General features: G+C 36.1%; 2 protein-coding genes across 7 annotated transcripts; one reads left to right on the plus strand and one right to left on the minus strand.

The window, feature by feature from the left end:
• Positions 1-7,520: 7,520 nt before the first annotated feature.
• Ndufaf5 (NADH:ubiquinone oxidoreductase complex assembly factor 5) lies at positions 7,521-48,859 on the minus strand. Of its 3 annotated transcripts, XR_002393484.2 has the most exons (12): positions 48,566-48,859; positions 46,353-46,393; positions 43,094-43,157; positions 39,357-39,404; positions 37,967-38,070; positions 35,033-35,072; positions 32,097-32,294; positions 16,880-16,940; positions 10,379-10,477; positions 8,179-8,262; positions 7,768-7,850; positions 7,521-7,628 (listed from the first exon to the last, which is right to left on the minus strand). XR_002393484.2 is itself a non-coding variant. In XM_004840835.3 (11 exons), exons 1-11 carry the CDS (start codon positions 48,857-48,859, stop codon positions 7,539-7,541), a joined length of 1,053 nt encoding a protein of 350 aa, XP_004840892.1. In that variant the 3' UTR covers positions 7,521-7,538. The 3 variants fall into 3 exon arrangements, 2 of the variants coding, with proteins under 2 accessions (XP_004840892.1, XP_021110744.1); XM_004840835.3 differs by lacking the exon at positions 10,379-10,477 and having other exon boundaries at positions 48,620-48,859; XM_021255085.2 differs by lacking the exon at positions 10,379-10,477.
• On the plus strand, positions 48,753-118,891 carry Esf1 (ESF1 nucleolar pre-rRNA processing protein). Of its 4 annotated transcripts, none has more exons than XM_021255084.2 (14): positions 48,753-48,921; positions 50,214-50,876; positions 55,055-55,380; positions 56,151-56,264; positions 58,727-58,827; positions 59,760-59,912; positions 66,025-66,139; positions 67,857-68,004; positions 76,834-76,995; positions 95,020-95,141; positions 100,837-100,924; positions 114,374-114,450; positions 116,012-116,158; positions 118,062-118,891. In XM_021255084.2, exons 2-14 carry the CDS (start codon positions 50,255-50,257, stop codon positions 118,353-118,355), a joined length of 2,469 nt encoding a protein of 822 aa, XP_021110743.1. In that variant the 5' UTR covers positions 48,753-48,921; positions 50,214-50,254; the 3' UTR covers positions 118,356-118,891. The 4 variants fall into 4 exon arrangements, with proteins under 4 accessions (XP_021110743.1, XP_004840890.1, XP_012926188.1 ...); XM_004840833.4 differs by lacking the exon at positions 48,753-48,921 and adding an exon at positions 48,932-49,040; XM_013070734.3 differs by lacking the exon at positions 48,753-48,921 and adding an exon at positions 48,939-49,040 and having other exon boundaries at positions 50,214-50,735.
• Positions 118,892-144,179: the final 25,288 nt, after the last annotated feature.

Raw genomic sequence — 144,179 nt, forward strand, 5'->3', positions numbered from 1 at the left:
AGGAACTGAGCAGATGTTTGTTCTCCCAGGATGTTTCTTGTCCTGGAGAATCACAGCATCACTGGATCACTGAAGTCTCAGTGTGACCGGAGGCCAAACTGGAGTTATTCTGTAGCTGGGCTGTAGGCAAGAGAACTAGGCTAACCAAATGATTTATCCCTAGAATTATGTAGCATTGCTCCCAACAGTTCTACTCTTTTATTTTTTAGGAGTAGGTTCTGCCCTCCCAGTACCAACAACTGTACCTTTGCCTTAATTGGCCATGTCCATTTTCCTTGGCATCCAGATTTCCTAAGATTTAGCCTGGAATCCCAACACAGTAGCTGACCCTTGGAATCTGCAGCTTAGTGTGCCTCATACTGCCTATCCCGGCAATCCTCTTCTATTTTTTGTGTTCACAGGAATCACTGTGACCCCATCTAGGTTTCTCTGTGGCTACTGGAACCCTGGTTGTAGAAGTGTCAGTGCTCAAGGAGCTGAACACTTAGCGGAAGAGGTACAACTTATGGCCAGGAAACAATGCGTAAGTGCTAAAAAGAGATGGAAAAAAGCTCAACATGGTTTGGGGTAAGCAAAATGAACTTGAGCTAGACTTGAAGGTCAGACCTTAAAGTGGAGAAGATTCATCTAGAAGACTTTGCAGGGCAGGCAGTTATGCAAGGACAAAGATTCAGGGACAGGAATGAGCATGTGTTGGAGTTATTGAATGAAATAATTTCATATGGCTGGCTGGGCATAAAGAGCTTTCCATCACTATAACAAAACAGTAATAATACCTACAGAATTAACTTGTAAGGAGGAAAGGTTTCTTTGGTTCATGGTTTCTAGATTTCAGTCCACTGTTGCATGGCCTTGTTACCTCTGGGACAATGGCACCAACACATGGCAGGGAATGAGTGGCAAAGGAAGCTGCTCACCACCTCAGCATGGCCAGGAAGCAAAGAGAAACAGGAAGGGGCCAGGGTTGAACATCCCCTTCAAGAGTAGACCCCCTATGATCCAACTTCCTACCACTAGGTCCCACCTTCTAAAGGTTCTACAACCTCTCAAAAGCTAGGACCAAGCCCTAAACCTGCAGGTCTTTGGGGAACATTCTATAGCAGATGGGAAAATTTGCAGAGAAAGACTAGAAGCTCCTAAGTTTTGTCCTCTAAAAGAAGGCAAAAGGCAAGACACAAGGCAATCTTCTTCCTTCTTTTTTCCATGCTGGGGATCAAACCTGGTAGGCAAGCACTCTACTCAGCTATAGTCCCAGCTCTAAAATTTGTTAATTAACCTGGCTCTAATAATACACAGTTGAAGCAAAATACTGGCTCATTTATGTGACCTTAGAAAAATCACCACCTCTCAGAGCCTGTTTCCTCATCTGAAAAATGTTGACAATAGTGTTAATATCTAATGACAGGGAGCTGTGAGGATAAAAGAAAATTGAAAATGGGTATCAACAACTTAGCACACTGCTTGGCAAGAGCATGTCACATGGAGCTTTAAACTAAGGCTTTACCAACCCATGCCACCTTTGTATAGGTTAAATGAAGCTGGATTTGTTGATAACCATGTGTTCAGCTGGCTACTCAAGAAATCAGACAACTTGACTAGACAACCCTGCTGTGGTTGTCCCTCCAGTGGGCTGCCATCTGAAGCCCAAGTGTTCCTTGTTCTGATGTGACTTGTAGCTGACTTTCTTATCTGGATAAATACCTGGGCATTTTTTGCGAAATTTGGGAAATTGCTTAAATGCTAAATGCTTGGTGACTGAGAAAATATCTTCCATGGAAAATGTACACCAGAGATGGACAATGTTCTAGAGACCAAGTGCCCAACCTGCAACCCCAAACCCACTTATTTAAGTGTCAATACCACAATTAAACCTGAATACCGAGGTTTTACTTTAGAAAAAAAGTTATCAATGCTGAGCTGCTGAGGTGACTTGGCTCGCATGGTGACAGAGAAGGCTCTGCATGCCTGCTGTGGCACACATGCCATAGGTTTGCCACTGATGTAGACCATCTGTACCCAAGGTGTAAGGGTCAGGAGCCCTACTCTGTGGCTCAGAGAACTAAAATGAAAATTCATTCTGCCCACGTTTAAGATTACTCAAGGTAAATCCCAATATGCTTTCTTCTGAAATCTTCTCTTTGGATTAAGCCAATTAATTTTGAAGGGAACAGAAGTCGACAAATCAAAAGAAAGTCTGAGAAATTGTAAAGATAGGAGGGCAATCACATCCCCTTTTCCTTGGAACACAAGTCCTGGGGAAAGCCTGGACATTTTCCCATCTCAGTGCCACAGGCTCCTCAAGGCCATGATTCTCAAGCAAGGAGAGAGAAGTGGAAATGCTTTATTTGAAGAAGTTGCTTAAGAACTTGAACACTGCCCAACGTGGTGGCACACCCTATAATCCACTCTGGGGAGGATGAAGCAGGAGGATCTGATTTCAAGCCCAGTCTGGGCTAGTGAATTCAGGCTAGCCTGAACTGCATAGCAAGACCTGACTCAAAACAACAACAAAAAGAACTTGAAGGCAGGCCTGTATCCTCCTTTGAGAATGAGTACCAAACCTTTAATTTTATAGATAAAAATCCTGAAGGCAGAGATGGAGTTTTTCTGAATCTTAAGAATGAGCAGGGCCAGGACTGAACACAGACTACCTGATGCTAGGCTCTGCCTTTTCTTCCATTTTCAGTCTCTTGTGACAAGTCTTCATGTGGAATCTTCCTCACCCTATCTCCCATTCACAATCAGATGCCTTCTGAACACACACATGATTCCACAGGAGCAGTTTGGAGATAGGATGGTTTACACTAGCCACTTTGAAAGGTCAGGCAGTTAACCTCTGGTTTTAGCAATGACTAGCAGCAAGACAGGATCAAGTCTGCCTTTTAAAAAACTTATCCTATTTCCACAGCATGGTGCTCACTTGAGAACCTGATAACAAGTGTGTTGTATCAACAGGCCATCCTGATAATGAGCTGCCAGCAACTCAACAGCTAAGAAAAAATGGAACTGACTGAGGAATCCATGTACAGCTGTGCAGCTCATTGAATTCTTAAGGTCGGAGTCCTCCCAAATTCCTTGGTTTCCTTTTGGAAATAGCCACATTCACACTTTTAAGAAATTGATCCTAGTAGTCCTAGGAAATGAAATTTGAGGCCTACTAAACATACATTGTGAAAGTAAATTCTATTTTGATACCACGGAATCAAACCTTCAGGCAAAAATATCGCAGACATGGTATTCTCTGGCAATGAATTAAAGCGGTTTATGTTCATTTTACCTAATTTTAAGTAAGTGGAGTTTTATACCTAAAGTAACAACTCAGCATACCTTGGGCATTCCCAGAAAGAATGTATTAGTTATCATTCTGTGTAACAAATTATTCTAAAACACAGTGATTTAAATAACAAACATTTATTTTCTCATTTTCTGTGGGTCAGCCTTCAGTTGGTGTTGACTTCAACAACAAACATTTATCTTCTCATTTTCTATAGGTCAGACTTCAGTTGGTTTTGACTTAAACAACAAATATTTATTTTCTCATTTTCTATGGGTCTGGCTCAGGGTCTCTTATGAAGTGGTGGTCAAATGTCAGCTGGGACTTCAGTCATCTAAACTTGCCATGCAACTGGAGGATCTGCTTCCAAGATGGCTTCCTGACATGACTTTTGACTTGAGGTCTCTCCTTTACTTCTCCACAGAGCTACTTAGTGGCCTTACAACAGGAAGCTTTCCCTAGACTGAATGACCCAAGACAGAGCAAGGAGGAAGCAATGTCTTTTATTACTGAGTTTTGGAAGTGACACACCTTTACTTCCACATTTTATCTGTTGGAAAGGAGTCACTACTGTCCCCATACTCAAAAGGAGTGAAATAAAGACCCTAAACCTAATGAGCAAAATAAAAGATAACCGGAAATAGATGTTTTACAAACGGGAAGAGGACCGAGAGATGAAAGGAAGGAGAAAGAGGGGAAGGTGAAAAAAAGAATTAAGATGTGTTATGTACATGTACCAACTCCCCATGAAGAATGTAATCACTGTGTACTGCAAACAGGTACCAGTAACAATAGAGAGTAAAGATTTTGGATAGATTTCAAAACTACCACAGACAACAAAATATTATTTCCTTATCTCTTAATAACAACTTACCAGGGCTCACTGCACCACTATTTTGAAATTAATGCTTTTTAAACCAGCAAGATTTATCTGCCAAGTATCCAAGCAGAAAGTTAAAATATAGGAATTTCTGGAAGGGTATGTTCACTTATGATAAGTTTTCTGAAACTAAACTTCACATTAACTACAACAAGATCCTCTCTTGCTCTCTCAAAAGATGTTCAAAACATTTCATCTTAGGCAAGAGAAGCTAATGGAAATTATGAATGAATAATAATAATCTCATATCGAATATCTTTCTTCCAAGTATCTACTAATATTCATTGCTTTCCTAGCCAGAAGCCAATTCATAATAAAACACTTCTATTCCATTTCTCCTTAAGGGATATATAATCAATATGAAAACTGTAATATGGGTCTTCAATACTATCCACAATGTGGTTGATTCCACCTAGTGGATGAAAATGGTACTAAAGGATTTGAAAAACAAGACTTCACAGGTGCTTCATGACTTACACTTATGTAACTTCCTAAAATCACACCACATACATGATATATTTGGGTCTCTTCAATCTCCTACCTCTATAAAGTAAACAATCTTTGTTTTAAAAATATAACTTTTACATAATGCTACCTCTGGAATTCTCTAGTCTAGGCCAACAACCTAGAATACAGCCAAGAATCAGGAAATAATCCAGAAAGTCTCCCCATAGCCAACAGATGTCACAGTGTCCACACATTGAAGCTCTACTTGACTGACAACTAATAGAGAACATTTGGGTGACTGCCACATGAAACTCAGTGAAGACTTGTTCAAGGAACCAATAAAGTTTATGAATTTTACTCCAGAGGACAGTCCTCCCAGAGCCTACTTCTGCTTTCCTACTGTATACTTGAGTTCTAGAGGCCTTACAATCAGAATACTAATCTTGCACCAGATCAGAAGGGGAAAGAACTGACTTAATGAAGTTCACTTGTTAGGCTGTTAAGACTGACAAATGACAGCAAGTAAGAAACGTGTAGAAAAGAAACTCAAAACCACCTCATTTTGGGGGCCAGTCAATTTGGGAACAAGTAACAAAATCCAACTTCAGTTTATGATAGTAACTAGGTTTGTCAAGAAATAATAATTGTTTTATTTTTTTTTTCCAGTGGTGAGGACTGAATCCAGGGCCTCATACAAATCAGGCAAGTACTCTACAACTAAGCTATATACCCCTAGCAGTAAAAAATTTTGATAAAACTTTCTTAAAAAGTTTTGTTTCAGCTGGTCATGGTGACACACAACTGTAATCCCAGCAATCGGGAGGGTGAGGCAGGAGGACTGCAGAGTTTTCAAAGCCAGCCTGAACTACACAGGAAGACCCTATCTTAAAAAAACAACAAAAAAGTTTTGTTTCCAAATGATGAGCTCTTCATTTGGAAAACATGACTATTCAAAGAAATGAATTTCCTGAGGGTTCCAAATAATCAGAGCTTAATAGGATATTTTAAGTAGATATTAACTTCAAAATTACTTTTACTACTGACACATTAAACAGAAATAACATCTCTGTTAAGAAAATTCAAATTTGCAGAAAAGTACAAATCTTCCTACTTTCTAGCCATGCCTGGGACCCCTGACAAGCAATGGAATAGAATGACTAACACACACACACACACACACACACACACACACACACACTCACTCACACACACCTCTTGCTCTAATCAGTATTAATGCATATATGTTCATGTCCTTTTGGAAACACAGAGAAAAAAGAAATTAAGATGTATTATGTACATGTACCAACTCTATACTAGAAAGGTAAACATGTACTACAAACATGTACTACTAAAGAAAATGATCTGAAAAAAAGGAAAAAAACACCTTCCAAATTCTACTTCATAAGTACTATCTTTCACTTTGCATTAAAAACAAAGGGTATATGGAAGGGTATGTCCACTTATGATAAGTTTACCATAATGTTACCAGTGATTTCTCCTCTAAAACCTGGGATTTTAACTTTGTCTTTCAAAAGGCATGATTTTTGTATAATTTAATTCCATTCAAAATGTAAGCAAATAACTATTATATTCCAAGTACCATGCTCTATACAGAGTAAGACATAGCTCCTACTCACAAAGAGACTGGTGCTTATAGGGTAGAGGGAGGGTAGTCAATTAGGAGAGAGAAAGACTGAGAGGACAGAAGGAAGAAAATACTATAAAAAACTGCCTGATGCCAAAGAAGCTGAGGCCAAGCCCAGGTTAAACACAAAGGCAGGAAAAAGCTTGCCATTGACTTGAGAAAACAGCCTTAGAACTCACTCTTGTTTGCTTCCAGCTTCCTTATTGTCTCTGTTATATCACCATCTTCTTCCCACCAATTCTAAGCTGTCTGAACTGAACTTGTTTCCAAATACTTCTGAACCTTAGAGGACAATAGCCCAGTGAACTTGGATTAGCATGACAGTGCTATGGCTTTGAAATCACAAAGAAAAGCCCAACAATAAATAGCACGTTAGTCATGGTACAGTGCCTTTTACACACGACTTTGCCTCTGTAAATCTTTAAAATGTTTTCTTCTTTCATAGGGTAAGGTGGGGTGTTTAAAACCATGGTGGTCCCATCCAGATCATGAAAGTAAAAAAGGAGTATGATTAGAATTCAGATGTTTTTCTAAAAGGAAAAATCAGACATGCTCTACTAAAGTCCAAAACCATACAGTAGCTCCGGGAAGGTCTCTCTTCAAGACAAAAGATAACAGTGTGACAAGAAACTCTGGCTTAAGTTCCTTATAGCTGTCATTATAAAAAGTCTGTTTTCTTTCTAAATCAACCAGATCTCTTAGAACCTACCAATTTGTTGTTCTCTCATCTCCATGGCTGTGTCCTCCCACAGAAATAACAAAAGACCAGAAGGAGAGAACAGTACAAAATGTCATGATTAAGCAATGTTTTCCCATAAAGTCAGGCCTGTGTATATGGGAACATATTTGTACGTTTTCAGGAAAATATTCTTTGCATTTAGGCAGAATCTGCAAAAAAGGCACCTAAATCATTACACAGCAGCATCTTTGTGAAAATAAAAATGTGAACCTGAAATGGTTATTAAATATGGATGCAATATTAGCTGATTATAATTACTTGAAAAGTCTACTAGTAAATAGCTTATAAATCGCTTCTTGCTCTAAAATGTAATTTTGAATGTGAAAATTATTCATCTTTCATTTTTTTCTGTGACAGAAAAAACTGGTGAACTTGGCCCCAAACTAGTGATCCTCCTGCTTCAGCCTCCCAGCTAGCTGGGATTATGTACAGGTGTGTGTGTCTGTGTGAGTGTGTGTGTGTGTGCGTGTGCGTGCACATGCCACCACATCTGGCTGAAAGCTACCCATTTGTGTCATGAAAATTGTGGACTATGTTACATTGAATAAAATATTTATTGTGATTTTTTCCCCTGCAACATAAGATTTAATTTCCCTAGCTCTCCAAATGACACAGTTGCAGAACCTCTTTCAGCCGGTCTTGCCTGAAAATAATAAAGATTAAAGATATTAGAAATATATTAACCCCTTAAACCTGTCATATATTTTTTAAAAAACACTCTCAGTTAATAATAAAACATAAACATGAACCCACTAAGAAAACTGATGCCTTGATAATGTTACCTGAGAATCATGGTATTTCCATCCTATCATGTGATAGATCTGGTATGTGGCAGGTACTGAACCATCCAAATTTCTGTACATTTCTATAAAGACAAATAATGGTTAAAGTCTGAAAAAAAATTGCTCAATAAAAATCACCTCCTTCAAAGAGAAATGGGTAGTAGGATAATTTTAGGATTCTGAGAATGCCTCACATGAAAAATTCTTAATACAGAGGGGCTGACAGTAAGGGGAAAAAGGCTCTTTGGAAAAAGATTCAGACCTACAGGATCTGTGTTTTGAGAGGAAGGACATGAAGTCTGACTGTATCTTCACAGGAAACCAAAAAACATTGGTAATGTTACGGGAATCGACATGGCGTGGCTCAAGCTTCCTAGCAAGGCACAGGTGAGGTGTGGTCAGCCCACTCACCTCTGTAAACTGCTGCAGCCGCCAGCATCGTGTCTCGGTGCAGCAGGGCTTTTCTATTCCAGGAACAGTTACTCTCTCCCATACCTAAAAATATATTACAGGCAGTTTAAGAAAATACAGTAAACACTGAGCAGCTCAAAATCACAGATTTAACACATCTCTTCCAACAGTGTTATCTATCTTCCATCTCTGACAGTCATGTAAAACAACCTAAATCTCATTTCACTTTCAGATTACAGCCAGGCTTCTCAGTACTTCTGAAGCAAAACTGCTTGAAACCTCTTGAATACTAAGACAGACGAAGGAGTGAAAGCTCAGGAGGGAAGCCCTGCAATGATTTCCTTGCCAGCAGCAGTCTAAAGTAAGCCAGTTGGGCAAAAGCAAAAAGACTGACCCTCCACATGAGTCATTAAGTACTGACAAGCACCTAAGCATGACACATCTTATGTCCCTTTTAGCTCTGTTCTTCGAAAGAGGACAGAACAATGGCACAATGCCTCATTCCTTTAAAGACAAAAAATATGACTGTGAAACTCGAAAGAGAAGGCTATGGAACTCGACAGTATCAAAACTACTGTTTTCAGATTTTACAACTCCAAGATTAAGTAAAAATTATGTGCATTTTTAAAGGTGTTTCCAGTATTTTACAATTTATTTTTAGACTTCTTTAAAATTGATGATTAAAAGCTAGGACAAGGGCTGGAGATTTAGCTCAGTGGTGCCATGCCTGCCTGGCAAGCACAAGGTCCTAAGTTTGATTCCCAGTACCAGAAAAAAAAAAAGCTAGGACATTATTCTATTGTTTATTAAAAATTAATGCTGTATACTTATATATCTGATTTTTCTTTTTGCATATAGTTAAAATTACTTTGAAAGGCCATATTTTAAACCAGTCTATAAAACAAAGAACTTCAACAATAAAAGTCCTTTATATTCTTTTATTAAACTTTACCACATGATTAAGTGTCAGTTTCTTACTTTTGTTTTTCTGCTTTCACAGATCAAAAAACAAACCTCCCAGTATCAGTATTCAAATTTTAAAATAATCTACCAAATTTCAATAGTTTTATTAAAAACAATAAAAAATTAGCTGTAACAACTAAACCTTTTCTTCTCTCCAATCTCAAAAGGTTCATATTATTCTTAAAATAATGAATCTCTGATTCTAAACTCAATGTCCTGCATCCTATGAGTTTAATAGTCCCAATTCATGAAGTACAAACTAGCAGATGAATCATCATGAAACAGAAGCTTATTCTAATTGTCATGAAACAATCACTCTGGACCAGTGGTGGTGAACCTTTTAGAGCTTTCAGTAATACAAATAGCCCACTGTGGTACGCGAGCCATAGGTTCACCACCATAGGTTCAAGACAGCCAAACTAGACGAACTCTACAAGCTTCTGGTGCTATTTTAGACCCACTGCCTAATCTAATTTAAAAATATTCTCTTGCATAGTGACTTGGGACTCATGCTGGAAGAGTCTACGACTGAAGGACTCGGTGGTTTTGTTTCTGCTCAACTTTCCATTGTCCTGGGCTTATAGGTCATATCTTATATTATCTTATATTAGACATGGACAACACCAGTGGAAATCCGATTTAATGTTAATGAAAATAAATACTTGATGTACTAGACATTCTAAAATGCCTTCTGACCAATTGACATTAGATATACTAATTAAGATTAGTAGGCAAATCCTGTCTCTGTAGGTCTGACACAGGTCAGCCACAGAGAAGTTCAAGAGCTCTGCTAGACAGCACTGGCAGTAACTGCTGCTGCTGAGGCCCACTCTTTCTTCCCAAGAGCAGCCCACTGCCATCTGAACCTCCTCTCACAGCAGCACCATACAGTGGTGAAAAGAATTGGAATTTCTGGATCACAATCTTATGTTACCTGGCCTGAGCCTCGATTAAGATCAATTTTATCATCCTTAAAATAGAATAATATTTCACAGTAAAGGTGAAGTTTTTCTGAAAAACACTTAAGAAAAACATTCGTGACTTTGAATTCATTCTGGATTTTAGGAGAAGAGAAAAATTTGGCCAGCAGGCAACTGTATAAGACTCTCACAGTGTTTTTAAGGTTAAGTTCAACTGCCTATTAAAAAAAGAAAACAACATCAAAATCTTATTATGGTTCACTAGGGACAATACTGAGTATTGCCTAAAAAAAAAAAAACAACACAACTGAGCTTACCTTAAAATCACTGTGAAAGCCTTGAAAATTTCTCATGTATTCATCAGCTGACAAGCAACTTGTTTTGTAAAATTAGGTCAACATTCTGGACTTTTTTTTCTGTGAATTAATAACAATGGCAGCTTAAATGATATACCACAACCACTAAGGAAGAAGAGTGACACAAACGTAAATACCAACTGGAAGAAACATCATCTTCCAGTAGCAAAGCAGCACACCTGGAACTTCTCAAGTTGCTCCAGTCCCCCAAAACCATACTTCCCACCCTATCTGTCTCTGACTTTTTCCATGGTACAGTGGTTGAGGTATCATAATACAAATAAGGCTGCCTGTCCTACTTACTAACCATACCATCTTGGGTAAGTTTCTTTTCTCTGTGCCTCGGTTTTCTCATACATAACAAGACATTACCCATGCCATTGCTGGTCTAACCTTCTTTATAAACTATGCCTTACAAATAATGCTAGAGAGTGAGCTTTCTAATATAACCAATGTGACTATTTCTCCCTCATGAAAAATTATTTCAAGACACTACAAGGCTCACCTCTGATCCTCTATCATTTCTTATCTCTCCCCATGTTACATATTGAGATACTGTTCAGTTCTTGCATCAAGACAGTGAAGGATATGCATATACTATACTCTAATGCCTCCATGATTTTATATAGGCTGTGTCTTCTGTGCAGAATACAAAGCTCAGCTCCCCCAAACCTGCCCCCATCCTCTTCAATCTTCTGGCAAACTCATTTTAGCCTAGGTGCTACTTCTTCTATGAAAGTTTCCCTGACACTCTGAACAGATTTGGAAGCTTTCTTATGTTTCTCTCACTTTACAGTTGAAGGCTTATCTGTCTATATCTGTGGGTCTCCTTCTAGAATATCAGCACCTTGAGATTAAGAACTATGTATTTCCACCACTGGCTCAGTGGTTGACACATGATAGATGCTCAGTAAATGGTAAGTGAATGAATATAAAAATTAACCACTTAATGTTTCTATCTAGCTTGTTAAATAGCACTTTTACAAGTTATCTGTAGGTAATTCCTCTTAATCCTCCTACAGATGAGACACGAAAGTGCATGATTTCTGTAAAAGGCCTCATAGTAAAAATAAGAGAACTGGCAAAGTTTCTTAAAGGTATATATTAGGAATAGTTCTTCCAAATAACTAGTTCTTCCAAAGAACTATTTAAAACCCTCAAGGGAAAAGGGGGATAGTTACCAAGTGGGAAGGGGCCCAAGGAAACCTCCTGGGGAGCTAGAGGAGTTCTATAACTTGTCTGGGTTCCTTTAAGACTAAGGCACATTACTAAACATATATTCTTTTTTATTTTTTTGGTACCAGGGATCGAACTTGGGTCCTTGCACTTGTGCAGCAGGTGGCGAAACCACTGAGCTAAATCCCTTGCCCACTAAACATATATTCTAACTTCAATTGTTAAAAAATCCACATAGGGCCAGGGATTTAACTCAGTGGCACCGTGCCTGCCTCAAAAGCACAAGGTCCTGAGTTCAATCTCCAGTACCAAAAAAAGAAAAAGAAAAAGAAAAAAAACTCCACATATTATAAAGTATACAGCATAGGTCTCTGGATTCAAAGTATAACTCCAGATTTACTGTTACCACAGACAGAATACTTCTTGATGCTTAAATTTGCTCACCTGTAAAATTAAGATATTAGAAAAACTCAGAACTGCACTGAGCATAAGGTACTGTATTTTTAAATCAGTGGGCAGTAACCTTTTCCAAATGATAGATCTAATTTCCAGTCTCTCTTTTTGTTCTTGAGATGAATCATGAGCACAGCATTTATTATAGAGCAGAACAAAAATAAATGCAGTATTTGAAGAACATTTCTTTTTTAAGTTGGAGCCTAAATGAGAAATAATCAGCTCACTACCATCTCTGCCGCCTTTAGAGAAAGAGGGTCTGTGATTATAACTGGATGAGCTTAGTGTTTGGGCAAAGCTCAGGAAGGGGGTTGTGTGATTTTTTTTTTATTGCTCTTTTGTTTTCTTGGGTGTGCAACAGGCTATCAGTACTATATTTTATTAGGAAAAATGACTACAGTGACAAGTTTTCAGCTATGCCTATTTCCACTTGAAAAGCTGACAGAAGCTCCATATACAGAGGAGACTGGACAATAGGTGAAATGGACCTTGTGATGAAAAGGCATGGGTAAGCTACACCTAATTCTGTCATAGTCACGTGTTCTCTTTGGGCCTGAAATTGTTTTCACTTGTAACATAGGGGAGAAGTAAAATATAGAAATCAACAGGAACACTGAAAGAAGCAAAAGTAACAATCCTTATATATAAAAAAACTATAAATCTGTAAATAAAGTTCAGGTAGTTATTTTAATAAAACCTTTTTTTTTTTTAAAGACAGGGTCTTGCTATGTAGTTCAGGATGGCCTTGAACTCACTATGTAGCCCAGGCTGCCTCCAACTTTCAGCAATCCTCCTGCCTCCCGGTATTACAGGCATGTACCACCACACCCAGCCCTAAAACTCTTGTTTTAAATCATCAAACAATTTTTTCAGAATACAGATGAAGACTTCTCTTGGTATATATAATTTTGGTTTCACAAAGCATAGTTTTAACTCCCTCAGCTTCTCCCACCGACCAAAACTATCATTAGTGAAAAAGAAAAAATAAGTAAATAAAGGGACCTCACACTCGCACCAAGAAGGCTGGCTGAAGGTCTCCTCTGAGGAAATTACTTCTTCAGCAGCCCTCTCAAGTGCAGGTGTTTATTTTTGCCTCTTTTGGAGTGGGGAGAAGGATCTCTGTCCCCACTGTGTCTCAAAGCCTCTTCCAGGCCACCCTTTCCCCAGCTCTATTAGTACCCTGGCCCTGCTGAGGTCTGTATCTTTCACAGTCAGCCCTCAGGCAAGGCACCCCCTGCTTCACCTAGGGAGCTGCCACTGACTCCTCTGCACTTCCTATCCTGGCTCCACCCTGAGTGACCTCAACATTAATAACCTTTAAGTTCCTCAAGTTCTAAGATGTTTAAATTTACTCATCTCTAATGAATCTCATCACTCCACCTCTGTCTCTGCACCAGGGACATGTCCCTGACCCAAGTATTGTGTACTGCTTTACGACCAAAACATCAAACACCCATCTTCAGGCCACCCCCTCCTGATCTTCCAGCACTGTACTAAACCATGACCTTTCTCTGATGTTCCCGGGGTTGCCCAGAACAGCTCCCTTCTCTCAATTATCAGCGCACTCCCCTCCTACCTTAGATTCTTTAGCTATTATTTTAATTATGCGCTTGGAGTCATGTTTTGCTTTTGTCCTTCTGTCACTCTCAACTAGCAAAACTCAAACTCAAACTAATTCAAATATCTGCTTGTTCATAATCCTGAGTTGCCAACTGTTGTTGATGTGCCTGACTAACTTCAAATGTACACTTCCAACTCTGTACCTGGTCAATTCACCTTCTCATTCTCTAAAATGACTATTTCAAACTGCTTCCACACAATTCTTAAACCTCTTTTTCATTCTCAACATACAGCATTCCTATTTGACAAAGAAAATAGATCCACGAGGTGGGACCTTTCTGCTATCAAACATAAACACCTATATTCATTAGGACTACCTCTCCACCTGTCCCTCTATAAATCTCCCCCTTTCCTTATCAAAGGTTATCATCACCCACTGACCATTGTGTCTCATCCCTTCACCTACTCAGGAACTTGACATCATCATCTCTTTTCTTCTTTGGAAGCACCGGGATTCTTTCACTCAGTAGTTAAATATCTAAGTCTTAGGAAAACCCAAATTAAAAAAAAAACCTCATCTCTTATTCCTCTCCTCTTGACACTTGTAACCTTTTCATCTCTCACCTTTTCTTCACACCAAAACTTCCTGAGAATAGTAGATATTTGCTATCTCAAGTTCCTTACCTTTCACTTACACCTCAATCCACTCCCCCCTTCACTCAAACACAGTATTCACCAAAGTCATCAATAACCTTCTTGTTCCTCACTCTAGTAGATTTTTGATTCAGTCTGTATTTTGCTTTTGATGCTGCTGAATGCTACCTTCATTTAGAAACCCTCTTTCACTTGGTTCAGGCAATTCTTCACTTATCTGGTGCTTCTACTGAATACTCTGCTGGATATTTCTTCAGTCTCTGCAGGCTCATTCTCCTTCTAGCCAGCTGCTGCAAGGTAGGCTTCAACAGGATCAGTACCAACTTCCTTTTTCTTTCCATTCCACATTCTTGCCCAAGGCAACTGCTTTGAATATTGCCTATTTTCAAATGACACAACTTTTTTTTTTTTTTTTGGTTTTTTGAGACAAGGTCTCACTACACAGTTTAGGCTGGCCTTGAACTCTCTAGGTAGCCCAGAATGGCCTTAAACTTGTGGCAATCCTCCTGCCTGACCTTCCTGAGTGCTGGGATTACAAGTGTGCAGCACCACGCCTGGCTGACAAAAATTTTGAACAAGCCCAAGGCCTCCTCTACTACCTATTCATATACCCAAATGCCTATTTGACATCTCCTCTTCCCTATTTCAAAAGCGCTTCACACCAGATATATTTAAATGTGAACACAAGAGCTATCCTTGCACACCAATATTTGGTCATTTTCTGTTTCCTTTCTAGGATGGGGATCATTTATCTAATTAGAAGCTAGAAATTCAGCAGTCATGTTTGAAATACTTCTTTATCTATATGTATCTAATCCATTAGCAAGAACTCAAATTTCCTTCCTTCCTAAATATCTTGGGAATGTAGTTACTTCTCTACATTTCCAGTGCTATTACTTTAGTCCAAACCCCCTCCATTTCGTAGCAAGCTTTACTGCAGTAACCCTCCCCCTCTCCCCCCTTATATGTGTGTGCGCGCACAAACATACATTTATCTGCCAATTCATTCTAAAACATAAATCTGACATTGTGACCTCTTCTCCCTATTAAAATGTTGAAAGGGCATTTTTTTTTTTTTTTTTTGCGGTACTGGGGATCGAACTCAGGACCTTGCACTTGCGAGGCAGGCGGGGTGCCATTGAAAAGGGCATATTAATTTGAGGTCAATCTTAACAAGACCTAGATTGTCCAGATGCATGATGTGACCCCCATTTAACCAATTTCATCATTTAACACCCTCCTTCTTACTCCCTGTACTCTTAACCAAAATGCACTTCTTCAGTTCCTGCCATGTTCTTTCTTGCAACAGGGTCTTTGTAATACGCGGTTCTCCTAGCCTGGGACTCACTTGTCTACCGTTTCTATCTACTTAAGTCATCATTTCTTTACAGCACAGCTTCATTGCCTCTTTCTGAAGACTTCTTTGAGTCTCTCAGTCCAGGATTTATCTCCCTGACAAAACTTAAGTCTTAAATTAACCCAACTACCTGTTTTCTTGTAGCTGAACCTGAGAAGGCACTTGTTGCTGGAAGGAGTCCCTGGTGTGTTCTACCATCCTGAAACACACTTTTCAAAACTCCTACCATTCTTCTGGAAGCAGCCATAGCACCATGTGCCATCTACTTCACAATCCTGATTACATTTCTAATTTAACACTGTGTGACAGCTTCCTGGTGCTAGCTTTGGTCACTTTATATTGTTAAGTTTCATAAGACTACTTTCTCCTCACCAATGGTTCCCTAGAGTTCACCCCCATTTTTTTTTCCCCATTAAGTTTACTGGTACATTTTAGGTATACAATATGGTTACATTTATCATTAGGAGCTTGTACCTTTACATGATGTATCTTGGGTTTTATTTTTTCCCCATTCCCATCCCCTCCCTTCAACCCCTCCACCCCTCTCTATTTACAAAGAATTTATGCTTCCATTTTTTCCTTTTCTCATAGTTTTTCCTTTTTGTTCTTTCCTTTCTCCTACCCCTCCCACTTTCCCTAACCCTTTAGACCTTTTCTTCCTATTTCACATTATCAATTATACATTTTGATCCTTATTTACACTTTTAGTTTCTCATACCAGAGAAACTATTTGGCATTTACACATGTCCTATTTATTTCACTTAAGAGTACGGCCTCAATGTGCACCATTTAGCTATAAATGTCTCTAGTTTCTCATTCTTTATGCCTGAGTAGTACTTCATTTTATTAAAAAAAACCACATCTTTTTTATCCAATCTCCAGTTGATGGGCAGTTGGCCTGTTTTCAAGCTTTAGCTATTATAAACTGTGCCACTATAAGCATGGGTGTGCATATATCACTGTGGCATGATTCTTTGAATTCTTTTGGGTAGATACCCAGTAGAGGAATAGCTGGGTCAAATGGAACCTCTAATCCTAGTTTTTTGAGGTATCTCCGTATTGATTTCAGTGGTTACACAGGTCTGCACTCCCACCAACAATGTAGAAGGGTGCCTTTCTCCCTACAACCCCTCCAGCATTTGTCACTGGTTGATTTCTTGATAGCAGCCATTCTTTCTGGGGAGCTCACCCTCATTCTTGTAAAGGGTGAACTCATGAAATGTGTCACAAATGAAGTCTAAAAATTCTTTAAAATGTCTTACCTTGTAAATCTTCCATCAATTCAAACATTCCAGGATAGTTAACCTGAATTTCATCAGTGTCCTATTTGAAAAGAAAAAGGAATATTCAATTTGACATTCATAATAAAATCCAGATCTGAGAAGGGACTGTTGTGATTTCTCAGACAATCACTAATTATAAGAAAGAAATTTTGTCATATTCTTCACAGATACCATATGGTTTATGCTGGCTTTAAGAAGATCTCAGTTTGCTAAATAAATATTCTCCACTGTAAGAGAAATGTTCCTAACTCCATCAGTTGGTTCTAGTTCTATCCTTGGGAATATCAAAGAATCAACCTATTCTTTACAAACCATCACTTTTCCTCTCTAAATCTTTAAAAATTCTTCCAAGTCACTGTAATTTTGTTTTGATTTTTTCTGTGTGTGTGGGTGGAGAGAAGCTATTCTTATAGACAAAATTTATACACCCTGTATAACTACAATGTTTTAACTAGTTTTCCTGGATACAGTCAATATCAATTTTCCTTAAAATGCGGTAGCAAAATCAAGTCAAAGGCAGCATCTCCCAGATACTTCCACTTTGCAGCCAACAGCTTAACGAACAGGCATGTTGCTAACACACAAAGAGTTTATTTCCCTAATGAAATATTACACAATGCCTCACCCCTCTTTCTGCAGCTTAATGCTAGTTTAGTATCGGTAAAAGCGGCAGAAACCATTAATGTGCTCCCAAATATCCAGGTGTTGCTCAACAATGTCATTAAGGCTAATGAAATAAAGAATATCTCCCCAATGAAAAACCATAGCTGTTATAAAAAGAATGAGGTAAATAAATGTCTGAAGGAGATCTTCAAAGTATGTATGAAAAAGAAAGCAAAAAAGTACATACATTAAAAAAGCAAAAATGTATGTACATCATTGCCTATGTGTGTTCAGATGACTAATTGTATTCTGGGTTATGGTGAAAACTGTCTTCAGAAGTACAGGATACAGGAAACGTATTTTTAGGAGGGAAGGACAAGGTGTAATTAGTCGGAGGATTTTTCACTTTAGACCTTCCTCTCTCATTCCCTCTCCCTCTCCCTCTTCCTCTCTCTTTCACACACACACTTTATTCCTTCTTTTTCCCCTTAATATATGCATGGGTCAGGCTGTGTGTGTGCTGTTTAACAGAGACCATCTTTGGATAGTGGGTCACTACCCTTCTACACTTCTACATTTACATTAATAAAGTATTTAAAAAAGAGATCTAGACTGGTGGGTGGGACAGAGTGGAGAGAAGAAAGGAGCGATCCCAAGATCAAAAACAAATATTTTGAGCAAGAATCTGAAGAACTAAAGCCCACAGGGAGGGCTAACAGAAACTTCAATGAAGAAAGAGGTAGCAAGTAATGCTTTCTCCCTAATCCTGACTCACTGCGTGGGAAGGGCAGCCCAAACCTGCAGACCCATGGTGACTACTGGTGACCCCAGAGGCCTTCAGAAAAATGCACCAATGGAACAAAGCAATAGATGCAGAGAACTGCAGTGACTTGTGAGTTACTTGGGTTCAGATGTCCCCTAGGAGAGGGTGATTGGCCAATAGCCATCTTGGAGAGAGGCCAACTAAGCTTGGAACTCAGAGCAACTATGGGCTGGCTCCATCAGAGTGAGGCAAAACTGAATTCAAGTTGGCAGGAGGTCAAGGAGCCCAGTTCAACCCAGCAAGGAGCCAAGTTCAAGTCAGCAGGAGGCACACAGAGTGTTGAAGGTTAAACAAATTGGGTTACAGCCTCACAACCAGAAAAACAGCCTGAACTTCAGTAGAATTAAAGGAGCAGGCTTGCTGGGATTATTCACTACCCCATTGTAAATCTATAGCTGGCATGCTGGGATTAATCAACTTGGATCTGGGCTCTCTGCCAATTTTGCCTACCAGTAACAGCACAGATGCACTTTGCAGGGGACATTTTTTTTTTTCTTCTTTTATTTTCCTTTTTGTTTTGTTTTTTCTTGATTTTTTCTTGTTTTTATATGAAAATGAACATTGTTGCTAGTTTTTGTACTGTTCTGCTTTTGTTTATATTTCTTGCTTCATTCTTTCCCTCCTGTCTTCTTTACCAGCTTTCCAAAGTTTGCAAAATCTTCCTTTGTCCTCCAGTCTTGCTTCTAATCTCTTCCTCTTCTTCTATTTCTCTATTTTTCCCCAAACCCCTTTTAAATTTTCTGATCTGAGGGTGAAATCACCATATTGAGGGCATATTTACTGTATACAATTTTCTGGTTTATTTTGCTATATAACCACGAATATAGTTCAAACAGTTAAAGGTAGCAAATTAATAGTTACCATAGTTTGTCATTTTCTAGGCTGTTAGCTGCTGCTGATTTGTTACTGCTGATTGTAGTACTTTAAACAGGGTGACATAATTGTTCTAATCAGTTCTTCCTGGTGTGCCAAGACTGAGACTGCATAAGGGTCATAAATAATACTATAGGCCAGTCCCAAAGAACCAGGGCCAAATAGGCAGCAACTTCTTATCTCCAATAAATTGAAGGGGTAGGATCTTCCAACAGACTCAAAACCCAAAAAACCAACTACACTTGGAAGACATCTCTTAAGAAGTAGTCATTTCCTAAGGGTTCTAAATACTAGCAATAACGCTACTCGCTATAAGCATTTGCAAGCATCAACTGAAGAATTAAACTGAAAAAAAAAAAAAAGAAAAATGAGAAGACACTTAAACAAGATGCAACCCCAGACTTCTACCTCACCAAAGGCAAACCCCAGGGGCAATGAAATGGAACAATTCAAAAGCCACCCACCTGGACTCTCTGAAGTGGTACCAGCAGAAGTAACAAAGCAGATGAATGAGGCTCTAGAAAAATCAAATCAGAAATAATTTCTCAGATAACTACAGAGATGGTAACCATAACAAAAAGACTTGGTTAGTGAGTCTAGAAAAGATACAGATTAAAAAATAGAAGAGCTTAGGAAAACGATGGAAACCTTTAAATCCAACACTGAAAAGAAATGGAATCCATGAAAGATTCACAGATATCCAGGAGATTAAAAATTCCATTGAAAACAGGGAGGTGTGGAGGAGTTGAAGAGAGGGCAGGGGAATGAGGAAAAAATAAGAACCAAGACAGATTATGTAAAGGTATAAATTTCCAAAGATGAATGTCAATATACTCTATACTTAAAATGTACCAATAAAATTAATAATAAAAAAATTCCATTGAAAGTATACTCAGCAGAATAAGCCAATATGAGGACAGAATACCAGATATAGAATACAAGATTGCTGTTAGTGATCATGAAAAGAAAGATTTCTTAAAAATAGCAAGAGACCAAGAAAAATCAATCCAACAGCTGCTAGATGATACAAAGAAGAACAACATAAGATTGATTGGATTCAATAAAAAACTAGAAGATAGGATAAAGGACATAAAAACCCTATTCACAGAAGTAATGGCAGAAAACTTCCCAAGCATGCAAAATGAATCTGACATGCAGATAAGTGAAGCATATAGAACTCCAATTAGCCATGATCAAAAAAAAAAAATCTACACCAATGCATATAATAATCAAGGTTCTGGAAATTCAACACAAGAACAGAATATTAAAAGCTGTTAGAGAAAAGAAACAAATCACTTACAATGGAAAGCCCATCAGAATCACAGTAGACTTCTCAATATAAACCCTGAAGTCAAGGAAGGCTTGGAGTGAACTATTTCAACCCCTAGAAGAAAACAACCTCCACCCCAGATTGATGTACCTTGCAAAACTATCTTTCAAAATTGATGGAGAAATAAGATACTACAATGACAAAGAGCACCTGAAGAAATTCATGACCATCAAGCCAGCACTCCAAAATGTTCTGAAAGACATTCTAGAAAGAGATTACAAGGACTGTAACTCCATGAACCCTAACACAATGAATCCACCAGGCAAGGTAAGCAATTAAACTGAAAGGGAAAAAAGAGGGAACCACCAACAGGAAAATAACATGATAAGAATAAGTAGATAAATAACAGTAATAATCATCAATGTAAATGGTTTCAATTCACCAATCAAAACAAACAGACATGATTCTTCATGGATCAAGAAGCAAGACTGAACAATAGGCTACGTACAAAAAACACATTTAATTCAAAAATAAATTAACAGACTGAAAGTCAAAGGATGGAAAACAATACTCCATGTGACAGGAACCAGGAAAAAAGCAGGGATAGTTTTTTTATTTGCAGACAAAGTGGATTTCAAGCCAAGACTGATTAAAAGAGACAAACAAGGTCACTACATCCTTGTAAATGGAACAATCCAAGAGGAAGAGATAACAATCATAAATATATATGCACCAAATGCTAGTGCACTTAACTATATAAAACAAATATTAACAGACATGAAAAATCAAATAAGCACTAATAAAATTCTAATAGGGGAGCTCAATACCCCATGTCATAAACAGACAAATCAACTGAATAAATCAACAAAGAAATACCAGAACTAAACCATTATTGAACAAATGGATTATACATCATGACAAAGCAGGCTTCATCATAGGGATGCAGGGATGGTTCAACATACACAAATCAATAAATGTAATACACCATATTAACAGAACCCAGGACAAAAGCATATGATCATCTCAATAGATGGAGAAAAAGAGCTTGACAAAGACCAACCCCCAATCTTGATAAAAACCTTATAGAAAACTGGAATAGATAAAAACCTTATAGAAAACTGAATAGAATATCTTTATCTCCATCTAATAAAAGGCATCTATGACACACCAACAGCCAACATCATATTAAATAGACAAAAATTGAAAATGTTCACTCTAAAATCAGGAACAAAACAAACATGTCCATTATCACCACTCTTATTCAATACAGTTCTGGAAACACTAGCCAGAGCAATTAGAGAAGAGAAAGAGATAAAAGGAATAAGGATAGGAAGGGAATAAGTTAAAGCATCATTATTTACAGATGACATGATACTCTACATAGAAGACCCCAAAGACTCCACCAAAAGACTTCTAGATTTAATAACCAAATCCAGTACCATAGCTGGATACAAATTCAACACTCAAAAATCGATAGCATTCCTGTACACAAATGAAAAACTCACTGAGAAAGAAATTAGGGAAACAATACCTTTCACAATAGCATCATCGAAAAAAATGAAATACCTAGGAATCAATCTACCCAAGAAGTAGAGGAACTTTACATTGAAAACTACAGAATTCTGAAAAAGGAGATCGAAGAGAGTATCAGATAATAGAAAGATATCACCTGTTCTTGGGTACGATGAACCAATATAGTGAAAATGGTCACACTCTCAAAATTGTTATACAGATTTAAAGCAATCCTGATCAAAATACCAACAGCATATCTCACAGAATTAGAGAAAACAATCCTAAAATTTATTTGGAGCCAGAAGAGACCTAGAATAACAAAAGTAATTCCAGGCAACAAAGGCAAGGCAGGGGGGCATTACAATCCCTTATTTAAAATTATACCACAAAGCTACTGTGATAAAAACAGCATGGTCCTGGCAAAAAAAAAACAAAAAAAAACAGACCCAAGAATCAATGAAACAGATTAGAAGATGCAGAAAAAACTCCAAATACACTCAGCCACCTTATCCTTGACAAAGGAGCCAAACACATTCACTGGAAGAAAGAAAGTCTCTTTAATAAATGGTGCTAGAAAAACTGGCTTTCCACATGCCAAAGATTAAAACTTGACCCATATCTTTCACTATGTACTAAACGTAAATGGATCAAAAATCTAAATATTAAAACAGGAACACTAAGTCTACTGCAAGATAAAATAGGTAGAATTCTTGAAGACACTGGTATGGGCAAAGACTTTATGAACAAAACCCTGACTGCACAGCAAATACTCAAAAATCAACAACTAGGATCTCATCTTATTAAAAAGCTTTGGCATAGCAAAAGAAACTACCAACAGCATGAATAGAAAACTCCACAGAATGGGTAAAATTTTTTCCAGCTGTTCCTCAGACAAAGGACTAACATCTAGAATATATAAAGAACTCAAAAAAATCAGACCCCTCAAATTTAAAGCCCCAATCCAAAAATGGGCATCTGAAATGAATAGATACTTCTCAGATGAAGAAGTACACATGGTGAATAAATATATGAAAAAAATGTTCAACATCACTGGTCCTTTGAGAGATACTAATTAAAATAATGCTGAGATTCCATCTCACTCCAGAAAGAATGGCTATTAACAAGAAATCAACCAATAACAAATGCTGGCAGGGCTGTAGGGGAAAAAGGAACCCTTCTCCACTGTTAGTAGGAGTGTACACTGTGGAAATCAGTGTGGAGATTCCTCAAAAAATTAAAACTAGTGGTTTCATTCAATCCAGCTATTCCCATTCATGGTATCTTCCCAGAAGAATTAAAAACATCATACCACAGCAATATATGCATACCCATGTTTATAGTAGTACACTTTGTAATAGCTAAATCTTGGAAACAGCTCAAATGCCCATCAACCAATGAATGGATAGACTTTTTTTTATACAATGGAGTACTACTCTGCTATAAAGAAGGATAAGCTTGAGGCATTTCTAGCTAAATGGATGCACCTTGAAACTATACAAGAGTAAAATAAATCAGACACACATGTTTAAATATCGCATTATTTCTCTAGTGTGAGAAACTGAAGGTGTAAATAAGGACCAAAATAAACAAAAGATGTTGTGAAATGGGAAGAAGATATTCAATTGAGAAGGGGAACAAGGGAGGGGGGAGGGGAAAGGAAAGAAGAGACAAGGAAAAAATGGCATTAAAGCTTTTGTAAACAAAGAGGGGTAGAAGAGGTGAAGGGAAGGGAGGGGAATGGGAAAAAAAGAAGATGTATCATGTACAGGTACAAATTCCCAAATTGAATGTTATCATTATGTGTATCTAAAATGTATCAATTTAAAACAAATTTCCTTACAAGCTGATATTTAGCCATTAAGTAATATCCTTTGTAAACAATCTTCAATAAAATTATCTCCTCAATCAAAAGAATATCAAAATAGTTTTGTAAAAAAAAAATAGCTTTGTCAAAGGCCTTATTCACATTAAGATGAGATATATTCTGCAGCCTTCTCTAAAAGTACCTTTATTCTAAAAGTAAATGAACTTTATTTAGAATGCTAGCTAGCTCTGAAAATAATTTACTAAGAGGATTGATCATGTAAATGTAAAAACTACATGACATTTTTACTTGATTTCATTTTTAAAATAAAAATTAATTGCAGTATAAAAATAATGTCTAAGGTATGCAACATAAACGTATATTATGTTTTTTGGTTATTTTTTTTGGATGAGAATTTTTAGAAAATTAATTAGGACACAAGCTTAATACAGCACTTCAGATAAAATATGTATATTTCAAAGGATAAATTTAATGAGTCAAAGAACAAATTCTTATAGCTTTATTATTACCATAGAAATCCTAATTGTACGAGTCATGAAAAAGACTATGTTAACATTTTTGCATTGTATTAATGTCTGGGTCATTCAGATCATTTTTGGAGAACATGGGAGGTATTCTGAATTAAGATTTCTCAGTTAACACAAATACAGGTTTTTAAATGCTATAATGTAAGGTTAAACATTTTGATTAGAAATCTAACATAGTTACTTTATAACCATGGGAAACTATGTGTGGTCAATACAATTTACTTTTGTTTTGGTAACTAAAGATAAAAGTCCCAACTTTTTCCTAATGGACAATTGTGGAGTCCCTCAGTATTGGTTCCCATACACCCTTCCATGTCAACCCACCCCTCTGCAGCCTCCTAGACTTTTTAGAGGCATTCTACTCCCAGAGATTCTCTATTCAATTTTATTACAAGTTTGTAAGAGCAATATGGGAGGTAATCTTTTTAAAATTTTTGAGACAGGGTCTAACAGTGCAGTTTTAAGCTGGCCTCGAACTCATAGCAATCTTCCTATCTCAGCCTCCTGAGGGTTAGGATTACAGGAGGGAGCCAATATGCCCAGTGGGAGGTAACTTTTAAGAGAGTAGACAGTAATCTTTTCCATGGAAATGAAATAAATATTAGATTAAAACTTTAAATCAGTGGTTTCTTGTCTGCTTCCAGTCATATTAGATCTCTCAAGATCTGATGACTGGATGCAAACTACAGGCACACATTCCTCTAGAGATGAACAACAAAACACCCATTTTGCAAACAGCATCGCAGTGTTATTGAGCTCTCTTCCAAAGCCTATAAATTTAATATAGGGTAAGGGGGGCGCAGGAGAGAGAGGTACCAAACCGCCAGAAGCCCCGCCCCATCCAGCCCTTGCCAAGCACGCCAGTGGAGACCAGCCAGAAAGTGAGGACCCCTTACACCACTGGCCATGCCCACAACAGCAATCTACTTACCATGCGGGCGCCTGCAGGAACTACACCCCTCCTCTGGCCTCTTGGCTGTACTACTATCTGGTTCCACGCTACAAAGACACATGGGGCACCAGACCACCATAATGGGTAAGTTGGAGGGATCATCACCTCCCATCAGAAACTGGACTATCTTCAGGGGAAGGGCAGCTGGAACCTGCAGTACAACCTTACAGAATTCAACCCTACAGAAGAACAGGGAGCTCAACTTGGGACTTGCAGCCAGAAATCTGCCTGACTTTCATGGGTCTGTGAATGGCTTGCTGAGACTTCCTGACTTCTATCTGCACACTGCTGCCCACGCTGTCTATTGTGACAACAGAGACATACCCTGAAGGAGGCCTTTCATTTTCATTTTTATTTCCCAAATTATTATTATTGGGGGTTTCTTTGCTCTTATTTTTATTTTTTTTCTACTCTTTTCACATTTTTATTTTTCTCTTTTTTTTTCTTTCTGTTCTCCTTCTTTTCTCTCTCTCGCACACGCACTCTCTTGCTGTCCCACAATGTTCTTTATCTCCCTTTTTTGTTCCTGTTCTGGCCCTAATTCGGATTTCTTCTTTATTTTATTGTCTTCTTCCTTCTCTCGCCTGTGTCCTCTGACCTCATAATAAAACTGTTCACAGAAGTAACAGTGGAAAACTTCCCAGACAGAGGTAGAGAATTTGACATACAGACAAGTGAGGCATACAGAACTCCAACTAGCCACGATCAAAAAAAATCTACACCTAGACATATAATAGTCAAGATCCCAGAAACCCAACAGAAGAAGAAAATCCTACAAGCAATTAGAGAAAAGAAACAAATCACCTACAAAGCAAAGCCCATCAGAAGCACAGCAGACTTCTCAACACAAATCCTCAAGTTAAGAAGAGCTTGGAGTGAAGTATTTGAAGCCCTAAAAGAAAATAACTTTCAACCTTAACTGTTGTATCCTGCAAAATTATCTTTCAAAATTGATAGGGAAATTATACACTTCCACAACAAAGAACACCTAAGAAATTTCACGAACACCAAACCAGCACTCCAAACAATTCTAAACAATATCCTAGAAAAAGACAATATGAGGCCCAACAGAGTGAAGCCACCAGGAAAGGCAAGAAACTAAAGGGATAGGGGGAAAAATAAGAAATAAAAGAGCCAACAAAAGTAAAACATCATGACAAGGATGAGTCAATATCTATCAATTGTAACCATCAATGCTAATGGCCTCAATTCACCAATCAAAAGAAACTGACTGGCAGAATGGATTAAGAAGGAAAATCCAACAATATGCTGTATACAAGAAACACACCTAACTCAAAAAGAAATTCATAGACTGAAAGTAAAAGAATGGAAGACAGTTCTCCATGCCACAGGAACCCAGAAAAAAGCAGGGGTAGCAATCTTATTTGCAGTCAAAGTAGATTTCAAATCAAAACTAATTAAGAGAGACAAAGATGGTCACTACATCCTTGTGAAGGGAACAATCCAAGAGGAAGAGATGACAATCCTAAATACATACACACCAAATACGAATGCCTCCAACTACACAAAACCAATAGTGGACATGTAAAACCAAATAAGAACTAATACAATTGTAGTGGGGGACCTCAATACCCCACTATCACAAATAGACAGATCATCTACAAAAAAATTAACAATGAAATTCTAGAACTGAACCAAGCTATTGAATAAATGCACTTAATAGATGTTTACAGTGTTCCACCCCACAAAATCAGAATACACATTCTTTTTGGCTGCACATGAGTCATTCTGTAAAACAGACCACATGCTAGCTCATAGGATATGTCTAAGTAAATGTAAAAGAACTGAAGTTACCCTCTGTATATTATCAGACCACACTGCAATAAAATTAGAGATCAATAACATAAGAAACTGCAAAACCTCCACAAACACATAGAAACTGAATAACACTCTCCTGAACAAACAATGGGTCACAGAGGAAATTAAAGGAGAAATTAGACAGTTTTTACAAGTAAATGATAATGCCAGTAAAACATACAGGAATCTATGGGACACAATGAAAGCAGTTCTACATGGGAAATTCATAACAGTCAATGTCCATATTAGGAACATAGAGAACTCAAATAAATAACCTAATGCAGAACCTCAAGCTCCTAGAAAAAGAAGAGCATAACAAACCCAAAGCTCGTACAAGAGAGGAAATTATAAAGATCAGAGCAGAAATCAATGCCATGGAAACTAAGAGAACGATACAAAAAAATCAATGAATCAAAGAGTTGGTTTTTTGAAAGAATAAATAAACTTGATAAACCTTTAGCCATCCTTATCAAAAAAAGAAAAGAAAAGGCTCAAATCCATGCAATTAAGAATGAAAAAGATGAAGTCACCCAGAACATCATTAATACCTATATCGAGAACTTGTACTCTAATAAAATGGAAAACATGGAAGAAATGGACAGATTCCTAGATACATATGAATTGCCAAAGTTAAATGAAGAAGATACAGAAATTCTAAATACTCCAATTGCAATGAGTGAAATTGAAAATGTAATAAAAAATTTACCAACAAAGAAAAGCTCAGGTCCTGATGGCTTCACTACTGAATTCTACAAGACATTTAAAGAAGAACTATAGCCATTACTCTTTAAATTCATCAAGGAAATTGAAAGGAAAGTAATACTTCCAAATTCATTCCTGGAAGCAAGTGTGACTTTGATTCCAAAACCAGGGAAAGACCCAACCAAAAAAGAGAACTAAAGGCCAATCCCCCCAATGAACACAGATGCAAAAATCCTCAACAAGATATTGGCAAACAGGATACAGAGGGTCATCAAGAAGATCATACACCCTGACCAAGTCAGATTTATCCCAGGGATGCAAGGATGGTTCAACATTTGTAAATCAATAAATGTAATACACTATATTAACAGAGCCAAGGACAAAAACCATAGATCATCTCAATAGATGCAGAAAAAGCATTCAACAAAAACCAACACCCATTCATGATAAAAACCCTACATTAAATTGGAATAGAAGGTCTTTATCTCAGCCTGATTAAGGCTATCTATGAAAAACCAACAGCCAACATCATACTAAATGGTCAAAAACTGAAAACTTTCACACTAAAACCAGGAACAAGACAAGGATGCCCACTATCACCACTTCTTTTCAATATAGTTCTAGAAACATTAGCCACAGCAATTAGAAAAGAGAAAGAAATAAAAGCAATAAAGATAGGAAAGGAAGAAGTTAAACTGTCATTATTTGCTGATGATATGATACTTTACATAGAAGACCCAAAAAACTCCACCAAAAGACTTCTAGACATAATTGACAGATTCAGTAGACTAGCTGGATTCAAGGTCAAGACTCTAAAAACAATAACCTTCATATATATACATATATATGTATATATATGTATATATACACACACACACAAATAAGAGACTCACTGAGAGAAAAATTAGGAAAACAATTCCTTTTACAATAGCATCCAAAAAAATGAAATATCTAGGAATCAATCTAACAAAGTAGCAAAAGACCTCTACACTGAAAACTACAGCACTCTGAAAAAAGAGATTGAAGAGGATATAAGAAAATGGAAAGACATCCCTTGCTCCTGGGTAGGAAGAACCAATATAGTGAAAATGGTCATGCTTCCAGAACTACTATATAGATTCAATGCAATGCTGATTGAAATTTCAACAATATACTTCACAGAACTAGAGAAAACAATCCAAAAATTCATTTGGAACCAGAAGACACCTAGAATAGCAAAAGCAATTCCAGGCAACAGAGATATGGCTGGGGATATTACAATCCCCAACTTGAAACTATTACTACAAAGCTACTGTGATAAAAACAGCATGGTACTGGCAAAAGAACAGACCTGAGGATGAGAATAGATTAGAAGATGCAGAAACAACTCCAGACATACTTGCCCACCTCATCTTTGACAAAGGTGCCAACCACCATCATTAGGGGAAGATAGCTTATTTAATAAATGGTGTTGGAAAAACTGGATTTCAACCTCCCAAAGATTAAAACTAGACCCATACCTATCAACATGCACTAAACTAAGATCGAAGTGGATTAAAGATCTAAATATTAAAACAGAAATAGTAAACTTGCTGGAAGATAAGTTAGGTAGAACTCTTGAAGATACTGGCATAGGAAAAGACTTTATGAACAAAACCTCAGTAGCACAGGAACTAGCACATAGAATCAACAACTGGGATCTCATCTTATTAAAAAACTTTTGCACTGCAACAGAAACCACCAACAGAGCTAGGAGACAACCTACAATGTGGGAAAAAATTTTAGCAGCTGTACCTCAGACAAAGGACTACTATCTAGAATATATAAAGAACTGAAAAAAATCAGACCTCCCCAAATTCAAAGACCCAATTCAAAAATGCGCATCTGAAATGAACAGACATTTCTCAAACAAAGAAGTAAAAGCAACAAATAAACATATGAAAAAATGTTCAACATCACTGGTCATTCGAGAGATGCAGATGAAAACAACACTGAGATTCCACCTCACCCCAGAAAGAATGGCTGCTATCAAGAAATCAACCAATAACAAATGCTGGCGGGGGAGTGGGGAGAAAGGAGCCCTTCTCCATTGTTGGTGGGAGTGCAGGCTGGTGCAACCACTGTGGAAATCAGTATGGAGATAACTCAAAGAACTAGGACTAGAGGTCCCATTTGACCCAGCTCTTCCCCTGCTGGGTATCTTCCCAAAAGAATTAAAAGAATCATACCACAGTGATATATGTGCACCCATGTTTATAGCGACAAAGTTTGTAATAGCTAAAGCTTGGAAACAGCCCAAGTGCCATCAACTGGAAACTGGATAAAGAAAAAAAAAAAAGAATATAGGGTAGGAATTTCTGCCTATTTTGCTCATTATTATACCCAAAGTACTTAGGACAGTGACTACCACATCGGAAGTGCTCATCTCTCAATTTGTTGCCAGACTGAATAAATAAATGACATGGAATAGAAGTATATTGGCAAACAACTGGAACAAATGTAAATGTTATTTAGAGGGAAATAGTTTAAAAAAAAAAGGTATAATCATATGTTTATCTTTCGTGGTCATTTTGACTTTGGGGAATAACCAGCAATTGCTATGTGCCAGATCCAGTGAATAAGGTGGATGAGGCCACACCATAATGTTTCTACAAGCCTGCCTTTTTTGTTGCATGGCACATGCCAATAGCATTCACCGTAATTTTTTAACACACTTCATAAAGACACTCATGAAAAAAGACTTCTAGAACTACTTCAGAAAGTGCTAAAAGCTATGAGATAAGTGTGTTCAAAGTAAGGGGGAGGATTTTAAGGGGGATTAATGGCAATGTGTCTTATTGTAATAAAATTTTATTTAAACACACCATATTGTCTGATCGGCCTTATAGATAGTAAAGTAGTTATTTGTTCAAAAGTTTAGAACAGTATACACCAAACCAGTCATAATAGCTACTTCTAGTACAGCAGTTCTTGAAGTATGGTTGTTAAGTCTTGGGATCCCCAGGACCCTTTTGGAGGTCCATGAAGTCAAAATTATTTCCATGATATTAAGATGTTATTTCTCTTTTTTACCTCTTACTTCATAGAGAATAGTTTTTCAGAAGCTACATGACATAGTATATATACGACAATAGATCTGAATGCAGAAACAGATACAAGAATCTACTCCTCTTTCATTAAGGTATACATTGAAGAAATTTGTAAAAATGTGATATGATGATGTTCTCTCAATTTTTACTTTTGGAAAATATAGTTCCTTTTCTTAAAAAATAGATTACCTTAATAAATAAATGGTAAATACTGTTAGTTTTAAATGAATTAATGAATACTAAAACAAATTGAGTTAAATTTCTAATATTTAAGTCCAATAATAAACAAAAGTCCTTTAAGGTCCTCAATAATTTTTAAGTGACTAGAGGGATTCTAAGACTAAAATTTTGAGAAATGCTGCCTCCAAAAGAGAGCTAAGATTTTAGGGATTAAGGAGGAACAATAGGCTTTCACTTTATCTGAATAGTTTAACATTTATAACCAAAATATATTTGTGTATTAGTCACATAATTAAAAACATACTAAAAAGAAATTCTTTAATTTACAATGGCCTATATAGAAAATGTTAGTTTTCTTTACAAAGCAGAATACTCATATAAAGTATTTTGTGACTTTCAGCCATTCAATATCTCAGAAAAGTGTTTTTCCTGTCTCAAGCCATTTAGAAGTTTATAAAAGGTCAACCCTAGACACAGGTTAGAAACTTGTAGGATTGTCTTCAATTTCTAGCCTGGTCTTCCAGCCAATTGTTTCTTTCCTTTCCTGGGGGCCTCTTTTAACATTAGGGGTTCTGCTGGTTTACAGTCCTTGCTATCTATCAAGAAAAGAAAGGTATGACAATCTATTTTTCAGTTGGTTAATTTTTTGAAACATACACTAAATCATCTGAAATAGCTATTTTAATTTTAAGCCTAGCATCTCTAATTATACAACAAGCAGCTTTCTTTATCAAAAAAACTCCAACTTCTTTTAATTAGGTTTAGAGATGTTTCTAGGACTAAGGGGTGTGGAAAATCATAGTTAAGTCTAGTCAGTCACCACTGAAGAGACTAACAAGCCCTTTAGAATGACTCTGCTATTACAGAGAGGTAGAAAAGGGCAATTATTATCTCTCTAAATGACTCCCTCTGGGAAGCCTACTCCTGGAAGGTGTTAGAGGAGGACAGGGAAAGAGAAAGGCAGGACCATGCATTCTCTTTAAAATGAAAAGATGTTTCTGAACTGTGCAATTAATGGATTACTTGATTGTCTTGATAGTTACCACAGTCAGTGTATTAAAGCCAGCTCTCCCAAGTAGATGTCCTAGGTCACTGACAGCAGTAAAAGGAGAAATGTGTGGAGAAAATCCTCCTTCTCTTTCCGTTTCTGCTAACTGTAATGAACACCGAAGTTCATACAGTGTGTCGCCTCCAAACATTGCACCAACAAATACTCCATCTGGTTTTAAAACATAATGAATCTGTAATAAATAAAACAAAACTATTCAAAATTTTATATTTAAAAATGTGAAAAGAACAGTGTTTAAATCAATATTTTATGACTATTTTGCCAAATCAATAATGAGATAACTTAATAAATAAATCACATCTAACATGACCAGAAATCTAAGTCACTGCTGTATGATACAGTTATAGATACATATTTTGTAATAATATTAACATCTATAAGACTATGGTCCATGTATTCAAATTTTAGAATAGGTACAACTTTTATATTCAGAAAAATGCTGAATGAAAAAAATTTAAGTGGGATAGACTGCAGAATCACCATCTTCCCTGTGTCTGCATCTACTCAAATGTCAGTATGTTAAAAACTCCCATCAAGAAATGGAGTTATGTCCCCTCTTTTTGAATATGGCCTGGTCTCTTGACCTAATTTGGACAAAAGAATGTGGTAGAACTGATACCATGTCAGCTTCAAGTCTAGTTCTCAAGTGGCCTTGGATGCTTCCACCTGCTCTCCTGGAGCACTGCCCAGCCACCAGGTTGTGAACATGTCTGAGCTCACCAGGTGGAGGATGAGAGATGTGTGGAGCAGAGATCAAACAGCTGTCCCAGGTGAGGCCAACCTAACCAACCAGCTCCCTATCTGGCAGCTGATTATAGACCCTTGAGTAAGCCAAGCCAAATCCAGAAGAATTTCCTAACTAAATCCAGCCTAAATTGCTAGCTTACAAGATAGTGAGCCAAATAAACAGTGTGTCAAGCTACTAAATTGGGTTAGCCTATTACGCAGAAACTAATTTATAGAAAAATTATCATATTCACAACATTAATCCATTAACACTTAACAGATTAGTTTTCTTTAAAGAGAAGGTTTTTTTAGCTTTAAAACATAAACACCAAATTACTGGCCAGACTGAATTACACAATCACAAATGTTTGCTCAGTGATTCTCTTCCAGGCATGTTCATCTTTTGACTTGCTTGAGGCACATGAATGAAGAGGAATTATCTTGGGCCATATATGAAAAATACAGTTAATGTATATAAGTAATCAAACTTCCTTCTTAAAATATTTGTTGTTATAACATTAATAAAAAAAGGAAGAAAAGTGGCCTGCAGGCTACAGATTAGTGCTAAGATATGTAATTAGTTTAGACTATTTTCAACAACAAGGACAAGAGTAGAATTCTGAAGTTAACCAGAACTCAAATAACGGTAAAGCAATTAGAAAGCACTACATAAGCAAAACAAAACAAAATTTTTGGTTTCTTCCATTATGCTTCTTTAATGTTACTTCCTCTACTACCACACTCTACCTAAGATTTAATCCTCAGGTCTCTTTGGTCTCTCTCCATCTCACAGGGCTTACAAACTATAATTTCACAAGGATGGCTTTCCAATCTCTATCTTCAGCCTGGACATCTTCATAGAATTCTACACTCACCTTCAACTGCTATTTTCATGGACATTTGTTTCTTGGCACCTCATTATCCTATATCCACACAAACAAAACACTTACTATCAAACCAACTTCTTTTTGCAATTGCTCTACTTTGGTTAATTCTCATTTTCTATTACCTATCTAATCGTTACTATTTTCTCCCTACTTTTACTGATCATTCCCTCAGGCATCCTGATTTAAAACATTAAGGTGAGTTTTGATTCTCCCTTTGATCTTTACAGTTAAGAAGCCAGCATATTGTTCATTAATCCTTTGCAGAATCCTAGAAACCTCTCCAATCCTTTTAACTCCTACCATTGCCACCTAGATTGAGTTTTTTTAAACCTGGACTACTGAAACAATTTCCCTTAAACTTAACCAACTTCTCCACCATCAGTTTTCTGAGAAACAAAATGAAGATTATCTTGCAGGGTTATTTAATCCACCCATAAAATAGAACACAGCTCTATTTTACAATACCAGGAAATGGTATTTTCCTAGCTATCCTGACAACAAGCCTTTCAGTCACATCACTTCTCTCTTCAAGTTCTCCAGCAGCTCTGAATTGCATAATGAATAAACTCCAAAGACCTGAACCTAGCACCCAAGTCCTCCTGTATGCGGTCCTAATACACCTCATCTCCCAGCATGCTAGTAACTCTCCTAACAGGTTTTCTTTTGATCTCACCTTTGGCTGAGGCTCTTGTACCTCCCCACCCATGCTGTGATTGGGCATTCCTGGAATGCTGTGCATCCTGCATCCAAATCTCATCTACCCTCTAAAGCTCTGCTCAAGTACTGTAAATCCTTCCTCTGAAAGCTTTCCTAAGCAACTCTAAGTCACAGTGATCTCTTTCCTTCCCTTGAACACGAGCTTTTTACTTACCCCTTTCTGATTCATTGATGAGTATCAATGAACAAGTACAGAATGGTACCCTCTAAGTATAAGGCACAGGAAAGATACAAATATAAATAGATTCTTATCCACAAAAAGTTTATAGGCAGTTAAGTAAAAGAAGGAATCCCACACAGAAAATGTCTTTATAACACCCATATTATTGTGAGTAGTTACTAAGCTTTTCATAAATATTCAAAACTTATCTCCACAACAGATGTTAAAATTCTCAGTCACCTAATATACAAATTTGTATACCAAAGCCACCAAGTGTAGCTAGCCCACAGAAGATATGTACTTGATTTGATTCCATTCTCCAACTGTCAGACCTATGAGTAAAGTCTGTGAAAACAGAAACATCTATACATTGCTATTAATGAATAAAATATAGAATAGAATGAATATAATTTTTCTCACCTGTTCTAGTGCTCTAGGAAGGTCATTAACCCAGTGCAAACTAAAATACAGAAACACAGTATTTGTTTTAGCTCAATTAATATAATTATCACATATAATAAGCCACAAAAGGTATTAATCTAAAACTCTGAAATTACATGTCAAAATTCACCAACTTCACAATTCTGAAATAAACATTCCTTCTGTCACACTACAAAATTGCCCCATGTCAGTACAACATTCTGCTTAACTAAAACACCCAATGTAATTATTCTTCTTCACTTAAAGTCACCCATACTTGGCATTTCATCCAAACAGTGGTACTCTGAGAACTTATCTGAAAGAAAGTGCTAAAATAAGTACTTGATGACTCGTTCAAAGAAGTTCAATTACACAATTAAGCCAGAGGGCCGGGAATTTAGCTCAGTGGTTTTGCCGCCTGCTGCGCAAGCGCAAGGACCTGAGTTCAATCACCGGTACCAAAAAAAAACAACAAACAATTAAGCCAGAAAAACATAGTATTCTAAAGTACTATTTTCCTACGAAAAAAAAAGATCATCAGCAGACATAAAATTATCCAAAGGTAAATGGTATCATTCATCAAAAGCTTAACTTAGTGAATTTTGTTTTTAAGATTTATGTGTGTAGTAGTTTTGGGTTAACAGCAAAATGGAGAGGTAGATACAGAGACTTTTCCATATACCTCCATCCTTACATATGCACAGCCTCCATTACCAACATTCCTCACCAGAATGGCATATTTGTTATAACTGATGAACCTATACTCATACATCACACACCATTATCACCCAATATCCATAGTTTATATTAGGGTTCATTCTTGGTGTTATACATTCTATAGGTGCAGACAAATGTATGACATGTATCACTATCAAGAGCGTGATACAGAACACATTCAGTGCTCTAAAAATCTGGCCTCTGCCTATTTATTTCTCCCTCCCCAATAATCTCTGGCAACCACTGATCATTTTTAATGTCTCCACAGTTCTGCCTTTTCCAGAATGTTATTTACATTTGGAATCATACAGTGTGTAGCCTTTTTAGATTAGCTTCTTTCACTTAGTAATTTGTATTTCAGTTTCCTGAATGTCTTGTCTTTTCAAGGCCTGGCAGCTTCTTAATGCACAAATATTCACTGTCTGGGTATATAACACTTTAGCCATTCACCTACTGAAGGACATCTTACTTGCTTCCAAGTTTTGGTTAATTACTAATAGAACAACTATAGGCATTGTATGCAAGTTTTGTGTAGATATCAGTTTTCATTTCTTTTTTTTCAGTTTTCATTTCTTTGAGTAAATATTTTAGAGCATGATTTTTGAGTCATATGGTAAAAGTATTTTTACATTTGTAGGAAATCACCAAGTTGTCTTCCAAAGTGCCTATACCATTTTGCATTTCAACCAGCAATGAATGAGCGTTCCTGTTGTTCCACATCCTTGCCAGCATTTGTTGTTGTCAGTGCTCTCGATTTTGGCCATTCTGATAGGTGTATAGTATATCCAACATTTTTAAAGATGAGAAAAATAAAAGCCAGAGTTCTCTATACTTATTAAGAAACTTCTTGAATTTCCACTGACTCTATTTACTTTTCCCCTGATTATGGTCATGCATGAAGGCAAGAACCATATTCTCAGTCTCTCTCAGCCATTCTTTCCTGATAAGAGTTGGTATCCTCTTCTGCTGATTTCAAGGACAGAATTAAATATTCATTTTAAACCATACTGCATTAAGCTCATATCTATCCATCATAATGCTTTCCAAAAATTATTAGGATTAGAAACTAAGGAGATCCTCCATCACACGTATAAGGAAACTGAAAGCAACAGAATTAGTTATTTGCAAATAGTAAGCAGATAACCTGAAGTTGAAACCTATATTCTAACACTCTGCCCTGGGCTCTTTCCTTTAGACCAAGACTCTGGCTATGTTTCATTTCATAATGAAACAAGAGTACTTTTAAAAATTTGTTCAGCATTTATACAAAAACAAGGAAAAAATCACAAGCTTACTAAAGAAAACAGCAAGGGTGACTAACTCTCCCAGTCTGCCTGGAAGAGTTGTGGGAAACATAAGACTTTCAGTGCTAAACTGACAAAGTCCAGGACAGACTCTGATGCTGTTCACCTGAAACACAGCTATCAAAAAGGATGAACTGGATGTGAGGAGCACAACAAATCTTTAAAAGAAAATCATCTAATAGAGAGGAAAAATAAGATGCCACAGAGAATATTTTATTTTTTCCATTAGATTCAGTTCTTTGAGGACAGAATCCTTGTCTGAAATCATGTTTGTATTCCCTCAAAGCATGTAGCTCAGCGCTTCACATATTATAATCTACTCAATAAATATTTACAGTACATGTTCATGTAATAAATGTAAAGGGACATGGTAGAAAACACAAAGGGAAAGAAGTAACTTGAGGACTATATTTCTATGTAGAAGAATTAAAAGTTGAAAGAAATACTAGGTTTCCCCTATTTACCAAATGACTTTATGCTAAGACTGCTCTAACACTTGAATACTAGAGCCAGGATACTCTCAAGTCCTGCCTCTATCAATATCAATTCCAAAATACTGAGTTATATTGGGAAGAAAATCCCTTCTATTGCAGATAAGCTTTAGAATGTTGGGGATAAAAAGTAATATTATCTCCACAAGAAAGCCCTGGACCTGTAATTCTTTCCCAGAGAAACCCAGTTATAAAATAACTGTTCCATGACTTTTTAAAAAAAGTTATTAAGAATTTATTCTGGTATCTATTTTCTTTACCTCAAAAAACTTTATAGCAGGCTGGGGATTTAGGTCAGTGGTTTCGCCACCTGTTGCGCAAGTGCAAGACCCAAGTTCGATCCCCGGTACCAAAAAAAAGAAACTTTATAGCATAAATTATGTATTTATAACATTTTTTAAAAATACAATTAGATTACCAACCTTAAACTGCTAACCACCAGATCAAATGTATTTTCTTGAAAGGGAAGGAATTCTTCATCAGCTAAAACACTGACAGTAGGAATTTCTGTTTCTAGGGAATTTTTCTAATGATAAAAAATAAAAGATAAAAAGCATATTTATACGGTCTCCATTATTAACACAAGCACTGTTAAATTTAAATCAATATTATTTTTATTTGGCAGTTTCTATTCAAACAATAACAAAAGGTGGTACAAAGAGGTACTTAAAAGAACTTTCTTAAATGACACTTAAGCTCAACCAGAAAAACTGGTAAGCTGTGATATCCACCTTACAACAAAACAAATCTCAGAAAGCTGAATGTTTCAGTGGAATAACTAAAGCCATAAAGTACTAGATAAAAATATGGAAGAACACTTATACTCTCAGATTAAGAAAAAAATAAAGCCTAAGTAAACATCACTCAAATACTAGAAACTATAAATTAAAAGACTGATTTATCTGATGACAAGCTAAATGCTCTGAAAAGTAATTTAAAAATGTAAACACACAAACTGGGCAATATATTTACAATACACATAAAGGATATCCCTAAAAAACAAGCTCTTAAAAGCAATATAGCATAAGAATGGGTGAAAACTAAAGTCAATGGACAAGGTACATACATGTCACAAAACTATTTACAAAACTAACAAGAAATACTGATACCCAAGTATCAGTAGCCATAAGACACTGATAGCTATTTGGCTGAACTAGTAAACAAATTAAAAAAGAAAAAGGACTGGTCCAGTGATGTCAAAGAGAAGGAAAGTAAAGTACTTTCACACAGTACCCTCATTCAATCTTTCTCAGGGCAGCCAAGAGATGTATACTGAAATCTTGACACCAGTGAACCCACAAATTTCACTATCAAGAATGTTATCCCAGGTAGAAAAATAAATCAAGCACACACAGTTGCTTCACATAAGGATATTCATTGCAGTGTTGAGTACTCAAGAGTATAAATAAAATGTCTTTCAATAGAAATTTAGCTAAATAAACATTTGGAGTATCATGTAACCACTTAAAAAGATATACACACAATATTCACTGAATATTCACAATATTCAGAAAGGAATGACATTCTGTAAAAAATAGGATGTTAGCGTAATATTATTGATATAAAATTAGGAGAGGGGATAGTTATGTCTGCAAAGGTAAAATCAAACTTCAATAGTGGTTGTCTCTGGGTGGCAGGACTGGGGTAGTTTTTCCTTTCTCCTTTATATTTCCTGAACTGTATAATTTTTCTTCGTGTGTGTTATATGTATAATCAGGGGGAAATAAAGAAAGTATTTTCATTGTAAAGGAAATAGAGAACTGAAAACCAAACCAGGAGATCAGAAACCAACAGTGTTAAAAAGCCACCTACCAAAGCATTTTCTGCAATGTCTGTTTGGAAAAACTTTCCAACCGTTTCCTGCAAAGGAATTATTAAAGCTGATCAGATGCCACAAAAAACAAGCAAATATATAAATGTAATAGTTAATAAAGTAAAACAAACAATTGTGGAAATTTCTAAAGGAGAAAGGGCTAAGTACAGATTGGTTTTCAGCTCTATAAGGGTCTTTTTCTATATTACACTAGTATGGTACATAATACATAATAAATTACACAGATTTAAACATATGCGACGAATTGTATTTAATTAATTAACTTCATTTCATAAAACAGAATACAAATGTGAACACTAACACCCTTTACTGTACTGGATGAGGGGTTCTACGTTAACTTTTCCATGACTTAATAAGCTGAGAGCTAGTTTTTACACCCTTGTGCCACAAAAGCCCTCCTTGTATGGGTTTACTGCTTTCAATTGTTCATTAAAAAAAAAAAATATTCATTCAAAGAGTTTACAAAGAGTAAAGACTTAACACACAGACTGAGGGATGGGGTTTATGGGTTTTATTTCCCTTGTTTTATCTATCCTCTCTCCCTTTCAAGAAGAATGGGTAGAAGAAAGGGTATTGTTTATTTCTGTCCCACTTTACCACGTTCCACTTGGCTCTTTCCCGGATCTTGCTCCCTCTATCTTCACCTCTGACAGTCTTCAAACACTTTTGGTCTCTCTCACCTTGCAACATGCATAAAACTCCTAATCCTGAAAATATCTCATCTCGAAGCACCTTCTAGTTGTTTGCTTTATAATCCAAGAATTTACAGACTGAGGTCCTTGTCCAAACTCTTGGTAATCTTCTATCTACTGCTTTACCAAAGCTGTCACTAGAGGTCACTAACTGTCTAAGTGGGAACACAGTACAATAGTCTGCTCTCACTGCTTTCAGTGCTGTTTCACTTGACTTCCTTGAGGTACAGAGCTGTTTTTGTTTTGTTTTGTTTGTGGTACTGGAGATTGACTCCAAGACCTTGTGCAAACTACATATACCAGGTACACTCTACCAATTAGCTGCAATTCCTGGACCTTTTTAAATTTTAATTTGAGACATGGTCTCAATAAGTGGCCCAGGCTAACCTCAAACTTGTGATCCTTCTGCCTCAGCCTCCTGAGTAGCTGGGATTACAGGCAGACACAGTGCACCAGCTTGAAGCATAGAACTGTTTAATGTCACCTAGAAACTTCTTCAGTACTTTCTATTCTTCCTCTTCTCTATTAGAAAAGCCAATCCTATTCAATTCATTCCTATCTAGTCTTCCCTGCCCACAACTTAGCAAGGGTTTCCCACACCACAGAGTCCTACCACTATCCAGTCACTGCTGACTACCTAAGGTTAACAGCATATAAATGTTTAAGGACAAACTCTACAAACAAACAAACAAAACAAAACAAACAAACAGGTACTGTTTGCCAACTTCCATGGTACACTACTCAACAATGGTGGATGCCAGGCTACCAATATGATGTTGCTAGGTGTAGAGCTAGAGATAGGCACTGTTGGCTTTCACAAGCCAACTACAGCACACCATCCTGAGGGATAAAGAATTAGGCTGATCAGATTATCTGTCTCCCACTTGAAAATCTAAATGAAAAGATTCAAAGAGAGGGGCAGAGGTCTCTGAGAATATGTAGGCTTCAGAGTTGAAATACTGGTGTGCTGACGTACATATAATAACTGACTCTTCGCAGGGGACTGCTTTGTACCATTTCCCATTTCCATGGTACAAGTACTTCCACCATGGCTGATTTCACTCTATCAACACAATGTCACTGAACATGGAATTGGGGAAGAGATTAACATTCAGTTCTCATGAGCTGATCTGAGCTAGTTTTAGCATGCCACTAAGTGTAGTGTATTTATATTAGAGCCACACATACCAATGAAAACTAGCAAGAGTCAACAGGAAGAAAAAAGAATGAAGGGAGCTACATAACATCCATGTAACTTATCTAAAACAGAAATCATCCCGTGTTCCTTGCCCTACTATATCCCAATTTTTCCCAGTCACTGAAGTCATAACTTTAAAGTTATCTTGCATTTAGTCACATATTAATTAATAAATCTTCATTTTGTGTTCTAGGAATTTAACAATGAACAAAAATGACCAAGTCCAGTAAGAGAAGGTAGATATCAAACAAAAATATATTGAGGACTAAACAAATAAAGCAACTAGGCAGGAAAAAATGGGGGCACAATTTTAGAAACCAGACAAAGACGAGATTTCTGATAAGAGGTCATTTCAGCAAAGATCTGACAGAGGGAGGTAAGCCAAAAAGATATTTTGGGAATAAGTACTGGAAGGGATGGCCTGTGTGAAAGACAATAAGGAGGTTAGGGTTGCTATAAAGTGGAGAGTGACAGGAAAAAGGTAAGGTCAGGGCCATGAAAAAGAACCAGATCACTGAGGGATCTTACAGACTAAGACTAGTTTATAACTAAATTAGATGAGAAATCAATAGTTTTGAACAGATGAATAAGAATGATTTGACTTATGATTTAAAAGAATTACAGTGCTATGAGAATACTGTCAGGGGCAAAGATAGTAGAAGAGAGACCAAGAAGGAAACTACTGCAGCAATCTAGACATAAGGCAATAGTAGCTAGGACCAATTTGGTAGTGGTGAAGGTAGAGTCACAGATGTATTCTGAAATCCAAATAAGATTTACTGATCCAATCAGTCATGGAGTTTTGTGAGTTCTACTAGGTCTCTCTCATAAATTACGTCTTTTGTATCTGCTGCCTTCAAAAGAGCGGTAGAGCTTTATCTCCCATGCCTGCACCAACTTTAACACAACCTCCTAATTGGTCAGATTCTCAATTCTTTTTAAATCCTTCCTGCATGCCATTTCCAGAGTAATTTTCCTTAAACATCACTATATCACATCCCATATATCACACAGCATTCTTACCTTTCCTTCTGCCATGCTTCCAATGAAATGAACCATCAGTTCAGATTCTCTAAAATTTTAAGGTCAGAGTTTGAACCTTTAAGAAGCCTAGACCATATGAACCCCTACTGATTTTTTTCTTCCTCTAATTCCTACTGCACTTTAATGACTGTCCATATCTATGGCATTTACTATTATCAATAAAAATGTTGTGGAAGCCTTACAACCCCCTCACCCACCCTAATCTGACCCAAGTGTGTGTTTTTATCTAAGTAGATTTTATACAGAAATCCCACCTTAATCACTGTGTCCAGCACAGTGTCCTATATACACAGAATCTAAAAGACTAAATGAATATCTTTATGATCTGAATTAGAAAGTGCAAAATAAAGTGCTGTTCACAATAATAAAGATTACTTATATTTAGACATAAAGACTTTTAAGCAACTAATAAAATTAATGTTTTTCCAGTTTAACTTAATCACATTTTCTATATAAATGACAATTTTACTTTTAATTTTAATTTTTGTAAACTAGGACCTCACACGTACTAGAGTTCTAAAATAAAAAGTTCTACCACTAAACTGCAACCCAGCTTCTAATTTTTATTGTGAATTATCAAATGAACAAAGTGAGAACAAAGAAAAGTATATATGCATTTTAAAAAAATACTATCAGTAGGGACCCTCAATAAAATGAATTAGCAATTCTGATAATCAAAATCAAAATCTAAATAGGATTCAACAGAAGTGATTAGGAAAGTTTTCCTTACAATCAATCACCTTTATTTCTCAAAATAAATTAAGTCACTGAATAAATATACCTTATTCAAATATTGTGCTAGGTAACCTCTTCCACAGCCAACATCCAAAGCAAGGGGGAAATCTCTAAAAAGCAGACACAGAAGTTATGCTCTGTTTGTAAAACAATTCAACAAATAATTTTTTTAAGTAAAAACATATTAGTGAAAGCAACTTTCAAACACCAACACAAATATCATTTGCCTTTCCTGACTCACCTACAAGCTCTATCTGTAAGTCTGATCTGGTCATTCATTCACAGAACCACATAAAGAACCCTTTCTACAAGGTGGCTTCATGATATAGATTCAAAGAATAGATTTAATGAAAATATTTTAATCCAACAATATATTCAGGCAAAGAATGAAGGAAGACTAAATGTAAATTAACATGAAATGAACTGGCATACTTATTAGGAATTTAGTAATTATCTCTTTGTCAAATTTGGTAAGGCAGAACACTTAGAAAACTTCATGTGAAGTATCATGAAATATTAGCATATTAAACTTTTTTTAAAAAACCTAAATAATAGGAAACATTTACTGACAAGCCTATCAGGTTCTAAGCACTGTACTAGAAGTTCTAGTTATCTAAGTCTAAGAAAGTCAACCCAAATACCTGAAGTAATAAGAAGCAATCTCTATATGGATTCAGTTGGTTTCAATCATGAACCAGAACTATTATCCTCCATACTATGTTGTCTCCTCTAAATACACATCATACTAAATCAGTAAAGATGTCTAATTATAGGTTATACGTTTAAGATACTTTAAGACAAAAAAAAAAGATACTTTAAGACAAAAAAGTTAAAACTATATCTACTAATAACATTTCTTCCTGAAAAACTGGAACAAAAAGACTCCCTGTTCAATTTTTCTTAAAAATGGATGTCAAAATTACAGATCACCAGTACATAGTCAGAGAACCCATTGTGACAAATAGCTAGCTTTCAACTTTATAATGAACACAGCCAACATGGCAAGGTTAAATATATGGATTTTGGAATTAGAAAGACCTAAGTTCAAGTTTTGGGCCTGCAATTTACTAGTCCTGTGACCAACCAAAGACAAGTGATTAACCTTGTTAGATCTCAGTTGTCTCATGTATAAAATGGAAAAGATAACTGCCTCCCTCAAGTTGGTATAGGAAGTATATTTAAAGTATTTAGCACAAAACAAATGTTCAACAAAAACTAGTTGGTAATTATTATTACCGATTATAGTAGCATTAAATGAGTCTCAGATCCCACAAACAAGACATCTAAAAATGTTTTAAAAGTCAACAGAAGATCAGTTTTAACAATATAAATTACCAATACTACAATATTAATGCAAGGATATATGCACAGTATTTTTAATAATTTAATTGCAAATATTTAATTTTTAAAACATGCTTTTAGCCATAATCACAAGTCTCTCCACAGACTTGTGTTTTGCTCAGTGCTACAACATAAAAAGTTTGTAAAATCCAAACTGATTTGCAAAATCTAGTGCTTCCTTTACTAAATCACAAATGACCTATAATCCAGGCATATAATTACAGTTGCTGGTTTGTTTGGTTTTTTTGTGGATCTTAAAAATACTTTAAAATAATGAAACCAGCTTTGTATGGTGGCACATGTCTGAGATCTCAGCACACGGTAGGCAGAGGCAGTTGGATCGCCATGAGTTCAAGGTTCAATTACCATGAAGCCTGGGCTACATGAGTTCAAGGCCAACCTGAACTACACAGTGACACTCTGTTGAAAGAAAGAAAGAAAGAAAGAAAGAAAGGCAAAATAATGAAATAAATGAAATGGGAGGACTATTTGCAAGAATGAGTCTTATTCTTACCTTATAAAATTAATTTATTCCAAGACTCTTTTAAGTTGCAAAAATGTATCTAAGATATGGCTAAAGGAACATGTGCTTTTACCAAATTTCCTTTTTTTAAAAGACAAATGTAATAAATTCATCCCATCTTGGTCTAATTCAATAGATGTCTTTTAAACAAAAGAACACAAAAAAAGAAATTTGCTAATATCATTGAAAAATTCTACTATAAATCCATTATTTGACTGTAGCTCCCACTACATGGCCATAATCTTCAATCTATAAATCTCTTATTATGTTTAATATACAAAGCAATAAATCCATCAAGATTTCCACACTTGATGAAAAAGTTCTTTTCCCATGTCCTTAATCTATAAAATTGCTATAATCTTCTTACTAATATTAACAGTTCTTAAGACCAAAAGGCCAAAGACTCATCTATCTTGATTGAAAAACAAATTTAGGTAGGCTCTCTCCTTCACTTGAGATGATAAAAAAATTTTTATTGGCCTGGGAATTTAGCTCAGTGGTTCTGTCACCTGTCTCGCAAGCACAAGGTCCTGAGTTCAATCCCCGGTACCAAAAAAAAAATTTTTTTTGTTAATTTTAGTTAAATTTTTAAATCTAGTGTTAGTTAGCATTTATATGTGGTTGACCCCCAAAAGCCTCATGTGTTCAGAGGCAAGGCTTGTGGAACCTAATTGGACTATGGGCACTACAACTGGGTTGGTGTTGGAAGGTGGGGCCTGATCTGCAGAAGCAGGTTATTGGGGTGTGACATGGAAGGATATCTGCCTCCCTGGCTCCTCCCTTTCCTGGCTGCCCTGAGGTGAGCAGCTTTCCTCACACCAGGCCCTTCTATCATGCCACCAACCATGCAAGGACTGAAACTTCTAAAACATATGCCAAAATAAACCTCTCCTCCTTCAAGTTGCAGGTGTCAGATATTTTCTCCCAGCAATGAGGAAAGTGACTAAGATACCTAGGTTTAGTAAATCTTAAAAATTTATGTAAAGTCAACTTTTTAGCTATTTTTGGAGTAATCTTTCCATTAATGGCTTTTAGCCAAATCAAATGGGTGTTTCAGACTTGAAAACAGCTACAAACCATGCTTCCATACTTTTTTTCCCTTTAAGGCAACAACGATAAAAGAACACTTGCTCTCCCAGACAATAAAAAGAAGAGACATATAGTGTGACTCAAATTGCCAATCCTGTAAATAAATATCTCCAGGTTCTGCTATGTGAGATATCAAGCTCTATCAACATTTAAAGCTCAAGTCTTCATTCAAAAGTTGACTGTATTAGCCAGACACGGGGGAGTACACAGGTAATCCCAGCTACTTAGATGGCTGAGGCAAGATGATCACTTGACCCCAGGAGTTTGAGGCTAGCCTAGGGACTAGAGCCAGACCTTGTCTCAAAAAACAAAAAAATTTTTTTAATACTTTATTGTGCTAACCATCACTTACCTTGCTATGTCATACACACGGTCTGCAATCTGACTTCCAACCTAAAAGATTACAATAGGCAATGATATAAGTATGTTGAGCAGGTTTAACAGAAAACTTTTCCCAGTACGCAACAATCCATAGATTACTTATGCTTCAACATGATAAGTATTTCCTTTTATACCTTTTTCTATTTCACATCAGCAATTTTCAACTCTAGAACAGAAAAATAAAATATACAGGAAACATATTGAAGTCAATTTAAAGAAGTCAAGATTAAATATTCTTTAAAATATTTTAAAATAGTGGCTTTAACATTCCTCACAAGGAAGAAAACAGGAACAAAACAAGCACATTATTATCCTCACAGATTAACATGTGGTATACAAAGTGAAAAAATTAGTTAAGATTCATTACACAGAAAAATACAAGTAATCACTCAATAAAAACTAACAAATTTTATGTTACTTAGTTACCTACCTACTTCAGTGACATTTACAAATTAGAAAAAAACAAATCTGCAACATAGTCTTCATCCCATTCCAATGTAAAAATGGTCAGAAGACTAAGTACCACCTTTTGCTGAGCTAGCTTCAGCTGGCAAGAATAAAGATGTAGGAATCTAATGTCCCCCCACACTCTATTCATTCCCTCATAAACATCTCAGTTTCTATTAATACATAAATGTTCAGAACATAGGTGTATTGCTGTTTAGAGAAAGAAGGGCAAAGGGAAGAGGTAGAGCAGAAGTTTTTGCTTAGAAGAGGCCATTTGTACTTCATTCCTAATATCAACACTTTTTGTTTATTATAAAAAGAAATGTCATATACTTCATCTCATTATTCTAGTTCTGCATACTAGTGAGTCTTCAGTGAAGTAGTAATCCAGGTGCTTTTCTTGGAGAGGAAAAGGGACTACAACAATTACACGTCTTCCATGTACATGCCATTCTAAGGAATGCACATCTTCTAAATACCTCCTCTTCAGGAGGAATTAGTAACTGGCAGGATCAGTTTACTCTGTACACTGTGCCTTACAGATAGAGTACAGAAAATTTCCTGGCAGTTTACTTTCTATCTATGTAATAGACTTCATCAACCTCTGAGCAGCTGTCTCATCTAGCTTTCTGAAAACTGACACTTGTCAATTATCTTATCTGACCAGGGCTTTGCATCTAGAGCTCTGCTCAAAGTAGCAGCTGAGTAAATGTCTGTTGTTTTAGAGTGAAAGAACATATTATACTCAACTCCTATTTTCTTCCACCCCTGAGGAAATATCTGATACTGGAGCTCAGCACTGTGTGTCCTCAGAGTAGAAACTCAATCTCTAGTCTACCTAGGCAGAGAGAAAGAGGTTTTTCAACCTTGCACAGTCAAATCAGGAGGTCTTAATTTAACTTTCCTAAAACATAAATAAGATCATATCATTCTATGCTTATAACTATCCAAGAGTCTCACACTCCTATACTGTAGTATTGTTCCAAAATAATTAATGCCACATGATAATTTTAAGTTTTCTAGGGGCTATGTTTTAAAAAAGCAACAAGAACATTTAACATCAATATAATTTAATTCAGTATCAAAAAGTTTCATGTAATCAATACAACTATTAATGAGGTATTTTACATTCTTTTTCAGAGTAAGTCACTGAAATCCGTTATATATTTAATACTTACAACACGTTTCAATGGGACTAGCCACATTTCAAAGGTTCAACAGCCACGTGTGGCCACCAGTTACCATACTGAATGGAACACAGAAGAAAATCCAATCTTTACCCAGGCCCTAATAACCTGGACCCTTCCAACCTCCTTTCTCACCCTCTTCCTCATTGGAGCTTCACTGAAGGCCACCACAAGGTCGTTTCTGCCTCAGGAGCTTTGCGTTTGTATTCCTTTTGCCTAGTGGACTCCCCGACAACCTTCCTAATTCCTTAAGTCTGAGCGGCTGTCCTTGACCATCGCAGTCATTACAGACTTCAATTCCCAACTCTTACTTCTGTAGCTGAAATTACCTTGTCTATGCCTGTCTCGCCCTCCCTACAACAATGAAAGCCTGTAAGTACGACGGTCTAACTTTGCCCTGGCCAGTTATAACCCAATCAATACTTGGTGAGTAACTGAATCAATGAACAGCACACTATAAGCACAGCCTTTCTTGGTAACAGCTGAGGCCCAGGGACTCAAGGCTGCGACTCAAGGTCACATGACAAGGCCGAGACGGCCTGAGCCTGACCTGAGCTTGCAGACCTAAAGGTCCGCGCCACTCTCCGCTGTCCCGCGGTCTCACCTCTTCCCTCAAGTAGTCAAATCTCGTTGGCTCGGGCTGCTGGGCCGCCCAGTTTTTCTGTTTCCTCTTCAAACCCCGATCGAAAATATTTAGGACTCCAAGAGACTTGCTGCCTAGGGGAGGGACGCCGGAAGCAACCTCTCGACAACCAAGGTTCTCTGCTCGGACTCTTGCAGTGCGAGGCCTCAGCCATCGATGCCACACCACACCAGTCCTCAGCATTTCCAGCCGCGGAACCATTTATTGGCGCAGTGTCTTGCGCCTGCGCCGCCCCGCTACGACAAATACAAAGCGACAAAGAGGTACGTAAAAAGGAGCAAAGAGGATGTAATTTGGCCCTGTTCGCGTACCGTTGCGGCAGAGCGTCACGCGGAGGATTGTGGGTGTGAATTCCATGTGAGGCTGAGAGAGATCCGAGACGGTAAGGGCGAGCTTGGAAATGAATAGTCGGGCTCCAGACGGGCAGAAGTAGTCTCTGACACGGCCTACTTCGGATTTGTGAGGGGTGCACCCCTTCTTTCCCTTTCTGGAGTCTTTGTTCAGACTTCTTTAGTTCTTTTCAGGATTGCTTCTCAGCTAGCCTCAGCCCAGTAGCTTCCCTGTGAGGATTGGGTGGTAGGAAGGAGACCATCGTTCAGAAGCCAATGTAAGGTTCTCCGCGTTTGAGTGTGGGGTGTATTGTCGGAATGCGGACCAAGTTCTTCAGTGTGATGGGGCCCCGCTCTAGTGCTTTCATTTTAAATATTTACCTGCATTACCTATAATACTATGGTAGTTGGGTGAATGCTAACTGCGTTCTAAAGTTATTCAGAGTTAAGTGCTGTATTACATCTAAAATTTGTAAATGCACCAGTGAAACATTTGATATTTTCTGATTAGTGTTTTTTTTTCAAATATAAAGAGAACAACAGCTTTAGAGTCAGCCTTTATTTTTTTTAAATACCCCGACGCTGTCTTCCTTGCTTGATCAGTCTGTTTTTGTTCTTGGCAGTTATTAAATTCAGGCTTTTGCGCAGTTCAAATCCAGAGACGCTAAACCATCAAAGACTATTTATGAGGGAATAGTACTAATTCGTTTATATTTTTTTCAAAAATATGTTTTTGGAGGATCTGCTTGTTTGGGCCTTAGACACTATTAGAATAAATTATAAAAAGAAGTGATATTTACTAAGTGGAGTGAGACTTTACCTGGTTCTTGAGGGTTAGTAGCGTTTAGAGAAGAAATTTTGTGAACTAAGGCTGATTTAATTTTGGTCTGTTTAGTTAGGACACTATGTAGAAATAAAACCTGTTGAGAGTATCAGGAGGTAAAGATTAACAGAATGGGACCAGAATATAAAGAAACAAGTGAGACCAACTGAGGCTTGGGAATCTCTTAATTACATTAGCTTTTAACTTACAGCACTTACAGGTAACACATCTAGAAATAGAGACATTCTAAGTGCAGTGGGTTATTAAACATTTGTTGCATTCCATAAAACCCTGGGATTCTGCTTAGGTTGCCTTAAAATTAGAGTATGTTGTGGATTAATGTTTTTAAAAATTTTTAATTATATTGATGTTTCATTATTGTAACATTTGTTTTATTTCTTAGTATTAGGTTTCTTTGAACTTTTCTTCAGCAAGACTTTAAAAATGTCATCCAAACAAGAAATAATGAATGACCAGCGGTTTAGGAAGGTTTCAAAGGACCCCAGATTCTGGGAAATGCCAGAAAAGGATCGAAAAGTCAAAATTGACAAGAGATTTCGAGCCATGTTTCATGACAAAAAGTTCAAATTGAACTATGCAGTTGATAAAAGAGGACGCCCTATCAACCACAGCACTACTGAGGACTTGAAACGTTTCTATGAGCTTTCAGATTCTGATTCTGATCTCTCTGATGAAGATAGCAAACCACTGAATCAACAGAAAATAAAAAAGAAAAACCGCCAGACAAAAAAAGAAATAGATTCAAAAAATATAATTGAGGAAAAGAAAGAAACCAAGAAAATTAATCAGAAGTATCCCGGAAATGATTTAGATGATTCCGAAAGAATTCAGGAAATGAAAAGTTCTAAGAAGATAGATTCAGAAATAAGTCCAAAGAAGGACAGCAAAGAACTTACACAAGAAGGTACAAAAGGAAAAAAAAGCATTATTGAACATAATAGAGACTCTTTTCCCAAAAGAAAACTAAAGACAGACCCAAGCACCTCTAAAACTGTGCAACCTCCCAAGATCAGTTGTTCTAAGACAGAAAGAGAAAAGCAATCAGGTTGGTTAGGGATACTGTGGGGTTAGAATAATAATCTTTATACTGGTCTTTTGAAAAACTAAATAGTAATTATTTACATAGAATGTTGGGAATGGTTAAATACTTTAGAAATATAAAGCTGTGAAAAGTAGGCAGTGATTTGTTTTTGGTGTTATAAGACAAAAAATCAAGTCTTAATGTTGAGTTGTGGGCAGTTGTGAGAGCTATAATCTCTAGGTAAAGTAGCAAATGTTATCACATGAAAAGAGGTGTGTCTGAAGAAGGTAGAGTTGGATATTTATTAATTCAGCTAATATGTGTAGATATAACATGAGTAAGACATGATCCTTCAACTCAGGACTATTACTAGATTATAGGATAACTGCAAATTAGAAAAAGGCATACCTTCTGAACACAGAGCTTCCCAGGGTTCATAGTTTGTTTAGGGGATGACACTTTTGAGTGAAATAACAGATTCTTTTCCCCTAAGCAGATACAGCTCTGTAGGGTGCATGGTTTAATAAGTAGAGGTTGGCTTTGATTTCAGTCCTTCTTGACCCTTGGTAGATGCTTTTGTATGAGTAACAGCCTGCTAAGCTGTTTGCAGTGGCCCTGATCTAAAGTAGAACGGTTCAATAGAAATACATAATTTTGAGTTTTCTAGTGGTCGTGTTAAAAAGAAAAAGAAACAAGTGACATTAATTTTAATAAAATATTTCAAAAATCAAAAAATTTTCAAAAGTAATTTATTTCAATATATAATCAATATTTTAAAAATTAATTACGTTTTCATGCCAGTCTCAAGTTGGATGAGCCATATTTCAAGTGCTGAATTGCCACATGTGGCTACTATGTACCATGTTAGGGTAGATCTGAAGTGAAAGAACTGTAATACAAAATAGAAAAAGAGTACCATAAAAGGTGTTTAATAGAGGAATGTGAAGTTCAGAAGGGATCACTGAAGATGTATGTAATCAGAAAGATTCCTAAGGGAAGCAGTATTTTGATTGGGGTTGGAAAAAGTTAACTGTGTTAATCAAAGCATTCTACATGGAAAAAAAACTTTTTGAGCCAAGTTGTGACTCGGCATGTTCAGAAGAGAATTTAGTAATCCCATTTGATTAGATAATAGGTCTTGAAGAAGTAAATGAGTAATAGAGCTAAGAATAACTATTTAGAACTAGGTAAGAAACACTTGGCTCTAGTTTGTATTTATATGTTAACTGTTTATTAAAATTTTGTATTACCTCTAGCAGCAGGAAATTTTGAAGGTTGATGTTTCTTGTTTATGTAACTAAAAATAGTTCAGATGAGCCAAACAACCTGGCTGTGCTTCTAGGACCCAGGGAGGTTTTAGGAAATGGTGGAGAGAGTTAACATTAGGAAGATAGAAAGTATCAAGCTGTGGACAGAATTCTAGGTTGGAGAGACTAGGAAATCGGAGATGGTATCCCATTTCATTTGCTATGGAACTAGGCAGCAAACTTCATGAGATCCATCTGGAGAAAAGGGATAGGAATCTAGTTACTGAAATTGGAGCATTAGATTGGACTGGCATTAGCTGCAGGGTTGATTTGATGTTGACTTGTGAGCTAAGTTGGTTTAGCATTCTTGAAGTTCCACTTAAGGCACTGGATTAGTGTAACATGTGGAATCCTTTGGAGTGATTTTACAGAATCTTTACATATCTTTTCCAACTTAATTTTCTCAGTAACTTTATAAAACAAAAGTGATATATACAAGGACACAGAGCTGGTACTATAGCTCATGTCTTCTAAATCTTCTACTCTTAATTTGTATTTGTGCCACAGACTAGAAAAGGCATTATTTATTAGTATTAAGTGACTCCATATATAGCTTTCTTATTCATCAGTCATTCCATCAAATACTCTGTACAAGGGACTTTTTAAGTGCTATAAAGTAAAAGTAATATGAGCAGGTGCAGCTTGATACTTCTCGTTATGAAAATCTTTATGCCAGCATTTACGCTTCTAGGAATTTAAGTAAATGATTGGACATATGTGCAGTGTATTGGAGCATTATTTTTTAACTTAAAAATTGTAACCTAAGTCATTAAGGTGTTGATTAAATATGTTGCAGTACATCCAAACATGTATGATATGTGAAGTTTTAAAAATAGGTTACAAAATATCAAAAATTATAAGACCAGCTACTTTAAAAAAATTATTTGCTAAATCATAGAAAATAAAATTAGATATGTACCAAAATAATCATCCAGTTATCTCTAAATGAAAAATTAGTCTATTTTCTTCATTAAACCAATATTTTCTTTAAAAGATTTTTTTTTGCAGTCAGAATTTATTATGTTTATAGTCAGGTAGAAAAAATGATAAAGCAGTTTTTTAAAAAGTAATTTAATAAGTAGCAAGGTTTAAAATAACTACTAGGTGGGCTGGGGAAGTAGCTCAGTGGTGCCACACCTGCCTGGCAAGCACAAGGTCCTGAGTTCAATTCCCAGTATCGGAAAAAAAAATAACTACTAGAGTAGTATAATCTAGGAATAGAGGCAGTTATTTTAATCCCATTTTATTTCAATGAATAAATACTCTGAATGTAGTTGATGTTGTCAGAACTATTTAAAATAATTTCTTTGATCTTCCATGCATCAGTTTGTGATACAACCCAAAATGTGCTATATATACCATTGTTAAATGTAACATTTTAGGTGATACTTAAACTTTTTGTAGTAATAGGTATGAATTATTTCAACATCTTGGAAAAAGTATAACTACTATGTCACTTCTGTGACATCAGGTATATTTAGAGTAAAACTAGTATTTTTTAAAATTTACTGAAAAATATCAGTAACATGGAAAAAAATGCAAATGGTACGATAATGATTGATACTTGGAAAATATTGCCACACTAGGTAGAGCTGGGTGTACAAGGTGATATTTTTAAGTATATTGCTTAAAAGTGAATTCTGCTTATCTCATAATAACTTTCTTTTCCTGTTGGCTTTTCTGATCCTTTGTACAGAAATTATGATTATGTCTTTTGGCCTTTTCACATTATTTCTACTTTATTGTACTAAAATAAAAGGTATTTTCTACTTTCTCTCCTAACAAGATGCCTTTTTGTTCAATTAGTCTTTTTTGTTGTTGTTTCTTGTTTTTGAGAAAGGGTCTCACTATATATTTCAGGCTAGCCTTGAATGCACAGCAATCCTATCTCAGCCTCCTGAGCACTGGGATTACAGGTATGCACCACTATGCTGAGCTGTTCAAATAGTCTTAAGTCAAATGGTATCTGTGAGACTCTTTGCTTATAATTAATACACCTGTCTGCAAACTGAAACGTCTCTCTGATGCTTTAGAGCTCAATCATAAATCAATAAACAACATCTTTTTATTTATGAATTCATCAAAGGCATTGAATCATGTTACAGATTATTTTTTTCCCTTCCACCTAACTCAATTCTTTGTATGTATTAGTCAAGAAATATTGGGCCAGTGAATAAATATAATAAGAGGATAGGACTAAGTTTCAGTCTAAGCTTTGAACTTTTAAATTTGCTTAACTCTCCAAAGTTAGAGGAAACAAGCACCAACTGAAGTAAAATGTGTTATATCTTCTATCTAATATATATATATATTAGATAGACGATATAATTGGGATTGTGAAGACTAAAAAGAAAAATCCTGTTTAAACAAAAGCAATCTTGTACTCTTGGTATATTGCTAACCCTAACAATTAAGTTCAAGAATTAGCAGAAAAGTCACGATTATTATTTCTGTCTCTATAGGTGATCTCATCCATATACAGCTTCTGTTGTCAACTACATTTAAATGAGTCAAATTTTCTTCTTCAGCTCACATTTTTTTATCAGTATCCTATGGCCAACAGCTTGATGTTTTCTCTTGAGACGACTGAAAGGCACTTTGAATTCAAAACTGAACTCATAGTCTCCCTTCACCAAATACTGTAAACAGTTATTTTCCAGTGTTTCTTGTTCATCTGTCCATCTATCCTGCTGGCTCATGAAGCCAGTACTTTCATCTTTGACACTTCCAAAACTTCCGTTTCCCATATTAAATACCCGTGTCACTTACTACCAAGTTTATACTTTCCTTTATTCTGCATCATAGAAGTTACATCTTTTCTGGATTTAATGTCACAATAATTTAGATTCAGCTTACTTCAGTATGTATATTCCTCCCTCCTTTGACATTTTTCAGTGGTTCCAGTCATAATAGGAGATAGTGATGCTAACGTGTCTGACAAAGATGTTCTGGAGGAAGATTCAGACAATGCTGATGAAAGTGATGAGGAATCTGAAGTTGAAATCACAGGTGGTGGTAGAGCTTCAGCTGATGGTGGAAGTGAAGATGAAGATAGTGAGGATGATGATGAAAGTGACAGTGGCCCTGATCTTGCAAGGGGTAAAGGAAATATAGAAACTAGTTCCGAAGATGAAGATGATTTGGCAGATTTATTTCCAGAAGAACCTGGTTTTGAGCATGCTTGGAGAGAATTAGATAAAGATGCGCCCCGGGCTAATGAGGTAACATTTTCAAGATTACTTGTTAATGACATAGTACCGTTAGCTTTTTTGGGTGGTAGGATTGGGAAAGGGCTAACGGTGTATGTTGCTTGGTGGTAGAGTACTTGCCCAAAATGCAAGAAGTCCTGGGTCTGATCCCTAGCATTGCCAAAACCAAAAAATAATATTGGTACCAATAAAGTTTTTCCTACTTTTATTAATTTATTTGAAAGGACAATGCTAGAAATTGAAACCAGGACATTATGCCTATTAAGCAAGTGCTCTACCACTGAGCCACATCCTTAGCCCCTAGTAGTAGTATTCTTGATGATTGTTTAAAATTTATTTATATTTAACATGTTTATGTAAGTTAGAAGATGTCTGCCTGAGCAAATAAGGACATTCTACATCAATAAGTCACTCAAATGTTTTAGAACTTTAGTAGTTTATATTTCTGTTCCTGTTGTACCTTAGGGAAATGCTGTAGGGCAACATAACTTCCTCACTCATGCACGAGTGGCAGAATAGCTGGCTTAATAAACGTAGTTAAAAAGTCATTTTATGATCACTTTCTAATTCAAGAACTGAAAACCAACTGAAAGTGCTTTATCTGTTATAGTTTACTGTTTGATTAATTTGAAGCTGTCTTTTACATACTGAAACCATTTAGATAACTACTGTACTGGTAACATCAGAACTTGGAAAAAGAAGGATTACATTTTTGAATCTTTATTTTTCAAGCACTGAAAATGATATCGATTTTATAATATTTAATTCCTTTACTTTCTCAGATTACACATCGACTAGCAGTTTGCAACATGGACTGGGATCGATTAAAGGCAAAAGATTTACTGGCTCTGTTCAACTCATTTAAGCCTAAAGGAGGTGTTATATTTTCCGTAAAGGTGAGAATTGATTTCATTTTAAAGGAGATGTTTCTGAAGTTAAATCTGACTTTTAATGACTTAAAACTAACTAGTTTTCCTTTTAAAGAAAACAATCTGGAAATTGTCCACTGCAATTAAGTATGAAACTGATGTAACAGGTATAGTGTTAGAAAGGAGATAAAATTTTTATTGATGGGTTTTATGATTGCTCTGAAAACCTAAAAAAACACAGATTCAATGAAAGACAAAATATAAGCTAGATACTAAAAAAACAAATTGCATAACCTGTTACTAGCATTAACAAATTCGGAAAAAAAAATCCTTGTTAATATACCTGCAAAATCACATAAAGTTCTTGAGAATTACCTTAAGAGATACCAGTGTTCTATATGAAGTGAACTATAACACTTGATAAATTTGAAAAACAAATTTTGATACATTGTATTTCAGGCTAGCATAATGATTAAGAATTTGCACTTTATTAGGGCTCAAGTGTGGGAGTGTAGCTTACAGATAGAGTGTTTGTCTAGCATGTCCAAAGCCCTGGGTTCAATCCCCAGTACCACAAAATGAATTCAAGCTTTGCATTATGATAGACCTGTGTTCAGATGTTGATTCTTGTAAATGTTCTGCGATCTGGGCACTTTAATTATAATCTCTCAAATGTATTTTCTTCTTTGACAAATGGATATAACAATGTTACTTCCAATGGTGACTGTAACGATTAAGTGAAAAGAAGCTCACTGTATTTAATGTACTCCCTGAAACAGCTCCTGATGATTAGTGGTTTTTTGTTTTTGTTTTTATTTTGTTTTTCTGGTACGGCGATCGAACTCAGGACCTTGCGCTTGCAGGCGGGCAGTGGCACCACGGAGCTAAATCCCTGGCCTGATTAGTGTTCTTTTTTAAAAATATTTTAAAATGTCAGTTCTACAGTTATGTTGTAATTTTGATCTGAATTCCAGTTTGGTGAAGTTTTAGAAAAAGAGAATAGTAGTCATCTAAGAATAAAGAAAACAATAACTAATAAATTTTTGAAAAATCGTGCCAATATAAAAGGTATCACCATACCACTTATAGTATCTGAACATTTTACAATGCTTTGAGAGTTAACACATTTGGGATAAAATTGGACAGAATAAATACACAAGTTCGTCTAATTTAGATTAAAATAAGCTTGAACATGTTGGGAGAAATGGACAAATTATTGGATAGGAAACGTGGTTTATAATTTTCATGTTATAATAGCCTAAATTAAATAGCAGAAAGGAATAAAGGGAAAAAGTTAAAAATCAAACCACAGAGACAGGATAAAAAAGAAGTGTATTGTTAATTCTTATGTTTTAGGAAATGGGTAGATAGCTTCTAGATCTAGAAAAGAAAAATAAAACAACAAAGAAAGAACAGATGTTACTACATGTATTTAAAACTTCTCTGCAACCAATTATGTAAAACTTAACATTAGTAAGAAAAATTCGTATCTTGTTGATAAATTGAATTTCATGCAACTCAAAAAATTATATATTAGTTAACAAATATATGTTAAACTCAGCAGTATCAAACCATGTTAATTTAATGTAATTGTATTTCTTGACTCTCAAAGTAGCTAAGATTAAAAATACCAAGTCCTGGGCTGGCGATTTAGCTCATTGGTTTCGCCACCTGCTGTGGGAACTCAAGAACCCAAGTTTGATCCCCGGTACCAAAAACAAAACAAAACAAAACAAAAAAATGTGTTGTGCAGTGAAATCCAACAAGGTAGCAGAAGTGAATAACCAAGAGCTTCCTATGTGAATGAGTGTGAAATAAAAATACCAAGTCTCAGTGAATTAATCCTCTTTTAGATACCAAGACTGTCTAATCAATATACTAAGACTATCATCAGTTTTGTTCTTTACTATTTGAAGAATTTCTTTAGAAAGAAAGCATTGGAGGGCCAGGGATTTAGCTCAGTGGCACTGCACCTGCCTTGCAAGCGCAAGGTCCTGAGTTTGATCCCCCATACTGCAAAAAAAAAGAAAGAAAGCATTAGATAAATAATGTCACTTAGGGGTAAGTTGAATATTATAAAATTGGTTTGTTCATTAGATTTTATGCATTTCTGTAGTTTTTAAAATATAATTCATGTAATCTGTTTAGTCTCTGTTGTTGTCTGTGTTTACATTCATACTTCCTTGTGCTGAGCTTCTTCTTTTGCTTTTCTTAATTTTTCTTTTGAATTCCCTAAACCATATTGTTCGGTGTGATGTGTGGAGGAGATACTCCATTGTTGTTTCCAAGCCCCAGATCTGTTACTCTGTAGCCAGCATGACTTAATTTAAAGGAAATTCTTCAGGATGCTTTACCTTCCTATAATGAGTTTGGAGGGAGTTGTTTTTATTGACTGAAGTTGTTTAAAGAGTTCCTGACCATGACAGGTTTAGGTATTGTATGAAAACAAATGTTTAAATTATATCAATCTTATTTTGTTGTACATTTAGATATATCCTTCAGAGTTTGGAAAGGAGAGGATGAAGGAAGAGCAAGTTCAAGGACCAGTGGAGTTATTAAGCATTCCTGAAGATGCTCCTGAAAAGGACTGGTATTGAGTCACTGTGGAAACTAATCTCATAAATTCATGTCATTAATTCAGAATCCTGGTTATCTTAATTGGACTAAAGTTTACACTTTTATCATTTATGGTTCAAACAGATTATAGTCTATCAGAAGTGGCATACTGTGTGTATATTTACATTTATATATTCTTGAAAATAATTATCACAGCTTTTGCAAAACATTTCATGATAAATTAATTTAGAGTTCTCTCTCATTACTCTGAATTAGTAAGTTTTGTTTTCTTTCTGAGATGTTACATTCCTTATAAATGGTACTGAAGGTCTGTTTAACCTTCAAATTATACCATTTTTCTTATTTGAGAATTAAATAGAAAAATAAAAGAATTACAGTAGGTATAGAAAAAATAAATTTAAAATTGTTTTTAAGCCACTAGGTGGAGCTGTACGTGCACTTAATAAAAATGGTGATTAAGTAGATGGGTGGCAGGAGAGGCAGATGAAAACTTTCAAAGAGTATTCTGTAGTTAAATGAAATTAAACTTACAACTGTTTAGACTTGATGACACATGAATATGGAGAAAACATTTTTCAAGATTATGAATTTCTTTAGAGCTAATACTTTCCAAACATATTTTTTACTATAGTAAGCTGGTCCAGCAGTTTTACTTGAGAAGGTTTATGGTATAGCAAAACAACAAACAACCAAAATAAATAACTTTTCTAAGAAATACAATTACAGATAAGTATATGTAATTCTTAGATTCCATTTCTAAATAATAAGTTTCGATCCAAATCCCAAAAATCTGTATCTTGTCAGAATAATAATTTAAGCTGAAGTATTGGATGATTATAAAGGCAAAGTGATCAAATAAAGGTAGCTTGGAGTGAAAGCCAGCTTTTAGTGTATTTTTTTCTTAAAATGATTACATTTATTTGTAATGAATTTTCCTCCTTTTAGGACCTCTAGAGAAAAATTGAGAGATTATCAGTTCAAACGACTGAAGTACTATTATGCGGTAGTGGACTGTGATTCTCCTGAAACAGCAAGTAAAATTTATGAGGATTGTGATGGCCTCGAATTTGAAAGTAGTTGTTCTTTCATAGATCTAAGGTAATCCAGTATGTTTCTTACCAGTTGAATCTTAGTGCAAATAAATAAAATATCTGAACAGGGAGTACTCTGCTGTTTTATATTCCAAGAAAGTTATTTGCTTTTGGATGAACTGTCATATGGAACATCACTCTTAAGAAGGAAAATGAACAAGAAAATGCTAAAGTATTATGTATAAAACATTCCCACATTTATGTCCTTTCAGACATATTGGCTGTGATATGCAGTGAAATTTCTTTGTAGCTTCCTTTTAGCATTAAGAGCCAGATGAAGTAACTTTAAAAAAAAAAATGACATTGGTATAGGGACAGAGTAATTTGCTAATGGACTGGTTGGTATCTCTGGTTCTGTGCTGTCTAATACAGTAGCCACTACTTACATACGGATGTTTTGTTTCATTAAAATGAAAGAAAATTTAAAGTTAATTTTTTCAGTTACACTAGTCATTTCAAGTACTTAATGGGCACATTTTCAACAGCAGATACAGACTGTTGCCATCATAACAGGAAGTTGTCATGGAGAGCACTAATCTAAATGCCATTTCAGTGAGTGAACGATATTGCTGCCATTGTCTTCAGACTTAGGCATTGCTTTCACCAAGTGCTCAGGCTTCACTGACCCAGAGCTGAAAAACCTTAGATGGTTGTGAATATGAGTTCTACGAAAACAGGAAGCTGAGCTACTGTGCCCTTTTATCTTGAGCCTAGTCCTTTTGAACAAGAAACCATTCTACTGTGACACTGAATAGAAATCACTAGGTTAGAAGCTTTGTTCTCAAAATGGTATATTTCAGGAAAAGATGCATCATTTCATACTCTCTATGGCTATCGTAATTCTGATAGGCTGGTAGAAAAATTAAAAATGGAATTTATAATTTGAGGTAAGACTTTATTGACATGCTTAAGTATTCAGCAAGGATGGCATGATCAGATTAAACAAGCTGTTTCCCTCTCTTTTTTTAACAGTTTCAATAATAGATTCATGTTCCAAATGTTTAAATTATTTACCAAACATTTGTTAGAATAGCAAACACTTTGAAGATCATGAATTCGTGCTAATTTCTTTTCAGCATTGTTTTGTTCTGTTTCCTGTTTTGGGACATTTCCATGCAGTCTTAAAATAAGCTCTTGTGGTACCTAGAAAATAAGGTCAATAACCACGGGAAAATTTTAAATTTTACATTTCTTCTTTTACTTTTTCATATATAACATCAGGAAAAGACATTTGAATTTCTGCTTCCATCCAGTTATCTAAGGAAACCTTTTTTTAAAATATACCCCAAAATATATATAAAAGCAGTCTGATTGGATTACATTTAAAAATACCAATCTCACCAGGTGTAGTGGTGCACACATGTAATCCCAGCACTCAGGAGGCAGGAGGAGTGCCATGAGTTTAAGATCACCTGGGCTACATAGTGAGTTCAAGGCCAACCTGAACTACAAAGCAAGATCTCTTCTCAAAAAACCAAAAACAGCCAGATGTGGTGGGGCACGCCTATAATCCTAGCACTTGGGGGCTGAGTCAGGAGGATTACCTGTGAGTTTGAGGCCAGTAAGGGCTATGTAGTGAGTTCAAGGCCAGCCAGAACTACATAGGGAGACCCTATCTCAAAAGACAAAAAAAAAGAAACCCAAAATGAAAGAAAAATATTGATCTTATATCTGTCTATAGTGCCACATGCCTATAATCCTTGCATTTGGGAAGGCTGAATCAAGAGGACTGCAAGATTTAGCCTAGCCTGGGCAACTTAGGTGACTTAGCAAGACTCTTACAGATCCCAGGCTCCTAGGGCAGAGAAGCTCAGCCGGTCCCAGCACCCGGAAGGAAGCTCCCCCACTGCCATCCCAGGCTCCTAGGGCAGAGAAAGTGAGCTGGTCCCAGCACCCGGAAGGAAGCTCCCCCACCGCCATCCCAAGCTTGTAGGGCAGAGAAGGTGAACCACGTAGGCGCCAGAAGCACCCCCTCCCGTGGAAATGAGAAGACACGTAAACAAGTCTCAAAAACCGACTTCTGGATCACCTACAGCAACCCCAAAGGGAAACGAGATGGAACAATCTGATACTCAGCCACCTGGACTCTCTGAACTGGCAACAAAAGAGGATCTGGGAAAAATGAAATCAGAAATAATTACTCAGATAACAGCAAAGATTTTGCTCATGGTGCAAGACATGATTAATAAATCTGGAGAGGACACAGATAAAAAAATGGAGGATCTGAGGAACATGATGGAATCCCAACATAGGAAACAAATGGAATCCATAAAACATACAAACAGATTTCCAAGAGATTAAAAACTCCATTGAAAGTCTGTGCAGCAGAATGAACCAATGTGAGGATAGAATTTCACATATAGAAAATAAGATTGCAGTTAGTGACCAGGAAAAGAAAAATTGCTTTAAAATTGTAAGGGAACATGAGAAATCAATTCCAGCAGCTGCTAGACAATGCAAAGAAGAATAACATAAGACTGATTGGAGTCAATGAAGAAAGAGGAGAGAGTGCAGATGACATAAAACAACTGTTCACAGAAGTGATGGCAGAAAACTTCCCAAGGAGGGGAAAAGAACTTGACATACAGATAAGTGAGGCATATAGGACTCCAGCTAGCCTTAATCAAAAAAAATCTACACATAGGCATATAATAGTTAGGATTCCAGAAATCCAACAGAAGAACAAAATTCTACAAGCAGTGAGAGAAAAGAAACAAATCACATACAAAGGAAAGCCCATCAGAATCACAGCAGACTTCTCAATGCAAACCCTCAAGGCAAGAAGAGCTTGGAGTGATGTATTTCAAGCCCTAAAGGAAAACAGCCTCCAACCCAGATTGATGTACCCTGCAAAACTATCTTTCAAAATTCACGGTGAAATAAAATACTTTCATGATAAAGAGCACCTCAGGAACTTCATGAATACCAAACCAGCACTCCAAAAAATTTTAGACAATACCCTAGGAAAAGACAATGAGGATCACAACCCCAGGAAACCCAGCAGAATGAATCCATTGGGCATGACAAATTAAACGCAAAGGGGGAGAATCCAACAAAAAGAAAAAGTAATGACAAGGCTTTTAAAACTTTTGACTTCATCTCACTAATGAGTGTATAATTCAATCTTATTATTGTACTGATTAGTATTTTTCTGATTCTAGAGTTGCACACCATTCCTTGTGCTATACTGGCTATTTATCATCTTATGTCTACATTTTAATTGGGCTGTCTATTACTGAGCTCTAAGAATTCTTTATATATTCTGGTCATAGGTTATATGTATTGTAAATATGGTCTGTTTAAGGACTACTTTTCATTTTAATGATGTCATTTAAAGTTCTAAATTTTGATGGAATCTCATTTATCAATTTTTTTCTTTTATACATCATGTTTTTTGTATCCTAGGTAGTTCTTGCCTACCCTGAATTCATAAATATTTTCCTTTATAATTTCTTCTTAAAGTTTTATACTTTTAGGCTTTCTTATTTAGGTTCATAGATCCCTTCAAGGTATTTTCATGTATGGAAAAAAAGGGTTGAGGTTAATTTTTTTTATATGGATACCAGGTGTTCTAGTGCCATTTGCTGAAAACACTATCTCTTCCTTGGCTCTTGAATTAAGTTTATATTCTATAAAATGCTAATGTTAAATAGTCTTTCAAAACTCAGTGGACCATATATGTGTGGTTCTATTTCTAGATTCTCTGTTTTATTTAAATGATCTATATGTCTTTCCTTACACCAACACTGCCTTGATTACTGTAGCTTTAGAAGAAGTCTTAAAATTAGGTACTAAACATCTTCCAACACTGTTTTTGTTTTTGTTTTTAACTTTTCTAGGTCCTTTGTACTCCTACATAACTTTTAAATTTCAATATCCAATTCTTCATTTATAGCAAGTATACACAGACCTGAATTTTTATATATACCTTGTGTTTTCTAATCCTGCTAAAATCAAGTACAAGTTCTAGGGGCTCCTAGAGATTTCTTAGTATTTTCTCTGTAGATGATCATTTCATCTACATATAAAGATTTTGCTTCTGCCATGCCAATCCTATCCTAGTTGTGTCATTTTATTCCCAGACTATTTTGGTGGGGACTAGGTTTCAAAGTTTAATTGATAGATAAAGAGTAAACATATCTGCCCTTGTTCCCCACCTTAAGGAGAAAGCATTGTATCTTCTCCATTTATATAAGGCATTCTCGCTGGAAGTATGGAGTACATGTCTTTAATCTGTTGAGAAGGTTCTGTTCCACTTCTAGTCTCCTGATAGCTTTTACCATGAACAGCTGTAGAATTTATTTAGTCCAATACTTGTTCTCCAACTAGTGACAAGATCATATGGCTTTTTCCTTTCCTCTGTTAAAATGATGACTTTTGGGGGTGGATCTTCCAATGCTGAACCAACACTGCCATCCCTATAACAAAACCACTTTCTACATCCTGCCAGATCTGACTTCCAATAGTTTGTTTTGTTAAACAAATTTCTAGCTATGTTCATACTTTTTTCTTCTATTATCTTTATCCAGTTTTAGGATTAGCACAATGTTGAGTTCCTAAAATGAGGGGAGAAGTGTTCCTTCTTTTTCCTGCTTTAATTGTTTGATATAATTTATCAGTTAAAATGTTTATGAGCCAGCTGTTGTCATATAGGTAGGTTTTCAAGCTAGGAATATACTTTCTTTAATAGGTGCTATTCAAATTTTATATTTCCTCCAGAGTTAGTTTCATTAATTTGTCTTCCAAGGTACTTCTTAGAAGTTGTCAAATTTATTTCAAAAAAGATTTTTGAAATATGCTTTCTATATTCTTTTAAATTCTGTAAAATCTGTGGTAATGTCTCCTAGATCTTAATATTGTAATTTAAAAAATGTATAACTGATATTGTGTAACAGGAAGAAAAGGTCTAAAAGATCAGGGGAATTGGGAGGGGTAGGGGAAGGGAAAAAAGGGAAAGGAAAAAATATGAAAAGAGGAAAAAAAAAAAATGGAAACAAGGTCTTTGCAAATAGGGAAGGAAGGGCAAGTAAAGGGGGAAAATAATAAGAACCAAGATACTCATGTAAAGGTACAAGTTCCCAATGATGAATGTAACTATTTTATACCTAAAATGTACCAATAAACTTAATGGGGAAAAAAAAGACTTACAAAATATAAAAGGGATAGGGTTGTAATTCAGTGTGAAGGTATTGGGTTCAATCCCCAGTACCACAAAATACATATATATTTAGTATATTATACTAAGTATAATTATTATATATTAAGGCTGTGCAACAAAAGTGTAATCTGCATGGGAATAGTATACAAACTTAATGAAAATTATCTGTTTCCCCCCAAAAAAAAGAAAAAACTTTTTTGGGGGGTAATATAGAGATTGAAGTCAGGGCCTTTGCACTAAGCTACATCCCCCAGCACTTTTTAAAAATTTTGACACAGGATCTCGCTAAGTTGCCCAAGCCAGGTTCGAACTTGTAATCCTCCTTCCTCAGTCCCCCAAAGTGGTGGCCAAAACCTTATTTTTAATATAATATATAGTCCTTGCCTTTTATGTGTGTATGGAAACAATCTCCTACATTTATAAAACGTAAATACCATAACCACAGATTACTTGGTGCTTTACTTTTTTTTTTTTTCCTATTTGCAGATCTGATACCTAAAAATTGTTAATTACAGTGGCTAATTTACTTTGTAAAAGGCAATTATTTGAAATAAAATTGTAAGAATATTACTGAGGGCTTTGGGTCTTGAATCAACCTTCTGTCCTTATTTTCAAGGACACATCATGTGTTTGATATTTTATATTCAGAACACGTACCCATAGATCAGACCAGTGACTGCACTATTAGAAGTCGGGGTCTTTTTGAAACATGGATCCATATGTGCTTGCACTTGACTTATATTAACTGGCTCCTAAGCTAGGTGTCTATCAACAAAACAGTCTTTCATGTTTAGTAGAATTTCAGATTTATCACTTTTGAATTTCAGAAATTTTGTGTCACATTACTTGAAACATTGTTTGCCTCTTCTGTATGTTCTCTAGAAACTATATGGCTTGTATGTATAAACTGCAGCTAATTAGTTGAGAATCTAAGCTCTAAGTTTTTTTCCTTGCATCTTAGGTTTATACCAGATGATATTACTTTTGATGATGAGCCTAAGGATATAGCCTCAGAAGTGGATTTAACAGCGTATAAACCAAAATATTTCACATCTGCTGCAATGGGAACATCAACGGTATCTTAACCTTTAAAAAATTTATAGCTGGACTCCATTCCTTTAAGTAGAGACATATATTATTTACTTATAGCATCCTTAGAATCAGAAAATATTCAAAATATTAATGCACAAATACAAATAGAAATGAGACACATGTGTTTGCATTATCTACTACATCTGTTTGAACTAAGTTAATTTTAGTCAGTTGCTTCATAGTGTTTCTCCTTTCTGTCTTGCCCACATACTGTTACAAACTAGATTCTTAGGCGTTGGGGACGTAGCTCAGTGGTAGAGCCCTTTCCTAGCGTGCACAAGGCCTTGGGTTTGATCCCAGTACAGTCACAAAAAACAAACAATAGACAACCAAAACAGCTATATTATTTATTAGGCAATATGTCAATTATTAGTATTCTAGGGAATAGGGGTAAGGAAATAACAGATTACCTCAAATGACAGTTAAATAAAACTAGTGAAAATGTAAAATGGAAGCACATTTTTCCACAGATAGGATCAACAATTTTAAAAACAATAGAAGTAGAATAATAACCAGTAGTTGTCCCATTAATGGTTAGTAACAAATAGTCAAAAGGTTTCTGTATGTTGAAATGACTTGTTACTTAGGTCACTAACTTTTCTCTTCCTCACCTTAAATCTCTACTCACAGCTGTACTCTGAAGTAGCCAACCTGGCTTCCCTTTGCCTTTCCTGTGTGACAGACCGCTAACCTCTTCCAAGAAGAGGCTGGTGGCAGAGAGAAATACAATATGTGCCACCTGTGGTTCTGTGGAGGATACTGTGTAGTGTTGATTAGTTGCTGAGTATAGTAAAACCCCACCATTGTGCAATAAATGAAGTCTAAAAGAATCTCATGAAATGTAAGATCCTGTCATTTTCAAGACTAATGTAATAGCCTTGCCCAGCATGTCTCACCAGTGAGTCTCAAGTTCCTGAGTCCTGGCTGTATCATCAGTATCCTTCCCAATTTCAGCAACAGTTTGGTGGTCATCAGCTCATACTTGATTATCAGAATAAAACTAATTCTGAATCCTGTGGCTAACTGGAACTTCTAAATCAGTGGCAACAATTTTAAGGGTCCCTTGGTTAATTGATGCTTTTTATTTTGTCCTCATAAGAGAAAGTTGGCTGGAGGTTGGGGTGGTAAGGATATGGGACCCACCCTGTGATAAGTATAAAACCCATGTTGGGTTACATATGAGTAGAGAGCAAGAGCCATTCACTCTCCAATCATGTTACAGATGAATTCATGTCTCGTGGGGGTTTACTATACTTCCAGCTAATAGAAACCTTTCTCATTGGTGATTCTTAATCTTTTTTGGAAAATGGAGCCCACTGAGATTATGTTGCTTCATCAACAGATTTTATGTGGTTTGTGGATTTCCCATAATCTTAGAACTTCTGGTGAAAAATATGTTTTCACCATTTGTTCAATATTAACTTTTTCACCAATACTTTATTTTTCAGTGTGTGTACAATTAAGCCACACATTTGTATTCCCATTAATGGAATATACTGCATATAGCAGAGATTAGGAGGAAGGTGCTAGTTAATAAAAATGATTCTCTTTCATAAGTAGGATACTATTAATCATGTCATTTAAACTTACTCTTGCATATCCAAGTTAACAATATATATTCTTTAACAAGTTTGAGTTGTTGATTCCATTTTTGTTTCGGGGTTTTTTTTTGTTTTTTATTTTCTTATTCATTGATAAAAGGTGGAGATCACTTGGGATGAGACTGATCATGAAAGAATCACAACACTCAACAGGAAATTTAAAAAGGAAGAACTTTTGGACATGGATTTTCAAGCCTACTTAGCTTCCTCTAGTGAAGATGAAGAGTTGATAGAAGAGGAGCCACAAGGTACTTGTTAATCATTTAGTAACTCATTAATGGAAGTATGTCTTCGGCAATAATTTAAAGGGAAGACCCAAACTAGTTCTTAAATTTCTATAGATAGTATCCGAAAAAAAAATAGTTAGTGTTTTCTTAGCCAGAATTTCTTCAGATGTAAACATTTTTTTTAAACCTAATCTAACAAAAAAGCTGGCCTTTTGGACTTTTCCCAGTTCATACAGTCACATGCTTTCTTAATAAAACTTTAAAATGCTCTGTTAACTCTTGCTTTTAAATAGGGAGCTTCTTTTAGATTGATTAAATATTTATTTACTACATTGCCTTTTTCTCAATTAGTTTAGAATGTAGACTTTCCATTTCTGAAACTGTCCTATAATTATAATTTACTTCTTGAACTGAGTAATGTCTAAAGGCAATAATATTTTACCCTCCTGGGTAATACAGAAATTTTTAAACAACTTATGCTATCACTCTATGTTGTAATTCTGGCCATTTTAAGTCCTACAGGATGCAGTATTACTGTTTTATAATGTCATTGTTTAAATTTCCCCTCATTTTCTAAATATCAGACCTCTATCTGGAATCATTTTCCTTCTGGTTTAAGTACATTCTTGAAAATTTCCTGTAGTGTCTGATAGTATCAAACTCTCTTGAGGTTTAGTCTGGTCTGAAAATATCCTTACTTTACTTTTGTAAAGACTTCTAATTGGCATTCCTTTCCACCACCATATTAATAACATTGTATTGGCTTCTGACTTCATTGTTTTGGGAAAGTCAGCTGTGTAACTTAAAAATCTCTTGAAAGTTGTCTGGAATTTTTTTTCTTTGACTTTTTAAAGTTTTCACTTCATTTTTAGTCTCTCTTCAACTTATCCCCAGCACCCACCTATCAAGCAAACAAACAAAATATCAAAACAACTAGATTTTTTAATAGGTAATAATGTCATTTATTAATACTCTAGGGCAGTGATGGTGAACCTTTTAGAACTTTCAGTTTTAAGGAACAGCCCGCTGTAGCATGAGTGCCATAGGTTCACCACCCTTGCCCTAGGGAATGGGAAGGAAGTAACAAATTACCTCAAATTGCAGTTAAAATTAAAAAGTATTACATTTTTCAGTGATATTTGTAAAAATAGATTTCTGGCCAGGGATTTTGCTCAGTGGTTCCACCGCCTGCCTCACAAGCGCAAGGTCCCGAGTTTGATCCCCAGTACCAAAAATAAAATAAAAATAAAAATAGATTTCTTTTTATTTATTAAGTGTGAGGATTTTTGGCTTTCTTGAATTTGGGGAGTGATATATTTTATCAGTATCAGAATATTCTTAGCTATTATATTAGTTACTCTTCTATCCTTTTGGGACTGCAATTAAATATATGTTAGATCTTTCTACGTATCTTCCCTATCTCTCCTATTTTTAGCTCTTGTCTTTCTGTACTGCATTCTGAATATTTTCTGTCTTCCAGCTTACTAACTGTCTACTTGTCTTTTCAGCGGTGTTGAATTTGCTGACAACCTATCCATTGGGTTTATTTTTGTGGCACTGGGCATTGAGCAAGGACCTCACATGCACATGCTAGGCAAGCAATCTACCACTGAGCTGCATTTCTAACCCTTTTTTTTCACTTTGAGACAGCGACTTGTTCAGTTCCCCAGCCTGGCCTTAAACTTGTGATCCGCCTATCTCAGCATCCTGAACAGCTGGCGTTACAGGTGTGCTACACCATTCCCACCTCATTTAACCTTGGTTGCTACATATTTCCCTTCTGGAAATCCTGTTTGGCTATTTTTTATGTCAATAGTACCACTTTATTTTTTATGTTTTTATGTTCACTACAGAAGGTTTCAGCACATTCTTGTATTTCTATAAATAATCAAAATTTTATAGTTTTGGTGGTTTTTTTTGTACCAGAGATCGAACTCAGGTCCTTGTGCTTACAAGGCAGGTGGCGGAACCACTGAGCTAAATCCTCGGCAGAATTTTGTAGTTTTGTGTTTTTCATTGTTTTTGTTCTGCACCATTATAGATTTTATTTTATTTTTAATTTTGAGACGGGGTCTTGCTCAGTTCCCTAAGGTTCCCTAAAGTGGACTCAAGTTCATGATTCTCCTGCCTCAGCCTCCCAGAGTACTAGAATTACAGGCCTGCACTACCACCCTTGCTTTATACTCTCCGGCAATTTCAGTATTTCATGTTTTCAGATTGGTTTCTCTATCATTTACTTGTGTACTTCATTAACTTTTTGTATTGTTTTAACATTTGCAAAGAGGGTAGCCTTCATAAGAGAGAGAACTTTCATTTACTTTAGTCTAGGACCATATTAAGATTTAAGGTTTGACATTCCCTGACAGGCGATAGATACAAGTCAATAAAGGACTGGTTTCCTTTTTCCCTCTGAGACCCTGCTTTGTGTGGGGGGGTGCTATTTAAAATGCCCTCCTTTTAAATAGGCCTTTAGCTTTTGTCTTCTTGGCCGGAAAGGCTGCCAAAACAACAATTGAGTTTCATAGCTGTGTATTCCATACTAGACTACCTCTAGTATTTCCTTCTTGATTTTGACATGGTAATTATTTGTTAACTTGGCAGTTTTTTTGAAAGTTTTCGTTTTTAAATCTCTTCCAAGCTTTCAAAACAATTTTTTAAATACTTAACCAGCTTGACATTCTCAGTAAAAGGGTTAGTCTGAAGTACTAGTTTGCCTAATGGAAGTAGAAATTCTAAGATTGTCCTCATTTTTTAAGAATTTCTTTTTTGATACTAGAAACGATTAATGGTGTAGTTTTAAGTTGTATATGAAGTTTCTTAAAAATAACTCATAAAAATGAGGCCACAGAAAAAAATAAAGCCAAGAATAATTCTGTTTGGAAACTTGGTTGCTTCGTTATAATTTCGTATCAGTGTTTAGTTGATATTACCTATCTGTTGTCTTCATTCTTATCTAATAGAGGAATTCCCAACTATAAAAAGTTAGGAATAAGAGATTAAGTGCTGACAGAAAGTGAAGAACCATAAATGTTAAATATAAATATCAAATTTTTTTTGACATACAACTTAACATTTTTCAAAAGTGTTCTTTTTGGTGTTCTCTTGCATAATGTACTGTTGTTAATAGCCTAATAGCAAATTAAATAGATCCAAAATGCTTCTTTCAATTAATGGAGGGCCATTAAGCCTTGCCTTTCTTAGATCCTGTGATTGGTCTATTATACTTATGAAGATAGTGCTTCATTTAAAAAATTTTTTCATAAAATATTAATCTTCAACAGTATTCCATAGATGGAATGGAAAATCATGTTTAATCATGGTAATTTATTTGTTCGACATCATATATTAATAAAACCACATAATTGCTTAAGTATTTAACAGTCTTTGAAAATGTATAATTTAAAATGGTAGTTATATTAGGCACAAAAGACCACTTTTTTTTTAAAATTTTTATTTCATTGGTACATTTTAGGTATACAATATAATAACATTCATCATTCAAAATTTGCACCTTTACATAGTCTCTCTTGGTTCTTATTTTTCCCTCTTCCCCTGCTCTCCCTTAAACACCTCCATCCCTCCCTGTTTACAGAGACTTTGTTTCCATTTTTTCATTTTCTCATATTAATTCCATTCCCTTCTTTCCTTTCGCCTACCCCTCCCACTTCCCCTTCCCCTTTGCCCCTTTGCTTCCTATTTCACATTATGTATCATACCTTTTAGTCCTTACACTTTCAGTTTCTCACACTAGAGAAACTATTCGGTATTTACACGTGTGTCCTGTTTATTTCACTTAAGAGTATCACCTCAATGTGCATCCATTTAGCAATAAATGTCTCTAATTTCTCATTTTTTGTCTCTGAGTAGTACTCCATTTTATTAAAAACCCACATTTTCTTTATCCAGTCTCCAGTTGATGGGCATTTGGGCTGCTTCCGAGTTTTAGCTATTACAAATTGTGCTGCTATGAACATGGGTGCACATATATCACTGTGCTATGATTCTTTTAATTGTTTGGGGAAGATACCCAGCAGGGGGATAGTGGGTCAAATGGGACTTCCAGTCCTAGTTCTTTGAGGTATCTCCATACAGATTTCCACAGTGGTTGCACCAGTCTACACTCCCACCAGTAGTGGAGCAAGGTTCCTCTTTCCCCACAGCCCTGCCAGCATTTGTTATTGGTTGATTTCATGATAGCAGCCATTCTTTCTGGGGTGAGGTGGAATCTCAGCATTGTTTTCATTTGCAAATCTCGAATGACCAGTGATGTTGAACATTTTTTCATATGTTTATTTGCTATTTCTACTTCTTTGAGAAATGTCTTTTCATTTCAAATGTCCATTTTTGGATTGGGTATTTAAATTTGGGAGGTATGATTTTTTTTTTTAAGTTCTTTATAGATTCGAGATAGTAGACCTTTGTCTGAGGAACACCAGGTGAAGATTTTTTCCCACATTGTGGGTTGTCACTTCACACTGCTAGTGGTTTCTCTTGCTGTGCAGAAGCTTTTTAATAAGAAGAGATCCCACTTGTTGATTGTTTGTTCTAGTTCACGGCCAACTGAGGTTTTGTTCATAAAATCTTTTCCTACACTGATGTCTTCGAGAGTTCTACCTAACCTCTGTTCCAGCCTATTCAGCATTTCTATTTTAATATTTAGATCTCCATTCCATTTTGATTTTAGTTTAGTGCATGGTGAGAGATATAGGTCTAGTTTTAATCTTTGACAAGTCGAAACCCAATTTTTCCAGCACCATTTATTAAAGAGGCTATCTTTCCTCCAGTGAGAGTGTTTAGCTCCTTTGTCAAACATGAGGGGGCTGAGTGTGTCTGGCGTTGTTTCTGCATCTTCTCATCTGTTCCACTGGTCCTCAGGTCTGTTTCTTTGCCAGTACCGTTCTGTTTTTATCACAGTAGCTTTGTAGTATAGTTTCAAGTTAGGGCTTGTAATGCCCCCTGCCATGGCTCTCTGGCATAGAATTGCTTTTGCTATTCTGGGTCTCTTCTTGTTCCAAATGAATTTTTGGATTGTTTTCTCAAGGTCCATGAAGTATGGTGCTGGGATTTCAATTGGAATTGCATTGAATCTATATAGCAGTTTTGGAAGTATGGTAATTTTCACTATGTTGATCCTTTCTACCCAGGAGCAGGCGATATCTTTCCATTTTCTGATATCCTCTTCAATCTCTTTTTTAAGAGTGCTATAGTTTTCAGAGAAGAGGTCTTTGATTTCTTTCGTTAGGTTGATTCCTAGGTATTTCAGCATTTTGGATGCTATTGTGAAAGGAATTCTTTGCCCTATTTCTGTCTCAGTGAAAAAAGACCACATTTTTTAAGGCCTCCATGGCTGTTGCCTTTTAAGTTTTTGAACATTCTGAAGAAGTGATTGAACTTTTTTTTTCTTAATGTACACAGAACACCTTAGTCAAATAGCCTTTTTTCAGTAGCCTTCATGTACTTTTCCCCCCATGCATACAGAGAAAGATTGTCTATGTTTTCTTTTAGTTTCCTGATATAGGCATTTACTATAGTACTTTTCTGAAAATTCTGGGTAGTTTTTCTTCACTATCAGCTCTAAAGTAATAGGAAGAAGATAATATTTCATTTACACTTGTAAAAATTGGGCCCACATTTTTCAAATATGATTCTTTGGCTTGAGAAAACTGAACTAAAATTTAAAATAACATTATTGGCATTAGGATATCCAGTAGTATAAATAACCTGTAATTTGTCAGTACACTCTTACTAAGATTTTGAACTCTGCTCCTTTCAGATCTTAGCTGAACCACGCAGTGAAATAACACATTAATTATTGGTGTGCCCTGTTCCTTTCTTTCTGTAACTATGAAAGTACCTAATCCATCATTGGAAAGATTGGAATGATGTACGTAAAGTATTTATCATACTGCCTCATATATTTTTACTTTGAAACTTTAAAGATTAATGCTTTTGTTCACAATATATTGTCTTTTTAAAAAAGCATGCTTTTTTCTTCAGTATCCTAATTGATTGCAAAGTTACTTTTTTTATATCCCTAGCCCCCTTTTTTATACAGCATCTTATATTTTTTTCGAATTTTTAATATTTTTGTTAGTATATGTTTACAATACATGATTACATTTCTTGTGGAAAGTTGGTATGTATATATGGCACATCTTAATTTTTTTTAATCCCCTTTCCCTTCCATTTCTTACCCCTCCCTGTATCTCTTGATTCCCTTCCTATTTGAGAGACATCTATCTCCTTCCTATTATCTAACTTTTATGTTGCTCTTCATTTATATTTTGAGTTTCTCATATAAGAGAACCATGCAACAGGACCCTGGATAGCTCAGTCAGAAGAGAACCAGGCAATATTTAAGCTTAGCTGAATTATTTCATTTAACATTGTGGTTTCAAGATGTATCTGTTTTCCTACACATGACTCAAGTTTATTCTCCTTTATGGTAGAGTAGTACTCCATTATGTTTACTTACCACAGTTTCTTTATCCATTCATCTTTGTCCATATTGGTAGACATACAGGCTGGTTCCAAGATTTAACTATTATGAATTGTGCTGCTGTAAACATGGGTATGCATCACTGTAATATATCTTTAACTCTTTTGGGAAGATACCTAGAAGGGGAACAGCTGGAACTAAGAGAATTTCTACTTTTAATTTACTGAGAATTCTCCATACTGGTTTCCATAGTGGTTGTAATAGTTTAGTTTATATTCCCACTAAAGTAGAAGGGTTCCTTTTTCCTTGCAGCCTTGCCAGCATTTGTTATTATTTGATTTTTTTTTTTTTTTTTTTTTTTTTGTACCGGGGATCGAACTCGAGTCCTTGGGCTTGCATAGCGGGCAGTGAAACCACTGAGCTAAATCCCCGGCCCCATTATTTGATTTCTTGATGATAGCCATTCTTTCTGGGGTAGGATGGAATTTCAGTGTTTCAATTTGCATTTCTCTAGTAACTAGTGATGTTGAACATTTTTTTGTTTGCCCCTGTGAGACATGTCTGTTCATTTCATTTACCTATTTTTTGATTGGGTCTTTTATTTTTGGAGTCTAATTCTTTTGAGTTCTTTATTCTAGATATTAATCCTCTTTCTGAGGAATAGCTAGCAAAGATATTTTTCCCATTCTGTAGGTTGTTTCTGTACTCTGGTGGTTGTTTCTTTTGCTATGCAGAATCTGTTTTATTTGATATGATCCCATTTGTTTATTCTCGGTACTGGTTCTGATTGCAAAATTATTTTAATCTGTAATTTGTTACCCATGATAGATACATTAGTATATTTGAATGCTTTGGAGTTACTAGATATTCTGGATTATTATTTGAGAATAGTTTACTGTTAGAATTCTTCAAATTTAGTAGCTATGATAGATATATTAGTATATTTGAATGCTTTAGATTTACTATATTCACAGTTACTGTTTATCAGAATAGATTTTTAAAAATCTCTTAATTAGTATTAAGGCTTTCATACTGTCCTTGAATTGGGAAAAACAACAGGCCTACATGAGTTAGCCCACATTTTAGAGCTTCAGAAAGTAAAATTTTAGTACTGGAAAAAATCAATTTAAGCCATCAGAGACTTACCACTAAAATTTCAACCTGGAAAGAACTTGCTTCTAATTATGTTTTCAGAAGTAAGCTTTTAATAGAAAGAAATACATTGCCATTTTGTTAATGTTTTCCTGATGTTTTTGTATCCATTGAATTACAGGATACATGACAGAATTCTATCCAACATTATTATTGTGGCACAAAGCACAAACAGGAAAAAAATGAACTTCAGCTGTTTGAGTTAAAATGTAAAAGTGTGAGAAGATGGAAAGAATGTCCTCAACCACTTTTTATTCATTTAGAGAAAAATTTTTTTTTTACTTAACCTATTTCTTTCCGTATCACCTTTTTGTAAATGTCAGAACAATGTGTTAACTTTGATGTTTCACAGATACTTGCTTAGTAATGTAAGGTATTTTGGGTGACCAACTAAGTTAGCCACAGGTTATAGAAGAGAAGGATTTTGTTATTCTGCTTCTAAATTTTCCTCTACTAGAGACTTTAAGCCAATTCAGTAAGTCTGCATGTTTTACATTAAAACCCAGTTCCTAATTTATAGCTTTGACTTGGAGACTTATAATGGAAATGTAGAACAAACAAATTTGATATATTAGTTTTCTTTGATATGTGTTGTCTGTGAATTTTATGCTGTTGCTTTGTATTCTAATTATTTTTTCTAAAACTATGAAATGGAGGTACAAATATTTTTCCACACAGTAAAATTAATTGAATTCATTGCTGATTTTTTACCATTTATATTACCAAGATCCTTAAAAATGCTTATTCACAGTGAAATGAAAAAGAACTTAGAATCTAGAGTTATAGTATAAGCAACTTACTTATCTCTTCTTTCTGAAAAGCTAAGTCTATGTACAAAATTCTCTGCAATAATATTTAGACTCCTTTCATTGAACAGAACATTTTTAAAGCTACTATGCTGAACAGCAAAGGACAAAAAGAAAGCCAAAATGCCATTTTTATTGTCTTGCAGCTTGTAGGGAAGAGAAGTCCAAGTATGTTATGTAACTGGAAAATTATTTTGAAGTAATGATTTAATTCAATAAAAAAGGCAATTTCCAAATAAGCTATTATGACAGTGCTTACATTACAACTGATTTTATTATATTCAGTGCCTGGATCTTTCATTTTATTCATGTAATATTCAGAAGTTTAAGCCTAATTTTGATATCCTGGTTGTAGTATGTCAATTTTTTTACAAGGCTGTTGGAGTTGTGATCTAAATACTGAAAATAGAAATGATTTTTTTTCTGTGTATTAAATGAAATTTTTTTTTTAAGATAATGATGAAGTCAGTGGAGAAGATGATGGGAAAGCAAAGAAAAGTCAGAAGGATGATGAAGAACAAATTGCTAAATACAGGCAGCTCTTGCAGGTTATTCAAGAAAAAGAAAAGAAAGGCAAAGAAAATGATATGGAAATGGAAATTAAGTGGGTTCCAGGTACGAATTAGGTACTATCTAAATGATTTCTTGTTTTTCTTCATTTGGGGTTGTTGAATGTGTTTTAGATGTGAAGGTAAAGAAGCTTACTCTTCTTTGGAAATATGTTTTAAAAATCCCATCTTGCAGAAGGAATTTGGTAAGGAAATTAACTCACTTTGGGACTAGCATGTAGATTCTTGCCAGTTTACTCTTAGTTTCTTTGACTTACTACCTACAAATTATTTCTGTGAAAGTAGATCTTTGCTAGGTTTGATTTCTATATTCTCAGAATATAGCAACTTGAATTGAGGCACCATTGTTCTAAAATTATGCTGCTTTTCAAAATACGTAATTCTCCAGTGATCTTTCATAATCCCTCTTAGTCTTTAATTTGTAAGATTTCACTAAACACAAAATATGTATTACCTGGTCTTCCATTCCCATCTCACTTTTGCCGTCAAAGAAATATGGCATAGTAGAGTACTTATAGTACTAGTACAATGCTAATTAAAACAATGTCAGAACTAAACAAAGATAAAAGCTGGGATAAACAAGGATTGTTCTATAGCATACACATGGTTTTGTTCAACAGTCCTAGGCAAATTAGCATGTAGTTTTGCAACCAATACTGTTCTTTCAAGATTACTGCTGTTTACATACAGTTTTCCCTGAGTATCCTTGGGGTATTGGTTCAGAACTCCCCACAAACAGCAAAAATCTAAACATGCTCAAGTCTTTTATATAAAGTGGCCTAATACTTGCATATAACATGTATGCATCCTCTTGTATTCTTTAAATTGTTTCTAGATTGCTTATGATACCTAATACAATTGTAAATTTTATGTAAAAATGTTGTTGTACTATAGTTTTTAGGGAATAATGACAAGAAACAAAGTCTTCACATGCTTAGTACAGACACAGTTTGTTTGTTTTTTTTAAATTTTCTTTAATCCACAGTTAGTTGAATCTGTGGCTGCAGAATTCATAGATAATAAATTTTTGTCCCTGTGTTAATGAGGAATTTTGATGTCTGATTTTCTTTTCTTACAGTATTCTTGCTATCAGTACTGCTGACCTCTAAAGTGAAGTACACTTCTATTTAGCAGTACATTTTTACCTTGAATTTTTTATTTGTGGATATAATGTTAATATAATGTATTTTGAAAATTCTAAATGAAAAATTATCTATAATTTTAGTACCTTTATTTAACCACTGCTTAGGTGGATTACAGTTTAATTTACCATTTTTATGTTGTCAAATATTTATCCATATTTCTAATCTTTTACTATAATAGACCTATGGCATTTCAAAGAGATACAACAGATTCCAATCCCACATATATCAGTCATTTCTTAGATCTCTTTACTTTTTATCACCAAACTGGCTGGATTTTTAGGACTTTTTAAGTTTAAAAACTTTTTAACACAGATGTTTTTCCATTTTCCCCACTTTAGAAATACTTTTATGGATGTGAAGACTAGTAGGAACCAACTAGGCCATAGTGAGAAGCAGATGCTGGCAGTCAGGCTAATGTAGTTAACGTGACTTCCTCCCTCACACAGCAACTTTACATATGCTGTGGATCAACCTGTGGTTCTCTTACAAACTGTTAAAACTACCAATGTTAAAACCTCAAATATTAAGTCTCAGATGCCAAATATCTAAGATATTATAAATAATCTGTAGCTTTTTTCATAACTTGAATTATTTCTATAGGATAACTTCCCAGAAATAGAAAAACTAGGAAAAGACATGAATACTTTTTGTGTCTTGAGGTTATGACCAAATTTTTTTTTCCAAAAATACTACACTAGCTTATAATGCCTTCAGCATCAGTTTGAGTGCCAATTTCATGAAATTATCACTGTTGGATATGTATTTTTTACTTTTTGTTGAATGGAGGAAAATTGGCTTTCTGAAATAGACAATTGAGCAGTTCAATTTAAAATGTTTTAAAAGTCCTAAACTAAAAAAAAAAAGTCCTACACTATGATATTTTTGAAGGGCCCAGTGGGGTGTCGTTACCTATATTATATGTATATGCACATGTGTACATGTAAATGTGAAAAGGTAAAGGGTCTTTTTTAGATACTCTACATACATTGTAAGGTTTTTGAGCTAATCTTTCTGAACATCAGTGTACTCTTTTGGAAAGAGAGAATAATAATTCTTTTCTTGCTGAATTTGAGCTGTTTATAAAAGTACTTTATAAAGTACTAAGTCATGTGTATATCTTGGTGGGTTTGTGTCTTTAAAAACATGTTTTCAGTAATAGTGATTGAACCTTTGGATTTTTATGATATTGTACTTCAGTAAACCAGTGAGGGTCACTGTGAGATTATATAATTTATTGGTTTTTCTGTGGCCTGAATATCCAAAGCATTAAGCTCTTTAGAAAAATAACTGCTCTTAATCACTAACACTTGTTGAATATAGTTTGGTTTGAGTTTTAAAAGGACTTTTAGTTTGCACTAGTTAAACTTCCTTTTTACATTGAATTAAACCGTATAGTAACATGTAGTTTAATCCCTTAATTGTAAAGTAATAAGGGACTTAGATGACAGGTTTATGAGTGTAACAGCTGAAATGAACTACTCTTCCTATTGATATTTTGTTCCTGTCTAGATGTCATAATGCAGCTTTATTAATTGGGATTATAAATCAGTAAAAATACTGGGCATGGTGGTACACCCCTGTAATCCCAGCACTTGGGAGGTTGAGGCAAAAGGTTCACTACAAGTTCAAGGCCAGCCTGGGGTACATAGTGAGTTCAAGGCCAGCCTGAACTATGCAGCGACTCTGTCTCAAAAAAATCCATAAGTAAACCAGTGAAAGTGTTGTTTTGGGGGTTTTTAAAGAAAGTTATAATTCATTCTTTGGATGTACGTGAGATATCTAGTATCACAAAATTTTGCTAAGGTTCGTTGCCTACCTCACTCTGATTAGTAGATAAGGTGATGCATATAAAATTTTCATCAGAGCCAGGCATTTAGCTCAGTGGCACCACACGTGCCTCACAAGTGTAAGGTCCTGAGTTCAATCCCCGGTACCAATAAATAAATAAATAAATAAATAAATAAATAAATAAATAAAATGAAATTTTCATCAATGGATGTGCCTCATTAGGGAATTTTTAACAGATATAAATGAAGTGTACAAGTATATCAGTTTTAGCTCATATTTTCTATATTAATAGTTCTGTTACCTTTTTGTAATAGATGATGCAAGCTGAATATAAATAGTATCTGCAATTCCATCCAGAACATGAATGATGCCATCTTACCGGTCTCCAGAGAGATTATATATAATAAATGTCCTCTTTCTCTTAGCTGTCTCTTGTTTAGTAGGCACTACTGAAAAGGATGTTTGGTGCTAGGTATGATGGCATACTCCTTTAATCCCAACACTCTGGAAGGCTGAGGTGAAAGGATCACAAATTCAAGCCCAGCCTGGGCAACTTAGCAACTTAGTGAAACTCTGTCTCTAAAATTTTTTAAAAATTTTCAAAAGGTCTGAGCATGTAGCTCAGTGTGAAGACCCTGGGTTCAATCCCCAGTACCACAAGAAAAAATAGACATCCTCAGTACCCCCAACTTTTCCTTTATTATCCCATCAAATACTTACTGAACACCTACTATATACCAGGATTTATTCTAAACACCATGTGACAAAATATAATCTCTGACCTAAGAGATCTTATATTCTAAATATTCTGGTGATGAGGAAACAGATGATAAACAAGTAAGAAAAATATGTGAGCAGAGGTCAGAGAGTGAGCTGGGCCTTGCAAGCAGAAAAGATAGGGAATGAGTGGCCTTGATGCTATAATTTTTTTATTGTGTTTGAAGAATAACAAAGAAAGCATTGCTGGAATGGAGAGACTGAAAGAAAAATAGATGAGGTCAACAGGGAAACTTGAGCCTATTATGAAGGTCTTGTAGGCCATGGACATCAACTTCTAGAAGAAGCCATTGGAGAGTTTTGAGCTAGGAGCTTAAGATCTGATTTTTATTTTTAACAGTATCATTCTGACTGCTCTGATTATAGATTAAAGTGGGAAAGAGATAAAATGGGAGAAATTAATCAAGAGGTGGTTACAGTAATCCTGAAATAATAAAATGGGTAGAACAGATTTGCAAGAAAATATCAACAATTTTCTTTTTTTCATATGTTGACTTTAAGATGCCTATTACAAACCAAATGCCAAGAAGTCAGTGAATATAGATAGAAAAGAAAAAGGTTCAAAAACTGATCATCAGAGCCCTCCAAGATTTATTAAAGACAGAGAAAGGACTGCCCAAAGCAGCTAAGAAAAAGCTACTAGAGAAGCAGGAAGAAATTCAAGGTTGTGGGATATCCAGTGGAAAAGAAGGTGAAAATTAAAAATACAAACTAGAAGGCCCATTGGATTTAGCTAGGTAGAGATCATTGGTAATATTGAATAGTTTTGGTGATATGAGGGGTGACAGTGACTAGTCCAGGGAATGGAAGACAGCACGTACAGGCAACTCCTTGTTCTAAAATACTTGACTATTAGAATGTTGCCAGCTTCATCACAGTTCATCCCTAAAAAACCACTTCTGAGAGTAAATTCCAAAAGGAAAGACATTCTTTCATAGTAAGTGCACAATGCCATTATCACGCTAAGGAAATTTAGTATTAATAATCAAATTTCTTACTCATAGTCGTCTTTGTAGTTCTTACCTGATCCAAAATCTAGTAATTTTTAAAGTGTACACAATAATTAACTAATAGAATCCCACAATCTGCTATTGGTTTTTCTTTATAATTCATGTAAAAGTTCTTGATAAGAATCCTCCATATATATGGGTATGTGTATTGTGTATTATAGGAGATATGTATATATAGATATATATATATATGCAAGAAAAGGGAGAATTGAATAGACTGAAAGATAAATGCAAGTGGTGATTATAATGATAGACCATGTCTGTGTTGAGTTAGGGAAACGAGGGTACATGGAAGGTAAAGGAAGATGAAATAAAAGGTAAGAATTATGGATTCTTTATTTATAAGAAGTGTGAGTGTTAGTATTGGGGTGTTAGTAAAATGAAAAAATTGGGTGGTAGTTAAGAGTATTATGCTTGAAGTTAAGATTGTAGTGAATTTTCAATTTTTGTTAATGGCACAGTCCTGCAGCTGAGTTTCTGAGATAGTGTGGAGTGGAGCGTAGAGACTTAACAAGAGAAGTAGTCAGTGAACTGAGGCCTAAAGTGTTCGAAATGCCATCAGTGTAGATACTGAAATTACTAAGCGTAATGACAGATATATTGGAGAGAATAGTAGTGAGCAAGGAGCTGAATTCTTCAAGAAATGAGGGGAATACTATAGATACCTGCCATAACAACATCATAGTCAAAGTTAAGGGCCTAATCTGCAGATGTAGCTCAGTAGTAGAGTACTTGCCTCACATACCCAAGGCCCTGGGTACCATACCCAGTACCACCAAAAAGTAAAAGTTAAGGGCTTTGAAGAGGGCCAGCTGTGGGACTGGAACTGGCAGTGAGTACCAAGAAGGCTAGACTATGGTAGAGAACAGTTTACTTCCTACAAGGGAGGCAGTGTCCTCAAGGGAGAACCAGTTTGGGTGAGGCTCAAATTACTAAGTAAACGATAAAGGGGTTTTTGCTAATGGCTATTTATGACTGCTCATGAGTAGAAAGGGGTTCAGTCATTGAGAAAGAATGGGACTTGGGAAGAGAAATGATTTGTAAGTTGGGGACTTCTTGTGGTGACAGATTTAAATATGAATAAAGGGCAGATAAGATTAATTCTAATAGTCTTGGAGCTATAATAGTAGTGAGGCTGTAAATATCATGAGAGAGATCTTGTCAAGATTACCAAGTTCTAGGATGCCTGGAGGCCAGGAGGCATAGAACCTAAAGGGGAAGAAAGGGACTCATGTCTCACCCAGCAAACTGAGTCCCTTCTTGACTTCCCTCTGTTGCTCTGCTTTCTCTTTCCTTGACTCTTTACAGTTGCAATCCATTTTATTCTGGCATCTGCTCTTTAGTCTTTGTTCTTTTTTTCCCCTCCTTTATTTCATTTCTATTCCTCTGTCAATTCTTTCACTGAAAAGCTTAAATACACAGACACGAGGGACATGATTATATGGCTATTGTGTATTCATTCCTTTTTTTTAGAAAAAATGTTTTTTAATCAGTTTTGCATTCATTTTGGTAAGCAAGCCCGCTCCAAACATTTTAATTTTCAGACATCTTAAAACCTGTTTACTATTTACTTTTGACTATATCTCTTGTTTTCATTTATTGCCAATGTATTCATTATTTAAAATATATTCACGAAAATATTTTTTGGTCAGAACTTTTAAAATAACCAGTTGTTTAAATTTTGAGTTGAGTTTAAAGGAGGGCATTAAATGGAAAATCTGAACTTAAAAATAAGCTCAAAAAATTTACGGTTTGTCTCCTGTTTGCTGATAGGGAGGATACTAGGTCACCCCAGTACATTATTATAACTTGTACAAAGACACGCAGCTATTAAATGACTAGATTTTTTTTTTTAGACAAAGTCTCGCTGTGTAGTTCAGACTGTCCTTGACCTCTTGACCTCGCTGTGTACCCCAGACTGGCCTCAAATTCACAGCAATCCTCCTGCCTCAGCCTCCTGAGTGCTGGTATTGTAGCATGCACTACTGCACCCAGCTAGTGACTACAGTTTTAAAACTTAAGTGTGTGGTTCTTCCATGAATCATCCATTTAACAGGTTCATTGTAAAGGCTTTGTAAGGTAATAAGCTGAAACTTCATACTGTGCAGAAACATTTGAATCATGTGGAATGTATAATTTAAAAAATGAGAAGCAGCTAGGGTTATCAAAAAATGTTGCTAGCACATTTCCTCCAGAGAGTTGCTAGTAAATTTCGCAATGTCTCCTAAAATATTTAAAGATTACCTTCTCTTTTAATATTAAGAATTTTTTGGGCCAGGGATTTAGCTCAGTGGTTCTGCCGCCTGCCTCACAAGTGCAAGGTCCAAAATTCGATCCCCAATACCAGAAAGAAAAAAAAAGAATTTTTTAAAAAAAAAGATTTTCCAAGAAACTTTTTAAAACTTTAAGCAAAAACTAAAGATAGTTTTATACTGCTTCAGAACACGCTAAAATTCCCAGACCTTAAGGGAGTTTTAGATTAATCAGTCTCTTTTTTAACCTTCATAGAATCCCATTTAAATAAGGCCCTCTCGTTGCAAGTATCTAGAATGACTTCTTTAATGCAGTTCTGCCTTCTCTGCTCATGTCTCACACCAGTGCTTTAGTCACTATTTTCAGATTATATAGTGTTTTGTTTTGGTTATTTTAACTTTGCTGTAGAGTTGCCGTCTGCTGGAAGTCAGTTCAACGAAAAAGAATTTGCTGTATGTATTCCTCCCCCACAGCCAACAGCTGATCTGTTTGAAGTTGTAAATTCTCTGGTCTTTAAAGCAAAACTTTTACCTATTCTACTTGTGGTGTCCAACATCATTCTGTCTATATGCTGACTGCCTGACCAGCAGACTGCCATCTTTCTTCATACATGTTCCATATGTTATTTTGACAGAATTCACTTAAACTACTTTTCAACTATTGCATTATCACGCTCCTTTTTTTCTAAAATTGAAGAATCCTATAACTCATAAGTTTACTACTTTAACATACTCATTTTTACATGTTATCATCTACAAATGCGCATAGTTTATTATATTCCAGTTTTACATTTTGCTTTTCAAATTTCACTTATTTTGTTTTATGTGTTTCTAGATTACCTTTATACTCATAATGTCTGTTTCACATTGCATTGTATTTCTGATTGGTAAATTAAAAATCAGTCTTGGAAGCTGAGTGTGGTACTGCACGCCTGTAATCTCAGCACTCAGGAGGTTGAGGCAGGAGGATTTCTGTAAGTTCAAAGCCAGCTTGGGCTATGTAGTGAGTTCATGGCCAGCCTGAACTACATAGTGAGTCTCAAAAAACCAAAAAGATCTTGAAGGTCAGGTAAAAATGATCAAGATGAGATTTGTACAGTGGGTGACCAAAAAAGTGAATGGTTACTTTTTTCTTTTTTTAATAGTAAAGGATACATTGCCATTAGTCCCCCTCAGAATACTCCTCTCTTTGAACACATTTATCCCATCGTTCTTGCCATTTTCTACAGCAGTTCTTGAAGTCCTCTTTAGTGAGTGTATTTGCAAGATGTGATCAAAAAAGCAGTGACTGCTACTGCTGAGTACCATCCAACAGAAAGGTACACTCATAAAAACATTAGTGTACCCTCATTTATCAGTTCATCAGATCTGGCACCATAAGACTACTGGCTCTTCCCCAAAATCAAAATAATCATGAAAGGTAAATATTTTGAATTGACATGAAGGCAGCCACAACAGCACAACTAAAGACATTCAGGAAAGAGGAATTCCAGAACTGCTTTAGAAAGTGGCAAGAACAATGGGATAAGTGTTTAAAATGAAGTGGAGTATTTTTAGATTTTTGAAGGAGACCAACTGCAATGTGTCTTTTACTATAATAAATTTTTTAAAAGAATTAAACATTGGCTGTGTCATATGTAGAAATTCCCCAAGATGAATGTAATTATTATGTGTTGCAAACATACACCAACAATAAAATAAATAAAAATCACTCTCTTGGTATTATGCTTTAGTTTCTTTGTGTTTTGTTATTATGGAAACCATAATAACATTTTACCGAAGTTTTAGAGATAAAATTTTTTAAAGTAGTAAATCTCAGGCCAGGGATTTAGCTCAGTGGTTCTGGTGCCTACCTCACAAGCACAAGGTCCCAAGTTCAATCCCTGGTACCAAAAAAAAAAAAAATAGTAGAACATCTCATATCTCTTTTCAGGTATTTTTTTATGAAAGGGTTCTATTACTTTACAGTATTAATTGGGGAACTTTTAATTTCTGAAGTATCAGAAATGCTGATAAAATTATACACAAAACCAAATCTAGTTCCTATAGTGATTTTTTTTTTTTTGGTACCAGGGATCGAACTCAGGGCCTTGTGCTTGCAAGGCAAGCAGCCGAACCACTGAGCTAAATCCCCGGCCCAAGTTCCTATAGTATGTTTAGATTGTGAAGCCACATAAAGGATAGATCTTTGGTTTGGCACAAAACTTAATCCTGCTGTAATACCATATGCTACATTGTTGTTTCCTGCCATTATAGACATTTGCTCACTGACTGTAATGTAATGATAATTTTCAGTTTTGAGGTCCAAATGAACTCTCAAGAGACACAGCCTTAGTTCAATCTATTCTTCTAGTGACATGGAAAACTTTTATCTGTAAAATTATGTGGCATAAACTTAAAAATCTGATCTTATATATGCCTAGAGATAAGTACCATTAATTTGACTTGGATGAGGTCCCTTTGGCATTTGGAATGATGTAAGTTGAAGCATGTACTTTGAAGGCATACGCTTCCCTAAGAATTGGCTTGCATAATTTGGGAAGACTGTCTTTATACGGCTTAATCAATCTTCTTAAGCATTGTCAGTTTAGATTGTTATAAAACATTTTATGTTTGGTTCCCATTGCTCATTCTTTCTATAAAAACATAGAACGATTAAAATGTTTTTAAGTAATTTTTAGATGCATTATTTCAGTATAAAATTTAAATTATATTTTAAAATATACTTTGGAGAAAGAAGGAGAAACTTGTATTTATTGAATGCCTATGATCTATCAGGAACTGTATAAGGCGCTTTATAAATAATACTAAGTTCTTCAAAGTGATTATGCCTTCTTTTATAGAAGAGAAAACTGAAGCACAGACTGGCTCAAGATCATAAAGCTAAGAGAGAAAACTGTAATTCAAACCTTTACTCTTTTAACCCATTAAAAATTTTTACAGGCTATATATCTTAAGTTGTTACTTAAATCTGGAGCCTGGCCTCTTAGTTCAGTGCTTTTCCCAATCTGTATGTGCTTACCATTATGTTCACAAAGATATACATTTTGATGAAAGCTAATCCACCCACCCTTAATAAAGACACACACACACACACGCACACACACGCACACCCACGCACACCCATGCACCCACCCACCTACCCCTACCCCTGCAGATATGATTTGTACCACAGTTTAAATGTTCATTCTGTTAGATACACACTTTGCTTGTTTGGGGTATTTATTCTGGTACTTGTCTCCTAGTATGTGTTCATTGTGTTTTAAGTTTTACTGGGCATTTAGGAGTATAATTGCTGGGTAATAGGATATGAGTGTTTGACTTAAAAAGTGTAGTGGTATTACTTTACATTCCCAACAGCAGTGCTTTATTTGTACTTCTCTTACCACTAATGAGGTGGAACTATATATGATTTTTCCATGATGAAATACTTAAGTGTCTTTTGACCGTTTTTCTGTTTCAGTTGGGTTTTAGGACTTCTTTATTTAGCTTTGATACTAAGCCTTTGTGTTTTGTAAGATACCAACTAGCTTCTAGCTTGTAATTCTCCCCCTATTTTCTTACATCAGCTCACAGCAGAGTAATTGATTTTAATGCTGTCAAATTTATCTTTTATGGTTAGTACTTTTGTGTTTCATTTAAGAAATCTTTTTTTATACAAATGAGAGTGGTGTTCCTCATTATTTTCTAGTAAAAGACTTAAGGTTTTAGACACTTAAATCCTTGATCTATCCAGAGTTAATTATATGAGATAGGGATCCATTTCCATCTTGTACCACATAGAAAATCTGTTTTATCCTGTTCAGTTTATTGATAATCTTTCCCTTCCCTTCGGAATCTGATGTGTCACCTCTGTCATGTATCAAAGTTTCACAACTGCATGGATCTGTTCTTAGTTCTCTGTTTTACTGGTTAATTTGTTTGCCTATTCCTGGACCAGTACCACATTCATAAAACTGGGTAACTTAAGAGCATAAGAGGGCTGGGGATTTAGCTCAGTAGTTTCGCTGCCTGCTGCGCAAGCAGAAGGACCTGAGTTCGATCCCCAGTACCAAAAAAAAAAAAATGAGCATAAGATGTGACCTTGCTCTGCAATGTTATCTTAGATTCTTGGCTTTTAAGATGTACTGTTTTTAGTGTTACAGAGTTTTAGTATAATGCATTTGGACTTTGTTTTTGTTTTGTTGAGAAGGTGTTGTTTTTGTTATTTTGCTTTAAATATTACGTGAATTAATTGGATAGCCAGAATCCTGAAATTAGTGTTTTTTAGCAGTTTTGAAAATTTAGCAAACATCGTCTCAAAATATGTTTTCTTCATTGTTTCTATTTTCTCTTTCTCAAAATTTTGTTTGATATGTGTGGTACTATCTTATTCTGTATCTGATAATTCATATTTTCCATATCTTTGAATCTATTTAGCATGCTTAGGTAATTTCTTCAGTTCTTTTACTGAATTCTTTCTCTCTACTATCCTGTTTAACTTGGCCATTTATCATTTCAGTTATATTTTTGTTTCATGAAGCTTTTTTTCCCTCAAATATGTCTCATCTTTTTAATGATATAATCTTTTAATTTCCTCTTTTTAAGTGCTAATTTTATATTCCATATCTTTAATTCTAAATTCATAATGTTTATGATTCTGCATTGTAGTATTTTCTGCTTACTCTAGTTTCTAGTGAATTTTGATTTTGATCACTTTGTCTTGGATCTTTCTTTTCTTCTGGGAATTCTCCAGGGCCTAGGTCAAAAGTGCTTGTTTTAGAAAGTATTTGCCAGGTGCTTGAGGGCATTTCTAATCCAAGACCTATTGAAACTGAATTTTTAGATTGAAGTATTTGGGGCCACACAAGTAGTGTGAATTCCAACCACAAACCCATGGATTTGTGGACTTGTGGTTATATATTCTCTTGGGAAGAAATGTATTTTTATTTCCCTTGCTCTGCCCATATCCAAAACCCAAACAGCCATGTATTCCCTCTCAATTGTAGGAGGAGGGGCAACATCCACTAGGACATATTTAAGGATCCTGGCTTTATGAAGTGGGACCTCTAGTGGGACCTCCCACCATGCACAGACTCCAAATGTCTCCTGCCTCCTTGGCCAGCTGCCTATAACAACCCCAAATCCATACTATATCGTAGTGAGTTACTGTGTGTCCCCAAGGAAAACTCCCTGCTTCTGAGCTAGTTTAGATTTCTGTTTCACCCTTCTTATTACCACTGGACTGGAAATTCCATTTTTTTCCTTATATCTTAGCCAATCATTTAAAAATTTTCGTTTATTTTCTACCTTGTCTCTAAACATATTTAAAAATTATAATAGAAGGGCCAGGGATGTAGCTCAGTGGCGCAGCACCTGCCTGGCAAGCGTGAGGCCCTGAGATCGATTCCCGGTACCAAAAAATCAATAATAACAATAGAACAAGTAGTTCTTCATCCTCTTAACCATAAATTAATTAGCAGAACAATCTCATCACACTTGACCAGGCTTATAGTCTTATTAGTACTACCAGGTGATTACAAACTGCTTGAAAGGCAAAGAAAGCATACAAAATAAACTGCAGGCAAATACAGGAAACAGTAGTTCCCAAATGAAGCCCAGATATTGCCTTGTATTTGAAATCAGCTTTTTAGGAAGATTTGATTCTAAGAAGCATGGGCTATTTGATATGTAGGAAACTGAACATAGTTGCAAGTGGAAAGCATCATTTTAAGGAGAGTAAAAGGAGATTTGGAAGAGGGTAGAGTAAGATAAGCAGAAATTTAATACAAATATAAAACCATTTCTATTCAGGGAAACAGGCTCTCAGTCAATCAACAACAAAGTGTTTATATTTATGCATTCAGTGAGTGTTTTATGTCACTGTCTTCTGTGATATTTCATTGAATGTTTTGACAAATTCAAAATTAACAGGTTAAGAAATCATTCCTGAGTGGGCCGGGGATTTAGCTCAGTGGTTCCAGTGCCTGCCTCACAAGTGCAAAGTCCCAAAGTTCGATCCCCAGTACCAAAAAAAAAAATCATTCCTGAGCATCTTACCTTTAACTTTTTTCTTTCAAGTGCAATAATGGGGATTGAACCCAGGGCCTCTCTTATACTATGCAGGTATTCAGCCACTGAGCTATATCTGCAGCCCTTTAAAAAAATGTTTTGAGACAAGGTCTAAGTTCCCCATGTAAGCTCAGGACTTGCCATCTTCCTGCCTCAGTCTCCCAAATAGCTGGGATCACAGGCAGGCCTCACAACACCCAATTTATCCTTATTATTCTCATTTTAGCTGCCTATGTTGTTTCCATGTAGTAGATGTAATAGTATTCTACCAATATTAAATGCAACAAAGAGCACTTATTGGCCATAGCTAATTGTTTGTTTTTGCTATTTACTTGTGCTCCTAAGGTTTGTTTTTATTCTACTTTAAAATTTCATGCAGTGTTGCTCCCAGCCCATCAGTTGGGAACAAATTTGACTCATTTTCCCTTTGATTTCCTCTTTTTTCTTTTTTTTCCCCCTGTACAGGAGATCAAACTTAGGACCTTGAGCCTGTGAGGTAGGTGTGGCGTCACTGAGCTAAATCAAATCCCCAGCTCTAATTTCCTCTTTTATTCAACAGACATTTACAACATGTTTTTTGTATGCCTCGGCTTCCACTAACCACTAGAGCTGCCTTCACAGGCAAATGAGCTGTGGCCTCTGCCCTCATGGAGCTTTCAACCTAGTAATTATTGCCAATAATAATTTTTTAAAATTACACAAATATAAAATTTTAAACTGTGACAATTGAGGACAAATGAACATAGCATTGTAAGAATTTAGGAGAGATTTATGAAGTTCAAATAAATCCTGAGCCAAGTTCAAAATACTTCAAATCTTCCTCATTACAAAGATTAATAATTTGGTTTATCTGACATACTTTAAGAATATCAAGTATACACAGTCACCTAACCATACCATGGAAGAAAAATGGCACAAAGATCCCTTTCACCTATCTAAACCAAGTATACTTTGACTCTTGTTATGTGAGTAATATGTCCTTCCTTGTCTCCCCTCACCATTGGGAATAACAGGCCAGTTTGAAGGGGTGCCTTTGATAGCAGTGTTCTTTCTGTAGGACATGTCTGGTGATTTTCCTCTCTAAAGCCTTGTACCCAGAATGAATTCCAAGTTTGGAGTTTTGGTGGTAGTAATGGTGGTTGGTTACATTTTTAAAAGCTTTTGGAATTGTTACACCATCTGATTTATAACATAACAGCTATTTTTAAAAATTGAGCCATAAGTGTTCATAAATAAGATAAAGTAAAACTTGTCTTCATTTAAATAATGTCCTGGTTTTAGCCGATATCAGAAATCTTAAAATCTGCTTTTCATTTTTATAAACAAAGCCAATTATAGTACCTAAATGAATTATTTATGTTCTGCCCTTTGAAGACTTTTCAAATATTTCATGAGTATGGTCAGGAGGAATGTATACTCTTGTGTTAGTGGATTTTGTAAAGATATTTATGACTACTTTTATATGTATGCAAACCACCAAAATAACTCAATGGATTATGCTGAAATTATTGTCATAATCGAGTCACTTTTGTTCGCAGTTGGTTTTATCCTTTATTTGTAGGGTTATCGATGTTCTTAATAATTTAGCAGTCCTTGGATATACACTTAAGAAAATTTAGGACAAAATTGTGCAGAGCTAATAACAGTTATAATAAGTTGTTTTTTGATCACATAGTGGCTTCTCTTGAAGTTAAAACTGTCTCTGAAGAATGTTCTTGTGCATTTGCCAAGAGGCTTCGGGATGGGCATATTTTTAAGAACTTACAACATAAACAACTGTGATCTGTGGCAAGAAATTTAAATTACCTCATGATGACAATGAGAACAAAGCATTTTTAAGTTATCATGGTGGTGTGGTAATTCATTGCAGTGTGTTTGTCATTCTCCTATTGTGGTGTATTCAGTGAGAGCCAGGCAAAAAAAAAACTAGTGTGTATTAAACTTAAGATAGTTTCTTTATTGTTATAAACAAACTAAATACCCCCAAAAATTATTTTTTAAGAATATTTCATGAATTATTCTAGAACTGTAGCTCTTTTTTTTTTTTTTATAAACTAGATGAGCCTCTCGGGATAAAGACCCTAAAGTTTTGATTCATCTTCTGTTGGAGAGAATATGTTCCAAACATGAAAGATCAAACGCTTGACTTGAAATAGGCATCCTTCCTTCAAGACAGATGAATTAAGTGTTTATTAAGTACTTACTATGTGTCTAGTACTATGCTATATATAGAATACAAAAGAAGGTGGCTGTAAGTTGCTTTTGGTCTAGTTAGAAGAAAAGGCATATTCAGATGAAACTTACAAAGTAGAAGGATATTATGTAATCAATCACCAAATAAAATAAAGCATCGCTTATGTAGTACAAATAATTACATAGCCCCTCTTTTCAAAAATGACATCTAATCATTGTCTAGAACAGTGGTTTTCAAGCAGGGGTGATTTTGCTTCCCTAGAGGATGTTGGAGGCTTTTTTTTTTCTTTTTTTTTGTACTGGGGATTGAACTCAGGACCTTGTGCTTGCAAGGCAGGCACGGTTGCCACTAAGCTAAATCCCCAGCCCTGGAGGCATTTTGATTGTCACAACTGAGGCTACTGGTATCACTGAAGATATTAGATCTCTTAAAATTCACACAGTAACTCTTTACATCAAAGAATTATCCATTACAAAGTGACAGCAAAACTAAAATTAACAAACCTTGAATCTATAAATGACAGTGCTGGTAAGTTCTGAAGTTGTACAAGATGTACTGTCATTTTCTTCTAGACTGTTCTGTCACTGTCAGTGTTCTTTGCCTGAGGTCCTGAAATCCTTACATATGATTACTGGGTATCCAAAAACTTTCAGAACATTGCATGGAATTTTTTTCAACACAATGTTCCAGAGTCCGTAGCTTTCGTCAAATTCTCAAGGTATCTATAGCTCCCTAAAAAAGGTTAAGAGACATCAGACCAGTGCTCTACTCGCCTACTGGAGATAACACAGTATACCATAGTGCTGAGCTAGAAGTAGAGTTTTCAGTTTCAAGGATCAAAATTAAACAAACAAAAAAAAATCGAATTTCATATTTTAAGGTAATAAAAGTTTTCTAAATGTATATGGAAATTATAGAATACCATAACGATAATTATTTAAATATCATCTGTGCATTTTAAATTGGAGGTTGTACTATATGCTGATTTAGAGGCATTATATATAAATTATTTTGTTATTTGAAGTCAACTTTTTCTATCAGAATTTGCTGCTTCCTCTGAAATGAGAATCTGAATTTGTATGTACCTACTGAAACATTCAGAGGTTTGCACATGTATTGTACACATTTCTCTTTAAAATTTTAGTAAAGTTAGTATCTTTTTTTTTGTACCGGGGATCAAACTCAGGACCTTGTGCTTGCAAGGCAGGTGGCAGCACCACTGAGCTAAAACCCCAGCCCCAAAAATCTTAGTAAAGTGAATTACATTTTTCTCACAAGAAACATTTTTTAATTGAAACTGGTATTTCTGATTTGGCATCCAATAAATCAAGAGATCCTACCTTGAGTGTATATATAAAGTAATACCTTTTCTAAGTCTTAGAAATGTGGCGATTTAAGTCTTAGTTTAAAAGGCAAGGAAAGGGACCTTAGGGATCATCTATTCCAGATTTTTCAAACTGTTCTTTAGGACTCAATGCCTAAAAGCACTGCTGTTAGCTTTTTACGTATTTGGACTGTCACTAGATATTCTGAGGGGGGAGAAAGGTGCATGTGGATGGAAGGGATTGTGTACTTCCCATCCATACCAGCCTCATTTTTCATTAAGGAACGTGAGGCCCAAAGTAGAATGGGGCAAGACAGTATGAAAAAATCCCCAAGGCTGACCAATTCTTGTAGACCCTTAATCTAAGGTAAAGGAAGTGTAACCACTTTGCTGTCCCCTTGGACAGTGAAGGTGTATGTTTGTTCAGTGTTTCAGAGAACATGGTTGGGCACAGATGGGGTAGGACTTCAAATATTTAAATAACAATCTATTTTTAAAGAATAATAAATGGAATGATTTGAAATGGTATTTTTAAGAGAGACTTGGTTAATCCAGGTCATTTTCCCACATAACATTCTAAATGCTGTGAAATTAAAAACAATCTTAAAGATACTGTAATTCTGGTTTTTTGATGCAAAGTAAGCAGACACTGAGAACATTGAATAACTTGCCTAAGAACACACCACTAGGAAGCTACGTAGCTGAAATTTGAACTCCTGTTTATCTTCTATACAATTATCAGGTACAGTAAGTCTCCAGCTTACGAACATTCAAGTTGCAGACTTTCACAGGTATACTGTATAAGATTCATTTTGTCAGATTATGAATGAATTTGACTTATGAACATTCTCCCGAAACAGAACTCGTTCATAAATCGGGGACTTACTGTACATCGACAATCCTCATTTGACCTGTAGAGTGAAGAAATGTACAATATACCTGAAAACATTATTATAGGAGCAAGATCTTTATAGATGAAATATAAGGACAAATAACAGCACTAAAACGTACAAAGTAGAATGTGAAGTTTGTGGTCCTTTTTGATCCTAACCATATGGTCTCGCAGAATGCTTGAGGACAGATTGTGAGAATTCTTTCCACCTGGGGTGTTTCAATTAATTTTTGTTAATCCCTGAAGTTGCCAGGTAACACAGGCTTTCTTTTCAGTGACAGAAACAAGTGGAGGTAATTTTATTAAATTAATTAGAAGTCGTATCCTGAGATTTATTCACTCCAGAATGTTTCTTAGAGGCTCAAAACAAGAGAAGTGATGTTTGAATCTAGAGGATTTTCTTTCATGCCTTAACCATGTATCAAGGTGTGTGTGTGTTTCTTGATTTAATGTTTGTTACTTAAAAAATAGCTTTTATAAATGTTGATTCCCTGTAATCGTGGTGTATACAAATGTTCAGTATTGAATATTATCTTGTTATTGTATTAAACATGCATAAATTACATTTGTTTTGTTTTTGTAAACTTATAAGTGATTAAAGATAAAACACTTCAGACTAATCTTCTTTTTTCCCTAGGCCTTAAAGAAAGTGCAGAAGAGATGGTAAAAAACAAATTGGAAGGAAAAGATAAACTGACCCCTTGGGAACAATTTTTAGAGAAGAAAAAAGAGAAAAAAAGACTAAAAAAGAAACAGAAGGTATCACTGATAATTTTGAAATGTATTGAGTGCCATCTGTTTATCAAAAAGTACCATGTGCTTACCATCCATTATCTCAGAATGTAACCACTCACTGGATTAGGCCTTTTTATTAGTTCAATTTTAAGAAATGAGAGGCAAGAATATAGCAGGTTATTTTCTGGAAGGCCACATAGTGGTGTGCAATTCTGCTAAGATCCTAGACCCTCTTCAGCTGCTATCCTCTAATAGTTTACGTTGACATGCTACCTGAATATTACATATTGGTTAGTCAGTACATCTTGATGTAAAGCAATACAATTCCATTCCATGTATTTGAAGAGGAGAGGTGCCTACAGACTTTTTTACTTAAGGATATATGTGTTTGGAAGTTTTTAACATTGTGAATTTATGATATACAATTCTGTTTCTTAGCCTGCATTTTTCACCTTTCAGTGTTACATGGCTCTTTCAGTTATGTTACTATCATTAAATCCATTCATCAGAAATACTTTTTCTGTGTTAACATGGTATCTGTGGTAAGTATGATTTACTGCCATTGTTCAAGGGATAATATATTTTCCAGTTTGAATCCTTAGTAATAGCAGAGATCACTTAGATTTTTGCCACTAAAAACATCGTATTGGTCACTCACGTTCATTATTCTAGCAGTAGTGTCGTTGCTTTACAGTGTTATCACTTATAATCACAAATGATACAACTTAGAATTTGTGTGGTTAGTTCTTATCCAATTCTGTTTATAGTTGTAGAAAATTAAATGATTTTCCAGCTTGCTGATGGGTAACCTGAGACCAGAATCCACGATCTTTCAGGAGGCCAAAATGGCCATCTGGGTTAAGGGGGTAAACCCCTCACTTTCAGTCCCTTGTTCTTACTACTGTTCTGTATTGTTTTTTCTCTCTACACTGTATGTGTGTTGGTACAGGTGTGATTTATAGTGCTATAAAAGTAAAGGGCCACAAGTTTTTTGGGGGATTCTGGGGGTTTTTTTCTTATACTAGTATTTATTGGGGCTTGTGATGGACATAGAGCTGAGCATTGAACCCAGGGCCTCCTGAAGACTAAGCATGCCCACAGTCTACTACAGAGGCACTGAGCTGCACTATACTCCAACTCCTATGGTAACTGTTTATTAGAGGGAAAGAGACAGGAAAATTAACAAAGGGAAAAGGCAGGCAGGGGAAGGTTCACAGGAAGCCAGGCACGAGCTTCCAAGAGTTCTTTTTTGTGATGAGACAGTCAGTTCTGAATTTACCAAACAGCTTGTTGATCAAGCTTGTTTGCTTATTTTCTGATCCACTTCTGTATAGCTGTGTGACTGTGGGCAAGTCATTTCTGCCAGTCCCAGTTTTCCCCTCTGTGAAATGGTAAGTCATAATTATTACTGGGCATGGTCCTTTGAAAGGATGTTTTCTAAGGCAATCCATGTCAGCCACTTAACACTGCCTGGCACAGAGTAGAGGATAAGAGAGTAATTATGATCACCATTATCATTTATTAGTGCCAGTAAATATCAGAGTAGAGATCTATGTTCTTTAAAGGAGCTTAAAGCTTAGACAGATAGATAGATAGATAGATAGATAGATAGATAGATAGATAGATAGAGTAAACCAGAGCTAAAGGAGGTACCTTCAATGTGATAGCAGTGTGGCAAGTCCTTGTGCGAAGTCTTCATCTAATGACATCCATTCCTGAAATTGTGACACCCTTGACCCGTCTTCTCCCGTCAGTGACTTTTATGACTCACCTCAAAATGCTTTCAAAGTGTCTGCATTCCAGGAAATGGATTTTCTGTGAAGTCAGTAGAAGCTCCATTCCACAGAGGAGCTTTTCTGTTTTTTGGTTTTTTTAATGAATCTCTGGGTTTTTGTTGGTGGTGGGTGCTAGAGAATTGGGGATGGGTTCTATGTAAAAGCCCAGGAAAATTGCCACACTCCAGATCTTAAATAAATCCAGTGAAAGCATGCTTTAGGACAGCTCTTCCCTGGGCCTTGTCACAAGCAGAACCCAGTGATCAGTGGCTACTTTGATTTAGTCACTGTCAAAAGTTGTGAGATTCCACAACTGTTGCATAAAAAGGATGACAAAATTAGCAGCTCCACACAACACACATTTTTTATCACACAGATTTTGTGCATCTTGAGTCCTGTACAGATTATAAGTCCTCTGCTCTTCTGGGGCTGTAATGTTGGTGTCTGAGAGACCATAGCCACATGAGGGGACAGATCTGGTCTCAAGTTCACTTGGTTGTTGGCAGTTTCAGTTCCACACGGGCTGAAGAGCTGAGGAACAGACACCCTGGGTGCTGTATAGAGTTCTTCCCAGTTATTAGGAAGCACTAATGTCTAGAGATGTACAAATATCTTTCTAAAGAGAGCAAAATCGGTCCTGAGAGGGAAAATTCATTATCTAATGGCATAGATTTCTTTGCCTGCACTAGCTATTTTTGTCTGAATTCTTGCTAGTGATTTCTTTTTTTTTTATTAATTATATTGGTACATTTAAGGAATACAATATAATGACGTTCATCATTAGAAATTTGCACCTTTACATAATCCATCTTGGTTCTTATTTTTTCCCCATTCCCCTGCCCTCCCTTCAACCCCCTCCACCCCTCCCTATCTACAAAGACTTTGTTTCCATTTTTTCTTTTTCTCATATTAATTCCAATCCCTTCTTTCTTTTCCCCTACCCCTCCCATTTCCCCTTCCCCTTTGCCCCTTTTCTTCCTATTTCACATTATTTATTATACCTTTTAGTCCTTATTTACACTTTCAATTTCTCACACTAGAGAAACTATTCGGTATTTATATATGTGTGTCCTATTTATTTCACTTAAGAGTATCTCCTCAATGTGCATCCATTTAACTATAAATGTCTCTAGTTTCTTATTCTTTATGGCTGAGTAGTACTCCATTTTATTTTAAAAAACCCACATTTTCTTTATCTAGTCTCCAGTTAATGGGCAATTGGGTTGTTTCCAAGTTTTAGCTATCACAAATTGTGCTGCTATGAACATGGGTGCACATATATCGCTGTGGTATGATTCTTTTAATTCTTTGGAGAAGATACCCAGCAGGGAAATAGCTGGGTCAAATAGACCCAATCCAAAAATGGGCATCTAAAATGAACAAACATTTCTCAGACAAAGAAGTAGAAATAGCAAATAAGCATATGAAAAGATGTTCAACATCACTGGCCATTCAAGAGATGCAGATGAAAACAACACTGAGATTCCATCTCACCCCAGAAAAAATGGCTGCCATCATGAAATCAACCAGTAACAAATGCTGGTGGGGCTGTGGGGAAAGAGGAACCTTACTCCACTGCTGGTGGGAGTGTAGACTAGTGCAACCACTGTGGAAATCAGTATGGAGATACCTCAAAGTGCTAGAGATTTCTTGATGGACCATGAATGTGGAAGCAGGTTTTGATCTAGAATTATGGTTACCACCAGTAGTTTGATGGTATTTTAGACCTTCCTTGCAGGCTGGGTTGTCTGGTTGCTTGCTTCTGCCAAGGTCTCTGAAGGTTGCTGGGTTGATCACGCCTCCAGTGTCTGGTGAGTTCTCTCAGGGTTTGGTAGAGTCCTCCTGGCTTGGTTTGCCAGATACTACAGTTGAGTGGGCCAGACATAGTCCAGGCACTTGCATACACCAAGTAAAGAATTGCCAAGTGTACACTTCGGAGTATGTAGTAAGTAGCTGCATGTATTGAAGATCACGTGATGGTTAGCAAAAACAGGGAGAAGGGCAAAGGGAAGAAGAGGGTGAAGGAAAAAGGACTCGAGAGCAAAAGGAGAAATGGACTCAAGTGCAAAGAGAAAAAAGGCAAGGGCCACAAAGTTGAATGCTGCTTTGGAGTAATTCTTGTACTTTTATTGTGATCACTATTTATGGAAATGGGTAGTAAAATGAAAACATAAAACCCCTGCCCCCATTGACAGTTCCTGGGTAGTAAAATGAAAAAATAGAGTAAAGCCCCTGACCCCATTGAAGTTCCTGGAATTTCCTTTAAAACTGAGTAGTCGTGCTCACTTTGGCAGCACACATACTAAAACTGAGTAGTCATGGAGCTAAAGATGTAACTTAATGGTAAAGTGCTCTTGCCTAGCATGCAGGAGTCCCTGGGTTCCATCTGTACCCTTAAAAAAATAGGCAGTAAATCTTGAATGGAATAACTCCACAGGTGATTAAGCTGTCAGTTTATAGGATGATTTTCGAACTGGTTCCTTATAGGGTTAATAAAGTAGTCACTCAGACTTTTAGCAGCTATTGTTTGATTTCATGTGGTAAGAGCTTTGAGCTTATCATGTATTTTTACATTTTCTCTTCTTTGTGCTGTAAATCTAGACTCCTTTTATTAACAACATTCAAAATAGATTTCTTGAGTATTCAGTGTGTTCTAGACTCAGTCCTCTATACTAGATTTAAGAACTACAACAGATCCAGCTCCACAATTCTCTCTATATAGAAGAGTTCAAGAATCTTCTTCAAGTAAAAAATATTTCTGCCCCCTTTGCCTCAGTGGCATCAGTTTCAATATTGAGAAATTATTACTGAAGGTATAAATAGAATACATATTTACATATATGTCATGGTATTTAGTATTTTGATCTACTTACACAGTTTAGATATATATAATACTTCAGTGAGTGAATAAATATGTAGATATATGGATTCTGTAATCTTCAGTAAAAACATCTTTCTACTAATAGATCAGTGGAAAAAAATTCTTAGAAGTACTTCTCCTTAAAGGGATATTAATGTCAAAATGAATATTCTTTAGGACCTAGTAGATCTTGCTACATACAGGATGGTTTTTAGCAATAATACATTCTAAACACTTTTATTAAAATGATTTAGAGGTGTTTTAGATTTCTGGAGTTAACCTCAGTCTGGTTAGTGTGATCTTAGTTCAGATATGTACTGTTTATTTTGTAGTCTTGATTTCCTAATTTATACTAATGTAGCAGTTGGTTCAAATTTAATTAAGTAAAATTTAGTAAAAATTAAGTTTTAGTAAAGTAAATTTTAGTAAAAATTAAGTTAAAATAAGATTTACTTAAAAATAAATCAGTTAATAGGGTAGATTATGTATGAAGCAAGATAATTGTTGATAATGAGTGTTGAGAACAGTTTGTTACACTGCTTATTACTTTTGTGTATGTTTTAAATTCCATCCTAGAAATTATTTTCTTCAGTTAACCAGCAAATAAGTGGGTTTAAATAATCATTTAAGAGATAACCTACAGTATACAACTTTAAGCTGTTGAGAGTCATTGCCATTTCTCAATTTTATCAGAAATCAGGCCACATCTCTGGATTAATTACCCATCTAAAAGTATTCTCTTTTGAATGTCTGTATCCCTTTTTGTATTCTAACACTGTCTTATCTTGAATTACTATTACCTATGCACTTATGTGTCTCATTTCCTTTAATAGACTGTAAAGTTTTTGAGGACAGAAAGCATGTATCTGATAATGTTCATTTCTTCCAAAAAGCACATCGTTTCCTGAATTCATTAAGTATTTTTAATTACCTGTGAAATACACAAAAGGATGTCTTACAAGGTTATTTTATAAAGTCATCCATTTTAAAAAGCTTTTAATTTTAGATTGAACTATATTTTTTTCTATGTATACGTGTCTTATAATTCCTAATGAAACTGTATGTGTTTATATTCAACTTGAAGGCTCTTGCTGAAGAGGCTAGTGAAGATGAACTTCCCCCTGATGTCGATTTCAATGACCCATACTTTGCTGAAGAAGTTAAAAAAATAGGTAAGCCAGCCTGTGTTTGTAGTTTTCAGTTGGAATCTGAGGAAATGGGTGATATGGGTGGAAACTATATAATCACTCTTTAAAAATCACTAGAGTTTGGATAACTGCCCAGGGGAGTGCTACCATTGATCATATTGGGAAGATTCAACACGCCCCCTGTAAATTCAAGGAATGATTTCATTATAGTTAACAGTTTAATGCAGATTATTTTCTGGGAATAACCTTTATAGCTAGTCAGATGGATTCTATAAAAAGATGAGGGTAAATAGAGGAATAGTTATTTCTTGTATGCTTTTGCTACTTTCTGTTATTGGTCTCTAGATCTCTGCAAAGGCTATGATGAAGTAAAACTATGAAATAAATTTGTGTTGATATGTGTAATTTTTAAAATTTACATAAGGAATTGTATAATACAGTAAGTCCCCACCTTGTGGATGAGTTCTATTCCAAGAGAACATTCCTAAATTGAATTCATTTATAAGTCCAACACAGTGAGTCTTACATACTGATTTGTTCACATCTATGAATGTTCGAAGCAAGGTCCATTTGTATCTGTGAAAGTTCACAACTCAAATGTTTGTTAAGCCAGGGACTTACTGTAGTTTTTTCTGCTCAAAAATACAAGTTTTTTCTGCTGAAAGATAGAATATCTACGTGGTGTGATAACAAATATTGTGATTTTTTTTTTCCCCTATCTGTGCAATAAAAGATATATCTTCATTAATCCCCCTCACTTTGAACACACTTACACCATTGTTCTTGCAACTTTCTGAAGCAGCTCTGGAAGTCCTCCTCCATGATTGTCTAGTTATACTATTGTGGCTGCCTTGATGTTCTGAATCAATTCAAAACCTTTACCTTTCATAGTCATTTTGACTTTGGGAAAGGGTCAGAAGTCACACATTGCCAGATCCACCAAATAAGATGGATAAGGACACTATTGTAAACGTTTTTGAGCCAACCCAAGGTGTTAAGGCACAAAAAGATACAAAAAAAGACTTTCAGAACCGCTTCAGAGAGTGGCACGAAAGATGGAATAAGTGTGTTCAAAGAAAGGGGGATTAATGGCAATTTGTCTTTTACTGTGATAAGATTTTTAATTTAAATACTCATTGTATTTTTTTAAATCACGCTATATTTCATTTTAGCCCTTTTGCATTTATCCTACTAAATTATATCTAAAAGCGAGCTTTTCTCTTATTCCTCTTTTTCTTTGTATCCCTCATCTGTCTGGCATCTCATTTCCTGTATCTGGGGAACCTTGTTTCCATTGGATATGCACCACTTATTCCCTCTTGAATGCTTTTATTTTTATCTTTTTGGTTTATGTAAATGTGTTTGGTAAGGGTCGGGTCATACTTGGACAGGTCAGTAGAGACCACTGTTAAGTATTTTCCATTTACTCTCATACATTTTACCTTCCCCTAATCTTTATACCACACACACAAACCCCAAAAGACTTGCTCTTGGAAAAGTTCTAAACTGGCATTGTAAAGAGATGGATTTTATGAAGTTTCCCTGCTTCTTGTTCCTCCTGAGTAGTGGGCCAGAATAGTTCTCAACAGGAAAGTCAAAATTGCTCAAAATTATTTCCTGGTTGTTACAGACTTTTAGCACTGACATTTTATTTATGAAAAGGAGATCAAGATGAATAAAATCTTATGTAGGATGTGAGATTCTTGAGAATTGGAAAGGGAAATGGAAACTTAGCATATTCTGCTTTTTATCATACCTGCATGATCATTTCTAGATGATGAATATTAGCCTTATCCTTTGGCTAAAACAAAGTTTATAATGGAGAAATGTGAAGCATTATAGTTTCCTTGTTCCCTGTCCAAAGTGCTTCAGTTTGCATGTGAAATCTGGTCGGTATGCAGGATTCAAAGAGTAAGTAAGTTAAATGATTCGAAGATTCAGGCTAGCCAGTTTCTTAGAATCTGCACATTTAAATTTGGTATAAAGCTTTCTCTATAAAGTTAGTATCAAAAGTTCCAAATGAAAAGTCTAGATAAAATTTGCTTGTTTTCAGTATAATTTTGATTTCAGAATGCTTCCTAGGAGTAATTGTTTTTGTCTGAGCTTAAGTTGTTTTGGATGGTGGTTTTAAAGGAAAAATAGAGAGACTTGAGAATCTTTAACATAAACTTTACAAGTACAAAATGGTATCTTGCCAGGTTTGTTTTTTTATTCTATCAGTAAGTATTTTGATAGCCTCCTAAGTAAGTAAAAATATTACTGGTACATGTTTTAAAAGAAATAAGGGAAAAGAGAAGTTTACATAGACAAGGAAGTCTTCTGTGTGGCAGTGATATTTGAGCTTGGCACTGTAGACTGGGGAGTCAGGCATAAAGAACTGGGAAAAGAGCATTGCAAAGGAGAGAACATGACTAGAAAGACTGTAAGGAGAGAAAGAATGTGTTGTGTAGTGTTAAAGGAATTGAAAGACATCCATATGACTAGACCATGGTCAGAAAGGGACTTTGGTGTGGGACTAGGGTAAAGACCTACCCTGAAACTGACCCTGTGTGGCTTTGTTGTCATGGCAACAAATTTGGATGTTATTACTGATCATGGAAAGCCAACAACAGCCTTTAAGCAAGAAAATGACACAATCTGATGTATATTTTAACTGGTTCCTGCTAAGAAAATAGATAAAATAAAGGCATTAGTAAGAACTGGGAGACCAAGCTTTCACAGAGAGAATTCTAAACAAATGATGTTGTTTAAAACTGCATGCCATCAGTAGAGTTGGAAGGAGAAAAGAGAATGGCACTCCAGGTATATTTTGGAAATAAGTTTGCTCATGCATTTGGAGAAAAAAGAAATTGAGCGTAACTCCTGAGTTTTTGGTTTGAGTCTCTGAGAGAATGCCCTTCCACTTTATGAGCTAGAGAGTAATATAGGAACAGTAGGTATGGGTTGGAAGTAAATGGGTCCATCTTGGGTATAATCACGTTGCAATTGTCAATTAGATATTCACACAAAGGTGTCGGGCTGACCTTTAGACATGCATCTGGGAGACCAGCAGGGAAGACAGAGCACAAATAGAGAATTGTGAATCAGTATATAAATAGTACTAGAAAACATGAGACTGGAGGCAGAAAGCACTGATAAGAGGATGCAATATTCACCTGAAGTCAGGAGAGACCTACAGAAGGTACTTGTGTTGCATTATATTGAGGCTATACTACCTGGAAGGTAGGGAAAAGCTTATATATCCAAGAAAGAGCATCTGTGAAATAGGGGTAAAAACATAATTACAGGGCGGGGGACTTAGCTCAGTGGTTACACCACCTGCCTCACAAGCGCAAAGACCCGAGTTCGATCCCCAGTACCAAAAAAAACCAACAAAAAACATGATTACGTATGCATTATGTGAACAAAGAGAGGAGATGAAGTGCTTAAAGGAAAGATGTGGTTGATTTGTCAGGTGCTACTTGGCATACAGAAAAGTATCGTATGTACTTTCAATAGATTACTGTGTTGTATGATTAAGGGATGAGATAGAAACCAAGAATGTACATCATTTTCCAGTTTTACTCTGAAGTAGTAACTGAATATCAGTAAGTAGAAGGTTGGTTTGTTTGTTTTAAAGTATGAGCTTTTAGATCATGTTTTAATCTTCTTGGGATTGCTCTAACAGAGAAGATACAGAAACTAGGAGAGATATTGCAAGGTTGAAATCCTCTAGAAGACAAAAGGGTAGGACATTTGGGAGGCTCAGGCTCACAAGTTTGAGCCCAACCTGATCAACTTAGTCCCTGGCTCAAAATAAAAATTTAAAAAGGGTTAGGGTTATAGCTCAATATGGAGGCCCTGGGTTCGATCTCTAGAAAAACAACAAAAAGAAGGTACAACCTAAAGCACAGTTGGAAAGATTTGACTTTGAAAGAGCCAATATGCATCTTTTTCATCAGGAGAGAAGTAAACACTAATACAGTACACACATTTTTTGGTGACAGGAAGATAATTGACTTGTGGATTTATCCTGTTTGTCATTTATTTACAAAAGTACAGATAATCTGAGTGACCAAATAATGTAGAGACCAAGAAGTAGATCTTTCTGGGGAGAGTTACTGCCTGAAGCAGTTAAGTGATTTGTCAAATTTAAAGGGAATCTTCTGGTCAGGATAGCTGAAAATGTAGAAAAAGTGGAGCATTTAAATCTAAAGACCAGGCCAGTGCAAACCATACAATATGTAATCTGGAGCAGAATGTGAATCCTAAAGGAGAAAACCAGTTGAGCTAACAGTCACATTGGTTCACAAAAAAAAATAAAATAAACTACAGTATGTCCCTTTTAAATAGTGCTGGACGTTGCTTTTCGTAGACACAGAACAAGGCTATGGTGCCCTTTTTTATTTATGTATCCATTCAGCAAATATTCATTGTCAGAATTACTCAGTCCTTCCATATTACCTTCAGCATTTGTTAGAAGATATTTACAAAATGTCTTGTTCCATAGTGATGTTTTGGTCCTCAATAAACTACATATACAATGGTAGTCTCCATTGTATACTACCAAGATTATACCACCTAGTTACATAGTACCATCTTGGTTTGTGTAAATACACTATGATTTTCATACAAGGAAAAATCTACTAATGCATTTCTCAGACCATATTCTGTCAGTAACAGCTATATATGAGAATGATGTAGTCATTTCCCATACTTTGTATTTTAATCTGTCTACCAAGGATATAACTGGGCTTTAAATATGTGTTAGATATACATTGTGTATCTGTACAGATAGGTGGATTTAATTAATGAAAATTTTTCTCTCAATTCCAAACTTTTTCTTCCAGAATAAAATAAATTTGTACTTAACAGTACATATACAAAAGATAATAAAGAAGAATGAATGTTGGAGTTAACATTTTGTACTTGTGATCCAGAAGGGCAGTTAGGGGACAGATGGAAGCATGCTTACAGCTCTAGGGAAGTAGATTCCTATGAGGAAGTCAAAAAGAAGTGTTGTGGGTGTGTGTGTATGTGTATGTATATATACACGCATGCGCATACCCTCTAGATATGACTTTATCAAGTTACTTTTAAGGAGAGTTAGATTTTGGTTCAAAATTCACCAAAATTTTTATGAGTTTGGCTCAGCAGTGGTTGAAAGGGTATGTAGTTTTAAGTTCTACAGTTGAACACTGTAAACTGATTGGACTTGGGTATATTTGTAACACGTTTACCCTAGGCCAGTGATAATGAACCTTTTAGACCTTTGAATGACAACAGCCCTAGGTCCACCACCACTCCCTAGGTGATGCAAAGGAATTGTCTTCATTGATTGATATCATACCTGGTGTTTGGCTTGGGTTAGGAGCCAGGGTGAATACTAGACATTATTTAAAATGTTATCTTCTACTTTTTCTAAAAGCAAACTGGATATCAGATGAGAGTTGTGAAAATGTAATGTACTTATAAGATAAATTAATTTGTGAAGTATTGGGAAAAAATGCTTATTGCTGTCTTAATTGCATACATTTTCTTTTCCTTTGCTCTTCTTTGTTCTTTCCTTTTTCTTTTTTCCAGTGATGCAGGGTATCAAACTTACTTCCTCCCACATGCTAGGCAAGCACTGTGCCACTGAGCTATGCTGTAGCCCTAACTTCATAAACTCTTTAATAAGATTTTGTTTTTGTAAAAAAGCAGGACTAAAATAAAGTGTATCACTATTAAAATGTATCCTTTGTCAGGCACACACCAGTAATACAGCACTCAAGAGGCTGAGGCTGGTGGATCACTGTGAATTCAAGGAGGCTGGGGCTACTAAGTGAGTTCAAGACCAGTCTGAACTACATAGTGAGACCCTGTCTCAAAAAAACAAACAAACGTTTTCTTTGTCTTCACAGCTTTAGCTATTGATAAATCATCATGACAATCTAGTAATATGATACACCCATTTGATTCATTCAACCATTATTTTTTAGTACTTACAATGTCCTACTTGTATGTTTTTTTTTAGTTCACAAATGTTTTATTTTGCATTCTGTTCTCTAATCCTTATTTCAGTTTACTTTATAGGTGAATAAACAACTGAAGCTCAAATAACATAGTTGAGTTTCCCGAGGGCCAGGTGGTAGGTAGCTGGTAAAATCTTGAGTCCTATTGTGCATCTACAAGCACATTGTAAAGACCAGAGCCAGTACCAGGACCCACACGAATAGGAGCTTGGCATGAGAAACTGCTGATTTCCAAGCAAAGCCAGAATGTATCATGCTAAAGAAGGATTAACAGATCGCATCTTTCTCTAAAGGGCAAGTGATTTTCAATGTTCAGACTTGCTGTGAAAAAGTGAAGCACTAGAGGGCTTACCACTCCCCATTTTGTCAGTACTCTATTGATACCTGTCCTCTAGTGAACTCGCTTAACTTCTTTCTCACATCAAGTGCTCAACTAAATCCTCTGAAAGGTTTTTATAGAATAATTCTCAGACATTTTAAGTAATGGAAAATGAGATTTTCTGTATGGATGTTTATAGATGTTTTGTAGAGTGATCTTTTTGTAGCATATCTTTTTCCATAGGTGCATGCTGTTAGATTTTTGGTTTAAAAGGATAATAATATCTGTAAGAATAGTTTAGTATTTAACTATAAAACTCTAATATCTGATTTTGAAGTCTCTGTTGGCATTTGACTTGTTAGAATTTATCCATATGTACTTTCTGCAGCAGTACCAAGAGATAGGATTTCCAGCTTGCCAGGAGATTCCCTGATATTGGTAATATTTTAGAATGGGAGCTTTCATTCCCCTAGTCTTCTACATCTAACTTAGGTCTGAAAGCGTTCCAGAGAGGGAAAAAAAAGAATACTTTAAAAAATTAAGATGTGCATTCTTAATATGGTCTTGTTAACAGTGCAGAAAGGACTTCTTCACATTATTTATCTTTTGACCAGTCCAGTCTAGCACACAGTAAATTTTTGTGAGCAATAAATTTCGTCGCAGTAGAATTGGGTATCATTTTAGTCTTGACTGTCTTGCAGATTCCTTTTTTTTCTCCTTTGCTACTGTCTTCCTTTCATGTTCTTTTTATGACTGTTTACCAAGTTATTATAAAATCCAGAACAGTTCATTGTAGGCTCTTTGAGATTATATTTCACAGCTGTATGTGAAGATTTTTACCTCCTTTATATATTAATCATATACAGCCTGCTGATTTCTTCTCCCTGCCACACAGTGATCTTGTGCATATGGCACTTGTTCATTTCAAAGGGCTCTCCTAAGTTGAGAGCAAAGCAGCAGAGGGGATGGAGTTCAAGACCCTACAAAAATGGAACCTTGATAATTACATTTAAAAATCTCTATACACAGAGAAAGATTATAATCTTAAACTTGATATGTCACCCATTCCCTGAAAAATACTCCATATAGGACTTTTTAAGATTTTTACTTTAGGGAGAAGGGATGTATACAATAAATATTTCTTGGTAGGGCTGAGAGGTGAGCCTGGCAGCACTTTTGTGCTGGAATGTTTTCTGCGAGCCAGTCCACCAGACTGGTTTGCATGAGTAAAGCACACAGACCAGTTTCTAAAGACTGTAGTATTCACTAGGCTTTTTTTCTCCCTATTATCCCTCTCAGCTGCAGTTATTCAGTCACCATTGTATGTTCTGTGACTTTAATTTTGTTGTGTCCCAACAAAATGCATTCCAAATTGAAATGGCTGTTACAGCCAGGATATTTTATGGCAAAGGAGGATAAGTTAGTGGTTACCAGTAGAAAGCCATAGTGATTGATTCTCAATCATGATTCCTTCACTTACTAAACAAGACAAATTATTTAATCTCTTTATACCTCAGTTTCCTCATTCACAACATAAGGGTTACAACAAATAATAAAATTTACCTCATAGCATTGTTGTGAAGATTAATATAAATAGAGCAGTACTGCATAGTAAATACAATGTAAATGTTAATTGTTCTTATAGAGATTGATGGTTTCTCTCCAGTGAAAGAACAGAATATGATTTATCTAAAGAACACGGTGTTCAGCACTTCAGAGAGGGAAGAACAAAACTGTGAAATAACATTCTTCCTGTTCTTCAGAATGATCTTTGGTACTTTAGCAAGAAAATGTTACGGCATTATCATGATCACCAAAGAAACCAACATATATGTATAGTCAGACTATAATGGAAGTAATAGGAAGCACCTGTATAGCACCACATGCAGGCATTAACTGCACTCACCATTTGCTGATTTATTAAGTTATTACAGTAACCCTCAAAGGTAGCCACCACTATTAAAATTCTCATTCTCTAATAAGTGCTCAGGCTATAGCTAGAATGTGGAAGTATCAGATTTTTAAACCAAGCCAAATGCTCAGAGTTAAGTGCCTTTAACTGGTGCACAGTACTACCTCTTATTCAGAACATCTCACTTAACATCTTATGTTCTTCCAAAGTCCCTGACTCAGAAGTGTAAGTCATCTTTGATAATTCCATTGACACTTATTTGTAGTAAATTGGCCATATTTGTTTTATTCCTGATTTGCTAATCCTTAGTTAATGTAATCTGTTTAAATACTCTACATTTGCAGTGCTAAAAGAAGAATTTCTAAAACTTAATGGACATATATGCTTATAGTTTTATTCTATGGGCAAAAGAAATCTCAAGTAAGCAGTTGAAGTTCAAGTTGGAAATGAGAGGAGTTAAGGCTAGAAAGAAAAATAAATATCCATACCGTGGAGAAGATGTTTTAGGCCAGTGGTGGCTAACCTATGGTACATGTGCTACAGTGGATTGTTTCTATCATTGAAAGCTCTAAAATATTTACCATTGCTGTCTTAGGCTATGGAACTGCTAAGAGTTGTGTAGAGAGAACAGAGGTGTGAGGACTGATCTCCAAGGATTGTTCCTTGACCAACAATATGTACAGGTCAAGAAGGTAGGGAAAAATCAGCAAAGGAACCCACGGGCATGGTGAGGGAGGGAGAAGGAAAGAGAAGTGGCCCAGGGGACAGGTGAAAAAGAATGTCAAGAAAACCTTCACACTGAAACTCGGGTATAAGACAAGGATGTCTGCTGTCACCACTCCTGTTCAATATTTTTGGAAACATTAGCCACAGCAATTAGACAAGAGAAAGAAATAAAACCAATAAAGATAGGAAAGGAAGAAGTTAAACTGTCACTTTTTGCCGACAATATGATACTCTACATAGAAGACCCAAAAACCTCCACCAAAAGACTTCTAGACTTAATTGACAGATTCAGTAGAGTAGCTGGATACAAGGTAAACACTCAAAAATCAGCCTTCTTGTGCACAAATAACAGACTCACTGAGAGACAGATTAAGGAAACAGTCCCTTTCACAATAGCATCCCAAAAAATGAAATATCTAGTAATCAGTCTAAAGAAGGAAGCAAAAGACCTCTACATTGAGAATTACAACACTCCAAAAACAGAGATCAAAGAGGATAAAAGAAAATGGAAAAGACATCCCTTGTTCCTGGGTAGGAAGAATAAGTATAGTGAAAATGGCCATACTTCCAAAACTCCTATACAGATTCAATCCAATCCCGATTGAAATCCCACAGTATATTTCATGGAACTAGAGAAAAAAATCCAAAAATTCATTTGGAACAAGAAGAGACCTAGAATGGCAAAAACAGTGCTAGGCAACAGAGACATGGCAGGGGCTATCACAATCCCCAACCTGAAACTATACTACAAAGCCACCATGATAAAAAGCATGGTACTGGCAAAGAAACAGACCCGAGGATCAGTGGAATAGATTAGAAGATGCAGAAACAACTCCAGACATACTCAACTACCTCATCTTTGACAAAGGAGCCAACCAGCCTCACTGGAGGAAAGACAGCCTATTTAATAAATGGTGTTCGAAAAACTGGATTTCAACCTGTGAAAGATTAAAACTAGACCATTACCTATCACCATGCATTAAACTAAGATCAAAGTAGATTAAAGATCTAAATGTTAAGACAGAAACACTAAACTTGCTGGAAGATAAGTTAGGTAGAACTCTTGAAGTCATTGGCATAGGAAAAGACTTTATGAACAAAACTTCAGAAGCACAGGAAGTAGCACAAAGAATTAACAACTAGGATCTCATCTTTTTAAAAAGTTTCTGCACAGCAAGAGAAATCACCAACAGAGCTAAGAGACAACCTACAATGTGGGGAAAAAATTTTACCAGCTGTTCCTCAGACAAAGGTCTACTATCTAGAATATATAAAGAACTCAGAAAAATCAGACCCCCCAAAATATAAAGACCCAATTCAAAAATGGGCATCTGAAATGAACAGACATTTCTCAAAGAAGTAAAGGCAGCAAATAAACATATGAAAAAATGTTCAACATCACTGGTCATTGGAGAGATGCAGATGAAAACAATGCTGAGATTCCACCTCACCCCAGAAAGAATGGCAGCTATCAAGAAATCAACCAATAACAAATGCTGGTGGGGGTGTGGGGAGAAAGAAACCCTTCTTCATTGTTAGTGGGAGTGCAGACTGGTGCAACCACTGTGGAAATCAATATGGAGATACCTCAAAGAACTAGGATTGGAAGTCCCATTTGACCCAGCTACCCCTCTGCTGGGTATCTTCCCAAAAGAATTAAAAGAATTATATCACAGTGATATATGTGCACCCATGTTTACAGCAGCAGTTTATAATAGCTAAAACTTGGAAACAGCCCAAATGCCCATCAGTTGGAGACTGGATAAAGAAGATGTGGGGGTTTTTAATAAAATGGAGTACTGCTCAGCCATAAAGAATGAGAAACTAGAGACATTTATAGCTAAACAGTGCACATTGAGGCCATACTCTTAAGTGAAATAAATAGGACACACATGTGTAAATACCAAATAGTTTCTGTGGTGTGAAAAACTAAAAGTGTAAATAAGGATCAAAATGTATAATTGATAATTGTGTAACAGGAAGAAAAGGTCTAAAGAAGTACGGGGAGTGGGAGGGGTAGGGGGAAGGAAAGAAGGGAAAAGAAAAAAATATGAGAAACGGAAAAAAATCGAAACAGTCTTTGTAAATAGGGAAAGATGGAGGGGGTGAAGGGAGGGCAGGGGAATGGGGAAAAAATAAGAACCCAGATACATCATGTAAAGGCACAAAATCCCAATGATGAATGTAACTGTATTGTATACCTAAAATGTACCAAATAACCCCCAAAAAAGTGTTTTGATTGACTGTTTTTAAATTGAAAGGTGAAGTTTGTTTGCTGATGTGAATGATCTATTAGAGAGGGAAAAAATTAGTGATGCAAGAAAAAGGAATTATTAGTTACTAGAATGGTGTCTGTGAGGTGGCAAGAAGAAATAACATCCATTATACAGGTCAGGGAATTTACATTGTAACTTAGACAGTTCATCCATGCAAGTAAAAATAATAAAAATAGCCCACACATATCTAGTGCTTACTGTGTACCAGGCACTGTTTTAAGCATTATACCTTTTTAAACTCATTTAATGCTCACAACAGCCCTATGTGGTAACTATAGTTACTATCTCCATATTTAAAAGAGTACATTTGGGTAGTCCAGAGACATTTGTTAGCCCTCCATTTAAGGCCATGGAGCTAGTACCTGGTGATGCCAGGATCTGAAACCAGCCATTCTGGCTCCAAAACCAGTATGTCATATTATAGAGTACAAATTTTGTTGTGGAAGCCTCTGAACATCTTTTGAGTGCTTCTATTTTCATTTACTCAGGTTCCATCAAGGTTCACACAGTGCATTTAATTTTATCTTATAAGTTCATTATAATCTAAAAGACCTCATAGATTCTTTTCCTTTGTAATATTTGCCTTTTCAAGGGAATGTCTCACATTTCTAGTTTACCTATAGTTTCTTGTCTGTATGTTTCCTATGTTTGCAGTAAATTGGAAATTAGACTAGTTGTTCAGTTAGATTTATATCAAATGTTTTCCGCAAGCATACTTCATAGTCAATGTTATATCTTTCATACTGTATCGCCTCTGGGGCACTGGGTGTCAGATTGACCCACAGATGGCATGGTTAAGGTGATACAGTACCTGCATGGCTCTTAGGCTCTAGGAGGCAAACTCAAAAGATTCAGATGAATCATCCTTGGCAGTCACACGTATTCGAGCCTGGAACCACAGCAGGGAAGTGTGGCTGTTTCTTTCCATTGCAGGACCTCACACCCAAAATATAAATAAAGAACAAAATAAAAGATAGATAGTAGGAAATAGACCTTTTGCAAAAGGGAAGAGTACCAAAAGATGAAGGGGGTGGGGGGAGACCCCACATCAGCACAGCTAATATAAGGAAGAGAGACCAGAGTACACCCCTGCCTGGAAGTTCCAGGTAGTAGAAAGGGAACAAGTATCTTTTCAGCAGCCCCTACACATAGCTTCCAAGTCTCTTGATAGCAATTGTAAGCATTTAGAGACTTCAATCAGTAGTGACTTTTATGCTAAGTAGTTTTGCTGAAGTAATACAGCCATAAGTTAACTGAAGATCAAATCTGTCTTTAGAGAAGGAAAGGAGTTTTGTGAAACTTGTACTTACTGGTGGTGACTATCAGGTCATTATTGTAAGGATCAGTGGGTTTTCTTTTTCTTTTTTGTTGAAATAGTCTTGTGATATAGCCCAGACTGGTCAGCCTCCCAAGTGCCAGCTGTTTTTTCATTTTGCAGATGAGGTTTTTTTATGTACAGAGTGTTGAGTTTATATATTCAAATTACTTAATTTTTTTTCTTTGTGATTTTCAGTGTTTTTAACGTAAGAAAGTGTTTCTATTTAACAAGTAGCTATGCCTTTGTATTTTCTCATAGGGTTTTTTGTTTGATATTAATATTTAACTCTTAAGTCCCCGTGCATTTTTGTTTTCTCATATATCATGAAATAAAGCTATAACCTAATTCTTTTTTTCCAGAATAAAACACATTGTCCAGCACCAGTTGTTGAATAACCCTTCTTTTTTCTACTTCAGAAGTACCAAGCCATATTGTTCCATTGTCTTTGTTATATTTTGTACTGATTTTTTGATTATTTCACTTGTGTGTATGTACAGTGCTTGGGGTCAAACGAAGGGCCATGCTTATGCAGGCAAGCACTGTACCACTGAGCTGTACCCCCAGCTGTTTTGACTTTTATTACTCTTTGTAAAGATTTCCTTAAATTACTTGTACCATTAATAGATGTTGAAATTTTTCAAATGCTTATACTCCATCTATGAAATTACTTGATTTTTTTAGTTGATATTGTAAATTATACATTACTTGAAGAAATTTCTTCCTTACAATATTCAGCAACACTATCCAAAAACATTGTATTTACTACATTTATACCCATAGCTTTCTTTCAGTAATACATTTTTTCTCCTTTTAGTTTTGTTTGACACATTTATTGCTGAGATTATTTCAATATCTTGCATTTTTGTTAATAAACAGATTATAGCTGTTCGTCCTGTAATTTCTAACTCTTTCATGTTTTGTTGTGCCAGGTTTAAAGAAAAAATCAATGAAATCTGCAAAAAATGCCACATCTCCAGAGGAAGAAATTGAAATTGAAAGACAAAAGGTAAATGTGATCATTGTTACATGCTTGATAGATAATTAATATGTAGAATTTAAATGAACTTGCCACATGAGTTTCCAGTGTCCCTATTTTTAAAAATAAATTATTTTAGGAATGAAAGTTATATAGGATACATAATTAAATATTTTAGCAACATAGTTTTAAAACACCACCTTTTTTTTTTTGGTATGAGGGATCAAACTCAGGACCTTGTGCTTGCAAGGCAGGCAGCGGCACCACTGAGCTAAATCCCCAGCCCAGAATACCATCTTTTTACCAAACCTCATTTCTCTAACTAGTACAAAGTTAAAATTTACCTTAGGCCCAAGGTATATCCCTTTACAATTAAGGGGAAAATTTCTCGTTAAAAACTTTTACTGTAACTGAGACAGAAAATACTACTATTAAAATCCAAAATAATATTACCATAAGCTTTATTTTTATCTGAATCTGCCCTGTAATACATATTTTTCTATTATGGTTTGTCAAATGGTAATATCTCTTTTTATTGTGAGCAATATAAATTTAATGTACAAATCCAAAGCCTTCACTGGAAGTATGGGGAACCTTAGCTTCAATGACTCCAATTTTGGAGTCATGGACATTTTTGCTGAGGTAGAAATTGGAGTCTGCAGTTCCTCTCTGGCTGCTGTGCACAGCACTGTCTGAGAATGACTGGCTACCTGAACTCTGACTCTTGATGCGTCTTTATATTCTCCACTAATTGCATGTAAGTTATACTCATGTAGTAACTTAAAGAACAACAAAGAACATCTTTCTTTGTGGAAAATGGCTCTAAAAAGAGTCACATGGAAGTGCCAGTGACAGAAGTAAAAGGAAATAAGTCTCAGGCGGTAATAGAGGAAAGTTTACAACGGGTTGGGAAGCATACTCTGTATTTCCTCTAATATACATAGTTGTTTACTTCATTCTGAAAGAGTTCCCCTTTAATCCTATGACTGAAAAAAAATAGATCTATTTAGTGAAAACAGATTGTACTAGATTTCATAAGTAAATGGTAAGATTCTGATTTTATGGAAATGTATTGATACTGAAAAAGAAAAGGCAAAAGAAAGCCAAAGAAATTCTTGTTCAGAATACACATCTGTAAAATATAATGTGTAAGGGCCAGAGATTTAGCTCAGTGGCACTGCGCCTGCCTCACAAGTGTAAGGTCCTGAGTTTGATCCCCGTTACAAAAAACAAAAAAAAATATAATGTGTGAGACATTAATATTTGCTAGTTTAGAGTTACTACTTAAAAACAGCAAAGTAAAAATAAAATTTATATTTGAGGGACCTGGGGACTTAACTCCTACAGCCTGCTAGCCAGTTACACTAAGTTAATTGAGGTCTGGTTTTTAAATACAAGCTACTACCTCTCTCCTGCCCCTGTGGCTGATATTCAAATCAGTATCTCAGAATGGGCCCAACTAGCTACCTAAAACTATACATCTTAATGCATCTTTCTGTTCTCCATTTATTATATGTAAGAAATACTCTTAAAGTAACAGTGAGCAAAAAACGTTCTGTTGTACATTTGAACTATTTTTTTCTATGCACAGGCTGAAATGGCTTTGCTTGTGATGGATGAGGAGGAAGACAGTAAAAAACACTTCAATTACAATAAGATTGTGGAGCACCAGAATCTAAGCAAAAAGAAGAAGAAACAGCTTATGAAAAAGAAAGAATTATTAGAAGATGACTTTGAGGTAACCAAGGACACAAGGCATTAGGCCCTTAAAGGTGGAGCTGATTATAATATCAGCTCCAGAGATAGAAAGTAGGCATAGTCAAAGTTACCCTCACAAATGTCTTAGGAAGGGCCCATAGTAGAGTCAAAGCTCTCATCTTTAAGTCTAGTACAGTTCATCTCCAAGACAGATCATGTCACTCTTTCTTTGGTTGACCACTAGATAAAGTAATTGACTTATATTTTGCTACCTATGTTTTAACAAAAAATGTGTACCTTTTGTTAGAACCTTGTGTAGTGACCTTTACATTAGGAAAGATAGACTTAATTAAGCCCAATTGAAGAATAGCAGGTTCATATCACACTCACTGGGTACAGTGGCCAACACATTTGGCTGTGCTTTTTTGAATACTGCACATCATGTTTCTGTCACTCCTTTTTTCTGTTTTTACTTGGTGCATAACCCTAATGCCCATAGTTTTTGAGCCCTCTACAAGAACCTTACTAACAGCCATTAGGAATTACTTTGTAATTTTGGGTTTTTTGTTGGGTTTTTTTTTTTTTTGGTACTGGGGATCGAACTCGGGACCTTGTGCTTACAAGGCAGGCACAGAACCACTGAGCTAAATCCCTGGCCAACTTTGTAATTTTGAACAATTAAGGTGGAAGAAAAGACCAAGAAGATGAGGGAATTTGAATTTATCCAAACAGTAGAGAGCAGTGTACAGATAAGTCCTGGGTAGCTTGTAGAGAGTCTTCAGGGCCACTCATAGCTCGTTTGTATGAGTCAGTTTCATGTATGCTTCTGTCTCATTAAAGTTTTCATTGAACTGATTTTCTTATGAAAACAAATGATTTATAGCCAAATCGATTAGGAAATCTACCTTCACATATTAATTATGTGTAAAAATATTTTTCATGAGATTCTCGTTTTTCTTGGGCTTGTGTCTTTTGACTTCATTTTAACTAAGTAAAGCTACCCTCCACCTCCAAGTAGACTCACACTTATCCTTCTTGCTGGTCACATTGTGTTCCTGGTGACACTCAGGCCTGGCTGGAGTGAAGGGTCCATTCCTAAGTATGGAACCACATGTTTTTATAGAGAGAAGATAAATTTGGGGCTTGCATCTGACCAGATCTTGGTCTCAGGGGTGAATTCTTTCCCACTGGGGTCTTTAAATCTTTTGATCTGTAAGTTACCCTCAGTAGCTGCTTATTCTGGCACCAGTGTTAAAGTTTATTAAATGTTGGGTCCGAGATATAGCTCAGTGGCATTGAGCTTGCCTGGCAAGTGCAAGGTCCTGAGTTCGATCCTTGGTACCACACACACAAAAAAAAGTAATAAATGTCCTCAGAATGCAGTGTGACTTTGCATAAAACTCTAGCAGGAGATGTCCTGATTGGCTTATTTATGCCAGTCAGAAATCAATTTGATGCTGTAAGCAAGGGGAAGCCTTGCCTTGGGAACTACTCCTATAGTCAGTCAGCTGAAGTAATCATTGTAGTTATAAGCCACTATATTATATATATGGACCACAATAGTTCCCTTTCAGGTAGATTGCGATTGTGAAGTAAGAACAGAACACCCTACACATGTGGTCCAAGTGTAGGCCTTAACAAGTCCAGTGGAAATCTGGAAAAACAGTTTTTTGTGAATCATTGAGAAGTGCTCAGGGCCGGGGATTTAGCTCAGTGGTGCCGCTGCCTGCCTCGCAAGCACAAGGTTCTGAATTCGAGCCCCGGTACCAAAAAAAAATAAATAAGTGCTCAGATTTGTATTTTATATCACCGACAAGCACTTTTCTAAATATGTTCTTATTTCTGAGCCATTCAGTTTACTTTCATTTAAAATTTATTTTTATTAATATTTGCTGTTCATAATGATTACATTCATTGTGTATTTATTCCTTTTGAATTTGCAGGTAAACGTTAGTGATGCACGATTTCAGGCAATGTATACTTCCCACTTGTTCAATTTGGATCCTTCAGATTCTAATTTCAAGAAAACAAAAGCTATGGAAAAAATCCTTCAGGAGAAAGCCCGGCAAAGAGAACGAAAAGAACAAGAAATTATTCAGGCAATAAAGAAAAAAGAAAGCGAGATTGAAAAGGTATCTCAGAAGAAGTCTATTGATCCTGCCTTGTCAGTGCTGATTAAATCTGTAAAAAACAAAACAGAACAGTTTCAAGCAAGAAAAAAACAAAGAGTCAAATAACTGGATGTTATTTCTTTTTGCATTGATAATGTGTTCTAAAGTATACAGAAACAGAGGAGATATTGGGAATAAAGTCACCTTTTCACATAAAAAAATCTTTTTCTCATCATAGTAAAATTCCTTTCCATGTATACTTGTACTTAATTGTGGCTGATTGATGGAGTTGTGCTGTATATTTCCACAGATCTATCATAATTAAATTACCTGAATTACAAGGTTTATAAAATGTGTATATTTTATGAAGTTCAATTCTTACAAAAAGAAAGTTTCTAGAAATTAGGTCTTTAACAGATTGTTTCCAGTTCTGTATAAAAATACAACAGTATTTACTTGTAAGTCTGTAAATGTTAGAGATAATTTGAAAATATGTATATGTCATACATTCATTTCTCTGGAAGCAAGAGGCAGATTTAGATAGCTATTAAAATAATTTATTTTTCTAGCCATATAGAATGGAAGCCAGGAACTTTTTGTCGTTGTCATGTTTAGTAGTTTATGAAATTGATTTATAAATAAAAGTTCAAAAATTCTTATTATTTTGTATAACACTGATTTGTTTCATTTATGCACCTCATGTAAACTGTCTGGAGAAAAATAACCTGAAAATGTATCTTGAACACTTTAATTGAACAACTTCTTGAAAAGGCAGCTCCAAGTTTGCAGTGTTCATAATTGCATTTGAAATATTCGTGAGCTCTACGATAGGTTTTCTATTTGTAGCAGCAGAAAATTCTTCTATCTGTCCTTCACATTTTTGGAATACTTCAGAAAGGTGGATATGCTACTATAGAGTTTAAGGAAACTTTAATTCCTTTTAAAATTAAAATACACCTTCAAGGCCTAGACACTTTTGGATCTCATCTGGTATGGATTTTATAAACTATTAACTGACCACTTGGATGGGAAAAATAGATGTGTTATATATAAGTAAATGGAAACAACCAAAATAGTCACTTGGAACAAATTATAACCGTAGTACCTTCTGAAAGGCAGTAAGAGTTTGACTAGGTTTGTGACGAATAGTAAATTTGACATTTTTGGTATAAAACTTCAAACTTACCAATGTAGTGTTTTTTTGTTTTGTTTGTATTTTTTGGTACCGGGGATGGAACTCAGGTCCTCGCGCTTGTGCAGCAGGTGGCGAAACCACTGAGCTAAATCCCTGGCCCTATAGTGTATTTTTTAAAGAGAAGACAAAACTAAGGGTGATATCAGTGAGGAAGTTTAAACAGTTTCTGAAAGGAGAGAAAAATGGAACTTTTGAATAGCTCATTATAACAGAACAATGCAGAATATCTAGACAGAATTATGTCTTTATCATAAAACACTGACATTGTGGAGTTACTCAGCCAAAAACAGTGTCTTACTGTTACATTCATAAACCTCTCAGTATTAACTCATTACGAAGAGAGGTCATGAATCTTAATGTGTTTATGAGAATAGTCTTTAAACAGTTCAGTAATGCTTTATACTTATTTTTATTCAAGGAAAAACTTGTTTTCTAAGCTGATTAACCATAGGTAAGTACTTGGTTTTAAGGTTTCTGTGAAACTAAACCTTGTTTAGTTGGTTTGGTTTTTCACTCCAGAGCCCTTTGTTTTTAAATTGCTGCATTTAATTGTACAATCTGATTTTACTACCGTAATCAGGCACATAATAACATAGTTGATTATTTTAGGTAGAAAAAAATTAGAACAGTATCGTCACATGCTACATTATGCTAAATATTCTATGCCAAGAGCTCTAGGTTTTTCAGTTTCTGGTAGTAAAATTCAGGATACAAATGGCCACCGTCACAGTTTAGCAAACAAATGAAGGTAGTTTTGCATCTGTGTCCTGATTAGATCTTGACATTTGGGCATACAAAGATAAACTAGTTGCTTGAACCATGTTAGATGCTGAAAGCCTTCTTGTTCCTAAATGTATGTTCCAGCACATGTGAAGTCCAGCTACATTGCTCTTCTTGGTCATGGGTGTTTCCTTGAGCCTTGACTGTTCTGGTAATCTATTATTTATAGCCTCCAGAACCTCATAGCTTAAAACCACCATACTACGTGATTTTCTCAAAAATCTGCAATTTTTTAGGACTTACTAGAGCAGGTTCACCTGTTCCCCACATGGCATCAGCTGAGGTGGCTTCCCTGAGGGCTGAAGGATATACTTGAAGTTGGTGCCATCAGTGAAGTGGCTTGCAAGTCAGTGCTGGCTATTGGTGTGAGAGCATAGTGGCTGATTTCCAAAGGTGATGGAAATTACAACTTTTTATATCCTAAATCTCAGAAGACAGTGTTGCATGTACCACCTCTAAATCCATTAGTGAAGACAAACATTTCTTCCCAGATGAAAGGATAAAATCAACACTGTGGATCCAGGTGTTGTGACACACACCTATAATCCCAGCACTTAAACTGAAGTGGAAGAATTGCAAGTTTGAGGCCAGGTTGGGATACATAGCAAGTTCAAGAACAGCCTGAACTACATAGTGAATCTGTCAAGAAAAAAAATTCACCCCCTGATGGAGGGAGTGCCAAACGTCTAAAAGATTATACATGTCAAGAAATGTATTTACAATCATATTTGGAAAATAAGATCTGCCACACTGGCCATTTGATGAAAGTCTACCTCTTATCTTTTAAAAATCTATCAGCCCTCCTTATCCATGGGTTCTATATCGACAATGGTGGATGGAAAATGTTTTTTTAAATGTGTCTGTACTTAACACATACAGACATTTTTGTCATTCCCTAAACAATATAATAATGATTTATATAGCACTTATATTAAATATAATAATCCAGAAGTGATGTAAAGTGTATAGGAGGATGTATTACTATCAGTGGCATACCTACAGCACTGATGCCGCAGCGCACTGCATCATTGAAAGCTCTAAAAGGTTCTCCATCACTGGATAGGCTATCTACAAATACTATACCATTTTAGACAAAGGATTTGAGCATCTACTGTATCTACAATGAGTCCTGGAACCCATCTCCCAGGGATACCAAAGGACAAGTGCACATGACAGTAAATGTTCATTATTTGATATTGTCTGAGTAAGTTTTTATTCTTTGTAAACAAGATCAGCAGAGAAAACACTCCAACAACAGGGGCCACGGTACATGGTATTGCTGAGCAGGTCAGACCAGGAGAAAGAGTATGCATGGTCCCCAGAACTAGAAGTGTCTATAAATAGAAACAGTGAATGAGCCCCAAGATTTGTTATTTCATAGTAATAAAATCATTTAGTTGAACATAGGGCTTTCCATAAATAAAGATAATCCATTCATTATCCTTTGCAACTTGGTGTGAAAACAAATGACAACTTCTAGGAATCTTTGAAATCAGCACACTACTAAATTTTGCTTCTTGCTTTCTTTCCTTTCACCATACTGCGGAATACAAATGTAAGAGCTACAGCTTCAACAGACATCTTGGATTCTGAAGACAAAAGCCAAATTCTGTTTTCTAGGGATAAGAGCAGTAAACTAGAGGGAGCTGGTCTTTGAGGTCTTTGTAAAGCAGAGCCACCATTTCATCTGAGGACTTTTGAAAAGACTCCACATGATAAGATAATTAAATCTTACTAGTTTAAGCCCACATTTTCTTAGATCTCTGTTACTTATGTTTTATCTATAGCTCAAAACAAAAACAAATAACAGCAGTATTGGGGTATATTCTTTGTGGACTATCTTGCTCTATTTTGAGAATTTCACAGATCACATTTCTCTGTATTCTTAAATACTTTTATTTTTTCTTTCCAATTCTGGAGATTGAACCCAGGACTTTCCCACCTAGCTACATCCCTATCCTTTTTTTATTTTTTATTTTGAGACAAGATTTCACTACGAAGCTGAGTTTTCCAAGCTGGGCCCCACTTGCAATCCTCTTGCCTCAGCTTCCCAGAATGCTAGATTAGAGGCAAAGAAATGCTATTACACTGTGATCAGATTGTTTCCTACTTGAAATTGCTGGAATGGGATGCTCAAAATGATAAGATTCCCATATTTCTGGATGTGGTCCTGAGTCAAGAGAAGTGAGGCAAACACCCTTAGAAGGTAGCTGGGACCCTTCTACAAGCACTGCTGGCAATAAAGTTACAAGCTATTTTCAGCATCTCTAGGTTCACATTATCACCTTCCTCTAAAAGTTTATAAAGGGGCAATTGCCAAAAGAAAGCCAGAATCAGGCACATGGGAAAATGAAAATGTGTGAATATGAGTCTGTGCCCAGGCTTAAGTGTGGGTTCTCCATTACCCAAATTTTGCCAAAATGTAACGATGAAATCTCTACACTGGTACAGTGCCAAAGCAAATAGACTTAACATATTATATTGTGTTACAGAAATTTGTAAGAAATGCCTGCTGTGGGTTTATGAGTTGTTCTCATGAATTTTTTAAGTTAAAATGAAATCATCATGTATCATACCTACACATGATATAGCTTGAGTAACCTGTCCTGGGTTTTTTGAAACATAAAGCCTGAAATTAATTAGTATCTTTTCTCTTAGACCAGTTAGAGTTTGCCACATCATCCTCCAAAAGTTTATCTAGTGAGCAAGGCAGGAAATGACTAATAGAGTGCATTATTAAAATTTTTTTGGAAAAATTATTAAACTAAAAATTAGGGAAAGACTAGTGATAGGTAGATTGACCTTAAAATAGTAAGCAGGTTTATTTTTATTTTTTTAGATGGAATTTCATTTTGTGCCCAGGCTGGTCTTGAACCTATAGGCTCAAATTATCCTTTTGTCTTGGCCTCCTGACTGTCTGGGAGTGCAGGTGCAGATCACCAAACCCAACTTAGAACAAGTTTATTCTGACAGCAGCTCATTAATTAACTAAGCATTCTAAAAACTATTTTTATTTACATATGTTCCTCTGTTTGAATCTATTATCTAGTCTTGTAGTCATGGGACAATTTTAAGAGTTCTTCTGGAGAACCGAAGAAGTATCAGAAACTACCTAGGAATTGTGTTTCTTCTTTGCTTTTGAGTAAGCCTCAATTTCTCTATTCATTGCCTTAGGAATGTTGCACATAACTGAAACCAATTGTGTTAAGTCCATTTTCTGTTGAAATAACAAGATACTTGAAACTGGGTACTTTATAAAGAAAAGTTTGAAGGCTGAAAGTTCAAGGTCCATTCAGCCTCTGGTGAGGGTCCTCTTTGTTAGATCACAACATGTAAAATGGCAGAAAGGGAAACACATGCAGAAGAGTGGCCTCACTTTATAACAACTCATTCTTATGAGAGCTAATCACTCTGATTAAAGACCAGCATTAATCTCCCTTGAGACATGACACCCCAATGACCTAATTACTTCCCACTGGGGACACACCCAAGCCATAGCACCAGCTCAAACTAATTTAAGCAGGTAGAAAAATGTAAGAATGGGTGTGTATTATCCTGTAGAGTCCCATAGCCTGGAATACAGTCAGAAAGTAGGCAGTGTCAGGGAAGGACTGGAAGCAGAAGGTAGGTATCCCTAGGGATGCTCCTTCACTTGTCTCTTTCCTTTTATTCATCTTTCACTCCTTTCCTTTTATTCATTTTTCACTCCTAACACTGCCATCTTGCCTCTCTCCTTAGCCCATTGGACAAATGGAGTAAGATGACCAGAGTTTCTACATTTTAAGTTATCAGTCCATTTTTATGTTATTCTTAGTGTTGTATTTAAAATTTAAGAATAAGTTTTGAATTATTCTCTTTGATGAAGTTAAGATGAAACTGTTAGTATGTAAATAAACATTGTACACAATAAAGCATTAAGAACAACTTATTATGTACCAAAACTGATATAATTTTTACAATTTCACATTATTATTGTATGCTTAGGTAATAATCTGGAAGAAGTTCTAAGCATTTAAAACTAAATGACAAAAGATCTTTAATATCATTAAAGAGAGAAGTAAAACATTAAATCCTTTGACAATAGAAAAATGTTTATCTTCTCCGTGTTGTTTTGTACTGAGAATTGAACTCAGGATCTTGCGTTTGCCAGGCAGGCACAGTGCCACTGAGCTAAATCCCCAGCCCCTCACACCTACTCTTAAGCTTCCAGCCTAGGTTCTTCAGCCTTCCATCACAGACCCTCCTGGTACGGACTCATACAGAGGACTGCAGTGAGCTCCTGACCTTCTACTAAATCCTTTGGGGTCCCATGTGCAGACAGACCCTCTACATTCTTCCACAGCAAACTCTGGGTGGCCATTATAAGCCAATTCTTATAAGAATTATAAATTCTTACATATTTGTATATCTCATGTTATGTGTTTCTCTAGTAAACACTGACTGATGCAGCAACATTTTTTAACCTTCATGTTAATGGCAAGCAACAAAGTTCTTCATAGACAGTCAACATTCTTCAAGGAGTGACTTTTATATCTGATTCAAATTTTCCCTGAGCTAAGAGGAGAGTAGACATTCCTGTTCACCAATGTACACATGCATGCTTGTGTACTGTATGTGGTCTGGAAGCACGCGTGAGACACTGCTAACAAGGATTGGCTTTGTGGGGCAGAGAGGAGAGAAGGCTTACTTTACCCTAGATGCTTACTTACATGGTTTTTTACTGTGTATAACTTACTTTGAAAATTTTTTAAATAGTGCAAGCTATAATAAAGAGACATGCAAAAAATTATTATGAACTAGTCCTTTTGATATAAAGGCTGTTAATGGGCTTGTGGTAGAACTTGAATGGGGCTTGAAAATTAACTGATAATGTAGATTAATGTTAATTTCCTGATTTTGATGGCTGAATCTTGGTTATATATGACTTTGAATGAAATAAACATTAAATTTTCTAAGGGTACTTGTCCATTATGTTGGCAAGCTTATTCTCAAATGGTTTAGAAAAAAAATTATCTTTGTACTGTTTAGTAACTCTTCTGTAAGTTTGAGATTGCTTTGAATTTTTAAAAAAGTTATTTTAAACATTCTAAGGCCTAAAGTTACAGAGATAATGTAATTGGGCAAGGTTAAGGCCCAACTTGTATTGTTGTATAAGGAAGATGATTAGTCTTTGGGGCACTGTTATTTGTAAAATAATTGAAAAAAATGAGAGATGGACATCTTTGTGTAGTTTCTATTACTTTTGCCTTCTCAAATTAAATGGTTTATTTCCAATTGATTGTGACAGTTGGTTTTTGTTGCTTTTATGTGTTTGGGGTGCCTAAAAATAACCTCACCAAGCCACATTGATACATACTTTAAATTACCAAGAGGGCTGAAGAATTATACAATTGGATATGATGGTGTCCTTTGGAGCATGTCTTGATGATCTGATCCAGGCATGAGGCCATAAATAGACTCCTTTCCTTTTCTGCTGCATCTTAGGCAAGGAGAGATAACAGAAAGGGTAGGAAGGAAGGAAGGTGGAAAAAAGAAAGTTTGACAACTGATGATTCTGAAGATGGAAGATGGAAGCTGGAGAAGGAGAGAGGGAAGTGATCATTCAATCTCTGGGCAAGGATTGAGTAAGGGGCAGATTTGCCTTTTGTATCAGTCAAGGTCCAGCAGGAAATGTAGGAACGGGGATCTGTAGAAAATAAAATAGAGGCCTCCTTAGGTCTTCTAGCTAATCCTGACAAGAAGGAGTTAAAAACAAACTTTATTAGATTCCCCTGGGAATCAAGTCAAAGACAGGTTAAAAAAAAGAAAGAAAAAGATAAAGAAGGCACCAAATGGCCTTAAAAAAGAACTGACAAGCAGGACACAGAATGCCAGATGCTCAAACAAACAATAAGCAACCCCCACCTTTAATAAAATATAGGGGAAGCAAGGAAGGGGGCTGACTAACTTTAAGACAGTATGTACTCATACCTATACACTAACATATACACTGGTATACATGTGCGTTCATTCTATAGTCACTATATTATTCACTCCAAGGTCATTATAGAGAACAATAGATATCCACATGTTCCCTTACTAAGTCTAAGCTATCCATAAATAGACACCTCCTTGCCAACTAGCCACCCACCCCAAAGATAAGGCCTTAAAAGTTTGGTCAATTCAGTCCCTCAGACTTAGACTTCATTTATAGCAAAATTAACATAAGAGGGCAATCAAAGTCCACACCCTGAGGTTGAAGGTTGAATGATCATTCTTTCTTTTACCATATAATAAAAAAAACAACCCTGTAACCTTTGGGACATGAAAGTGAAAAACTTTTCATGGGCACAGAGTGTATGTTGATTTAAGAAACACTGGTGACTTGGTTCAATCTTGCAGATTTGCCAAATTGGCTTGAGAATTTCTCAAGTCATCTGGAACTGTGCCTTGCCTAATTGGAAGTATTTTTGTACCTTATATATGTGCAGGTCAGGAAAAAGAACATTGCTTCACTAACCTGCTATCAAACAAAGATCCTTTCTTACTCAGATGGTGTTCATTCTCAGAAAGGGGAAAAGAAAATTAGTATTTAGTGAGTGTCTACCAAGTGTTCCTTGAGAAATTATTTTTACTGTCAACCAAGTAAAATAATATTTACTGAGTGTTTACAAAGTATCTCCTGGAATAGAGAAACAAAGTCAATCTGCTAAGCTGGAGGGTTACTGTTGTGAAAGTCATCTTGAGTGTCCCCCGAAAGGTCATGTTTTAAAGGCCTGGTCATCAGCCTGGGGTGCTATGGGGAGATGGTGGAACATTAAGAGGGGGACTCAAGCGGGAGGAGGTTAGGGCATTGGGGACTTGCCGTTGAAGGGGACATTGGGACCCTATCCCCTTGCTCTCTCTCCTGGCCACCATGAGGTTAGCATCCTCCACTGCCAGCCCTTCCCAACATGATATGCCTCATCACAGGCCCAAAGTAACAGGGCCAAGTGACCACAAACTGAACCCTCTGCATACATCTTTCCTCCTTTTATTTGTTAACAAATAAATTCTTTTTTAATTGATGTTAAATTGATATTCGGTTTTTATTTTTTATTCAAACATGTTTGCAGTACCATAATGGTTACATTCCTTGTGGGGAGTTGGTACATGTGCTAATTCACATCTAAATTCTTTTTTATTTATTTATTTTTTTGGTACCAGGGATCGAACTCAGGACCTTGCGCTTGCAAGGCAGACAGCAGAACCACTGAGCTAAACCCCCAGTCTTGCACATCTAAATTCTTTAAATTTTTCCTTCTTATTAGTTGATTATCTCATGGCCATGTGATTGACAGCAAGATGAGTATGTGACCTATGTCAGTCTATGCAGAGTGACTCATGGACTTTATTGAAAATTTTGAATCTCTTTTTTTCTGGACAATAGAAAGCAAACATGTAGCTCTGAGGGCTTGCGGCAACCATCTGGATTTTAGTACAGTGAAGAGATGCAGTAAGTCAGTTCCCTGGGAAATCTTCAATACACATAATCAACTCTCAAGCTAAAATGACTCTTGTCTTTTCAGTAATATAAGCCAAAAAAATTACTTTCTCCCTCCGTTTGTACCATTTTGCCTCTCTCTCTCTCTCTTTCCCTCTCTCTCTCTCCCCCCCTCCTCTACATCTCCCTCTCTCTTTCCTTTCTGTCCCCTTCTTCCTTCTCCTTCCTCTTCAGATCAAATTCACAGGGCATTGTGGTACACAACTGAAATCCTAGTACTCAAGAAGTTGAGGCAGGAGGATCACTATGAGTTCAAGGCCAATCTGAACTACATAGCAATACCGTCTCAGAAACAAACAAACAAACAACAGATCAAATTCACTGATTATGCAGCCAAACATGAGAACCCAAAATGACTGACAGTTCCTAAATTCATGTCACTTTAAGTGAGCAGCCCATATTGCATTACAGTATCTTACCTCAATATCACAGTTCTGAAAGCAGGAATTCCATTGGCCCAATCCATCACAGCCTCAAGAAAGGATAAGAGAGTGGAAAGTTTGGAGAGGAAGAAGAGAGATAAAAACTCCACTGCTGACCCACCACATCCATTACAGAGGGAAGCTGGGTAAATCTTAGATGAAATTTGTATCCTGATTAACCAACCAGGTGAGTCAAGGGATCCCAAGATCAAAATGAGCTGAAGGCAATGGAGTTGTTCTTTTAAGTGGGAGGTAGATTGTCAGCAGATAAATTCTCTCATTACTTGATTTTTCTTCAGTAAAAATGAGACCAAGTGAAGGAGCCTGCCATTGCTGCTAAGGAAAGCACTGTGGTGTATGGCCTGGGCCGTACCCCAAGGAGTCCATCACTGCTGGGCTCCAGACCTTGCATGAGAGAGAGCAGAAAGGCCATCATTCTGAGCCTGGCACAGTGGTGAGCAGCAGAGAGAGAGCCTCTCCTAGGCTTGTTGAGAATTGAAGCCCACCAAGACAGAAAAGAGAGTCACTTCAATAAAGACTTAGTGGACTGCAGTGGCTAGTGAGTTAGGGTCAGCATCTCCTACTGGAATCTGGACTTGCTGCCTGAATTTCAGTAGACTATGGCTGGCTCACTGAGATCATTTGGCACAAATCTGTATGCGCCCCTCATTGTCCACAGGTGCACAGGTGACAGCAGAGACATGCCTTGAAGGGGACATTTTTTTATTCTTTTCTTTTTTTAACCTTCTTCTTCTTCTTCTTCTTCTTCTTCTTCTTCTTCTTCTTCTTCTTCTTCTTCTTCTTCTTCTTCTTCTTCTTCTTCTTCCTCTTCTTCCTCTTCTTCCTCTTCTTCCTCTTCTTCTTCTTCTTCTTCTTCTTCTTCTTCTTCTTCTTCTTCTTCTTCTTCTTCTTCTCCTCCTCCTCCTCCTCCTCCTCCTCCTCCTCCTCCTCCTTCTTCTTCTTCTTCCTCTTCTTCTTCTTCATTTCTTGCCTTTCTTGTTCCTGCTTTTGCGTTTTCTCAATTGTTCTTATTTTTATAGGAGTATGAATATGGTTTCTAGTTTTCCTGTTGCTGTTTATTCTATTCTTGCTTTTGTTTCTTCCTTCTCTCTTTTCTTCCTGTTCTCACCAGTTTCCCAAAGTTTGCATGATCTACCTGTGTCCTCTAGCCTTACTTCTAACCTTTCCCTCTCCTTCTATTTCTCTACCACCCCACCCCCGCCAACTCCTTCTAAGTTTTCTTCCCAGATGGCAAATTCGCTATATTGAATGGCTTATTTACAACAAACACATTTCTGATTGATTCTAGATTTTGATGTATAACCACAAATCTAGTTCATGGGGTCAAAGGAGGCAGATTAATAGTTACCACAGTTTGTCATTTTCTATGTTGTATTTAATGCTATTTTGATGCTGACTGTAATACTTTGGCCAAGGTAATGTGATTGTTATAGTCAGTTGTCCTTCCTGCTATACAGAGACTGAGACTGCCTAAGGGCCATTATAGACTCAAAACCCAAAGGCCAGCTATACCTGGAAGACAATCTGATAAGTAGCTATTCCCTAAGGGTTCTAAATACTAGCAATAAAGATAAGCAATATACAATCATCAACCCAGGAAATAAACCAAAAACATCAACAGCAAAAAAAATAGAAACAAGAAGACACCTAAACAAGACACAAACCCAGACATCCACGTCACCAAAGGCAAATCCAGGGGGCAAAGAGATGGAACATTTGGAAAATCAACCTGGGCTCCCTGAACTGGTAACAAGGGAGGTAACAAAACAGATGAAAGAGGATCTGGAAAAAATGAAATCAGAAAAAATTGCTCATATAACAGCAGAGATGGTGACCATAATGAAAGATATGATTAATAGTGCTGCCTTCTCTTGGCCAGAGCAGAGCAGTGGCAGCAGCATTTGAGTGGAGGAAGATGGCAGCTCCTGGCGGCTGGAGGTCCTGGCAGCTGTGAGAACCCCCAAGCTCGGCAAACACAGCTTGGGACTGAATGCCCTTGGTCTGGTCCTACCCCTGGGTCCCTCACCACTATCACAGTGGAATGAACCTGAGAATGTGGAGCAGGCCAGGCCAGGTGAAGCCTCTCCCCATCCTGGGGCCACAACTAAGCAGCCTGTGCCTCTTGCCCTTTATGCCTTGGGTGCTGTGGGTGCCTGGGGTCTGGCACAGGCCCAGTATCCTGAGAGGGAGTTGGTCCTAGTGAGTCTCAGGGCCTTGCTGTCATCACTCTCAGTCTCCCCTGGGTGAGGTGGGGAGGAGCAGAGCCATTTTCCAGCCAGCCCTTAGGATGAAAGCAAACCTGTTCTCTCTTTAGTGGGGCAATTCTCCTCCCCTCACCCCCACATGAAGAGATGTGTGGCCGGTGAAAGGGTGGCTTGGGGTGTCAGTGTTTCAGTCTGCTCTACCATCCCGGAGCCCCTAACTGACTGCAAGAGGAGCCGGAGACTAGTGCTCTCCCAAATTGGGGCTGTGGCGAGGGGCCCGCATCCATGAAACTGCAGCTGCAAAGGGTTGGTTTTGGAGTTGGCTCAAGAAATAAGACACAAGCAGCCTTTTCTAACCCCTAGCTTTTTTGCGTGTTCCTTTAGAGAAGTGGGAACTGCAGATCTTCTTGCCTAAGACAGCAATCCACATTGTGACTGAGGACAGCTTTTCCTATTGAGAATTGTTTGTGCAAAGGAACAGTGGAGGGTAGGAATGAATTTGTAAGTGAAGAAAACACAATTGCAAGATCTTGATAGTGTCTGCTGAGAAACTTCAGTGCCAGTGGATTGCATTTCAACCTTTGGATTGTTAAGCCTTGGAATAACTGCTTGCTTTATTGGATCTTCTGACTTTCTCATTAGGAAAATAAAAGCTTTGTCTTTTTATTGCCAAAAAAAGAGATATGATTAATAACTCTAGAGCAGATACAGATAAATAAATAGAGGAGCTGAGGAAAATAATGGGAACCATGAATAGTCAGCATAGGAAAGAATTGGAACACATAAGACACACCCAAGCAGATATCCAAGAAATTAAAAATTCCACTGAAAGTTTCTGCAGCAGAACACATGAATGTAACGACAGAATTTCAGATATAGAAGACAGGATGGCAGTTAGTGAACACAAAAAGAGAGATTACTTTTCTTTTCTTTTTGGTACCGGGGATTGAACTCGGGACCTTGCGCTTGCAAGGCAGGCACCGGAACCACTCAGCTAAATCCCCAGCCCAAAGAAAGATTTCTTAAAAATAGCAAGGAACCATGAGAAATCAATCCAACAACTAGTAGATGATGCAAAACAAAAGAATAACCTCAGGCCGGTTAACTGGATAAACCTCAGTGGCTTTGCAACTTACCTCACAAGCGGAAGGTCCTGAGTTTGATCCCCAGTACCAAAAAAAAAAAAAAAAAAAGAATAACCTAAGATTGATTGGAATCAATGAAGGAACAGGAGGTAGCATAAAAGGCATAAATCTTTTCACAGAAGTAATCACAGAAAACTTCCCAAACAGGGAAAAAGAATTTGACCTAAAGATAAGTGAGGCATATAGAACTCCAACTAGCCATTATAAAAAAAATTCTACACCTAGGCATGTAATAGTCAAGATCCCAGAAATGCAACACAAAAACAAAATAGTAAAAGAAGTTAGAGAAAAGAAACAAATCACATATAAAGGAAAATCCATTAGAATCACAGCAGACTTCTCAACACAAAATCTCAAGTCAGGGAGAGCCTGGAGTGAAATATTTCAAGCCCTAAAAGAAAACAACCTAAACCCATATTGATGTATCCTGCAAAACATCCTTTCAAAATTGATGGAAAAATAAGATACTTTCATGACAAAGAACACCTGAGAAACTTCATGAAAACCAAACCAGTGCTCCAAAAAAATCTAAACAATATCCTAGGAAAAGGCAATGAGGGTCACAACTCCATGAAGCCCAAAAGAATGAATCCATCAAGCAAGGCAAGGAATTAAATGCAAAGGGGAAAAATAACCCAACAACAGGAAAAGATCATGACAAAGATAAGTCAATACATATCAGTTATAACCATCAATATTAATGGATCAAGAAGTAAGATGCATCAATAGGCTGCATGCAAGAAATACACTTAATTCAAAAAGAAATTCATGGAGTAAAAACCAAAAGATGGAAAACAATATTCCATATGACAAGAACCTGAAAAAAAGCAGGAATAGCAATCCTATTGGCCAGCAAAGTAGATTGGGAACCAAGACTAATTAAGAGAGACAAAGAAGGGCGCTACTTCCTTGTAAATGGAAAAATCCAAGAGGAAGAGATGACAATCCAAAATATATATGCATCAGGGCCGGGGATTTAGCTCAGTGGTTTCACCACCTGCTGTGCAACCGCAAGGCCCAGAGTTTGATCCCCGGTACAAAAAACAAACAAACATATGCACCAATAGTAGTACACCCAACTATATAATACAAATACTAATGGACATGAATAGTCAAGTAAGCATGAAGATAATTGTAGTGGGGGGATCTCAATATCCCACTGTCACAAATTGACAGATCAATTAGACAAAAATCAACAATGAAATACTAGAACTCCACCAAACCCTTGAACAAATGGACTTAACAGATGTTGACAGTGTTTCACCAGATAAAATCAAAATACATGTTCTTCTCAGCTGCACACAGGTTGTTCTCCAAAATAGACCACATGCTAGCTCATAGAACATGTTTAAGTAAATGCAAAGGGTTACTCTGTATATTATCAGATAATTGTGAAATGAAATTGGAGATCAATAACAAAAGAAATTGAATAACACCCTTCTGAACAACCAATGGGTCACAGAGGAAAGTAAAGAAGAAATTAGACAGTTTCTACAATTAAATGACAATGCAAATACAACATACCAGAATTTATGGAACACAAATGAAAGCAGACCTATGAGGGAAATACATAGCAGTGACTATCCATATTAGGAAAACAGAGCAAGCTCAAATAAACAACCAATGCTAAACCTCAAGCTTCTAAGAAAAGAAGAGCAAGACAAATCCAAAGCTCATAGAAAGGAGGAAATTATAAAGATGAGAGCTGAAATCAATGCAACGGAGACTAAGAGAATGATAAAAAAAAAATCAACAAATCAAAGAGTGGGTTCTTGGAAAGAATAAATAAAATTGACAAACCCTTAGCCAACCTTATCAAAAAGGAAAGAAAAGACCCAAATCCACGCAACTAGGAATGAAAAGGGTAAAATTACAATGGACCCAGCAGGAATCCAGAGGATCATCAATACCTACTTCAAGAACCTATACTTCAATAAGATGCAAAACACAGAAGAAATATATATATATATATATATATATATGAACTACCAAAATTGAACAAAGGAGTTTAAAAAATTCTAAACAACCCAGTATAAATCAACGAAATTAAAAACATAATTTTTTTCTTTTCTTTTCTTTTTCTTTTTGAGACAGGGTCTCACTATGTAGCTCAGGCTGGCCTTGAATTTGAGGCAGTCCTCCTGCCTCTGCCTCCCAAGTGCTGGGATTACAGGCGTGAGCCACCACACCCAGCTTGAAAATGTAATTAAAAACTTACTGACAAAGAAAAGCCCAGGTCTTGATGGCTTCACTGCTGAATTCTACAAGACATTTAGAGAAAAACTATTGCCACTACTGCTTAAACTCTTCAATGTAATTAAAAGGGAAGCATTACTCCCAAATTCATTCCTGGAAGCAAGCATTTCTTTAATCCAAAAAGCAGAGAAAGACCCAACCAAAAAAGAGTACTACAGGCCAATCCCCCTAATGAACATAGGCACAAAAATCCTCAATAAGATACTGGTAAACAGAATGCAGAAGATCAAGAAGATCATACACCCTGACCAAGTAGGATTCATTCCAGGGATGCAGGGATGGTTCAACATATGCAAATCAATAAATGTAATACACTATATTAACAGACTCAAAAACGGTATGATCCTTTCAGTAGATGCAGAGAAAGTGTTTGAGAAAATCCAACATCCATTTATGATAAAAACTTCACAGAAAATTGGAATAGATGGTCTTTATCTCAACCTGATAAAAGCTATGTATGAAAAACCACCAGTTGGCATCATACTAATAAATGGTCAAAAACTGAAATCCTTCATGTTAAAATAGGAACAAGACAAGGATGTCTATTATCACCACTCTTTTACAATATAGTGCTGGAAACATTAGCCACAGCAATTAGACAAGAGAAAGAAATAAAAGGAATAAAAATAAGAAATGAAGAAGTTAAATTGTCATTATTTGCAGATGATATGATGCTCTATCTAGAAGACCCCAAAAACTCCACCAAAAGTTTTCTAGACTTAATAACCAAATTCAGTAGAGTAGCTGGATATAAGGTCAAACTCAAAAATCAATACCCTCCCTATACATGAACAACAGACTCACTGAGAGATGAACTGGAGAAACAACTCCTTTTATAATAGAATCCAAAAAATTAAATACCTAAGAATCAATCTAATGAAAGAAGTAAAAGACCTATACTCTGAAAATTACAGCACTCTGAAAAAACAGATTGAAGAGGATATTAGAAAATGAAAAGACATTCCTTGTTCTTGGGTAGAAAGAATCAATATCGTGAAAATGGCCATAATTCCAAAAGAGGTATTTTGATCCAATGCAATTCCAATTGAAATCCCAACAGTATATTTCAAAGAACTAGAGAAAACAATCCAAAAATTCATTTAGAATCAGAAGAGACCCAGAATAGCAAAAGCAATTCTAGACAACAGAGGTATGACGGGGGTATCACAATCCCCAACTTGAAACCATACTACAAAGCTACTGTGATAAAAACAGCATGGTACTGGCAAAGAAACAGACCTGAGGATCAATGGAACAGATTAGAAGATGCAGAAACAACTCCAGAACACTAGGCCACCTCATCTTTGACAAAGGAGCAAGCACCCTCACTAGAGGGGAAAAAAAAGCCTCTTTTATAAATGTTGCTGGAAAAACTAGATTTCAATTTATCAAAGATTAAAATTAGACTCATATCTATCACCATGCACTAAACTAAAATCAAAATTGATCAAAGATCTAAATAAAGTCAAAAACACTAAATCTGCTGGAAGACAGGCTAAGTAGAACTCTTGAAGACATTGGCATAGGAAAAGGCTTTATGAACAAAATCTCAGTTGCACAAAAACTACTGCAAAAAATCAACAACTGGGATCTCATCTGACTAAAATATTCTGCACAGCCTGCCTGGAGACCAAGCAGTGTGGATGCCAGCAACCTGTGCGCCGCCCCCCCCCCCAGCCCCGAGACCATGCGGCATCCCAGCCGAGAGGCATCTGAATCCATGTAGCAGAGGCTCCAGGGGGAACATAAAGGCCATGCTTATAAGCCCCAGGAGATAGACCAGAAGGGAACAACAAAGAGGGCCTTTCTGATGCTCCTCAATGAAAATTGAAGCCCACTGGGAAAGTGAAAAAAACCTCTTCAATAAAAGCACACTGGACCATCATGGTTGGTAAGTTGGTGGGATCAGCAGCTCCCATAGGAACCCGGACTCGCACAGTGGGGAGAACAGCTGGAACTCGCAGTAGAATCTTGCAGAGTTTAATCCTGCAAGAGGTCAGGGACCTCAACTTAGACCTTGCAGCCAGAAATCAGTTTGAATCTCAGTAGACTACAGCTGGCTTGCTGAGACTAATCGACTTAGACCCACACACTGCTGCCCACACTACCTACCAGGACAGCAGAGACATATCCTGAGGGAGACCTTTTTTGTTTTATTTATATATATATATAGCTTGTTGCTCTATATTTCTCTCCCTCTTAGTTCCTATTCCTGTCCCATTCTGAATTTTCTCTCTCTCTCTGTCCTCTAGACAGTCACTTTTATAGGAAGATGAATACAATTTCTAGCTTTCTTATTGTTGTCAGTTTGTTCTGTACTTGTCTCTGTTCTTTTGTACTGTCTTCTCCTCCTGTCTTCAACAGATACCCACAATTGGGGTGACCTTCCCATGTTCTCTAGCTTCACCTCTAACCTTTCCCTCTCCCTCTATCTCTCTACCCCTCCCTCTCCAACCACTGCTTAATCCTTATCCCAAAAGGTAAATTTGCCATAATGAAGGGTTTACTTACTACAAACATATTTTGGGCTGGCCCTAGATTTTGATCTAGCTCATGTAGTTAAAGGTGACAGATTAACTGCTACCACAAATTGTCATTTTCTAAGCTGTGTTTGATGCTGATTGTGTCAATTGGGCTAAGGTGTTGTGATTGATCTAATCAGTTGTCATCCCTGGTATACTGAAAATGAGATTGCCTAAGAGTTCTTAGAGACTCAAAGCTTAAAAAGTTCTGTTATACCTGGAAGGTCTGAGAAGCAATCACTCCATAGGGGCTCTAAACACCAGTAATAAAGATACTCAAAATAAGAAATATTGGAGTATCAGCCCAGGAATTAGAGCAAAAAGCAGCACCAACAACAGAATTAAAAACAAGAAGACACCTTGGCAGGAAACAAACACAGACTTCCAGCTCACCAAAGGCAAATTCTGTGGGAAATGAGGTGGAAAAATATGACAATCAGCCACCTGGACAACCTGAACTGACAGCACAGGAAGTAAAAAAAACAGATGAATGAGGCCCTAGAAAAATTCAAAACAAAAATAATTTCCCAGATAACTACAGAGATGGTGAGCAGTGTGAAAGACATGATTAGAGGCTCTAGAACAGAAACAGATAAAAAAAAGTAGATGAGCTCAGAACCATGGTGGAAGACATGAATGCCCAGCATAAGAAAGAAATGGAAACCATGATCACCCAACATAGGAAAGAAATGGAATCCATGAAACAGATTCAGACAGATATCCAGGAGATTAAAATCTCCTTTGAAAGTATTCACAGCAGATTGAGTGAATGTGAAGATAGAATATCAGATATAGAAGACAGGATTGCGGTTAGTGACTATGAAAACAGAGATTTCTTAAAAATAGTAAGGGACCATGAGAAATCAATCCAGCAGCTGCTAAATGATGCAAAGAAGAATAACATAAGACTGATAGGAGTCCACAAAAAAGCAGGATAAAGTACAAATGACATAAAAAAATCTGTTCACAGAAGTAATAGTAGACAAAGACAGAGGTAGAGAATTTGACATACAGACAAGTGAGGCATATAGAACTCCAACTAGCCAGGATCAAAAAAAAGCTACACCTGGACTTATAATAGTCAAGTTCCCAGAAATGCAACAGAAGAACAAAATCCTACAAGCAGTTAGAGAACAGAAACAAATCACATACAAAGGAAAGCCCATGAGAAGCACATCAGACTTCTCAACACAAATCCTCCAGTTAAGAGGAGCCAGGAGTGAAGTATTTGAAGCCCTAAAAGAAAATAACTTCCAACCTAGATTGTGGTATCCGGCAAAATTATCTTTCAAAATTGATGGGGAAATTAGATACTTCCACGATAAAGAACACCTGAGAAATTTCATGAACACCAAACCAGCACTCCAAACAATTCTAAACAATATCCTAGAAAAAGACAGGACTCCATGAGGCCCAACAGAGTGAAGCCACCAGGCAAGGCAAGAAACTAAAGGAAAAGGGGGAAAAATAAAAGAGCCAACAACAGTAAAACATCATGACAAGGATAAGTCAAATCTATCAATTATAACCATCAATGTTCATGGCTTCAATTCACCAATCAAAAGAAATAGACTGATAGAAAGGATTAAGAAGCAAAATCTAGCAATATGCTGTATACAAGAAATGCATCTAATTCAAAATGAAATTTATAGACTGAAAGTAAAAGGATGGAAAACAGTTCTCCATGCAACAGGAACCTGGGAAAAAGCAGGGGTAGCAATCTTATTTGCAGACAAAATAGATTTCAAACAAAAATGAATTAAGAGAGACAAAGATGGCACTACATCCTTGTGAAGAGAACAATCCAAGAGGAAGAGATGACAATCATAAATATATATGTACCAAATATGAATGCCCCCAACTATACACAACAAATAGTAGTGGACATGAAAAATCAAATAAGCACTAATACAATTCTACTGGGGAAACTTAATACTCCACTGTCACAAAGAGACAGATCATCTAGACAAAAAGTCAACAATGAAATTCTAGAACTGAACCAAGCTTTTGAACAAATGGATTTAATAGATGTTTACAGAGTGTTCCACCCCACAAAATCAGAATACACATTCTTTTCAGCGGCACACGGGTCATTCTCCAAAATAGATCACATGCTAGTTCATAGGGCATGTTTAAGTAAATGCAAAAGAACTGAAGTTATCCCTGTATATTATCAGACCATAGTGCAATAAAATTGGGGATCAATAGCATAAGAAACCACAAAACCCCCATAAACACATGGAAATTGAATAACACTCTCATGAGCAACCAATGGGTCACAGAGGAAATTAAAGAAGAAATTAGACAATTTCTACAAGTAAATAATAATGCCAGTACAACATACGGGAATCTATGGTACACAAATGAAAGCAGTTGTATGCAGGAAATTCATAGCATTGAACGCCCATATTAGGAAAACAGAGAGAGCTCAAATAAACAACCTAATGCTGAACCTCAAGCTCCTAGAAAAAGAAGAGCATGACAAACCTAAAGCTCTTATAAGAGAGGAAATTGGAAAGATCAGAGCAGAAATCAATGCAATGGAGACTAAGAGAATGATACAAAAAATCAATAAATCAAAGAGTAGGTTTCTCGAAAGAATAAATAAAATCGATAAACCCTTAGCCAACCTTGTGAAAAAAAGGAAAGAAAAGGCTCAAATCCATACAATTAGGAACGAAACAAGTGAAGTCACTACAGATCCAGCAGATATCCATAAGATCATGAATACCCACTTTGAGAACCTATACTCTAATAAAATGGAAAACACAGAAGAAATGGACAGATTCCTAGATACACACGAATTGCCAAAGTTAAATGAAGAAGATATAAAAATTCTAAACACTCCAATTACAATGAGTAAAATTGAAAATGTAATAAAAAATTTACCAACAAAGAAAAGCCCAGGTCCTGATTGATTCACTGCTGACTTCTAAAGACATTTAGAGAAGAACTATCACCAGTACTCTTTAAACTCTTCAATGAAATTGAAAGGAAAGCAATACTTCTAAATTCATTCCTGGAAGCAAGTGTTACCTTGATTCCAAAACCAGGGAAAGACTCAACCCAAAAAGAGAACTATAGGCCAATCTCCCTTATGAACACAGATGCAAAAATCCTCAACAAGATACTGGCAAACAGAATACAGAGAGTCATCAAGAAGACCATACACCATAAGATTAATACATACATACATAAGATTAAGACCATATAGATTAATCCCAGGGATGCAAGGATGGTTCAACGTACATAAATCAATAAATGTAATACACTATATTAACAGAGCCAAGGACAAAAACCATAGATCATCTCAATTGATGCAGAGAAAGCATTTGACAAAATCCAACACCTATTCAGTATAAAAACCCTACAGAAAACTGGACTAGAAGGCCTTTATCTCAACTTGATTAAGGCTATCTATGAAAAATCAACAGCCAGCATCATACTACATAGTCAAAAAATGAAAACCTTCATGCTAAAATCAGGAAAAGACAAGGATGTCAACTATCATCACTTCTATTCAAAATAGTTCTGGAAACACTAGCCATAGCAATTAGAAAAGAGAAAGAAATAAAAGCAATAAAGATAGGAAAGGAAGAAGTTAAACTGCCATTTTTTGCTTATGATATGATACTCTACATAGAAGACCCAAAAAACTCTGCCAAAACACTTCTAGACTTAATTGAAAGATTCAGTAGAGTAGTTGGATACAAGGTCAACACTCACAAAACAATAACCATCTTGTACACACATAAGAGACACACTGAGAGAGATATCAGGAAAACAATTCCTTTCAGAATAGCATCCAAAAAATGAAATATCTAGGAATCAATCTAACAAAGGAAGCAAAAGACCTCTAGAGTGAAAACTATAGCACCCTGAAAAAAGAGATTGAAGAGGATATAAGAAAATGGAAAGACGTTCCTTGTTCCTGTGTTTATTTCACAGAACTAGAGAAAAAAAAATCCCAAAATTCATTTGGAAGAAGAAGAGATCTAGAATAGCAAAAGCAATTCTAGGCAACAGAGACATGGCTGGGGGTATCACAGTTCCCGACTTGAAACTGTACTACAAAGCCACTGTGATAAAAACAGCATGGTACTGGCAAAGAAACAGATCTGAGGATCAGTGGAATAGATTGGAAGATGCAGAAACAACTCCATACATACTCAGCCACCTCATCTTTGACAAAGGCACCAACCAGCCTCACTGGAGGAAAGATAGCCTCTTTAATAAGTGGTGTTGAAAAAACTGGATTTCAACCTGCGAAAGATTAAAACTAGACCCATACCTATCAACATGCACTAAATTAAGATTGAAGTGGATTAAAGATCTAAATATTAAAACAGAAACACTAAACTTGCTGGAACATAAGTTAGGTAGAACTCTTGAAGTCATTGGCATAGGAAAAGACTTTATGAACAAAACCTCAGTAGCACGGGAACTAACACAAAAAATCAACAACTGGGATCTCATCAAATTAAAAAGCTTCTGCACTGCAAGAGAAACCACCAATAGAGCTAAGAGACAACCTACAATGTGGGGAAAAAATTTTAGCAGCTGTACCTCAGACAAAGGTCTACTATCTAGAACATATAAAGAACTGAAAAAAATCAGACACCCCAAATTTAAAGACCCAGTTCAAAAATGGGCATCTGAAATGAACAGACATTTCTTAGATAAAGAATTAAAAGCAGCAAATAAATATATGAAAAATGTTCAACATCACTGGTCATTCGAGAGATGCAGATGAAAACAACGTTGAGATTCCACCTCACCCCAGAAAGAATGGCTGCTATCAAGAAATCAACCAAGAACAAATGCTGCCAGTGGTATGGGGAGAAAGGAGCCCTTCTCCGTTGTTGTTAGGAGTGCAGACTGGTGCAACCACTGTGGAAATCAGTATGGAGATACCTCAAAGCTAGGACTAGAGGTCCCACTTGACCCAGCTATTCCCCTGCTAGGTGTCTTCCCCAAAGAATTAAAAGAATCATACCACAGTGATATATGTGCACCCATGTTTATAGTGGCACAGTTTGTAATAGCTAAAGCTTGGAAACAGCCCAAGTGCCCATCAACTGGAAACTGGATAAAGAAAATGTGGGTTTTTAAAAAATAAAATGCAGTACTACTCAGCCATAAAGAATGAGAAACTAGAGACATTTATAGCTAAATGGATGCATATTGAGGCCATACTCATAAGTGAAATAAATAGGACACACATGTGTAAATACCGAATAGTTTCTCTAGTGTGAGAAACTGAAAGTGTAAATAAGGATTAAAATGATTAAAATGAATAATTGATAATTTGAAACACGAAAAGGTCCAAAGGTGAAGGGGTGGTGGGAGGGGAAGGGGAAAGGAAAGAAGGGAAAGGAAAAATTATGAGAAACAAAAAGAAAATGGAAACAAAATCTATGTAAATAGGTAAGGGTGGAGGGGGTGAAGGGCGCACAGGTAATAGGGAAAAAAATAAGAACCAAGATACATCATGTACAGGTAAAAGTACCCATTGACAAATGTAAATGTATTGTATACCTAAAAATGTACCAATAAAAGAATAAAATAAAAAAAGAAATCAACCAATAACAAATGCTGGTGGGCATGTGTGGAGAAAAGAAACCTTCTGCACTGTTGGTGTGAGTGTAGACTATTGTCAACCACTGTGAAAATCTGTATGGAGATTCCTCAAAAAATTAGGATTAGAAGTCCCATTTGACCCAGCTATTCCTCTGCTGGGTATCTTCCCCAAAGAATTAAAAGCATCATATCACAGTGATATATTTGCACCCATGTGTATAGCAGCACAGTTTGTAATAGCTAAATCTTGGAAACAGCCCAAATGCCCATCAACTGGCGACTAGAAAAGATGTGTGTGTGTGTGCATTTTAACAAAGTGGAGTACTACTCAGCCATAAAGAATATGAAACTAGAGATATTTATAGCTAAATGGTTGCACCTCGAGGCCAAACTGTTAAGTAAATAAGTAGGACACATGTGTAAATATCAAGTTGTTTCTCTGGTGTGAGGAACTGAAAGTGTATATAAGGGCCAAAATGTATAATAGATAATGTGAAATAGAAAGAAAAGGTTCAAAGGGGAAGGGCAACTAGGGGGTGGGGGTGGGGGAAAGGAAAGAAAGGAAAGAAAAAAATGAGAAAAGGAGGAAAAAATGGAAACAAAGCTTTTGTAAATAAGAAGGGGTGGAGGGGTACAAGGGAGGGAAGGGGAATGGGAAAAAACAAGGTCCAAGATATATCATGTACAGGTACAAGATCCCAATGATGAATGTGATCATAATGTATACCTAAAAGGTACCAAGAAACTTAATGAATAAAAAAGAAAGAAAGAAAGAAAAAGGAGACCAAGGAATGTCCTTTTGAAGAAGTGTATGTGGTATAAGATTTCACCAAGTAAACCAAAGTCAATTCCTAGAAGCCTTTTGAAAAGTGAATACTAAAATTCTTATGACCACAAGAGATGAAAGATGGATGGCAGGAAGCAAATGGTAAAGGAAGAAGTTAAGAGCCGCATGAGTAGTTAGAGGCTTCTGTTTGGATGAGTTTCTAAAAATGACTACCTGTTGACTTAGGAAAGAATCTGGCCTTCAAAATGATAATTCTTTCAAATGAAAATCTTGATTTTTTAACTTTGGCACACATGAAAAGCTTCTGGTTCAAGACTCTGTGTTATGATATCCTGTTGTGGTGGTAGACACAGTTCAGGAATGTTCTCTGTGTAGCTGAGCTCATTCTTCTACTTCAGAAATGTTTCAGATTCTTATTTCAAGTTTCCTTGGGGACAGGAGAGCTTTGAACTTCAGAAAATTTTACTTGGTCTTGTTTCAAAAAGGTATTCTTAATGAGAAGATTTTTTTTCACATTGATCCCAAAGACTACATTTTGAAATATATTAAAAAATTTTGTAGTAGTCAGTGTTCTTTCAAGTTGACAGAATCCCAGTCCAAACTAGCTTAAGCACTAAAAGGAATTTACTCATGTATTTGAGAAGCCCAAGCTTGGGAATGTTCAGGCATGAATTTATATTTTAAGTCATCAATACACACTAACAAACATCAAGTTTTCATGTGTTCTGATTCATGTATACCCACGTTTACAACAACACTACTCACTGTAACCAAAAGGTGGAAACAATCAACAGATGAGTGGATAAGCAAACTGTGGATAATTATCTGGCCATAAGAAGAAAAGAAGTACTGTTACATGGATAAATTTTGAAAACATTATGTTAAGTGAAATAAGCCAGATGCAAAAGAACAAATATTGAATAATTTCCTTTATACAAAATATCCAAAATAGACAAAGTCATAGAGATAGAACACAAATTTCTAAAGGCTGAGAAAAGAAAGGATGGAGAATAACTGCGTAGTAGGGTTTCCTTTCGGGATAATGAAAATGTTCTGGAACATTTTTAGAAACACTTAGGCAGACATGGAGGTTTTAACAGCATTGAGAAAGTACGCAGTGCCACTGAATCATTCATGATAAAATGGTTAATTTCATGTTATATGACTCTCGTCTCAATGGAAATGAAATGAAAAAATATAAACACTTTAGGTGTTCTGCCCTTAAAAATGATAATATCTTTTTAATAATTTAAAATCCTGCCAATTGTGGTCATAATCACACATAATTACAGCTATAGCTGTGTCAGTGTTCTGATAATCGGTTTACTTCTTTAATTTTGAAATAATTTCACACAGCAAGTTCTAAGAATAGTATAAGAACTTCCATATACTTTTCATCCATTTCTCTAATTGTCTGCCACATTTGTTTGATTCTTCCCTCCCTTTCTACCTTCTGTTTGTGTTGTGCGTGTGTGTGTGTGTGTGTGTGTGTTATGGGATTTGAACCCAGGGCCTT

Source organism: Heterocephalus glaber, unplaced genomic scaffold (genome assembly GCF_053883595.1).
Source record: "Heterocephalus glaber isolate CG9 unplaced genomic scaffold, H.glaber_assembly_v1.0 deba00001532, whole genome shotgun sequence".
NCBI lineage: Eukaryota > Metazoa > Chordata > Mammalia > Rodentia > Bathyergidae > Heterocephalus > Heterocephalus glaber.

Bases quoted from the DNA above. Each gene is read 5' to 3' on its own strand.
- Ndufaf5 (XM_021255085.2), bottom strand. From the start codon at position 48,859: ATGGTTCCGCGGCTGGAAATGCTGAGGACTGGTGTGGTGTGGCATCGA. The intron at 38,071-39,356 runs GTAGGTGGCTTT...TTTTATCATTAG, and splicing joins ACATTGCAGAAAATGCTTTG to AAAAATTCCCTAGAAACAGA. The intron at 7,629-7,767 runs GTAACATTATCA...TATTATTTTCAG, and splicing joins GGAAATACCATGATTCTCAG to GCAAGACCGGCTGAAAGAGG.
- Esf1 (XM_021255084.2), top strand. From the start codon at position 50,255: ATGTCATCCAAACAAGAAATAATGAATGACCAGCGGTTTAGGAAGGTT. The intron at 56,265-58,726 runs GTGAGAATTGAT...TTGTACATTTAG, and splicing joins GTGTTATATTTTCCGTAAAG to ATATATCCTTCAGAGTTTGG. The intron at 114,451-116,011 runs GTAAATGTGATC...TTCTATGCACAG, and splicing joins TTGAAATTGAAAGACAAAAG to GCTGAAATGGCTTTGCTTGT.